General features: G+C 40.1%; 3 protein-coding genes and 1 long non-coding RNA gene across 5 annotated transcripts; 3 read left to right on the top strand and 1 right to left on the bottom strand.

The window, feature by feature from the left end:
- Positions 1-18,527: 18,527 nt before the first annotated feature.
- Positions 18,528-21,539, top strand: hmx3a (H6 family homeobox 3a). The gene is made up of 2 exons (XM_026190793.2): positions 18,528-19,166; positions 19,948-21,539. Exons 1-2 carry the CDS (start codon positions 18,878-18,880, stop codon positions 20,568-20,570), a joined length of 912 nt encoding a protein of 303 aa, XP_026046578.1. The 5' UTR covers positions 18,528-18,877; the 3' UTR covers positions 20,571-21,539.
- Positions 21,540-26,878: 5,339 nt separating this feature from the next.
- On the top strand, positions 26,879-29,046 carry hmx2 (H6 family homeobox 2). Its single transcript, XM_026190795.2, has 2 exons — positions 26,879-27,395; positions 28,009-29,046. Exons 1-2 carry the CDS (start codon positions 27,122-27,124, stop codon positions 28,554-28,556), a joined length of 822 nt encoding a protein of 273 aa, XP_026046580.1. The 5' UTR covers positions 26,879-27,121; the 3' UTR covers positions 28,557-29,046.
- A 41,936-nt stretch (positions 29,047-70,982) lies between these two features.
- On the bottom strand, positions 70,983-122,322 carry LOC145419706 (uncharacterized). 2 transcript variants are annotated; one of them, XR_013901031.1, is made up of 4 exons: positions 120,834-122,322; positions 96,767-96,822; positions 76,170-76,248; positions 70,983-72,707 (listed from the first exon to the last, which is right to left on the bottom strand). It is a non-coding gene; the product is annotated as an uncharacterized LOC145419706 (long non-coding RNA). The 2 variants fall into 2 exon arrangements; XR_013901030.1 differs by lacking the exon at positions 120,834-122,322 and having other exon boundaries at positions 70,985-72,707; positions 96,767-97,445.
- A 2,530-nt stretch (positions 122,323-124,852) lies between these two features.
- Positions 124,853-128,986, top strand: LOC113035306 (G-protein coupled receptor 26-like). Its single transcript, XM_026190792.2, has 3 exons — positions 124,853-126,003; positions 126,538-126,651; positions 127,317-128,986. The coding sequence occupies exons 1-3, from the start codon at positions 125,330-125,332 to the stop codon at positions 127,591-127,593; spliced, it is 1,065 nt and encodes a 354-aa protein (XP_026046577.2). The 5' UTR covers positions 124,853-125,329; the 3' UTR covers positions 127,594-128,986.
- The last annotated feature ends 14,627 nt before the right edge of the window (positions 128,987-143,613 follow it).

The raw sequence follows: 143,613 nt of genomic DNA, 5'->3' as shown, positions 1-143,613 counted from the left end.
TGAACCATGACCACCGGAGCAGCCAATTACATCACCTTCTAACAGCCTGTCCACACTAATGTTATTTTATTGCAATTTAATTATGCTCAGGTTTCCTCTGGGGCCTGATCCTGTTGAATAATTTACACGCAGCCACAATGATTTGTCGCCACCAAAAGACAAAGTGCGCACTTCTCTGTGCTCTCATTTGTTTCAGTAGTTTTGTTTTTAATTCCTGCCATATCAATTAGTGAAGCAATAATCTTGTGTTGTACTTCCTGCTAAACATTTCCTAAAGTTAGAACCAATGAGGCCTTTTACTTTGAAGGTGTAATTTATTAAGTCTAAAAATACTTAAGGTTCAAACTTAATTTTGCATTAATGCAATGCTCAACAGTGAGCAATGTATTATAAGACTGACAGCAGGTGCTACTCTAATAGAGTTTATTTGGACTTACATTTACACATGGTATGTGATTTTATATGACTTTCCTATGTAAAAGGATGTGTTGAAGCTTACTGTCAAACATTGTACAAACAGACACATGGATTCTACATCAAAATTTTGGTCTATTTGAATCACAATCACTCATATACTTAACATTTTCTAAAGGTCTGACTTGAACTCAAAGCCTTTACATGACTAATCTAATTTATATGAGTGAGTTTGAATATACACAGTCTGCCACATGTAAAATTTGCGCCGGGATAACACCTGCCTTTGAGAAGGCTACAGTGTTATCCACTTACTCTGATTCACATTTAAAAGGCCTGAATGAAAAGGTTCCCTTCTCCTCTTAACCGCTTGATTTACAGGCTGTTTGTGGTTTAATGCCACACGGGACAATTAATTTGCTCTTCCTCTCCTGAAAGAAATTGGAATTTAATTTAGAGAAGGCCTTGACCAGTTTTTTAAGACTTGGTGTCATTTGTTGGGCTTGTGTAAGAGCTGCATTAGAGATCACCCTTCTGGAAAAGCTTTTTAATCCTAGACAAGTGCAGCCATAGTAACGGTAGACGGGAGCCTCTTGGAGGGAGAAAGGTGAAGGGGGACTTTGACGAGATTTATTCTTCTTCTACTGAGACTGTTTCTTTCTTGAGGTCTCCCGCTCCACGTGGAGCATTTGAAAAAGAACTAAGAGGTGGGGGATAGGATAAAGGAGGTATATATTAAGCTTTTCTTTCCTCTCACCACTTAATTTCCTTGCAGGCGCGCCTTGCGCTGTTGTAATGAATGTAATTGCCGCCTTTGATGAGAATGCTATTATCTGGATCACACTTTACATGGGCAAACAAGACTGCCTCTCCCTCCACCTCCACCGCCCATTTAACTCAGCAGTGAGACCCCCCAATTATGCAGGGAACAAGTGGCTTTTCATAAAACCAGCGTGTCGCTCTTGATTGGTGAGGCTTGGAGCTAGCTACATGTGGACAAAGGATAGATTAGATTTGATATAGGCACACCAAAAACCCCATTTCCTTGATTAATTTCCTGCATGCCTCACAGAAAGGTCCCACTTTCTCCTCACTGAATTCTATCTCTCCTTTAAAGACAAACTTTCATCTTATGATAGATGTGGCAACTCAATGGACAGACAGACACTTTATTGACCCAAGTTTGACCATAGCTGCCTGGGCTGCAGGAGAGAATATGAACAAAAAGAGAAATGTTTCAGTTCAGTGGGGAGGATGGGCTTATTTTTCTTACAAAACCTCAAAAATCTTTGTGATCCTACAGTATTTTCGCCTTGAGCTGGGATCAACTCACGTTTTGTGCCGATCCTTTTGTGTTTTAATGTCATCACCCACAGCTCGCGGACACAATTGAGGCCGTTCACTCATTCTGGTGTTCTCTCTTTCACACACCCACACACAGGCACACAAAAGCACACTAAACACCCATTTGATAATAGTGGCGAACAGATATGATGGGACTTTATGAGGCGATGCGTGATAAAGCCGCTGCCACCTTAGGAAGTCTAAGCGTGTTCTTCTGACTCCCTTATTACCGTATTAAAGCACCTCTCGACAAATTCACACACATCTTAGCCCAAATCTCACAAACTGGAGTGATTCTGTCCAATATTCCACCGAGCTGAAATATCCAGAACAATCAAATAGACTGTCACAAGTGACAAATTATACTATTACTCCTCAAAGATTGTCATCCTTGAAATGTATTCATAGCCATTTCTTCTTTATCGCTGAGTGATTATTCCTCTAAGCAAGCAATTCCCCCAATGATAAATTGGTAATCAATTCATTTGACTGTTGTGCTCAAAGAAAGGCTGCAAGGGACTGGCAGCATTGGTCAGTCTCATTCACTTGCATATGTATCCAGCACTAACTCATGGTGTTGCTGAGTATGATGGATGCCATCATACCCACCACCTCACTCTTAAAGGTTTATACCATCAGAAACAGGTTGTCATCCGGACCCAGTCACGAACGAGAAAGAATTGGCCAATATTTTTGACTGAAGTGGCATTTTAGCAGTATTTATTTGATGGTCCCACTACCAAAACCGTGGACCACAAATAAAGAAGATGGTATAATAGCTTTTGACTGGCCAGCTAGCTCCCAACTTGAAATGAAGTGTCCAGTTGTGAGTTATCGTGGCCAAACGTCATTTGTACAGCCTGAAAAGTGGGGACATTTTTCTACCTTGTCACTCTCTTGCTATAGCTCATTGTCCTGAATGATGCCTCTGAACGCACAGTTGCCCTAATACGAGCGTTTCACTCTTGCTGCAAGAAGACTGATAATGGATTAGCCTGTCCATAGGAAGATAATATAGTGCATCCACTGGCACATCCTTAAATACCTATGGGGAACACAGAGCGTCAACTCTCAGCATGCGTGATACACTGCTTAAAAAGAGACTTCAGTTAACCAATGTCTTTAGCAATTAGTCTGCTAATTGTTTTCTAAAGTAATTAGGATATGAATTAATTTTGCTGTATTTAAAATTGAACATTAATGTTTCCTATAACTCAAAGTAAAGTTTTCATATTGCTTGTTTGACCTGATTAGTCATCAAAAGCTCAACGACAGTTAGTGAACTAGTCACGCAGCATATCCTGCATGTTCGCTCTAGAAACTACTTAAAAGATTATCTGATATGAAAAAGGAGTTTGATTATTCTTCTTTCAATTGGCAGTTACATGATTTCAGTTTGACTTTTAGTATTTATGTTCACTTTTGTTGGTTTTACCTCTCAAATTACAAATTGATGCTATTTTTTACATTTTCTTTGAAAATACTATATTCATGTCATTTACCCGTTTCATTTATCATGTCTTAATGCTATGAAACAACTTCTTACTAATTTATTATTGTAAGGTAGCACAGAATATGAATAAATCCCCCCTACCATCTCTTTAAGTAGAACACAAAGTCCCAGTGTAATGAAAAATAAGACATAACAAGAAAAATTGTCCTCTTTTTAATTCTGAGTGTATAAACACATAAACCTAGGAGAAATATTTTTTTTCACCCATTTCTGTTGTCCAAAAAACCAAAAACAAACCCAAACCTGAATAATGCTCTGTTATTTATCGATATCAAGTTGTTAACAAAGCAGGTCCCAGTATTCCTGGATCTGAGTGGCTATTGAGTTTGAGTAAAGAGTTGTCTGAATTGGACAGTTGTGCTAATGTGAAGGAAGTTTTAGATTAATGAGGCTTCTGCCCTTTGAGGATATTGATCAAATGCAATCTGGCCAGAAACGATTTCCCATGCTCCCCTGTAATATTAATAATGTATCAACGTCACGAACAAAACTGGCCACAGTATTCCTTCGGGCACCTACAGGATAAAAACCCCAAAGATCCCAGAAAGGTGAGGGACACTTAAAATATCAACTGAGTTTTAATGTTTGTGTGACTGGCTTAGAGCTGCTTCCTTATCTCTGCTGTGTAGAGCTTTGAAATGGACATCTCTAATAGGAGCGGACATCCTAGATTATAAAATCGGCTTCAGCCGTTTGAAGGCAGATCTGTGATATGCTTTTATTTTTTAAATCTCACAAAGATACATAGTTGATACATACTTGAAAATAATTAGTGTACAAAACTTTACTTCTTGAAGTTGTTCATTGGCTTAAAGGCAAAGAAAAAGGACTGAAGGAGTTGCACTCATGTGTGTTATGTAACAACTGACATCCTATACAAAACCGAACAGATTAAACAGACAATATCAAAGTTCAACAGAACACTTTGAAATAAAGGAAATGTTATTTGTTTCAGAAACAAATCCAATTTGAGGGTAATTTTAATATATTTATAATTTAAAACTAGAAAAACAGTAAAGATGTCAAGATAAGAGGAAAGAGGTTCACTTAATTTTAATTTACAGCCACTAGCTTTGACAATATTCATCATTACAAAAAGTGTAACGTAATGAGCAGAGTCAATAGGCTTAAAATTATTGATTAAACCAGTCTGACCAGTTTCCCATGATCCCCTGCTGTTTACTTTGTTCTTTTCTGACATTAGCCAGAGGCTAATGGGCTGATGGGACTGTCTTTTGCCCCACGGCGGTGGTACATATTCAGTGCTTCATGTGTGGTTTTTCAGCAAGATTACACAAAAACCACAAAGATAAATTTGGTAGCACAGTGAAGCATGGAAAAGGAAAAACTCTCAAAATTCTTTAATAGTGGGGAACTCGAACATTCATCTAAAACAAAATAAAATGAAATAAAAAAAAATATTAGTAAACTATTTTCAGAAAGACAAGGATCCCATGATTCAATAGATGGCAAACACTATGGTCTTTTATTTTATTTTATTTTTACCAATATTGTAGTTTTTCTGTGTCAAGCACATAAAAAAAAATCCCTCATATTTTCTCACATAACACATTTAACATAAAGGAAACTGCATTCACTACGCAAACATAATTATTCCTGCTACTTCTTAGTAACATAACATGAAACTTGCCAAACATGGTGAAGTTTTTTTAACAGTGCTAACAAATCTCGTAGGCAGGAAGTTGAAACCAAACCATTCTCAGTTTGATGCTCCAAAAGCTGCTCTCTGCAGTGACTCCATCACTGGACCTCCTCCAGGCATCGTTAGCCAGATGATGATGGGAGCTACCTTGGCCATAATAGGAGGGTTGACTGACCCCTGACCCCGTATCGATCTGCTGGCTGTGTCCAGCTGGGCCTCCCCAAACGCAGTCAGCTGGAGAGGTGTTTAAAATCTAACACCCCAGCTCCTATCCAATCCACTACACCCTCATTAATTACATAATTTACCTGTGACAGTGACAAACCTGCTCAGCCACACCGCAGTTTATTAAGGTCGCTGTATAAAGCCCAGGCCAAGCCCAGATCAAAAGTGTGTGTGTGTGTGCACGCCTGTGCTCAATGGGGAGTGAAAGACCCCATCTCATACAGTATGGGATTATGAGTATAGATGCATGCTCCTAAGGAGAGTGTGACTGCTTTGTCCTGCCCTGTCGAGCTCCTTAGTGGGGAAGTTTATTTTGATTCATTTGATATGTTGAAAAACAAAGATTACCAATTTTCTTGTATAGACAAGAATATGAGTACAGATTACAGAAACACGGGGGAGAAAAACACAAACAAAACGCCCCGGTAAAGTTTATCATTGTAGACCTTGTAAAACACTGTGCTTGGAATGGTATTTGACATGTTTTTGGATGAAGTATAAAAACCCAGAGATTTAAGACCACTTTCTTTTTATGTCTTTTCTGGTTTTACTTTCTTCAGTTTGCTGACTCAGTTCTTGTCCGGTCTTTGTTGTCTTTGCTGCTCCAGAGCAGAGCAGAGCAGCTTGGTGTTTGTGTGGCATTCATTCCTCAGCTTTCACCATTGCATTGCCTCTTATTTCTGCAGGTGTCTCCAATTCTATATCTGCCTAAATCCCCCCCCCCCCCCCCCCCCCGCTCTTACCCCTCTATCGTTTCACCTCCTTCAGTATCCCCCTTCCTTTTCTCTTTGCTATAGCCCCCTACACAATAAAAGACTATTGGTTTCCTCTTGCCATACCTTTCCCACTACACACTGGTATTTCAATCTCGACTCAATCGAGAAGGCTGACCTGCAGACATAAAGAATTGGCTTTAAGGCTTTCAAAATGGAACTAAATCTGCTGCAGGTCACACTGGGGGAAAATAAGCGGCAAATGTAAGTAAGCATGAAATAGTTTTTCATAAATAATCCAAATGACAGCAGGCTTTCTAATGGTGCCAGGGGGCTGTAAAAGAATATGTTGCCAATTTCTCCCCTATTAAAGTGAAATAGAAAGCCAAATACATAACGTGCTGACGGAAAAGTTGCATACTTGGGCCCATTGGATGGGAGATTGAGGACACAGTTGGGTATTAGAGGTGGTTGTAGTTGGAGGTAAGGTGGTGGAGTGATTGCTAGCCTTACAGTCAAGGTTTTTCCACTGTGGGGAAAAAGAATGCCCCTCCTTCACATCAAATCAATTGGTCAATAACTGCCCCCTTTTTCCAGCGTGTGCACAGGTAGGCAGTTCTCCCTATGCACTGTTGATTTGATTTGCACTTATGTTTTTACAAATAATCAATGTTCCATTTTGACTGATACAAGGCGTAATGACTGCATACACTGTCAAAGAGGGAAAAAGGAAAGAAGTAAGAAATATATATTTGTAACTGAAAAAAAGGATCAATGTGGGAGTGCTCAGCCAAGAGCCTGAAATAGCACAGATTCAACAAACAGGTTATGCAATTCCTTCAGGCCAACGAATGTTGACGCAAGCGTTATCTTTTACTTATGTAAATACACAAATACTAAAATAAAAAATACAAAAAGAAAAATTTGCTTTCATTTATGTTATTTATGTGAATTTATACAACAGTTATTAACAAAATCTATTTAAACATCTGAAAAGTTCACATAATTCCCTGTCTTTTAATATTTTATATTTCTGATGCATTCATTGATGACAAAAATGCATGTAATAATACAAATAAAAATAAAACATTTATATGTATAATTGAAGTGTGATTTCTGCCCAAGTATTTAAATAAATTTGTGCAGTTACATGAAAGTAAGCTTTGTATATCAACAGCTTTTTTTCTTGTTGTCGATTTGCTTTTATGCCTCCCAACCAAACAACAGAGTGCACAATTTAGCAATACAGTGCGTATTATAAACATGTCTTGTGTTGTTGTCTGCATAAATGGAGGAAAAAAAATGTGTTACATATGCTCTTCTATCTCAGTCATAAAACATTTGATTGAATTTTTTGGTGTTAAGCAGCTATGTGAGGCTACTCATTGTGTGTATGTGCCTAACAGAGAAAGTGATTTGAAGTCCCCTTGAGTCAGACTCTGTTATTTATTGCTATTAAATGGTTAATTTTCCTGGGTGCCCTGAGGACTTTGGCATGTGTTAAGATGTGAGGAAGATAGAGTTGTCAAGGCTTGGTCTGAATACTTGACATATGAAGAGAACAATTTTGAGAGGCCCATTAACGATTGGTATAGGACAAATGCAAAATTCTATTATCTACATTATATGATGTATCTGTATATGTACTATATATATGTCTTTATTTGTATAGACACTAAAGCCCTTACTTATCAACCTTTTAAATAAAGCAAAAATATTTTATACCCACTTAAAACTCTTCTTATTCTTATTAAATTCTTCCTCAAAATGTATTTTATTTTGAAAATTAGCCCATACAACAACACATGAAAGTAAAACAAACCCTTTGAGACTCGAACTGAGTGCAGAAAACAAAAAAGTGTTATAATGAGTAACTAAGTTAACTTATATGTTATACTTTTTTTCATCTTCAAATGTATTTATTTATGTATTTATGTATTTCTAATGTAAATCCAAACATTAAACGAGGTCCTTTTGTAGCAAAAGACAAGGGTGTCCACATGGTACATAAACTTACTCTGCATATGTTCAAATTCATATATGTGTATGTGCAGGCCTCTCTTGTCTTTGTTGAAATTACCTGTCATTAGGCAGTCCTGAAAGCTGCTGTAAGAGGCAGAGGACACATACTAATCAGTTGACAGCAATAGCACTTGTTACCAAAACATGACAAGAGAAGGAGAAGAGAGAGCAAACAAACACCAATTACTGTCTGTTATGGGGAGGGGGAATTTGTATTTGAGCCCTGTTCGTGATCATATACTCCTTGCTATACTCACAAACCAACCAAGAGGGTCAGCAAAGCTTCGCCCACAGGGAAGATATGAGCATTAGTGTCTAGTAGAAAAACAAGTTTTTTTGTTCTTTGACCTGGAAAAGTGAGATTTTCGTTGAGTTTAATAGTCTTGCTCCTGTTCTGTTTTTGTTATTTCCCCAGTTATCCTCTTCAGTTTTGGAGCATCCATCCCCTTATGTGTCAGAGAGCTGCAGGTTTTCCACTAGAGCTGATGGAAAAGCAGAGACAAAGAGGCAGTTAAACTGCTGTTAGTTTTGATTGGTTAGTAATGGGCTTTTATTCATTACCCAATTTATTGATCCATCAGTAATCAATTTTGGCTCATTCCCAACCCATGAGCTGAATCTCAATCCATTTTCTGAAGTGCCTCCTTAATTCTACGAAGAAGCACTGGTGAGTCTTTAATGCGGCAGTCTCTCTCATTACACTGGAGCGCACACATCAGTTACATGTATTTCTTACGGGCCACTGGCTTCTGTGGCAGTCTGACTGAAGTCGTGGGGAGATAGTCAGCTATGTCTGGCCTGTGAGTGCACTCTGTCTGTGTTTCTGGGCTCACTTGAGGTGGTTCCGCTGCTCTGCTTGTCGAGGTCTAAGGTGACACTTTCTCATCCCTGTCAGGATCACATCCTTGATACCAACAACTCTTCAATTATGCAGTGACACAGAGAAATCAGCTGTCTCTGTGGATGGGGACAAGATAATATGGTGACGCTGACAGTGCATTACACAAGTTCTCTGGGTGTGTAGCCAAGCTCTTTAGAGGACAGTACAGCCAGTTAACCTTATCTGCATATGTCTCTGCTATCTGATGCTCATTGTAGAGGTAGGCTTTTTGAATTAAGCCACTGATTCAGACAGACTTCCAGAAAGCTACTCATTCAGTAAATTACAAGGATAACTCAGTACAATTGGTTCAGTTAAGATTTTGCAGTAAAGGTTTGCTCTAGTATCTGCTGAACTACTCACTTGGTCTACTAATATTACAAAGTTGCTGAACATATAGTCATCAGGCAGACTATGTGTACAAAATGCCCCATAACCTCCCAGTGCCTGTATAAATTGGAAAAGTTTGGCATATCCTGCTCCAAATGTCTTTTTAAAACATTTTTTAGATTACATGTGAAGCTGGAGCAAGAAGCAAATCCTTCTCCTTACATTCAAAGTCTTGAATAATCAGCCCCATCTTATCTTGACGAAAGAATAATACTAGACGATCCCAAAAGGCAGCCCGGTGGTTAGCACTGCCGCCGCACAGCAAGAAGGTCCTGAGTTCAATTCCACCATCAGGCCGGGGTCTTTCTGTGTGGAGTTTGCATGTTCTCCCCGTGTTTGTGTTCCCTCCAGATACTCCGGCTTCCTCCCACCGTCCAAAGACATGCAGTCAAGTTTGTGGGGATTGATTAATCCAAATTGCCCATAGGTGTGAATGTGAGCGCAAATGGTTGTCTGTCTCTGTGTGTTAGCCCTGTGACAGACTAGCGATCTGTCCAGGGTGCATCTCGCCTCTTGCCATATGACAGCTGGGATAGGCTCCAGCACTCCCCGTGACCCTGAAAAAGGATAAGCGAATGGATAGATGATCCCAACAGAGCAGTCCCTGACTACTGGTTTACTTGTGGTTCCAATAGAGTATTTAAAAGTAGAATGGGAAGCAGAGTCTTCCCTCTGCTGTAGAACCAGCTCCCAGTTTGGATTTGGGAGATGGACACCCTCTCTACTTTCAAGATTAGGCTTAAAGCCTTCTTTTCTGATAAAGCTTGTAGTTAGGCCTGGATTAAGTAACAGTGAATCAGTCGTTAGTTAGTGTTTCTTTTCCCCTCACTATGTGTTTACACGTCTGTGCATTTAATGCTTAGTTATTATTCATCTCTGGCTCTCCTCCAAAGTGTGTATCTTGATCTTGACCCGTCTTCATCCCCTCACCCCCAACCGGTCGGCAGATGGCTACCCCTCCCTGAGCCTGGTTCTGTTGAATGTTTCTTCGTGTTAAAAGGGAGTTTTTTCTTCCCACTGTCGCCAAGTGGTTGCTCAAATGAGGTCAGTTTGACTGTTGGAGTTTTCTCTCTATTATAGTATTGCAATATAAAACATGTTGAGGAGCTTGAAATGACTGTTGTTGTGATTCGGTATGTAAATAAAATATAAAATGTAAATAAAAGTGAATTGAACTGAAGCTGCAGCTAATTAGTTTTACTGGAGATCAAACTATGTCTAGTCAGGAAATAGCAAAAATTACTGAAGCCTCATGCAGCAGTTAACAAATAACTTTTACTGAATTACACACACTCTCACAAATTTCCTTTTTCTTTTTAAGTGTTGAGGATTTTCAATGAAATCTGCTCTACGAATTTTGGGGGGGGGGGGGGGGGGGTTAACCTTTGGAGAAAGCCAGCCTAGCTTTTTCTCTGTGTTCTCATACAGACACACAAGTGTTGTATAAATGCTTTTTTAATGAACTCTCAGCAAGAATGTAAAGCAGCAAATTTCACAAAATGTCTAACTAATCTTTTACCATATTTTGCAATCAATCAATTACGTGATTAATAAGATATGAGACAAACAAGTTCCTTTTTTAAAAAACTACATCCTTGGTTGAGTGGGTCGCCCGGGCCACATTTAGATATTGTTAAGTGGCTTTCAATAGCTCCCTTGATTTCACAGTTCCAAATGACCCACGATAATCAGGTCATTAAAATGAGCCCATTCTCCACATCTGACACACTTCCACTCCCGCCTCATCTGAATAACAAATCAGCTCTGCTGTGCTTTCTCAAATAGAAAGGGGGAGAAAAAAGAGGGAAAACTAACTTTGTCTTAAATTCCAGGTTAACCTTATCTCTATACTCAGAAGTAAAGATTGTAAGTAAACTAGAGGGGTAAAAGGTTCTGTCAAAAGTGCCTGTGCCTGTGTGAAAGTACCCGGTTTTCTTAATTCATCCCTTAGGACTGGATAAGTCTATCAATCTGTTAAATTGGAAAGCCATTAGGTGCCCTGGTTTATGTGTTTCAAGCTGTTAACTATAGGCTGATTGATTGTTGTTCCTTTGATGGGATATGCTGATCTAATCTCACTGTGTGCACGTTTGCAATAAATTACACAATTCATTTCCCCCATTTAGGGAGGGGGCGGGTGGGGGGAATCACACCTCCAGGCATGCCTTCTCTCTGCAGGCAAAAGAGCAGGGAACCTATTTTATGGTGCCATTTAGCCGGCAAGCTTTTAGCAATCCCAGCCTTCTTTCTAACCCCCTCTCTCACCCTCTACCCTTCCAAAAAATCGAAGCATAATCAAGGTGTATGTTTAGAAAATTTATTGTTATAATTTTCCCCCATAATCTCTTCCATTCTCCTGCCGCCGCACTGACATAGATCATCATCTAAAAAGAGAAAATGGATAGCAGTTTAAAATTTATCGGTCTTTGATTCTCAATTATACGTGTTTATGACTTCATCTGTCTTCAGTGACTTCAACCTTTTCCATTATGGTGGAATATTATTTGTACGGAATCCATTAAATTCACAAGGCAGGACTCTAATGGTGGGGCTGCAGCGATTTGCAGAGGGAAAAGTTTTGAAAGGTTGGCTTTAGGAAAAGCGTGGCTGTTATGACACAAGAAATTGCTTTATTGATGGTCTGCTCTGTTGCCTGTGCATTTGGCCATTTGTTACCCGGCCCATATCTATATCTCAGGCTGACACTGATGAGAACTTTTTTGCTACCCTCTCCAGATTACCGAGTTGTAATGACACATACAGGCTGCCTAGGTAAAAGCTTACAATCCAGGGCAGAGTTTCTGGAGGTACAGAGGATGGACATTGAGCCTGTGTGCCTGGAGGGCTCAGATGAAGCTGCTCATAATGGAGAAAAAGGACTACATCACTCCTATGACTGTTTCCATCCAAACCTTACAGAGGTCATCATCTCTGCTGAGGAACAATAAAGAAAGGGAAAGGGTGATAAAATGTAGATAAAATGATAGCAGCAAGGATAAAAAGGAGAATATATCTTCTGTGTGCCCACATCTGTTCATAAGGTGCTAAGCAACATGCTTTTTGATTATTTCTAAAAGAGAGTCGACACACATATATCGAATATTATGGCCTCGTGTGACATAAAAACATTTGCCAAAAGAGCTGTCATCTTCATACGTGTTGTGTTCTGTTTACACAAGAAGCAACAAGATTCAACCAAGTGCTGCCTGAATGACATTGAGCTCCTTCAACTAGCTGGTGCAAGGAGCCAAGTAAAAGCTAATCAGGCTGTAATTCAAGATTCGCCTGGCCACTTGCAATCAATACCTGCACAATCCCAATTAAAGCTTGCCGGGTCAGTGGACGGCCACCAATTCCTTTACAAGTTAAATGCAATACTTAAATCTAAGCAATCTCAGTGTGGCCTTCATTGGTTTAATGGCTCGTTCCAAGTGGAGTGGACAGCTAAAAGTGCAAGAAGGACACAGGTTGGACGGGTTTCACTGATCAATGGCGTCGTCTGTGTGGATGCAGTTTGACTCTAAGACCTTGTTGTCCTTCAGGGTTCTGTGTAAAAACTCTGTTTCAGAGTGACGTTTCGTCAGCTGGCATCTGCATTTACCTAAGCAGGTCATTTGCACTGTTGGGCTTCAGTTACAGTCCAAAGTACAGTAAAATACTACTATATTATTTTAATATTAAATAAGGCTGTTATCGTTTTAATTGCACTAAGTCCTTAATGAGTACACAATCTCATAAGCTCAGAACCTGTAGTGGAAAGTAACAAGGCTCCTTTTTGGAGTACTTCTGAGGTACCTGTACATAGAGTCCATGTATAGTTTTCACAGGACTCTGCAGTCCTTAGAAAAACTCTCCATGATTCTTCAGCTTGCAGAACCCCCTTTAGCAACAATAACTTGAATTAAATTGAAATAACTGCTTTCTGTATGACTTTATCAGTCTCTTCCAAAGAAGGGTTGCCAAGGCATACTGACAATTTAAGTTTACTGTCGTGAACTTTAAGATTTAACATGCTGACTGAGGCCTGTAGCTTTTGGATTTCTTGTAATTTCTTTGAGCATTGCATGGTTTGACCTTGGGTGAATTTGCTGAGACAGACTCCTGAGAAGAACGGCAACTGTTTTGAATGTTTTTCCAATTGTTAATACACTTTCCCACTGAAGAATGATGAACTTCACATTGTTTGGAAATACACTGTTAACCCTTCCCAGACTGATGGGCAGCAGTGATTGCTTCTGAACACTCCAGACCAAAACACTGGGTTATTGAGGTGCCCACACTTGCTGATGATCAGTCAATCAAGTGTTTGATTAGCAATACCTGGCTGCTACTTATCCACTTAATTCTTATGAAAGCAGTGTACAATGTTTCACAAGACTGCATAAAAACCTGTTAAGTCTTTCTTTTTTCACATGACTGTAAATGAAATGATTCTAGTCTGTATCTGGGGTGGCTGTAGCTCAGGGTCTAGAGCAGGACAACGACAAACTGGAAGGTTGGTGGCTTAACCCTTGACTGCTCCAGTTTCCAGTTTGCCTGTATCTTGTCCAAAGTATTACTCCAAGATACCAAATCTAAACTAGCTCTTGGATGTGTAACCGGAAGGTTGCCGGTTCGATCCCCAGCTCTGTCTGTCCTGGTTTTTGTGTCCTTGGGCAAGACACTTCACCTACCGCCTACTGGTGTTGGCCAGAGGGGCTGATGACGCGATATGACAGCCTCACTTCTGTCAGTCTGCCCCAGGGCAGCTGTGGCTACAACTGTGGTTTGCCTCCACCAGTGTGTGAATGTGAGAGTGAATAAATAGTGGAATTGTAAAGCGCTTTGAGTGTCTAGAAAAGCGCTATATAAATGCAATCCATTGTTGTTGTTGTTGTTATTATTATCCATCCATTCACTTCCGCTTATCCTTTTCAGGGTCGCGGGGGGCGCTGGAGCCTATCCCAGCTGTCATAGGGCGAAAGGCGGGGTACACCCTGGACAGGTCGCCAGTTTGTCACAGGGCTAACACATAGGGACAGACAACCATTCACACTCACATTCACTCGCACATTCACACCTAGTGGCAATTTGGATTATCCAATTAACCTATCCCCACAAGCTGCATGTCTTTGGACGGTGGGAGGAAGCCGGAGTACCCGGAGAGAACCCACGCAAACACGGGGAGAACATGCAAACTCCACACAGAAAGACCCCGGCCTGATGGTGGAATTGAACTCAGGACCTTTTTGCTGTGCGGCAACAGTGCTAACCACCGTGCCAGCGTGCATTATTATTATTATTATTATTCATCAGAGTATGAATGTTAAAACATATATGCTTGTATGAACGGGTGTAAATGGATAATTGAAGCATGATGTCTAAAGCGTTTCAAGTGCTCAAGTAGAGACGAAAGAAAGAAAGAAACCATCACATTTTAGTTTTACTTTTTTCTACACTGCATTAACAAAGAATTTGGTTTTTAAATATAACCACCTTCAATGCTTTTTCATGCTTTAAGTACATTTTGCGATTATAACATATAATTTTCTATGTTTACTTGTAATGGAGTAATTTTTAGAGTGATAATGGTATTTTTTTTTCAACTTGTATTCCTCTATCTCTCACCACATTAATCTTAAAGCTGTTTAGGCACTAGTTACTTTGAAGATCATGATTTTTACAAAAACAAGTGTACAGTTTAAAATGTAACAATGAAAGATGAAACAACAAAACAGTATAAATGTGCTAAATTAGCTTCACCGTAACAAATGACAATGGTAAAAATACTTGCTAGAAATTGGAACTGACAATAATAATAAAACACAGGAGCATTGTTTTACATTATGATTATACTTTTGATACTTTAGTAAAAGTAGACAAACAGAAAATATACTTAAAGTGGCATTTGCAGTGTCGAGCTATCACTGGTAAGAGGTTGTTTTTATATAGCAGTACTACTATTTTTACTCATTTAAAGGATCTGAAAACTTCCTCCACTGCTGCTCACATCTCCAAAAACCAAACCCACAATTCTACTGTCAAAATCTCGTACCCACCTATTTTTCCCCCATTCTCTTTCTAGTTTTCTTTCTCCGAGCTTTCGCCTTTGCAGCCATGTCTTTTATCACAGTTTTTACCCACAGAAAGGAATTCTCACAAGATATCAAAACAAAAATCTATATTTAATATGGGCGCAATTACAAAGCAAAGTTGGCTGCACAAGGCTGTTGTCACCAGAGCGCGTGTTTTTCATCAAATAGGTCATTAGATGATGATGGATGTAAACCTATAAAGTATCTAAACTGGACCTTTTAACAAACCACGAGCAACACTATCATTTCTCTAATAGAACCTGCTGACCGTGTCATTCCCTCCTGCCATTTGTCATTTTTCCTTGTGAAATAATCAATATCTGGGCGCTTTGAAATAAATAATATAAAAGTCATAGTAACCTACCCGAGGAGCAACAAAAATAGACTTATGGAGCATTCAGAAGGCCTATATGGCTTCTGGGCAATGTCTACTGCATGTTTCTAATCAATGCATAATATGAACTGTACTTTTAAAAAAACAAAAAACAAAAAACAAAAAAACAGACTACGGGATCTGAGTTTGTACAGTTTGTTTTCAATATAAGCATTAATTGCATTCCTTCTTTTTCCCACTTAAGAATGGTTGTGTTTATGGAGTAAATATTACTTGTCAGTCATTTCTGTTGAGTCACATCACAATAAATAGGTACAAGAGTCAGTGTTATGCAGGGGTTAGAATATTAATACAGACTGGTGTTGTGACTCCAGTCTGTATTAATACATACAGAACAGTTTTCAAATTACACAGGTTATCACATAGATGGTTATTAGGGATTAGATGCTTTTAAACCCTCCATTTGCTTGACTGTGCGTGTGAATGAGACTTGTTAGAAAGTGCTTTGTGTGGTCAAATAGAGTAGAAAGGTGCTATATAAAGTACCGGTCCAGTTACAATTTCATAGGTACATTAAAGATGTTGTATCAGTTAAGCAAAACCCTATCTTATACTAAGAGCTGGAAAAGAAGATGACTTGTTTACATTTCTTAACTGTTTGATTTTTTTTCTTAATTCAACACTAAGCTATACGTATGAGAGTAAAGAGACTAGTAGAAAATAGGAGAAAAAAATGTCAGTGAACTTGACATTTACTTAATGAAGAAAATACACCAAAATTTTACCATTTGTACAAAAATGTCTCGTTTTATAAGCTAGCTGTCATATAGTCCACAAATATGTGCGATGAATACTAATTACAGAGCTAAATTTGGCAATTCAATATTTATAGCTACACAAAGTAACCCCTTTGATGTGAACCAATTTAGACTTATTAAAAAGTAGTTCAGGATTTGAGGCCATTGTCATGAAATGCTTTTTAACATTTAACAGTGCTGTATAACACAAATCCTGCAAAAAAAAACCCAAAACAAAACAAAAAAACCAAACAACCTCAGCATCTTAGAGACAAACATAACTGGAACTTACTGATTTCAGTATTATTATTGTAGTAAATTGATTAAAAAAATTTTTAAACTACTATAAGGGCTATATGAAAAAGTTCAAACAGGTGACATTTGAAAGATATATACAATTAGAATGATGGGGTTTTACAGTGGAAGTGTACACAATCTCCATCTCAGCCTTTGGAGTGCACACACATGCAATGCTGCCTATAAGGAAATGCTGTAATGACATCCCTCTTCCAGGATATTTCCACTTGCAGAGCTCACTAAATGAATTACACGTGGTAATTGCACAGACATGCCAGTGCATAGGAACTCTGATGCTGATGTAGAAAATGAACCATAATGCCGACTATAACCTTCATATCCCTCCTTATCTCTGCATATTATAGGGCTAATGAATTTCTTCAGGAAGCAGGTGATGATGATGATGAGGATTGATAGCAAAAATGAGTGTATCAGTCAGGCCACACATGTAATGAAACTGTGTTATAGGGCGAATAATCCATGTTTGTCCTGAATTCAAACGTACTTTTTTAGTCTCTTTGGGAGAATTTTACCATAAATAGTACAGAGCTGCACATAAGCATAACTAAAATCCTCAATGTATACTGCAATATTTGTCTCCCAGTTTCCTTAATACCACATTATGCTAACACTCTTGCCACCTTACTGTGCTTAACTTAAACACACAAATATTTTCCAACATGGCACACACATGCAGTTTCTCCTTTTGGCCCACAGAGGACGCTGTCTCCTCGTTCTTCTTCTTCTACAGCAGCTTCCAACCAATGGACTTTTTTCCCCCCCTTTTTTAAACAACTCAATTAATATCAATGAGTGAATATACATAGCACATTTACAAAGAGTGCAATCTGAGGGATGAATTAACCAAATCGATTAGGGAGGAAAAAATGACCGTGCGACCCGCAGACATTGTGGAAGTGGCCCTCGCTGAAAATCAATGAATTAGAAATATGAATCTAATCGCCCATTGGTGACACGTTGAGCAGCTGCAGCCTGATCTCACGCCTTTTTCATATCGTGTCGCAGAGAGCCAAACAAAAATTGAGGAACTACAAACGTGCGCTATTTAGCAGTTGCAGTGCTGGCATGGAGGCCATAGCACCTTAGTGATAGGCAAATGTCAAGTAAATATGGAAATGTTAAAGATTATACGGGCTGGAGATTTATAAACTGAAAAACGTCGCTGAGGTTTTGCATTATGTTTTGTTTTTATTAAGGTTATTTTACAAGTAGAAGTAGAAGGCCTTATATTATCTTGACCTGATACTCTATCATGACTGGATTTTATTTATTTATTATGCTCGTTTTACACTATTCGCTTCTCATTAACAGCGATTTGTTTAAACGGACTCCAAATAAAAACATCACATTTAGGCCTCACATATTTGACGATAAGTTTGGACGTGCTTTAGCCAGCAGGTCACCCAGTTATTCTTTAGAATAGGCCTCGACTTTTTTTTTGATGATCATTTAAAAAGTCATATGTAAAACGGTGTTTCGTTGGGATATATTACTCAAACAATTTCCAAAAAAATGCGGGACGTGATTTGAGACTGGATTCAGAATAACCTCGCGCAGTAAATCTGGGTCTCGTTGTAATGTCAGCTGTATGATGGGACGCTTGTTCTGACGGTCCAAACCTCCCTTTTTGGCGGTAACAGCCCCGTGTTCATTTGCTGCTAATTGGACTATATGAGACCAATAACAAGCGAGCGCACACAGCCTGCAGCTAGAGAGCACAGAGAGGGGAGGACCCCCCCCCCCCCCTCCCTCGCTCTCTCTCTCTCTCTCTCTAGTCACCGTCTCTCCCTTAATCCCATTTGCCATTGTACATGCCCAATCGCCTATACTTTCCGCATTTAACTTGGATGACATTTTTATTTCATCATTAGCATCAGACACCAGACTGACTGACACGGTGGACCCAGTTTTTGCGTTTTAACGGAAGAGCCCGGGATGAGGCATCTCCATGTTTCTAAGCGCGTGTGCTCTTTTTGCCTCTCGAACAGTTTATTTCATTATTTTCTAGCCTAGACGGACGCGTTTCTTTTTGGTGAGCTTTTCGGCTGTGAAATCAAGTTTCAGAGAATAAAACAGGAACTCCTCGTAGCCAGGATAACGACAGCCTGTAAGTCAACATTGCCTTCCCCCCCTTTAAAAAAAAAAATCCGGCTTCCGTGGTCCCCTCGCGCTCAGACCACAACAACCGCGATGCCAGAGACAACGCAAGAGACGTGCGCTTCGGCCAAGGACTCTCCTTTCTTCATTAAGAACCTGCTGAACTGTGATAACAAACCGTCCAAGCCCAAGCCCGTACTGGCGGCCACCAAGGCAGCTTTAGAGGGAGGATTTTCCCTTTCCCAGGTTGGTGACTTCAACTTTCCACGCTTCGAACTGCCCGCACAGAGATTCAGTCTACCCGCTCACTACTTGGAGCGCACCTCAGCGTGGTGGTACCCTTACACCCTCAACTCAGCCGCCCACCTACACAGAACTGAAGGTAAGCAAACAACTGTTGCGCAATTATCCAACGAATCCACTGTTTTTGTATGAGTTCCTTCTAATGAGTAAGTAGAGTAAAGCAAACTTCTAAATTGAAAGGGGAGATTTGTGCGGTTTCCTGATAGGCATCATGCACACATAGCCTCACACCAGAGTGTATGATTTAACACCTTGTCCTCTGAAGGCCTATTTTGTTATGCCACGACGTGGGATAATAGATCAATAAAGAAACACACATAAAATGAAGTAGACATCATGAAATCATTGGAGGAGGGTGACGATGCGCAGCGTGCTTTTGATTTGTCTATTGGCGCACATCTTACCTCTGAGGCTTGGCTACTGGGAGCCTTTTATCTGCCTTTTTCTGTGATTTATTCACCTGGAATAAAAAAAAATAGACTAATGTGGATGGCATTATGATAGCCTGATACAAAGAAAGCGATATTATTTTACGTTTATTTAGTTATTTAGGCTGTAGGATAGGCTGATAAAAATAATGAATAAAATAGGTGTACATAGTTTATAACTTAGGTCTATTCAAATTACTGTTTAATGGGGTAAAAATGACATTTTCATCATTTTTGAAGATGTTGTGTACAGTTATGTCTACCTCTGAAATGGTTTATGTCATGACGCAACGCATTTTCTTCTGCCACTATTTATTAGCAACCATCTGTTTCCCAAAACCCACTGACTGTCCAATATCAACAGGCTGTAATAAATGCCCGATAGACTCCAATATTTATGACTACGTCTCACTGCATGTATCCCCATTTCAGTCACCGAGAAACCAGGAGCCAGAGACTCCTCTCCAACTTCGGGCACGGACAGAGACTCGCCGGACCTGGCGCTCAAATCCGAGCCAGACACCAAAGATGACGACGAGGACGACGAGCACAACAACAACAAAAGCAGTGACGAGATAATCCTGGAGGAAAGCGACACGGAAGAGGCCAAAAAAGATGAGCTGGAGGAGTGGAAGAAAAGGGACGATGACAAGAAGCCGTGCCGCAAGAAGAAGACGCGCACGGTGTTCTCACGGAGCCAGGTGTTTCAGCTGGAGTCCACCTTCGACATGAAGCGATACCTGAGCAGCTCGGAGCGGGCCAGCCTGGCCGCTTCCCTTCACCTGACGGAGACTCAAGTGAAGATCTGGTTTCAGAACAGGAGGAACAAGTGGAAAAGGCAGCTGGCCGCGGAGCTAGAGGCTGCCAACCTGAGCCACGCTGCGGCGCAGAGGATAGTCCGGGTGCCCATCCTCTACCACGAGAACTCGGCCTCGGAGAGCGGAGGGGCCACTGCCAACGTGCCCGTGAGCCAACCGCTCCTCACTTTCCCGCACCCCGGCGTCTACTACTCCCATCCCATCGTCACATCTGTGCCGCTGCTCAGACCAGTTTGAAAATAGTTGAGTTTTTAGGCACAACTTGGTGTCTGTTTCCTATATCAACTCATTAAAAAAGAAGAAGAAGAAAGAAATCAAAAATAAAAAGGACAAAATATTTTTATACAACCAGTGAATGAAAAAAGAAAAAGAAAAATGAGAGACTGTTACTGTCAGGCTTTCATGGACCTATTTTTGGCAAATAGATTGTTTCATTTTTCATAAAGATGCCGTTTACACGTGATCTGACAATTTGAATCCCATTATTACTATTATTATTATTATTGTTATTATTATTATTATTGTTATTATTATTACCTCAGGAGTCCACTTGCTTACACTGCCTGATGAGTGTCTTTATTATTCGTTTTCCTCCCAGACTGCGTTTGTATCTGGACACGTCAGCTGTGTGACTAAAAAAAAATCACCATGTTTACAAAAAGTGTCGGCCTGAAGTCGACATCTGCTCATCATTTAGCATTTGATTTTATTCACATTTCAAGAATTGATATCACGATGTGCAATACACGGCATGCTGTGAATGAATGAAACAGGAAACATACGTTTTGTCATCTGCTCATGTTAAAATATTGACAAGGATTTGATGTAATTATCATTATTTTTATTATTATTATTAATTATTTTTGCTTTATAAAGCGTTTGTTGGGGGACAATCAAGACACTCTGAGCTGTAAAATACCCATGTAGCTTTATGTTTAGTTTTAGTAATTCTCACTCTAGCCCCCTCTTCATGGACACGTCTTTGAAGCACAAGTGTGAGGTCCAGTGTCTCCTGAGCTTTGTGTTTTTTGAGCAGGAACGGCAAAAATATCGACTACCCTGGTGTACAAAATATGTAAATGTATATATTTAATGAGGCGCGGGGAAAGGCGATTCCTCATACGGCTTTTTCTTTGTACAGTTAAAACATCGTTTTGATATTGTATTGCTGAACCATGTTGTGAAATAAATGGAGAATATTCCGTACATTTTAACACATTTTTTGTCGTCTAAAAAAATAACAGGTTGTTAAATAGAGCTATGTTTAGCTTGTTTTCTATATTTTATGCAGAAAATTGAATTATTATAAAACAAACCCCAACAACTCTATAGTCGTGCACGCGTGCGCATGCCTGAATAAGCTCTCTAAGCTTGAGCAGGTGGGCTTCTGTAATCATCTTAGTGTTATGCACTTTGAAGCGTGATTTTACATAAAAAGTGGCTCGGTCAATTAGATGCGTAATTGCCACCATCTTGTCAAAATTATGGATAATGTATTCAGAAGTGGAAATTACTCCCTGTGCATGAGCTGCTGTCTTTTAACACTTTTCTCTCTCGTGACCGCGTGTTTTTTGTAGCTGTGTGTTGGGTTGTGTTAGCGTGCGTGTAAGGATGTCGGCATCTATGACAAGCATCCCCACCTGATGTTGCTAAACGCCGCGACCTTAACCATTCCTTTATATATATATATATATATATATATATATATATATATATATATATATATATATATATATATATATATATATATATATACGTACACACACACACACACACAATAATAAATAATAAATATTAGGGTGGGAAACTGTGCAAATTACAAAAGGAAGAAGAAAAAACAATATAAACAATATAGAGGGAAATAAAAAGAAAGATCATACGTACAGATGTCTTTTTGTTTTTTACTTCCTCACAGCGTTTTCAGTTGAAGCATATTACTCTGCAATGCTCCACATTGTGGGTGCTTTCTAATGCATACAATCCTACAGGTGTCACTGGACATTGAAAAGCCACGCGTGGTTTCTGTATATACCTACATTTTTCAAGATTACATATATACATATATATATATAAAATAAATGTAGACAGTTCTTCCGGTTTATATAGCAAATAATCAGCCTGTAAGTTTTCTCGGAACAGGAACACAAATTCTGAGCAAAAGTGGAGATATTTAAAGAGCCTTCTAATTTTATTGCGTCATTTCAGAGAATCAGCGGAAATGTGGACACTGCTGGAGCTTTATAAAAGACAAACAGAATCACATTTTTCTATATTAATATTTTTTTGTTTGTTTCATCAGATTACACATTATATCAAGTCTAAATGAACCATGACTGATTTTTGAAAATCTAATTACATATGTTTGTTTTTTAAATGTACATTATTATTATTATTATTATTATTATTATTAAATATGAACGTAACTAAGAATTTATGCGAAAGCAACACCGATCTGGGGGAGGAGGCTATGAAAAGAGGGAGGCAACACTCGTCATCCTCTGTTTAGCTGAACACCAGTCAGGCCGTAAATAGCAACGATAACTGATAATAATTTACTGCAAAAATAAATCCTGGTTTAGACAAGAAATAGGATACAATATTTTATGTCTACGTGATTCTATTCTTTTTCTAATGAATCTGAGCAGAATCGACCTCTAGACTGTGATTAGGGATCAGGTGGATCAGATGCAGGATCCAGAAACGACATACAGAAACTACGGCCTGCTTTTTCACAGTCCATTTAATTAAAACACGATCTCTCAGCAAGGCTTCATTCGCTGTGGAGTATTCCTAGTGTCTGAGGCGCGGGAAGACAAATTGCTTCTAGCCTCACAGTTTGAAGACAGTTTTAGGAGCCTCTGCAGTTTTAGCCTGCAGTAGAGTGGATGGCAAATCTAATAAAAGACTACTCTGTGGTGTATTTGCATTCCCCAAACACTGAAAACATTACCATAAAGAATATTTTTGAAATTCAAAATCCAGCTCAGAGAAGCGTTTTCCTACATCACAACAACCTTTTCATCAAAGGCCATTTTCCGCTTCCATTTGCAGGCTAACACAGTTATTGGAAATGAATCAGTCAGCTCTAAACTCTATATGATGACCTCATCGTGAGACAAAGGGTTCATTCAAATATCGTCAGATCATAGAAGTATTGACGTGCAACTACTATGCACGCGCAACATGGCCCCATTACTGCAAATTAATAGATTGTTATGGGATTATTGTTCTGGCTCATATTGATCCGTAAACGTCTGCAGCATATTGCGTCAAGTAAGAGCAACGTTCACACGCCGCCTGGCTCGGCTTATGACCTTGATTTGCGCGCATAAATTGAAAAAATTACCACTCAATAATTTCCATTTGTGCGACATCTTTATGTAAAGGAGAAAGGGGAGCGAGCGGGGCCAAAATCAGATAAAGTAGCTGCATTTGCAGGAACTGGGACAAATGGACGTGACCGGGGACTGCGCTTAGTGTATTACATTAAAATGGAGCGCTGAATTGGTAATTTTGAGCCCTATCATAGGTTTTAGTGCCAGTTTGGAAACACACAAGTGGCCCGACCACCTTGCATAATGCTAGCCTCTTCTTTGTAGCCACTTGCATCCCCTCAAATGTGTTACATATCATTATAGCTGGACTTAAAGGCTTGATATTAAAGCATTTATTTTGACAGCAATAAGCAATGTTTTATTGTCTTTAAAAAGATATAAATATATATATGTATGTGTGACAAAAAATAAAGATTAAATAAGGTCCCCGAGATCTTTGGGGAATCTGACGTTTTCATACCAAAACAAAAATCACAGGAGTCCCAGTCCGAATCCACGTTTGTCCTCAAACCCTGACCTCTAAAGTTTTCGATATCTTTGAAAAGTCATATCCAACAACAAACATCATCTTTCCTGGCTTCTTCTGGCAAAATGGGCCAAATTGTTGTGATTGTGGGTACAGAAACGTTTAAGCAAACCTCCTTATAAAGGATCTTCGGCTCTTTACTGCAAAAAAAAAAAAAAAACAAAACTGCATACAGTCATATACAAATCGTATACCAGTGAATTCCCTTAATCTGCGTGCAGATAAAAGCGACGTCGACACCTCAAGTTGCCAAAGTCATGCGTTTGAAGAACTCTTTTGACACTTCTCAAAGAGGAAATCTTGTTTTAAACCCATCCCATTTGCTTTCCTGATTGAATGCGAGCATCAGATTTTCATCAAAGTTCTATTAAGTGAAACATAGGTTGCGGGGCACCGTCTGATTGGAACAGTTTAAATTTTAATTGTGTTTTTAATTTGACATATAGTTGCTGTGAAGAATGACACTGAAACGCCGAGGGGCGGTCGATTTTCTTAATTTCTCCCCGAGGAATTGATGAGTCTATCAGGGCAGTAGATTGGAAAGCCATTAAAACTCAATGGTTAGGTTGTTAATTGGAACTTGATGGATAGGAGCCCTTGGATAGGCTGTACTGATCCAATCTTCCTGACTTTGTGTTTTCCAATAAATTACCCAGTTCATTTCCACACTCAGATTACATAAATTGTACACCTCCAGGGCTTGGGTGCTCTGCTTGCGTTTACAACTCTCTCTCTCTCTCTCTCTCTCTCTCTCTCTCTCTCCCCCCCCCTCTCTCTCTCAGGCGCGCACACCCTCATACACACAAAATATGCGCGCACGGAGGCACCCAAACGCCTCCTGAAAAAAGAGCAGGCCCCGCTTTCTTGAATGAAAATCGAAACATAATCAACGTTTATACTTAGAAAATTTATTGATATCATTTTCTCTGGTAATTTCCTTATTCTAGACTTGGACACGCCATATATCATAATACACACGTGTAACGGGTCTTTGTTTAATATTTATCGAAGCTTGATTCCCAGATCAAAGCGCCTCATAACTTCATCTGTCTTTCTCAGACCGTTCTCTCTTGCTAAAGATCTTGTTCTGTTATTGCGGTAGGGCGGCCATACACCACCTATCATTGTGATAGAGCGCGGACTTAGGCCCACTCCTTGCTGTTTGGGCTTCGCCGGGCCTTGAAACGTAAGTAACATAGGTAAGGGATGAACATTTCCATTCCATTAGAAGGACCTATACTGCTCAGCCTGTACTGCTGGTCTATAAACACCACTTTGACATTAAATAAAAAAAAATAAAAAACATGCTTAATTTATTCTCTGCAGCACAATGGCAGTCTGTTATGTCCACTATCTCCGTGATGAACCAATCTCACTTTGCAAAAGTCGTCTGAAAGTGTTGAAGGCGCCTGCGCCGACAAAGGTCTTTGTTTGAAAGGAGCGGCATATAAAATAAACCCATTTAACTGTCATTGCAGATTTCACGCCTTATGTGTAACCACCATAAATTCAGCATCCACCCTGGCTGCCCTCATATATTTGCCCCCCTTCAGTAAAAGCCTCCCCTGCGTAAGCGTTTTAGTAAGATCATTTAGCAGCTGCTGGTCCCACTGCCAGTTGAGGATATTTACGCGTGGATCCGGATGCATCCATCTGACTGCCGTGATGCAGCTGCTGACAGAATCGGCCGTCAGCAGCAGCATCAGGAGCAGCATCACGTCCACAGCCACCGTCTTCTCCCTTTTCCAAGCTGTCTTAACACCGAACGCCGCTTGGGTTGCTACCAGGAAGGGCGCTGACATAATGATTAAAGCTGACCATTTGTAATGTGTCTGGGGCTTCCTCACAAACCAGTAAAAGAGGGATAATGTGCCCGAACCTCGAGCTCAAGCCCCGCAGCTGTCCCGCATCCACACACAACCAGGGAGAGGCACGGAAAGAGCATGGGCGGTGAAGGTGGGAGATGGGCGGTGGTGGGAAGCAAATCCCCTCTTCACACACACGCGCGCGCGCACTCAGCCCCCACCACCTTCAATCAATTAGTCAATCAATTAGCCGGCCTCCACTCCACGCGCGGTCATCACGAGGCAGATTAGCTCAGTAATGATCAAATTAATTCTTAATCGTAGATAATGGACGCGGAATGAGTTTATTATTTTCAGGAAAAATGAGTTACGCCTTTGTCTTAGTTCCAAGACTGTGTGTGCGTTGCCGTCACGCCAGCCAGTTTTATCATAATCGGAAAAAGCCGACACGACAGTTCCTCTTTTCTTGGATGGGTATTATACATTTCCATAACTAATAAACTGAGATATACTGTCTGAAATTATGGAAGGCAACGCAATTTAGACGCACTTACACCAAGCTGTTGTAAGCGTTAAAGCGAAATACTTTAACACACTTGTAAGCAATAAAAATACAGGAAAAGAAGTCAAAGTTTGGTGACTCTTCTGAGTCATACAGACCATAGTCTGCATATTAGGGCGCCTAGTCTGAGTGTTTTAAGTGAATGTAAAAATGAAGGCCAATACTCCTCTTCGGCTTTCTCCTTCTTCTCATCATATCTGAAAAAAAAAAACCCGGAAAAAAACCTAGACAGGAGTTTGAAATTTCCGGGCTCATGCTGGAGGCTGCCATTGGCTCACGAGGAGCTTACCTACATGCAAATGAAGCAACGCAGCCTTGCTGCCTCTGATCCAGAGCGTGAGGAGGAGGACCAGGAATACACTCATGTACCTCGAGCTCTAGAAAAAACACCTCCAACTCCTTCAATGTTGAAACTCCACAATTAAACCGGATTGTGTTGACAAAAGCCGACAAAAGGCGCTTTCGTAATTTTTTTGCGCACCAACCCCGTAGAAAGCAATAACGGAATACAAGGGGACAGACCGATTCAGTCAATACTTCAATACTGTTATGAAGCGAGAATGAGCAGCGCAGAAGACAGCGGGAGCAAGTGCTCGTCGGGCCCGATTTCCAGCTTTACTATCCAGTCTATTTTAGGCACGCCATCCGATGAGCCGCGCTCCGGGACCAAGGAGCTCTCCAAGGGGCCGCCGCCAGCGCCGCGGAGGCGCTCACTGTCGGTGTCGTCCGAGGAGGAGTGCAGTGGCGGGGAGGACTCAGCAGACTGCTTCTGCTCCGACACGGGTCACAGCGAGCCGTGCACCCAGCACCAACCCCATAACTTTTCCTGTTTAGGTAAGGATTATTATTATTATTATTAAAATTACAAACCAAAGAAATATTAAAACAATATTATCACCCACAGATACACTTTCAAACTTATTCAGCTGAGTTTTTTTCCCACAGAAATAACAGGTTTAATGCTTTGTTTGCACTTTCATTCACTTTTCACTAGCTTGTGTTTGAGATTGTTACACTGACACGCAGACCATCCGCTGCCACTTGTACGTTCTGCGCAGACTATCGCATCAGCAGCGGAAGAGTGGAAGGTCTAATAATTAGCCCTCTGTCTTTCCTCTCATTTCAAATTTAATTGAACCTCCTAATTGACGAAACATGTTTCCAAAATGGCTGCACTACACGTCGTCAATTGAGCGTTAAATAGAGCTGGATTTAATTAATAGCTTACTGTACACCGTGCACACTCACGCTGAATTGTTTATTTAAAAAGTCACAGGCTTTCAGCAGTCGATTTAACAAGTCAGAGTTCACACTTGACGAACTCTCAAACTGAGTATGTCTAAAAAATGTAAAACATTTTTTTTTCAGTCGTTTAAAAAGCACGCTTAAATCATAGACCGCTTATGATAGCCTACTCATCACATCTTTCTCCCCTTGCTGCGTTTAGGTCCCGCTAAAGGACTTCTGTCTGGAAATGACGGGCTCGCACGGCGGCCGCACCTGTCACAGCCTCTGCTGCAGGATTATAAGGAGGAGCAGGAGAGACCGTGCCATCAAATGTCACCTCTGTCGGAGGAGAGACAAACAGACGGTGCGGACAAGCAGGGCAGCTCGGCCAAAAAGAAAACGCGCACGGTTTTCTCCCGGAGTCAGGTGTACCAGCTGGAGTCCACCTTCGACATGAAGAGGTACCTGAGCAGCTCGGAGCGGGCCTGCTTAGCCTCCAGCTTACAGCTGACGGAGACTCAAGTCAAGACGTGGTTTCAGAACAGGAGGAACAAATGGAAACGACAGCTCTCTGCTGAACTGGAGGCGGCCAACATGGCCCACGCCTCCGCACAGACACTAGTGGGGATGCCGCTGGTTTTCAGAGATAACTCCTTACTGCGTGTTCCCGTCCCTAGGTCTATCGCGTTTCCGACGCCCCTGTACTACCCGGGAAGCAACCTGCCAGCGTTACCTTTATACAACTTGTATAACAAAATCGAGTACTGATTGACTCTGCTGTATGTTCACTGCAGTCCACGAAAAAAGCATTACAAAACAATACGACATTCTAGGTGTCTCATAAGCCTTGTATATCAATTGTATCACTTTTTTTGTTGAGAAAACTCTTATTATGCAGTTATTGTATGTCTCGAAAGAAAGCAATCAAGCTTCCCTATATGTATAAAATACACCATGTGTATAATTATTATAACGATTTTGTATTTTTATTTTAACTTCCTTCTTCTTTAAGTGATAAAATACTGGATTTAATCCTTCATATCACATTTGAAAAATACGTTAAAAAAGGCCGACTTTTACACTGTTTTTTATTCCGAATTGGTTTGTCAAAGATATTTTAAGTTTCACTCCACCTGACGCAAAACTGACAGGAAACACTCAATTCTTCCATTTAAGGAAAAATATCATTGTTTCTATTGTAATCTAGACCTTCAACAATAACCTTCTCATTCAATAAATTTTCTATTTCAGTGAAAAATTTGGTTTGCTTGGTTTTATTTGTAAACTTTGCCACTGGTACATCCCCCCAGCACACAAGGCTAAGAATTATTGTAAATAAGAAAGAAAGCAAAATTATTTTCAGCTGTTCTGAGATTCCTGAAGACCACAGTAGCACCCATCCTTTTATGTTAATGGGTATTAATTTAATATATTTTTTCTCGTTGTATTCTTGAATTAACTGTTTTATTATATGTAAGATTTAACCACAACTAAAATGTGTGTCAGGGGAAAAAGGGGAAGGCACTGATAGTAAATTCAGAAACACTAGACGATTATTGGCTCTCACATTACACCAAAAAATATTAGTTATTTTATAATACTAAAGGTTGTGGGATTCTTGTGATGTGCATTTTAATCTGACTACATTTTTAAGAAATACAAATGTACTTCGAGGGAATGCGGTGTGAAATATTGATTGCTAAGTACACTAGCCTGGAAATACTCTAAAATACCAAACTCTGTCTAAATCTATTGAGTTCATCAGAGAGATACAGCTAAATCTGATTAGTTTGCCCTTTTTAGTCATATTTTTGTATACGCTAGTGACCAGCGAACTCCTCTGTAAATTAAGAGATTGGTGACCAGGGCACATGGCTTTATAAGAAGTAGATAAAGCACATTTCAGGCTGGAAAAGAGTTGCTTACTATCACTGGCCAATCACGCCTCTGGGCGGGATCTTCTCTCATTTGAAGTCTGCCTTCTGCGGCTCTGAAGCATCAGGACTTGTAAGGGGAAACCTAAGAAGGAGGCGTTTTGTCAAACTTTAAGACTGGCTGTCATTAGACTGTGCTCTTTATCTGTCTGTGTAGTTAATTATTTTATCAGCTCCCTTAAGAATTCTGGACACCACATGTGGTGTGTCTGGTTAACACATGAGCTTGTTTAGGTTTTCAAGAGGCGTGTTGCACTAAATCAGCTCACCCTGTCAGTGTTTACTATCTATTAACAATTCACTACAATAAATAAATGTAAATATTAACCATAAACCTGACCATAATCTCACACACATACACGCACTCACTCAGAAGCACATGCACGTGTCCTGTGGTTGATGGGGAGCGATAAAATTGTGTCATTTGCCAGCTTTTCTTGGGTGTCACATCATGTACAAGCCCCCCCAACACACACACCCAACCAAGCCCTTCTACCCATCCCACCAATCTCTCACTGTGTGCTAATGGCTACATTACCTAGCAGAATCATGACTAGCCAGGCTCTGCTGCCCTGCAGATTATGCCTGACCCAATTTCTGCAACAGCCGCCCTGTGTTTCTGGGAAAATGGATAGCGTTAGACAACAGCAGTGATTTATGGGCAACTCCAGCAGCAGCGAAGAGGTGAGGTGCAGGAGGATGAATTTGTGACAGATAGGAGAGAGAGTGAAAAGAGAGATAGAGAGAGCGATGGGGGACAGTAACACTTATGAAAAGGAGCAATAGCTTTGGTTGAATGAAGCTGTTTATTAGTTTCCAAGTGGTCATTATGTCATCAGGTGTGACGGTAATATGCTGCTCTTTTGGATGAATGTTTGCACCCCACTGACTTCTGGGAAATCTGCATGACCTGTCACCTGAAGTTGTTTGATTTAGAAGACAAGGCGAGAGGGAGAGAGATGTGTGGAGAAAATAAGAGCCAAAGTGAAAGAGAGGAATAGGTGGGGTGGGGGGGATGGGGTTCGATGTAACTATGTATCACTGCAATGGCAGGCGTGAATTACAAATTTTAATAGCAAGGCAATGAAAATGATTTGAAGTGGTTTAAACTGCGAAGAGACAGCGACTGGCATGGTGATGAAGATTTGTTGAGATGATATGTTGTGCCTTAGGATTCATCAAACCTGCCTGGTAAGGTGAAAAGCAAGTGTAATTCACTCTGTGGTATAATTTATGATGGGAGTAATGGAAACTGTGGGCTACACACAGTGTGGAGAGGGAGAAGCAAAGACAGCGTGCACCCGGCAAATTGATTCTCAGGATAGTTTTTATAGCATATTTACAGAATTGTAATGAATTAAAACCCCCAGATATCACCTCTTTTACATCTTGAGATAAAATGAAGATCAAAACTAAATTAATTGAGACCACATTAAATTGATATAGGCTGCAAAAACACTATCTAACACTTTACTTTTTCATTAGTAATGCTCTCTTCTAACATCTGAAGATTTCTTCTTCTTCTTCTTTTTTTTTTTTAAAATATCCCTTCCTTTCATCATTTATTTGGATGAGGGCTTTTCAACTACCTCCCAACATATTTACAGCACCAATTTGATTTAAAGAGGGTATGTGTGGCTTCATATTAGAGTGGAAGGTTATGAAGTATAACACCACGAGCAGATGCAGAGCCCCGGGTCTGCCTCAAGACAAGAGTTTTAAAAGCGATCGCAATGCATTAAGCCAGACAACTCTCAAGACCTGTTTGCTCCCTAAATGAATTTGAGAGGAGCGTAACAAGATTTTTGAGGCAGGCCCTGTCATCCGCTGGCTTTAACCAGCTTCTGTATTTATGGGCTAATGGTTAAAAAGGAGAGCTTGGAGCAGAAGTGATTTTTCATGATTCTGTTTTATATCAACTGGAAATGAAGGAGCTGAAGGGAAATTGTGTTTGTCCCCCCTCCACAGCCTCTACCCGCCTTAACAGGGGAGGAATATGCTACCAGGCAAATGGCCGCAGTAAATGCAACATATGGACTAAGTTTATTAAATGAAATAAGGTAAAGTTACAGCTTTATAAATTACTTTAAACCAAAATTGTAATGAAAACCTGTAATAAGGAGCTATATCTTTTAAATAGATAAATACGCCTTTTAAAAGTTTAAGTCTGTTATTTGATTAAAAATAACAAAAATGGTGTTCAGTCTCAAAATCAGTTTAGTTAAACTTGTGATATTGTGACTGTCTACATTAATATACTGTATATTTTAAGCTGTTTAAAAACTGAAGGCCGAATAGAAAAATCTCTTTTATTTGAACCATAATGAAAACCTTTCCATGCCTAAGTCAAACTACTCAAGAACAATATTTACCCAGTAATGTGGACTAGTGCTTTAATGGCAAAATGCACTGTGCGTAATTGTAAAATTACCGACCATTTCTTGAAACTCTCATTCTGAAGTGCCCTTCTCTGGTCAATATGCATCAAACTATTATAGACTACAGTATGTGCAGAGAATTTGGCTATTACTTTAGAGATAAGTCCATTAGCATTACCTTTGACACAATAATGGATGTGAGATATAATTTTGTGCACTCCATTTTGTATTTGTAAGGATAATAGGGGGATTATCTTGAAGGCCTTATGCTACACGCTCAAGCATGAGACCACAGAGACAGAGAGCTCTGCAACAGTTGTTTTCACATCCTCCCCTCTCTCCCTCGGCCCTCCCCTCTGCTCCAAGACCCTCTCGGAGAGAGGCAGGGAAGATAAAGCATGTCATTATTCTATTAAAGACCTACAATTTTTGTAATGGGACTTGCAGTGGTCGGCAGAAGTGCAGGCAGCTTCTTCAATATCCTGGACATTATTTGCTCGTTTAGTTAAATGATGTTTCTAATTCCCTCATAATTACTTGTAATGAGGCTGTCTCCCTCGTTTTGATGCGGCTTCATCTTAATACAGCATGGCATTCTTTTTTAGGGATAATTACCTCTCATGAGGCTGTGGAGCAAGGCTGGGGTTTGTTGTGCGCTGCACACGTGGCAAATTGGCTTGTTTCCTGCCATCTTGTCTTCCTGCAAATTGGTAAATTAAGTTTCTCGGCTGGAGCATTAGAACTGTTAAGTTTGCTTTCTCGGCTCCTTCAAATGATTGGATTCACTGACAGAGAGATGGCCGCATATTCTCTGTTTTGTCTCATTAACTTTGTACGCTTTACAGAGCTGAATATTGGAGCATTAACAAAACTGTTACAAACACAGTTTTAAAATAATCTGGGCATGTAACCCAGATCACAGGGGAACACAAAGCATGCTAATTCCTTAAGGCTACATTTTACATTCATGGTTTACTATTAAGCCAGTGAGTCTAAACTTTAATCCAGTTTTACTGAGAGACAAATCTCAACACTGTTTTGGGGGAAAAAAAGAAGCTGGAATCCAAATTAGGTCAATTTGTTATAGCACTAAAAGACAACAGTGGTGCCATAAAATGTATCTGCACTGCCACTGTGTCAAAAAAAAAAAAAGGTACTGAACCAGTTCCGTAATTTTCCTCTTGATAACATTATCAGGAGAGCTGCTCATTACCTTATATTGTAGGTAATAAATAACTATGTTATATTCAAGAGTTTAAACATGCTATAGACATGCAGAATTTAAGCTTACGATGGATTTTCCCTTCCTGTTCCCCATCAGTTAGTAGACCTGTCTGTGCTGTCCCTCTGAAATGATCCAGCTGCCGTTCTCCAACCGCAGCCATTGCAGGGTTGGGTGAGGGGTTTTTATTTCTAAGTGCTGATGTGTCGCAGACAGTTTGGCTCTACAAGGGCCTGTTACACGCCGATTAAAGAGAGGGAAGGAGTGCTCCCGCAGGGCGGCCTTGTACATTTACCCTGACCACAAAAAGGTCTAACGTTTACGCCCTGGTGCTGACATGACCTTCAAACAAGGTCCCTCTGCTGCCTGGGTGGATACTGGAACTGTCTGGAGCCTGCAGTGGACCTAACAGACAGACAGGAAGAAATCATATCTTTTATATCAGGAATGCCCTGTCATATCCTGGGAAGTGAGAAGATATGGCTTTTATTGGAAAATACAAGAAAGGATAGTTATTTTTTGCACTTTTATGGCAATATGTGATTGTGATTTTATAAAAGACTTTGTCAGATTCACTGAATGTTGGAACATGATATGACAATATTCTCGCCATTAAAATCCCCTACACTGAACAAACTGACACACATAAAAGACACAAAATAATTCAGATCCAAATCCAGTCCACAGTCATCTATTGGTGGATGATAAACACATCACTGCTTATTGTTTTTATTAGTGAGAGCACAGGCATATTCTCAAGTGATCCCTTTGTCTTTTCTGGGCCAGTGATCCATTTGTTATGAGATATGATATTGAGGTCTTCTTAACACGAGAGTTGCGATCTCTTTGTAAGGACCAAGTGGTCTCTTTCAGCTGCAGGGGTCTCACGTATAGAGAGATGATCTATCACTTCAGTCTGAGACTGACTGGTGATCACATAGCCTGCAGTGCAGCAGCAGGCAGTACAATGAAAGCAGCACACTATCACCTGACAGCTAATTAGGGATCACTCCCCTGGAAGGGAATACATTGTCTTTGAGGGAATGAAGGAAAGAAAGCAAGAGGTCACTGAAATCTGTGTGAAGTGTCAGTCAAAGCCACAAGACACCTGCAATCTCTAAAGGGAATTTATCAAAGAGCGGACTTCCTGATGTCTGGTTATCTTTGTTCTAAACAGTAAATAATATCTAAATTATAGGCCGTTTTAGTTTTTCTGTCCTGTTCCCCACACGCGTGAACTCAAGTAAGAACTTCATACTGTATCTAGACATTCATACAGTCCTTTTTAAATCTGAGAGTTCAGCAACAACAATTCTCCCCAAATTTGTCTGCTAGCATGGCCATATTCATAGCAGTGAGTGTGTGTGCGTCCATATGCACAGCCAGGAGTGTCAGTCTATGGCTTATATGAGAGAGACCTGGGATTTCTTTGAAAACACATTTGTAACCATTAGTTGAGTGTAAGGTTTCATGTGCAGAGTGCATCCTCTGGACTGGTGTCAGAGTTTCTGTGAGGCTCTGTGGCAGCCTCTCTTGGAGGGACTGCACTGAGAGAAGGAGGATGGAGGTGGTGGCTGGGGGGGGGGGGGGGGAGGAGGAGGAGGTGGGGGGGATCACTGGAGCCTACGCGTCCCACCAACAATGCATCACGGCAGGCAGGGTGTAACCCGAGCCCCCCCTCTGGCCCTGGTGTGGCCTGCCACCGTGCACTCCCTCTCGGCCCCTTTTGCACCCCCCAAGATGCTTTTAAAGAGATTTGGCCAGTGAGAGACTGGTTCTTCAAAAGAATCGTCATCACATTAGAAAGGAATTAGCCAGTCCTAAGGCCAAGGATTCCCTGACCTGACTAATTCTGCACCTCTAAGCAATCCGTCTCATGCCTAGGCGGCTGGCGAGGCACGTTCCTGGTGGACAGAGGAGGAGGTGCTTTAGCAGGGGAGATTCCAGTCGTCCTGCAGGTGGGCAAACTTTGCATAGGTGCTCGGGAAAGGTTACTGGATAATCCATCAGAATAACATCTGCAGGTAGAATGTGAAAGTATAGCTATATGTAAAAAGGCATTCTAAGGATTTGCAATGAAACAAAGTCTTATTGCCGATTGAAGCACACAAACAGATTTATTAATTCAATGTATTTATTTAAGAATTTCATTCAAAAAAAATTCTGAATCTGCTTTGAAATTAATGGATAGTACGATCTAATTTATTTGCTAAAATCTTTATGAAATCTTGGATACAGGCCACCATTAACATAATTTCTTCAGTTCAGTCCAGAGAAACCATTTCAGCACTTGGCCACCTGTTCTTCTAAGCCTGAAGGGCTCACTGGCAACAACCTTCCCTCTCACTATTTAGACAAACTAATCTGATTGGGGAAAAGAAGGAGGTGGGGAGGGGCAGAAACTTACAAACCACATGCTGCAGGGTGGGACTCGACACCACCTCTTCTCCAGGGTCTCTGATCGTTAAGGAGCTACCATAGCCATCAGCATGATCAAGCTAACACACAGTAGGAGGAACAGTGAAACAGACAAAAGAGAGAAAACACGCAATACTCCCAGTGGCATACGCAAACTAATTTCAACACATTTTAAAAGCCTGATTGGGTCACAAATGTATAAACTTAATTATTATGTGGTTTCAAAGGCGCAAATGCAAGTGAGCCCTTAAGTTTTTTATTCTTACATCTCTTATAGTACTTCACTATTTGATCCTTTTCCATACATCAAGCGTGTATGATTCTATTATGGTAGCTCAAAAGACACACTTTAAAACCACTGATCTGGAAAGACACTGGAGAGTGTGTGAAGTAAAACATACACTTGTTAAACCAGCATGACCCAAGCAACTTGCCAGTTAGGAAGTGGTCCATCATGTCAAACTCATTTGCAAAGAAAGGGATTAACCCTTAAGGTTCGAAGGTCGAGATCAAAAGGTGTCCCCCTTGGGACCGCACGGAGAGCCTTGGAGAAACGCAGATCCAAGCTTTTGTAAAGGAATCTTCTAATTACAATAAATCTCCACTGCAAGGTAAAGACAGAAGTGCTTGGTACAGTGGCTATATGATATCTCTTTCCCGAGGGCCTGCAGGTAGTCTATAGATGTTTGGATAGAAGACTGATAGGAGAGAATGGTTGCCACCAGGGTAGTGGCCTCTCATTTGCCCAGGTCAGAACCTCAGTGAGTGATCACAGGTTTCACAGCTCAGGCTGACCAGCACCTCTGAACTTTTATAGCCTCTGGTGTGTAACTGGGTCTTTGACCTTGCCCACAGATTAGTATCAGTATCAGTCTTAGTACTGGATTTAACTCATAGTTCTCCTTCTTTTATTGTTTTGTTTTCACATGAAGGCATGTCATGGTTGGGTTCCTTTCCATAAGAACACTCTTGAAGTTGGGACTTTAGGTCTCTATTGTGAGCTCTTGCAATTGGTTTCATGTTGTACTCTGTCTTCGGTCACGCTGTGTGAAATTCCAGTAGACACAATTTTAAAATCGGTGCCTCATGAATACCCCATGTGCATATGTTTAGGCTTAAGAAATGTTTGATTTTTTATATCTAATTATAGCTAAAACAAAACAATATTTTGCACTATATGGCCTAAAAGGCGACCACGCAGCATCCTACCTGGCAAGGTAAAGTTAAAGCTATGTCCTGAAGATTTATATTGATTTTTCTATGAGATGGCTGTGGGGAACTCAGTATGTTCGACTGTTTTCCCCTCTACATATTGAATATCGCTTGCAGAACAACCTTCTTTGTTCCCTCTTCATGTAAAGTTGTCTAACACTCTCTGTGCTTTCCAATGAGCGCTACTGTTGTCCAAATGGGTGGAGAGAGGAAAAGGAGGGGAGAATAGTAGTTTGTTCTTCCTGCAATTAGCATTCACGGTTAGCTAAGCAGAACTAATGCAGCGAATCTTTGAGTCTCACATTACCTGTCCTCCACTGCTGGAGTAACTGCAGGGCAGATTAAACTGTAGCAAGACGACAAACCCCCGTGTATCCATTACAAGTCTTTTATTATTAGCTGTGTTATTGGTAATTCCTTTTGAATTGCCATGACAAAAACTATGCAATGGCTAAGACGGGCTTCAAAAAATAGGATACTGCATGGGTGTGGATAACGTGCTAGTGATACTGTAATTTTGAAAACAAATTGAGAGTAAGAGTTACGCCTGCACTGCTGTGGTATTGTTTGGCAGTGCTGACGGAAGGCGTAACTCCCAGCGGCGCATTTTGATCTGGCCTGTTTTAAGTGATGGGCTTCCCATGACAACAGTTAGCCCTGTCACATGTCAGGACAAGAGGCATCTGCCCTCAAACGTCAACCCTCCTCGACTTTCATTCATATTTTATGGCCCTGTCTTTCTCATCTATTTTTTTAATCTTCAACCCATCAGAGATCAGTTCGGTCAATTACTTTTTACTCATGAAAGGAGCAATTTGCATTTTCTCATGCAACATAAATATAAAAGTTAGTGAATTCAATCAGTTCAGTAAATATTATGTTGCAGAAGAAAATGAGAAATTGAGACAATGGGCTCGTGCACAGTATGTTCTTTAACATCTGGGTCAAAACTGAATCTCATGACTCCCTTTTCATGTGGGGGAGGATCAGGGTATGGGCTCTGCGTGTCAACATTATGGGATATGGATGAAACTGTGGTGATCTCATGAGTCTTCAGTGACAACAAAATACCCACTTACTACACCTTGTCACGCAAGAAAATATCACAATGCAATTTTCAGCTTAAGGATTTGTGTTCTTGTTGGGCATTATAGTTAAAACACCCCTGTCTAATAAAATTAATAATTGTGTGTGTGCGTGTGTGTGAAGCAAAATAGTGAGAAAACCAAAAAGAAGTACTACAGTTTAATTAGAAGAGAATCAATGTTGCTCTTCCATATTTTTCTTCATTTGCTCCTCCTGAGTATCTTGATTTGCTCTGTTTATCCTCAGCTAATCATTATCAGTTGTCTGAAGTGCTGTCTTATCAGTTACAAACAGGTACAAGCAGCACAAGTGCTCCCAATTGATTCACTAAAGGCCCCCAATGTGACGAGGCCACTGTCTAGTCACACGGAGCCCAAGAAGAGACACTGCTCAAAATCAATAATTCTTCTTGTGTCACTGGCTCTGCTAAAGTCCACACTTCTTGTAGCCCAGCATTGATGATATTAACTGCACAAGTTGCTTTATGCAATATGAAACCCAAGTGATGTAAATATAGTTTGAGTGCACTTTGAAAAACTGGTGTTATGCTGGGCTACTGGAATTGATCTGGATATATGTTTGATTTTATTTTCCACTTTTTTTTTTTTTGGTCATGACTTCTTCTACAAATGTCTCCTCTTTGGCTTTACCTGTGCTATACTGCAGTTCTCTCGTCTATTATTGTAAGGGACTAAAATATGCTTTTCAGTTTTAAAAAAAAAAGGAGAAGTAATAGTTGTTGCAACAATCAATGGGCAGTAATTTCTGGAAAAGGTTATGGCACATTCTACCAAATGGTTAGAGGCAGTTTCATTTAATTAATGGTGTAGTCTGTGTTTGACGTACATGGTTTTAGCAGACAATTGATAATGCTGCTGGACAGCCAGGCTCAGAAACCTGATGCTATTTGCAGGGGCATTACAGGAGAATCTTGTTGCAGCATATGGATTTAAAAAATAATAATCACATTTCACTTTGATTGCCTGGTGGACACAGCTTATATTTGACTCGGTGATTTAGTTTTAACCAGAACCCGACCAAATTTGACTAAACACAGAGATCTGATGGGTTTTTCAAAATATTCCGCGAATATGTTTTGAAGATTGAGGTACAACTCCAAGTGCTTCTGTCTCTCACTTACATATTTCTGTTTGTATCACCATGTCTCCTTGTTGAACCACAGCTACTTCCCTCTACTTGATGTGCAATCTAAATAAAAAAGATTGTAATATAATAAAGGACCCATAGTCCCTACTTATACGGTGCTTATTGAGTGGAACATTGAGATTTATATAACTCCTCTCAATGAGAGAGAAAAGGAGAGAAAGAGGGAAAGAGTATTTCTCCATGATTGCGAAGGGGGTTTAAGGTTACCAACTAATTTCCCAGTCGTTACTGCCGACAGTGCCACATCCGGCTTCCTCAGTGTTTTTCAACGGGGAACAGTACAATCTGTTATACTGGAGGGATCATCAGCTCTTCCTCAACCAATGATTACAAGTAATTACCTGTTTTTCGCTCCCTCCATCCATCCCTCCTCCTCTATCTCTCTGTCTCTGTCTCTCTCTCTCTTCTCCTTTCTCCCTTGAGCTATTACCCTAACTGGCTGTTGTGGAGCAAAGAGGAGGTGTGTTGAGAACAAGGCAGGCTTTTATGGACTCCCCACCAGCGCCACTCCACACCGCTCCATTTTGAAATTATCGGGTCCCCTTGCTTTTGAAGTCTCTGTAAGCGCACCCTCCTATTTACGAGATGGCTGTGTACTTAAAGGTCACAGATTGATCAAGAGGTCCTAAAGATGGCCTTTTCACTGAAAGCACTGCAATACTGTGGCTTCCACGGGCCACATCTGTAGGGAAAAAAGGAAAATAAAATGTATCACTCCCCCAAAGTCAGGCATATTCAGACTTTAATGTACAATTCCATTTACCCTGGAAAATGCCACAATTGAGTATGGAATTCACAATGAGCACAGCAATTTATCAGTGCTTTTTTGTCCATTTCTGCTGGCTCGGGCTTAAGAATATTTTACTTACTGATTACCTGCAGGTCATTTTATAAATGTGTCAGACTCTAACTTTGTTTGAACAGGAGACCTTCACTCCATTGTTTTGTCCATTTTAAAAAATGCATTTGACACACTCACAGGAAACAGCAGCATCAATATATTTGACAGTGTCTATGCTAAAAAACAACAACAATGATCCGCCAGCAGTATCCTGAATTTTATAACCCAGTATGATTTTATTGTAAAATCCCCAGTTAGATCATTTTACACCTTCCGGGATATCTATACCTTTTTTTGTCTTCTTCTTATTTTTAAATGAATCAAGAATTATTTCTAATTCCTAAATCAATGACGAGCTTGTTTCAGTTTTCTTAAAGTATTTTATGCAATATGAACATGTTTTAAGTACATTGCATTAACAAAAAGCAGGTGCAACATTTTGTATTCATTTAATATTTTTTTTGTCATTAACCAAAGCATGTTGTAATTTCCACAACATAAATAAATATATGATTTCTAAGAATAATGACAAAGCACCGTATGGAGACTGAAAAAAAACTCCTACAGATTTGTGAATTTGTTCATTTTTTTTATTTTTTTCTAGGCTGTCAGTTTATATTTTTAAACTCAGGTCTGTGTTACAGATACAAAATAATGCTCAGTGCAGAAACGTCACTGACTTTAATTTATGAAGCTTTTTATTTTTCTGGTAAAAGCCCCCAAAAGGTCAAGGTAAGGATTTTTTTTTTGGAAGACTTTTGTGTTACCTGACAAAAATGCTTGCTTTACTGCCTTTTGGATTACCACAGAATACACTTTATGTTCCTTCTGATGCATAAAAAAACATTAATATGTTCATCCAGTCATTGTATCCTGCCAGTTGAGAGACCCCCCTCCTCCCGGAATAAATAGGGTAAAGGAAAGATGATGTGTCACTTTATGTGATGCATTTCGTACTCATTGCTCATTTTAAAAGGCTGAGAACAGCATCCAGCTCTTGGTTTTGATCACACTCTGGCTTTTCTGCCTGCCTGTGACAGGCAATATTAGTTGTGTCTCAATCTATGGTGTTATAATCTGAACCTGCGATAAGGCGCACCAGTTCAAGATCGAGGCAGCATCATATAGTCAGTATAAAACTTATTAAAACAACCCATTAACTTAACTCAGGTTTAACAGAAACTATCAAAGCCACAGGCTGATCCCAGTTGTATTTTTGTTTTATTAATGTAATTAATCTGAATGTTTGTCTGAGACTTACTCGCCCAGAACACCAACATGTCAGCACTAAAAACAAAAAACGAAAAGCTGTTCAAAGGCATGCAAGCTTTGTTCATCATAACAGCCTCAAACTTAACTCACTCTGTTATTATTATTGATAGTCGGTGCCTTCAGCGTGTCTTATTAACCCACTGGGAATGAATGAGAAATAGGCAGGCAGCACCATGCCAATTTAACTCTGTTTTAAAATATGCACGCAGGATGGGTACCTTGGCAGTGGGGCTGACTCTGAAATGTTATTGATCGTATCACTCGTTGATAATATGACGCATGTCGCATTCAACAACGATATAAGAAGAGGGGTCAGAGCTGTAGGACTAATGAAACTGTTTTGCGAGGTGAGAACGGAGAGATGGATGTTGTTTTCTACAACATTAACCTTGCAAATGGCTGCCAGAGAGCAGCTATGTCTCACGCCACACATGCGCGCACACTCACACTGTCAACTCTGGCAACTTCCTGATGGTTGACATTAACACCACGCCAAAAATCTCAAACCATTAAAAACACCTGTACTCATGCAGGGAGCTAAAATGAAGCCATATATTTCCAAATAAATGAAAATCTTATTAGCATCACAACAACGCTCGTGGCAAAATACTGGGTGATTTGAAAAGTGTCTCCTGCTGTCTGCTAGCGGGGATGACAGATGAGGTGAGGACGATGTAAAGGAATTGGTGTGGAGAAGGGTTGGGGTTGGGGTGTTTGGAGTGGCTGCAGAGAAACAGACCCTGAGTTAAACCCCTTCAAAATGAGTAATCTTACATAATAATATCCTCATGTGTCTTGATAAGAGCAAACCCTGAACAAGCCGACAGCATCCATCAGCATATCTATGAAAACCCACTAACAATGTTATGGATCCTGAAGGCAGCTATATCCATGGCAAATATGCTCTGTGAACCTCTGATTTGGAAAGTATATCTTTAACGACACCATTACCAGTGACTATCACGATTACTGCATCCACAGCAACAATCCTCGCAAAATCCATGATGTGAAACCACATTAACGCAGCTCCCATTGGCTCAGGATGTTGCTGTGCTGTTACACAGATGTACAGGCTACAAAGTCAAACAACCAAAGGCATTAAATGGTCTCTACAGACTGCATGGGCTATCCACTATTGTTTTAACAGGGAGGTAATTAACTGACTTTGTCAATAGGTGGGATGGAGAGCCAGTCTGCAAGGTGTTTATAGGTCCCAAGAGTCATTTCTAGGGTGAGGGGGCAAAGCAGAGCTCATCTATCCAAACTCAATGACCTGACAGATCCTCAACTAAAGGCTCACACTCATATCAATTATTGATGAGATAAAAGAGACTTTATTTAGGGACAACCCCCCCCCCAAAAAAACACTGCTGTCACCACTGTGCAATTTGAATGATACAGATTTGTCTGTGTGCTTGACTGACTGTGCCCATGTACGATACATGTTTGTTGGAGGACGTGTTTGAATGTGCACAACTGTGTGGGTGTGTTAATCAGACATACTGAATGTGCACCCTTTTTATTTTCTAACACTCTGTATGGAAAGGTGCTGCGAATCAGTAAATGGCTCCCTTTGCTAATCATCTCTGCTGTAGCAAGGGAAAAAGGGAGAGATAAATGTTTGAGTGGAGAGGTTGAGGGCGTCTCTTTCAGACCTGCCCCTGCTGTCTGTGAATAAAAGCCTGAAAAGGAGCTACGACGACAGGCTAGAAGTGAGTCCAACTGGGCTTTGAAAATGCTGCCTCTTCTCCAGGCCTTGGTGCTAATGCATCTGACTCAAAGGCTGTAAGCCAGCGAGAGAGAGAAAGGCGGGAAGAAAGAAAAAGAGGAAGAAAGGGGTTGAGAGACAGGGAACTGGTGCTACAAAGGACAAAGAACTCCAAGGTGTGCACTCGGTATTCAGTAATTGGTAAAAGAAGCTTCATTTCTTACAGTGATTTCCTGTCTTTTTACCGTCTCTGACAACCGTGATGCTTTTAATAGGGGTATGAGTAGGGGCTATTCTGTGCGTCCACACCCCCCTCCCCTCGAGTCCCCTCGAACACCAACCTGTCTGGCTGCTCGGTGCTCAGCCTGACCACCCCTCCCGTCTCCTTCTCTCCTCACAAAATAGAAAAAGAAAAAAGCATTAACCATATTCTTTCTGTCATTCTCTCTTTTTGAATACCTCAAACCCCTTTAGCTTTAATCATTTCTGGATCAGGCTCAGTCCAAATAAGCCAAGCCATTTTCTGCACTCAATTACTCCCTTAACAGCATCAAAAAGAGAAAGGATTCAGGTATAGTGAGGAGAGAAAGAGGGTGAGAGGGAGAAAATTGTGAAGCATCTTCATCCGCCGAAATGCTTTGAATGCTTCAAAAGGCTTTCTTTTTTAATGAAAAACCAGTAATAAGAGATGGTTCTGACTATAACAAAATGTTTACTGTCTGTTCGCTAGCTGTGAGCTCTTCACTCTCCCCAGATAAATTGTTGAAGAGGGAGAGGGGGAATAAAGGCTTGAAGAAATGGGCCTCCAAATTACTACATTTCCACCGAATCCTACTTTCATTACCAAGGAAAATATATCAGAAGGTACTTCACTCCGAAAGGTATTTTAATAATACATTACTTTTCTCATAACTACTCTTAACCTTTAGATACAATGCATTTTGGATGAATGCATCTGTCACAGCTTGGTGTACAGATAATGAGACATCCAAATCTTATTTACTGTTGTCTGCCTGAGCAAGATATTTCGCACATTGTACCGTGTGGCTGGCCCTTATCCAACCATATATGGCATATATATATATATATATATATATATATATATATATATATATATATATATATATATATATATATAACAACTCAGCCCAAACTATAGGCCTGAATGAACTGAATAAAGGGGCAGTTCCATCCATTGCTTCGGGGTATTTCATGAAATGTATGCAGAAAGTGCATCTAAATAGGTTCCTCTTTTTCATGAAGTAGCACTCAATCTATAAGCATGGGCTCCGGGCTTGAAAATGCTGCCCTGTTTTTCCTCATTGCCCAAATTGCCCACATTGTTCTAAATGCCCGCCAGTAGATACAAATCAAGTATGAAATGTGTGAACACCAACAGAGGTCAATAAAGCATGTCCACAGTAATATAATGTGATTGATTTTTCTCTGAAGCTCTTTCTATACTAGATTCTGCAGTGTGCACATTGCCGATGATAACACAAAAACTGCTGATGGTTAATCATAATGGCTCAGGGTGAGCACTTTACTTTCATACTCCCTCCTTCTCATACCCCGCGCTCATTTCCCCTCTTAGCCAGCTGATGGCCAGTAAGGTCAACATGACATGCATGCATCCCAGAACGCCATCCATACAGGCAAGAGCGGAAGCTGCTGTTTGGGTGCCTCACAAAGAGCCTCTACTGGCACTGGTAGTTTCTCTCTACAGTCTCTCATTATATCAGTAGTGATGCAATGGGGGCTGAGGTCGCACACTGAGCGCAGGGTGGCCGCTTTTCTAGGGTCCTCAACAGAAAAATAATATCTTTGCCTGCCAGAGGAATGCAAACAGTAAACAGAGAAAGTAAACAGGCAGATGTGAACCTCTTGTGCTGCAATCAATACCCCGCTCTGGACCACCAAAGGAACAATTCCATCAAGTGCTCACATGTTCTATTTTAAGTTACTTTTTATGTTTTGTTATTCTTGACAAAATGTTACAGTGTCATCCTGTTTTATGCACTGTTTAATTAAATTGTTATCTTCAATTTGAGTCAGGGAGTTGTGTGTTTGCTGCTAACAAACCTGAGGATTACACATATTCTTCCCCTAATTAAGGCAAATTACAAAAACAGGGACAGGGAATGAGTGCAAGGGTAGTATACTGCGTTGGAGTCTAATAGGTTACTTTGGTATTTTAAGCTGGCAAAGAGAAGTTATGCATTTGGGCTATGAAAAGAAGGCATCTGCAATGTCTCTGCAAAGCACCTTTTAAAAACATACTCAAAATTATAGCTCTCTTCTTTGCTAAGATGATCATTTACAGCACACGAACAAAGCTGCCAGCTATCTAGGGTGTTAATTAAATCTGGATGCCTTTTAATGCATTTAAACACCCACTTTATATTGTCCGCTCTTCATCTGTCCACAACGTATTTTACCATTCCCTTATTATGCTCTTTAAAGAAGAAAATCTGGGCCAAATGAATGTTCACAGAGAAGAACAGAAGCTTTGACTCTTAATGGGCATGTTAGCACGGCAAAGTCGCTAATGGACGATGTTAATTATCACAAGCTTGGAAGGTCTCACAAAGGGAGTGGATCAATATGTGATGCGCTTGTTCTACTCATTCATAGATGTTGGATGATGACATTCGCTCGCACTAGACAAGAGTGCATTGTATGGCTGGGATGATGGCAATGACTGGGAGGGTGAGGACCAAGAGTGTTCTGCTCTTTCATTTCCAACGTGTGTTGGCTAATGCTTACATAAAGGCAGACAACGGGTGGGGGGAAGAGTAATGTGTGCTGGTGGATAAAGGGAAACGAGAGCCTCAGTCTTAATGAATGTGGTTGTAGAAAAGATGTAAACAGGTAGCGCCTAGAGAGAAAAGTGGTGCAGGAACTCTTGAAGATGTGTTAGTCATAATTTTTCACAAGCTACAGCATATGCCTAAATTTTTAAAAAATATATATTGTTCATTGTGATCATTGATTGATCATCATAGAGCTATAATTGTATTAAAGTGATATGCATTTATCTTCTGTCTACATGATAGAGGCAAAATATCAGGATTTCCATGTTGATGCCACAAATCTATCTATTATGAATGTATGCCTGCAAGAATTTGATTGGTTAAGACAGTGCGTTTACCCTATTTTGGCACTTGTTCATGCCATTTTCAAACCTACTAGTTTTCCAGATTTATAGTGCATCTGCAGAATTGCAATCTGCCAAGTGATCATGTCTTAAAGAAAATGTTATCAGGTAGCAATTCCACCACCAAACTTGAACTAAACTGAGTCCAGATAGACCTTTTTTGTTCTTTACATTGTCTTTCTAGACCTCAGCAGAATAAACCTTGTTGAACACTTCTGTTTTATTGTAATCTGTAATACTAGTCTCAAAGCCAGGTAGGTGTGGGGTGGGCATACAGCCAAAACAGACAAGTGAACATTCAAACTGAAACATCTGAACAGGTAACTGGATCCCACACAACTTTGGGGGTAATTTGGACATGGTGTGGCACACTTTCTTGGGGGCAATATCCTGCTCTGGACCCCTCCTCCTTCCTTCTCGGCCCAGAGAGACCCATTGATCCACTGTCTGGTGAGCCCTGTGTCTCCAGTATCAGGATAATTCCAGGTGGGATTGGTTTTCCCTTGTTACCTTGTAGTTGGGAGCCCTATTCCTGCCCCTTCCTAATTCTCTCCGCCTTAACGTCCCAATGGCAGTGGACACGGCTAGCAGACAAGAGTTTCTTTGTCCCTTGTTTGTGGCAGGAAGTAGAAGAAATTGAGTTGGGAATTGAAGAGAAGTAGCTGAAAGGTCTAAAGAGGCAGCTTTTTCTTTATCAACAACATGCAAAAGTACTAAAAAAATTGTGAAGGCATGCCATTGTACTGTATGAAGTACCTGAAAATCCATGTGAAAAGTTCTCTCAGTTATCCAAAGTTATATTGCTGAGACTGATTTTTGTGTGACTGAAGTGCTATGCTTCCTGAGAATTACAGTAGCTAAAAACAGACAAAATTTTTGTTGTTTGCTACAAGATTTTTAAAAATGTAATTTAAAATGTAATTAAAAGAAGACCCAACGTTTCAGTATTTTGTAATACATCTTTGCATTCACAAGTTAGATCGCTATTTTACACAAAAGTAATTTGTTATACTACTTGTTAAATTACTTTTATGTTACCTGAAATGCACTGTCACATTTTCCAATAAACAATATACACCCACAGGCTCACACACTGACACAAATCTCTATCTTAATGAAGACACAGCAGACAAACTTTCTTTTAGTATTTCAGTGCAAAAACAAAGCAAAGTTGAAAAAAAAAAAGAGACTTTCGTGCAATCACCATCGATTCTACTGCAGCTGTGCATGTAGAAATAGAGGCTACAAAGCTATGACCCTAACTGCTCGTCTTAGTTACTGAAGATCAGGATCTGGCTGCTTAGTTTGGTCAGCATATACTCAGGTTTAACATCACACTGGGTTCTTCACAACTTTTGTGTTAGTGTAGTACCTGTGCAGAATGCTGTTTTCTCTGACCTGGATGCAGTTTGCTCTTTTCCATCGCACACTTGTCCTTTCAATCGATTAAAAATAAAAGTTATGTCAATATCTGCATTTCCAAAAAATTCCCTCATCAAAAGGTGAAGACCACACCACCATTTTCCTGGAGAAAAAACTTTTTTTTTTAAATCTTTTTTATCAGTCCATCCTGCAGATGACTGAAAAACCATTGTAAGAAAAATAACAATATACATGTAACTCTAGCATAATTAATGAATTAAGTACAGGATTGTGTTATATTAGTGTGTTACTAAATAAAATGTAATGTGATTGCAGTAGAACAAGTGATAAACAAGTTCACGTTTGGTTAAGACATATCTTTAGGTAGGGTAAGGAAAGGTATCTTTGGATTGCTTGGATTAAGTTGGGTTGAAAACATATTATGACCAAAGTCTTCCTATAAGTCAGTTTCACCCCTTGAATACGTGCTTAGTTTTGAGGCATTATCTAAATTATTTTAATTTCAGTTTTCACAATGACAAAAAAGGGCATGTGTGGAATCACCAAAGACATGTAGAAGCTATACTACCATCATCTTTACTTTCCTCAAATTCTCAAATTACCTGGCATCTGCCAGATAGATAAATAAATAAAATCTAAATAATTTTCAACAGATCCTACAAGTCACAAGTCACATGGAATATTCCTATTCCATGTGACTTGCCATGAGGAAATTTAATAGAAACAAAATCAAAAAGAGCAAGGGTTATATGGCCTAAATATTATTTCATCTTTAGAGGTAGAACGTATAGATGAGTGCTAACAGTACAATGACTCTCTTAAAAATATAGTTATTTTCCAAAATAAGAATTTGGGCTGCCTGTGACACTAGACATCTCTTTTATCCTGCTCTTCTTTCCTCTTGCCCCAAATAATGCCACGAGAGCTTTCTCTACAAAAGTTCCCAGCACACAGGCAATTCTTATTTTCCTTTCATTGTCCCTGCTGGACAACACAAACAAGCAAACAAGCTTGAAAGCGCATCATTTCATTTCCATATAGATGAAATGTGTGCAATGAAATAAGCAAGTGTCCATTTGTACACAAGGCACAATGGTTTTCATCTTGATGCTTCAGTATTGTTCAAAGTGCTCCATGAATTACCTGAACAAAACACTAGATAGGATACTATTCACTGCATTGAAATTCTCAAAGGGTACTAATAGATTTTGCCAGTGTCCGAGCACTTGAGACATGAAAGAGGTTAAAGCAACACTGGAACTGAGATGATAGTACCCCTCTTCATTCATTCCTATTTACACCAGATGTCATTATACTCACTTATCCACACTTGTGAGTGTATCCAGTTCCTTTTGGGTCTTTTACTATTTAGTGTATGTGCAGTCTAGGAAAGATTCTGTATGGATCAAATTGTAAAGCTACGTGAACTCTTTATCCCCACTGGGCAAACAAATATCTTTAAGACTGAAGGTAACCTTCCAACCTAGCAACTAATATTTATCAAGTTTTATCAAAACAGGAAACCTCAAGTTGTTGTGGCAAATGGTCCAAAATAACATCTGCTTATGCGGAACAGTTAAAGCTCTGAAATGATTCCATTGAAGAAGGAAACAGTGCGAATTTGATTATGCTGGCATAGCCAAAACATCCAAGAAATTCCGGTATTTACAATGCAAAGCGAGCGGGCGCATCATGCCACAACACATTTTAGGTAATTTGCACTGAATATTCCCCCTTCGATGCCTTAGTCGACAATATAATTCACTGTTGACTATCTGAACTTGGGCAAATTAACCACTAATAACTTCAAAATAAAAAGCCTGCACACTGGTCATGCTCCTGAGCTAATGCACCTTCTTTGGGCTTGAATACTGTGAGCTCCTACACTGAAAACTGACACTTTTTTCTAGGTTAGAGACGGAGATCCACCTCTCGTCCGTGTAATGGCCCTCAATATAAGAACTGGGTTTAACACAGAAGCTGCTGCTTGCTCTCTGTACGAGGTGTATGGACAAGCAGACAGAAAAAGGATTTCAGGGTAGAATTAGACTGCTTCTGAATCATTTTCTCATGGACTGGCTAAGAGCCTCAAAAACAAAACGTTGCTACATTCAACGGGCGTCTATGCCCGTTGAATGTAGCAAGCACAGTGGAGCAATGGTTAGAACTGCCGCCTCGCTGAACCTTGCATGTGGTCACTGTCCCTGCAGCGATTTGGCTTGAATCACTGAAAAGCACAACTTCTGTTGGAGCTATTTACACTGTGAGTTCCCCTTTTTATATGTATTACTTATACACTGAGGTGTGGACATTTTTGTTCTTTGACTAAAGGTATGATTCTCATTGCAACACGGCATACGGTGTAAAGCCTATAGTGTACATTTTACAGGAAAATATTAAAGTCTTTATTTTATTACAGTTACCTGACAGCTTTGGTGAGTAAATATGTTGCAGTGGAAGAGGCTGAGTAGGTTATACTCTAATCAGAGAGTTGGTGGTTCAATCTCTGGCTCCTCCAGTCTGTATACCAAATATCCTTGGGCAAGATACTAACTTCAAGCTGTCTGATGGAGTCATCAGCGAGCGAATGTTTGACAGAAAGCACTTAAGCATGTTAAAGCGCTTTGAGTGCTGAGGTAGAATGGGAGAGCGCCATATAAAACTAGTCCATTTACCATATTCAAATTTTGACATGTAAAATACACCTGTGACGTGTAAATATAACTGTATACAGGTGAGGTGTTGAGCAGATATGCTGGTAAAGTACACAAAATATTTATGACACCTGCTTTTTACATGTGCCAATTTGTTAGTTTCCCCCTTGATAATTGATAGGTTTAAGGTGCTGGAAGGAAAAGCAAGTGCTGGAAGTTTTTCTTTAAAATTCAAAGGTTTCTGACACTTACTAAGGCTGCAGCAAAGCAGTTTGAAAAACATTAAATAGGCAGCCTTTTCAAATGCAGAGTGTCACTGGGCACCTGACAACTGAACAGAGCATCCCTCTGGTTGAACCACCAACTATCATATGACAGTCTGAACACTGTCACATGGCAAGAAACACAGGTCAAGTTTTTGTTGTTGTTATTATGGTTTTCCTTTATTTTTTTAACCTCTGGGCCTCCTCATCCGTGAGTCCCACAAAAGATATACATCAAAAACGAAAATGTCTGAGAGCTATAGGGTTATTTTGTTTATCTTTAACAAATAGCCTTTGCTCTGCCGTTTGCACATCCTGGGTGTAAGTGAGAGATAAGGAAATCTGGGAAAAAGTAAATAAAAAACAGGTAAGCACTTAACTAAAAGCCCTGTTCTAAATTTTGATGATATTATTCAATCTGAACAAAATGACAGACTGAAATATTGGTGAATTTTTTTTTAAAAAGTTCAGACTTCAGAAACCTACACACAGCTCTGATAGATGAATGATCAAGGTTTATATTCCTTTGATCTGCACAACCCCAGTTCTTTACCAAACCTCTCAAGACCAGTTTCTGGGCTTACACACACCAGTATCTCTCATCTTATGATGAAAAAGCTTGTGCGGTACACACAGCTAAACAATATTTCACTCCCAGGTTCCAGGTCCCATTTGAAGAGATCACATCGGGACATGAAAGCATTCTTTTTTCCTTATATCCAACCCCATTCATGCTTGCCTGAAGCGCCGATCCTCTGATGGTGGTAAATGAGTTAGAGACAATCCAAGTCTTGGGTAAATGGAGTAGTGAGCTGTTAATGCTGCTCGAGTGGTTGTAACAAAGCACTGAAGAGACATAAAATGCAGAAATCGAAAAAAACACCGTACTGTCTTAGACATGTCGAATGATTGGAGATAAGCACAGACAACACATTAGTGAGACACTCAGATCTGAAGAAAGCCAGCATGTGCATTAAACTGGACCCTAAACTTACTACAGTTTTAGTATCCAACTGCTGACAACAGTTGTTAGTCAGTTTTCATGATTATTGTGGCAATGTCTAATTAAGCATCCCGGGATAAATTATGCTAATGTAACCGTTGAATAACTTTTCTCCTCTCATAAGAGGTTAGTTGTTTTTAATCTCGCCCAATTAGCACATTAAACACAAAGCGCTACAGAACCGAGCAGCACTGGAGCAAATGAGCCCACCAATCTAATTGGGAATTAATGAATGCTTTAAAGTGCTAGAAGCCGGTGCAATTGTAATTCAAAACAAGACAAAATTAATCACAATAATTTCTGGGAAAGAAAGTTAGCATTAACATAATTGAAGCAGAGAGGATAAAAAGGCCACGGCAGCGTAGGGGAGTGTGACGAATCAGTAATCCTCTATGGAGGAAATTGTTTGTTATTCCAATTAATTATCCACCGTACTTAATCACCTAAATTGCAACTGAAATCAATTTTTTTTGGCCTTTTTCTCTAGCTTTCATATCACAGAAGATGAACTGTCCAAGAGTGTTTGCTGGTGGGTGGGAGAGAGGTCACTAAATTGGCTGCAATGGGAGCAAAAGAATCTGAGTGTGCTGTGACAAAACACTTCATGTACATGGTTTAATCTAATAACTAGCAAGTTTTAAATATGTATGCATTCCCTTTTCTCATTCTTTTCCCCTTACTTCTAAAGGCATCATTGCCTTTCAGCTTCCTATGGGATAAGATCACACGCAATGCTTATGAATCATCAGCTTGAAAAATTGGAATTCACTGGCAGCGTTACAGCCTTCTGTATATCCTTTGTTTTTTACAGTCCCATTGCAGGTATGATAGTCCTAAACAAGCAGCAACATTTATCCTGGACATGGGCATGATTGTAATGATGTTGTGAGAGAATGTATCTGTTGCTTTCAGAGCATCTGTTGCCAATGCAGGCGCAATGGCATTAGCAGCAAAAAGCCATGGAACATTAACCGCTCCCAACAGAACTTCCAGATGGATTTTGTTCTAATGGCATCATTATACGCTAAATTAAAAGGCGGGTAAATGGAAGTGTAAAAATTTAAATGACTGAGGAAAAAAAAAATCTCTCAAGCTTGAGCTGTCTTTAGTGGAGGCCTCCGACAGAGAGATTGGGAGCTGAGCCATGCAATGAGTGTTAATCATACGCATATATAAAATAGTAATGAAGAAATGAATAGTACAGTAGGGTTGCAGTACACATTACACTCTGTTATGTTTAACGCACCAGCTGAGGCTGAAGCGTTGGCTTTGCAGACGATGCGTAAAGCTTACATTTCACTTGTTAACCTGTTAGAGCTTTATCAAGATAATGTGATGTCTCTATTAAATCTTGAGTTGTATGTTTGTTGTCACCGATTTCCTGTTTGTTTTCTTTATTTGCAAAATCATTTATTATATCTGTGAATATGGTTTTTGGTTGTTTTTACTGTAACAGTGTTCATTAAAAATAATAATAATGAAGAAACCTTACATCCATCTGTGAATTTTCTTCCACGTGTCTGATTGAAGTTGGCGGGGGGTAATGGAGCCTAGGGATGGTCCTGGATGGTCGCAGGGCTAAAAGAGAGAGAATTCAGACAATTCAGACAAATATCAAAATAAAGGATCTGGGCGTAATTTGGAGCTGTAAGAGTTATTGTCACCCTCAATTCTAATATTACTATTATTAAAGTCCACTGTATTACATTATGCTACACGGATACCTGAAACATGCCATCAAAAATCATATTTGCAACCACAAATTGAGTCAAAAACAGAATATTTGAGTTTTAAATGCCTGATTTTCTCCTGGTGCAACAAAGAAGGGAAGCCACAGTGAAAACAGTGCCTAATGCACAGACATGAATGCAACAAGCAACTGTGAGTGCAGACCTGGGGTCATTTGGGGTCTTGACCCTGACTGAGACCTTATGACCTCTGTCTGTGCTCCAGCAGACACTCGTGGCCTTAACCTTTACCCTTTGACAAGCTGTTATGTCCAAAATCATCTACAAGATCCATGTCTAAGGTCTGGTTCCTTCCTGGATCGATCAAGCTCAAGGAAGGGACGTTTCCGAGTAAGGATCAAGGCCTTCTGCATATAGAGGTCATCACACGATACCACAAATCTTATCTCCTGATTAGAAGCTTTCGACCACCCTTTAGAAAATACTCGTTTCTCTAAATTATAAAAAGCAGAGCTATTTGAACCATACAATCATAACTAATAATGCCTGATTTATATACTTTTCATGCAATCGCTGATTTTCTTTGTTCAATCCACTCTCGGGAAAGAGCTCCAACGAAAAGTAATTGAGGCAATGTTTTACACCAGCAGTACAGAGCGTTCTGTATTGCTGTGGGAAGGGTCGGCAGCACTCACTGTTGTGAAGAGGGATGAAAAAGAGGGAGTTTGAGCTGCTACCCTCTGACCTGATAATTAAAAAGGAGAGATTCAACAAAACGCCATTATCAAAACAACTCTCCTAAACCCATTTAACACGACTTACTTCCCGAACACATAACAGCTAATGTAACTGAGCAACCCTCTTGGTAATGATTGTGACTAATGTTCATGTTGTCTACATTTAGCATATTTTTTTAATTGTGTGAATATTTTTTTTACTCACTGCTCTCATGTGGTTATGACTGCTATCATTCACTCTTTATCTCGTCAAATAGTGAAATTTCAGTCATGTTTTCTCTGGACCCTGCATCACAACTATGCTGCCATTAACATTTATGTGAATTTAACTTTCATGTGAAAGATCATTTTTGAATGATTTCGCCCATTTCTACCTCCTGCTCCTCACCCAGTTTTGAGTGTCCCTGCACCATGTTTGTCTGCCTTGACAAAAGCTTCATTAGAGAGCCCCAGCCATCTCAGTAATTGGGCCCATTTATTTCAAAGGTACATTTAATGGTGTCTCTTATTTTTCAGCGGCGTGTTGAGGATTAAAGTACAGTAGATCACAATGCTCTTTTTCTCGTGGTTCTATTTTCTTCATTTTAGAGGTGGTCAATTATTAAATTATTTTCACTTTTTCTTTCATCTCCAACATACAATAAATTGTACGAAGCTCTTTGGTTAATGGCACTGGCAGTGGGTGTCTGTGTGTGTTCACACCTGTGTGCACTGCATGTATGTGAGAATGCATACTGTGTCTGTATTTGTACATGTGCTTTTCTTTCCCCCTTTTGGTTATCTAGTGTATTGTATGTACTATAAATGTGTGTTTTTTCTCTCATGTGAGACTGTATTTTTGTGTGCACCATGCATACTCTGTATCTTCTACATTTACTTGTCTCTGTGTGTGTCAGTGTGTGTGTGTGTGTGTGTGTTTTTAAAGGGCATTTCAATATCTACTCCAAAGGCGAGTCGTGCCAGACACCCCTCAATCCTTTTATTATACACCCCGAAACATCAAAAGCCACGTAAGCAACCAAGGTGGAGAGAAATTACTTTGTGTGTGATTTCTCTGCCTCTGACTCTCCTGTCAGCTCTCCCCTTTATGTCAGTAATTGTGGGTGATTATTTTAACTGTGAAAAGGGTAGCAGGTAATAGAGGCTGATTAAATCCAATGGACAGCAGCCCAGACAACCCTTAAGACACAGCCGTGTAATAATAGTGAGAGCCGGCATCACCTACACAGCCCGTCCACTCACCTTATTTTCAGTGACATGAGGCCACATGCAATTTAATGCATTTATTGTGCTGTTGGTCCATATATTGACAGCTGTAAACAGTTGTGGTTAAACTGAATCTTGCCGTCCTGCCATAGTTCTATGGTAAAGCTTATGATAGTGACACAATGTGCTGGTATATTTCAAAGTGAAAAGAATACACACACACACACACACACACACACACACATAAAGGAGATGATATACTAACATTTGGCAACCACAGACTGACACAACAGGGATTAGTGTCAGTGCCGAGATCTTTCTTTGAAAAAACCTAATATGAAAACTATTATTGCCAAGAAGCTCCTCATTTTTCATTCCCAAACAAGACACCTTGTAATCTCAACTCCACATATCCAGTTAAAAGGCCTGTTGGAACAAGTGGAGTACAGCCATAATAGATAAGCAAATGACTCCTTTATGTAAGGAGATTATGCTATGCCAGTTTATGTATCTTATTCAAGGGTAGCATTTACGTGACTGAAGACACAATGAAAAACGTGTAACTGATCAGAGGCTACATACTTAAAATTACACACATTCAATGTGCAACAGAAGGGCAGAAAACGGTACCTTTACACTGCAGATTACGCCATTTCTTTAGCTACAACACATGCTTCAGAACTGCTGAGAGTTTAAATTTCTTAGACCAAAACAGAGATTTTTTTTTTCAAAAGCATTCTGTATGGAACCGAAAGAGTTAAAAAAAACACTCCACAAAGCTTTGAATTAGTGGCTTTCTAAAGGTGAAACAGGCAGGCAATAGTTTAGCTGAGCGTCAGTATGTGAAAGTCCTCATGAAAATGACCTTTCGTGTTAATGGGCAGTTGAAATGGCTCACTGTATTGTTGGTCACAGGGCTTCAAAACAAATGGAAACTTCCTGTAAAAAATATGCAACATATAAACCTCTATTTTTTCCACGCAGGAATTTCCAAACTCTAAAGCCAAAGAGAGTTGTATGTTTGTGCTAGCATACTGATATCTCAGAGCTCCTTCTTGCATCCTATCTCAAAAAGTTTTACACCAGGAAGAATAAAAAATCAGTCCTATTGCCTCAAGCCACTTCCAAAACGTGGGTGACTATTTATTTAGAAAAACTCTGCAGAAATTAAATCACCATCTACTGAGTTTGGAGTGAATTCTAAATGTGATCTTTATTGATGAACAGAGCTGGTTGAACAGGCCACGAGCACAAAGAAGTCAGTCTGTTGGTGGTGGTTCCAAAGCTGATATAAATCACGTCTCCTCCATGCTATTAACTTTTGGAGCTATAGGGAGGTTAGGAGTGAGGCTGAGACATCCCCTACAGAGACCCTTGGTGGATGGGGGACTTTACACCCAAGTAAACAACTCACCCTGCCCAGAGGGCAGCACCACCAATATCCCATCCATTACAAAGAGTAGAGAAAGAAAAAGGGTGGGAAACAAGGAAGGGAAAGAAACAACAAACATTTATTTACTGTCACTGTCGTCATTTTTGCAGCCATTTTTTTCATGATTTACGACTGACTCAGAGAAAGGCTTGAGGTGAATTGATTGGGTCAGGTGAATTGGTTAAGGTATGGAAGCTGCTCAGAAGTTGCTTTTGGAAATAACTAGAATATAGGAGGGAATAAGAGAGAGAGGGGCAACTTTCATCATAATGACAAAAACGTGAAAACTCACTTTGTCAAAAGCTTGTAGCGCTGAGATACAATAAACAAAAGTAGGAAAAAAATGCATGTTATTATGTCAGGTATTACCTGTAAGTAAGTAAGTAAATACTGCATCACAAAGTTCTAAATGAATATATCTAACCACAACTATATCATTACAGAAATAAACGTCTTGTTGTTCAGAAAACAAAGCCAAAAAGAATCCCTAAATCAAACACAATTCTTCCCATTGATGAATGAGACCCACCTGTCATCTTCACGGCTCTTGCGGGTTATGAATTATGCCTCTTGTCTCCTGTGGTTTGTGCGATAATGACAGTCTGATTATTTTAACTACTGCTGGCCACCAAGCGCCTCAAATGAGGAGGATAAACTCACATTCCAGAAATGTCTTCGGATGTACTATAACTTCTTAGGATAGCTTAGAAACCGCTACGGCGTTACATGACATCCAATCGGCCTGAAATTGTGTTCGCTGAACACACACATACATTCATAATGTGCGTATATTCAAAGGATTTTGATCTCTTGGTCGTATCTTTGCAACATGCACGTGTAAATCAACAGTAACAGATCATGTATAATACAGTATAACCCTGTCCTCTACATATGAAGTTACCTGGATTATGTGACCTGGCATAGAATGTAATGTGTCTGCCATCAAAACACATTTTTGGGACTTGGACTTTAACGGCAGAATAAAATGGTGAAACTCCGATTAGCTTATATATTTTCAGTAAAGTCCCATGCTGGAGTTTTTAAATGAAAGAAAGAATGAAGTAATGTAAATACAGGAGAAAGTTACTTGAATTTTTGTTTTTGAATCTGGGAATCTGAAAAGTTTATATAAATTGTCCCACCTTTTTTCTCTGTATGTGTTTCATTTTCTGATGTCTCTACCTTAAATGTGACACCGTTCACTTCAGACTTGAAGTGCAACAAACTTAGATATAAGACCAGCATGTTTTTGTTTTGTTTTTTACCTTCAGACTAATGCAAATGGTACATACCTCAAAGGAGCTTTTTTTCCCCACGACTGAAAAAATTGGATAAAGGATTGAGATAAATTTTAGGCTTTACTTTTAATTCTTTCTCACTATTTTTGACAGACGGTTGACCTATAAGCCAAAAGTTGCGATGAGAAATAGAAAAACAAAGGTAAAATGGCAGTGTGGAGAAAAGGAATGGAAAGAAGAGGTACCGCGAGTGATTATTGAGAAGACAAAGACCCCGCTGTCCTGGGCCTGACAGCACCCTCTACATCAGGTGCCCCCCATCCCTCCCTCCATCCATCCGCAAGCTCACCATCCAATTCCATCGAGACAAGGGAATTTCCTCCTCCCCACCGCACACCCATCATCCATTTATTCCTCCATTCATCTCTCTGTTCCCCAACAAATGGAAATAATAACACACAACAACACAACAACCAACAGTTCGCTATCCCTCCTTTCTCCAACCTCACATCCAAATCTCAGCTCCTCAGGATGATGGCTCTTTTGATCAGAGCTCTCAGCTCAGTCCCAGTGGGGGAAATGGATACATCTGAATCATGCAAAGAATGTAACTGGCAGGTTTTGGTGTGGTCTAGTCATCCTGTCTACCTGTGAATTCCACACAGTGCAGGCCAACAGTCGAGACGCCTGTGATAAAGCAAGTATTTGGTGTCGCAGACAAAGCTGGTTTTACATTACATTAGATTATTCAGACACTTTGAGACAACCGGCCAACTCACAATAGAATTACAGATGAAGCGCTTGCTTATAGAGGTTTACATTCTTAAGATAAGCAAGGACAAGAGTTGTTGACTGTGTGCCTAAACACTGTCTGGGTTGGTTTCAAGGGACGTGAACTGACTACTCTTACCTGTGGATTTCCCCATGCCTTCAATCACAGCTCAGGCTGCTGTTACTGAATAAGGTGTTTGTGAAGCATGAGCCACCCGAGAGCGATTTTTGACTCACAAACACCAATTGTAGCTTTGTGTGAAAGGTCAAAGAGTGTAAGAAGCTTTGTTGACTAATGGTACAGATGATTATTTAACAAGCAACGCATGCAGAGATATATATGAATATTGTGCAGCAAGTCTTTTCTGTTTTCCCCAAATCAAGACACTTTTTGCTGGCATCGTGAAGGTTTTCAGGCTTTTTGTGTTGTTCATTCTACTTGTGAAAACTTGTCATTGTAATTTTAAAACCACACACATGCACACACCACACATTTCACATGCTAGGTGTGTTTCGGACACATAATGTTTCATTTTGAGCAACAGGCAGAACAAAACTAATATACAGTTTTTGTAATGATGATATTGACCAACTAGTGTATCAGTCAGGTTCTAATGGCTTACAGTAGAGTAAAGATAGGATGGCAACCACCTTGTGACTGGTGGTGGAAGGAGACAAAATTCAACTGTTGACATGGCAAAGGCTGCCTGATGGGAAGCAAACTGTCTCCAAACCATCATAGACCAATTTGGACAGACTGTAATCGCTCTCAGACAGACTGGCAATGGTTTGTAAATAGTCTGTTGTCCAATTAAAGCAGAGAGATTATTAACAGGTTGCAATCAATCGCAGTCTGTGCTGATGAGTGCAACCTATTTGCAACACATTTCTTTGTAATAGGGGACTCGACTTAACCGGTTGACCATAGATTGTATTCTGGTTATGTTTCAAAATTAAAGCTTAAAGTTGCCAACTGCCTATGTTATTTTGCAGTTAAATCATCATCCTGCATCAACTACTTGCCAAGGAATGTCTTAATTTCTTCAAATCAACAAGTTTCTGTCTGGATTCTGAATGTATGCAGTTAATGTGAAATTATGTGTATGCAGACAGCAACAGGTTTATGATTTTCAACCATTCATCACAAGTAATCGCCATATTAACCCAAACAGATTGCATTCACCTGCACGTTGATATCAGACTAAGAGCAGAACAAGACTGCAAGGTCACTGCATGCAATCATGATAACTTTGGCTATGTCACGATCTCCAGCATTAACAAATACCATTAAGAGATATAAATAAGAAGTCCAATTTTTATAGCTTTCTTTTAAAAGCTTGTGTCCATCAAACAAGAATCGAGGTGTTTAGCACAGAAAAATAGTCTTTATTAAATTTTGGCTATACTTTGGTATTATTTGTACATAGAACCAATTCACTGTTAAAAACTTTCAGCGCACTAGTATGCTGCAGCCAGTGCATTTAGAAAAGGGTGCATTCCAATATCTTTCCCAGCTAGGAGATTTAAACCCTAGGGGCGCAGACGTTGGACAAAAGAGTTTTAGCTCACACTTGTGACCCAGTGAGCTATGTGCCCTACAGCGTGAAACACAAAGGGAACAACACAGGTGATTCTACACATGCTCCTGTCCTGCCTTTTCAACACTTGTACTCTGTGTCTCTGTCACCCTGTGCTACTCAGTGACATCAACCTTTGGCACACTGACAGCCTAGTCCAGGTTTCAATTTACAGAGCAACAGTAAGTATACAGATATCCAACGACCTTTTTAAAAGTAATTCTTTCACAAATTTCGATTAATTTATTTACAATTTGTATTAACTCTGTGACGCCCACAAGTATCATAGCGTGTCACTACATAGATGACACACATCGATAAAGTCTTTGATGGAGAAGATGACTTTTCCTCATTTTATTTGGATGATGGTGTCATTTTCTTCTTCTCTAAATTTAGTTTCAATTGTACCAACGGACAATACAGTGGTCTCTGGAGATATGACAATAAGAGGTCGGGACTTGAAACTAAACCCATGTCCATAGTGTTTCAGGCGTGGCCAACGTTTCAAATTATTTTTATCCTCCACACCAAAACAAATACTACGCTGGATTAATGTCTTAAATGCTTCTTAACGTCTCTCTTCCTAATTTGACTATTTATAAAAAGCTAAAGCATCACAAAAAGCCCCTTTCAGTCATGCAGTCATTTCCATCCATCTGACGGAAATGTTGCTACCCAGATTTACATATCGCATCAACAAAGCACAGGACTAAAATTCATGCTGTCAATTTAGTAGACAGGCATTCGGTTTATTGGTAGGCTATATACTTTTAAAACGTATTTTTACATAAAGGGTTTATTCTGATAAAACTGTTGTTCTTATTCCCATCATATTTCTTTATTGACTTATTTATTTCTATTATATTTAGTTTTTTTACTTGCTATATTATCACATTTTTTGTTCAGGTCTTATGCCATGTTTTTATTTTTACAAGCCTTTTTACTTTTAATTGTGAGCTTTTTTTTCTCGTTCTGTATGGCACACTGAAAACTGTTGGAGAAAAGTTTCGTAATTATTATTACTATTATTATTAGAAAGCCTCAGATCAGCTGAAACACTCAGTTTATTTAAATCCAGGTTGAAGACTCACCTGTTCTCAGCTGCATTTGAATAAAGCACCAAATCCACACTTTAAGGGTAAATTTCAAAACTTACATTTAACTACTGATTTTATCTACTGTTCTGATTTTATCTGTTTTGATTTTATATACTGTTGTTTGTTTGTTTGTTAATTAGTTAGTTAGTTTATTTGCTTGTTTTAATCAATTTTAAATCATGCTTTTTATTTGTTCTTGTTTCTAATGCCTCTGTAAAGCACTTTGAATCACCTTGTTGTTGAATTGTGCTATACAAATAAACTTGCCTTGCCTTGCCTTACTGCTACTGCCTAAGATTATCATTGCACGTCTCTCATGGCAGGTACTTGGTTCACTTCAAAACCTCATTGTTTTCCAGGAGGCCCTGCAATAACAAACCCATAACACCTTGTCTAACCATCTCCGTTTCTCATCTACGATGCACTCTCTCTCCAGTCCAGAAAAAAGATCTCACCGTCTGAGTTCGTGTGCAGGCTGGGGGCAGCTATAACTTGCTGCTGCAGCAGAAGCGCACATAAAAACACAAACAGACAGACTGAGTTGCTGTGAAAATTGCACGGCGAATTAAACATTCAAAAATGTGATTGCATTTGAGTCGATGCTCAGTGCTCAGTGCAACAGATATTTTGCATGTACTGCGTGTAACCAGTGGCTTCCTTGGTCACCAGCATAGGTGTGTCTGACTTAAACTCTGAGGAACATTTATGTGAAAGTGACTGAATATTCATGAATGACAAAATGCCACCACTTTAACAGATGAAGAATAAAAGAAAGATAAGCAGACAAAGAGAAACTATAGGATTTTATCATAGACAGTTTGACTATTTAACTGGCATTGAGCAATGACACATACTTTGTGTGCGCCTGGGATGTGTCATCACTGGCATATTTGCCATTAGATCCGCACAGGCTTTTCCTTGTTAATTTACACAATAGCTGAACATGAGCATGCATGGGGCCACAGTTTTACCTGGAGCCAACAGTGTTGAGTTACAAGTGAACCCAACTTAGAAAGGTAAAGCTAAACCTGCAAAGTCTGAGAACTACAGTGTTCAAGGAATGAAATATGTTGTGTCTGCACGAACTGTGCTTCAAACTACCTAAGGTATGTGGTGTGACCCTGAAGAGTGAGTGCAAATTAAGAGAAAAGGAAGACATGTCAGAGAGCAGTGACCAGAAATGTGAATCCTTTATCCATAGTGCCTTATTACTATAATACTATGTCTGATGGGTAACTATATTATTCCCCCTGATATAGACACTGCTTTTTTGCCTTTTGTCAGATTTTGGGAAAGACACTGTCTTAATTTAATCCACGTTTGGGAATTCCCAGAGTATTTATGGCTATCATTACCGTCTGGGCTGCATTGTGTGATGAGCTACCTGATGCAACCAGACAAACAGTATGCCTGCACTGACAGCATTAAGGGAAATGGATGAGGCACACACATGGGTGGGCTTTATGTGCATTCACATACAAGTACGCACACACACAGATTTCCCCATTCTGGCAGGCTATATTGCTCACAGTCCACATTCTACTGGATTGTTTGGTCAAAAGCCATCCACTCCAACCCACACCTGCTCTGCAACACGACTTAGCATGTAGAGCACTGAAAACCCTCTACAAACATCTGTTTTCAGCAAAAGCCCCATTAGATGTCTAACGTGCTGTTTGGTGACATGCACCCTTTGCCTTAATCACCAGATTTGCAAAGTTACGACCTCAATCACCATTTCCAACTTTAAAATAGCTCTGCCTTCAGCCCGACTTGGCTAACAGGAAACCATTAAAGCACCAGCAATTACCATTCCCATCCATCCACACGGTCCCTATTTTATTTTAATCTGTTTAAGTGCATTTTCTACGCAAGGTTAAAATATGAATCCCCGCCGCCCCCTCCTCTCCTCAACGAGGCAGGGTTTTTCTGGCTTACTTGAGAGCACAATTTACGACTGATTTAATTTAGCCTCCGCAAACATTTCTAATGACATTAGGCCCGGTACATATACTGACTGCCTCTCCCTCTTATTCCATTAACTCCTAAATCAGGTTTAAAGACCATACTGATGCTGGATGCTATTATGGGTGATTATCAAAACAACAGACAATGGGGCAAAGTGTTTACTAACTGGTTTAGCCATAATTTTGCGTAACCAGGACAGATGGGAACACTACAAATTACAGATCAATCTTTTTAATAATGAAGGACCTTCCAGTGCGCTCACTCGGTCACGTCTATTGTTCCATGAAGCAACACATCATGTACAGTTTTTAACTAAAACATTTTTAAACTAAAATTGTCCTCATGAATAAAACACATCATAACAACAGATGCCGGTTTGACTTTGTGTGGACAGGAACAAAAATACACTCTCGTATGATCAAGAAAGCAAGCTAAATGCTGGACCTTTCTAAACTGTTATCCATTCATGGCTAAAATTTGAAGTGCTCTCTTAGATCACGCTTATTCAGCTTGTTTGACAAGGACTAATGATGGCCGTCCATCTGCATACATGCTTACAGCTGTCTCCCGTCCTCATCCAGGTAATGATTGTGTTATTAACCCCGAACCCCTTTTCAAATTGTTATTAACTGCTGGGGGAGAGAATGAGACTCAAACTGTCTCCGCTCACCTGTCACCAAAGCACTGCTGAGGATGGTTTGATCCCGACTGGCAATCTGTCATTGTCAGAGATAGACTCAGGAAGAGGGGATAGATAGACAGATAGACTCACATCCTCACTTAGATGAGATTTTGAATAATTTTTTTTTAGTTTTCTGAAATTGTGTTTAAAGTGTCTAAATTAGGGCTGTGCCATATCGCATCATTCGCGATAATAACGAAATTAAATTTTATGTGACATCAGTATAACATCACGGAAGAGCTGGAGCCTATCCCCGCGTCTGAATTGGATAAGCGGAAGAGGATGAATGGATTAAGTATAATATCATAAATTATTAATACCGTGACAACATCTATTTATTTCCTTAGCACATATAACAATAAAACAAACCCAGACATGTCTAACAGCGAGAGCCACGAGGAAGCCACATCAACAACTTCCAACAAAGCACAGTACTTTGCAAAATAAGCAAGAAAACCATTCCTTCGAAAGGTGGGAACAACAAACTTGTTTCACCACTTTAGTACAACCAGGCTATGAAGGCGTGCAAGGAGCAGATAATAGCAGCTGGTGATGTGCGACTTAAAAGTAAACAAATAAACAAGTGACTCAGTGTCTGAACACTTAGTAGTTAAACTCGTTATAACAGGGGGAGAAAAACAGTGGAGGGAAATTACAGATGCGGTAAAGCAGGTCTTTAAGCAGCTGGTTAAAAAGCTCAACCCAAGATGCAATAGCCCAGATAGAAATGTTTTTCAACGTCAATTTTATTTTGTGACAATATTCCTTAGGTTCCTGAAGAACTACAAGGTTAAGTTCCTGTAGTTATTATTAGTGTTAAACTACCCTAAACACACTATAGCACTATAATAATACTGCTACTGGCACCTTCTGGCAATAGATTTACACTTTGAATTAGGTAGTCAGTCAATGACAGTTAGTTCAGTGGACAATGGCATAAAATCAGCACATGTGCAAGCTGCAATCACATTAAAAACATTGTTCAGCACTTCGATTTCACCAGAAATATCATTATTGTATCATTATTTGTGCAAATTTCCTCATGGTATAATTTTGAGGCAATACTGCCTACCCATAGTCTACATATAAGAGGTTGGTTTAGCAGCAAATGATTCACAACTATTAAGTATATTCATATATTTTCTTTTGTATGTACCTGTGAGAGCCAAAAGGCTCACTTCAAATTGTTTGCCACTCCAGTTTAACTGCAAAACAGAAGAAACTCTTTTAAGAGTGAATGCAGAGTACACAGTCAATCCCCTTTGAAAAGTATAAAGTGAATCTAAATTGGAAAGGCGCTGACTTTAAAAAAATGTATTTAACTTATAGAAAAAATAAAAAAAATAAAATATAGTTTGAAGTAGACAAAGAGTTGTAATATTCATATCTATTACCTACTGAATGCCTGAAAACAATCTTTAAAATTATTTTTACATTATTATCACTTTTGCTGGAACAATGTGTTATAAAAGTGTCAAAGCAACTTTCCAGTCCCTCAGCTTGAATATGCAAATAAAATATACATGTTTTTTTTCCTATCAGTGTGGCAGAAATTACTGCATTATGAGGCATGCAGTGAATGTTAAAACAAAAACATAAGGCTATTGCACCCGTATTTGTGAAGTTTACAGAGCATGTAAAATTATTTCCTCACTACTTTATGCAAATGCTCCTCTCCTACTTGGACTTGCTATAAAAATGAAAGTTTACCTCTGCATTTGCTACTCTTCCAAACGCAACCACAACTTGAACGGTGGGTTATATGCTTAGATTTGTGCTTTACATATACATTTGGACTTGTATTGTCAATTCCAGTTTGATATGGGATGAAATTTGAGGACTGAAATTTTTGTCAAACTTGATTTCACTCATTCATTCTCAAATGTTAGGGAACAAAGAAACTACATGACTTTACATCATTATTGAAGTACACTTTTTAAACCCCTACAATCACAAATCACTAAGCTGTATGTGCTGTGGTTGTATCTCAAGTAGATATACAGGAATACAAAAAATCTACACCCATGATATATCTTGTGCTGCTACCATTAAATATCTACTTACTATCCATTTTGTCATTTGTCAAGCTAAATATACCACTGTACAGATCAAGGCTGTATCAGAAAAGCATGATGGTGCTCATTGCCTGTAAATACTTTCAAATTTTTCTGACTCGGTTTCCAGAAATACTACCCGATTCCAATAGGTCTATGTGCCAAAAACCAGTAAAATCAAATACACGTGCACATTTCTGTGTGTTTACTGTAAGTTATCCGAGACACGTGAATAAGCTGGGAAAAATGTGTGGTTCTGTGCGTGTAGATCTGAAGATCTGTGCGTGTAGATCTGAAGAGCAAAAGGTGAGGTTTACAGCCGCAGGTTGGACAGGCCCTTGTGATAGATATGCTAATGTCCTCCATTCACTCTACTTCACTCCTTTTATTTTCCTCAATTAAAGCAAACGTCAGTGAAACTGTAATTAAGCTGTGTCCAGGCAAAAGACTGCCTGCTGCTTTTAATGAAGCCCCATTGATTCTCTCTTTATTTGCTATTGGTCTCCCTATAACATCAACAGGCCTGAAATAAATGGAAGCTAAAAGTGCAGCTCTTTTCGCCCTAGTTGTACATTGTACAGGACTGTTTAATTAAAAAAAACAAAAAAACAGAGACGATTGCTCTAAGCACATACGGGGATAGCACCATGTGTACTAGAGGTTTGTTCCTCTGTGTACGTGCGCATATATTACTGTGTATCTGAGTAGCTGCATTCATGAGCCAGCCGGTCTGTGAGCTAATGAGCAGAACTACGGTTCCTTCTCAATAAGCCTGAAAGGATGAGAGCCTTACAAGTTTCCAAACAAAAGCAAAGCAAACTCTCTTATTTGTGAAACAGAGATGACCTTGTGTAATCAATAGCCTACAATTTAAAAAAATGCTGAAACCAATTAGCCAGATTGAGCTGTTGCTAAAGGCAAAATTGGTCTGATTGGAAGTCCAATGTGAGCACAATTAAAGATAAAAGGTTTGGTCAGGCAGGAGGGCAGAGTCAAACTGTCAATTGACTAGAATCACAGCTGGAGATACACTGCAGTCATTGTACATTAACCATAATATACATTTCAGTTACAGAACTTAAGTCTTAATCAAACTCAGGATATGCAAGCACTGCCAACATATTAAAAAAGTTCAAATAAAAGTGCATGTAGCACAGCATTACAACACAAGCTGAACCCTGTAAGTTATAAATGCTACATCATTTCTGTAATCTGTATATGTGTGTAATCTTTGCATTATTCTAAACAAGGTCACATGATGCATTTTAGCTATACTTTCACAGTATTTAATTTGAATATGCCTGCATTTGGCAGGTGCTGAACCGGTAATATATTTTTACATTACATAACAGGAAGTGTTGAGAAGGTTTTTGCTAGTGTTAAATTTGCATACAGTTAGGGTCACAGCTACCATGTCGACATTTTCATTTTCATGTCTTCGATGTCAAAATGTGCACTTTCTTCACAACATTATGCCTGTATGACAATGGTAGATTTTTTTTTAAGTTCAAACATTTAATATGTTTTCTGATTAAAATGTGAGTTTATGATTTTTTTTTTTTTAACACCTTCTGCTTGCTTTCAGATGACTGCCTTTCAGACAGCAGCAGGTAGGTACTTGTGTCAACTTGACTTGAAGGAACAGTAAGACAGGTGTCACAGTGAACTTTGGGCTAAATTTTATATTTGTCAAATTTAAATAAGATTCTCTTTGTAGTACACCTGAATGTGATGATTGATTTCAGGAACTTGCTAACGCTCAAAGACTTGGAAAACATCCAAAAACGTACAGCTTTTCTTGGAAAAAATTAAATAAGTACATTAAACAAAAGCCAATTTAACAGAAACCACCAAATTCAGATAAAATGAAAGATGGCTCATTTTGTATCACTTTTCAGGAAAGACTAATGTAATCAAAAACGGATACAAGTGAAGACTTGTGAAGCACTCAACCAGTTGTTAAACATCTTTTTACTTGAAGTTGAAAAACATAACTCTAAATATTTTCAAAATCTCTTTAGGAAGTTTGGTCATATGTTCCCTTAGATTCATCCATTCATTTGCTTCATTTTGTCCAATATTAATAATAATAATGGATTGCATTTATATAGCACTTTTCTAGACACTCAAAGCACTGTACAATTCCACTATTCATTCACTCTCACATTCACACACTGGTGGAGGCAAGCTACAGTTGCAGCCACAGCTGCCCTGGGGCAGACTGACAGAAGCGAGGCTGCCGTATCACGCCATCAGCCCTTCTGGCCATCACCAGTAGGCGGTACGTGAAGTGTCTTGCCCAAGGACACAACGACCGAGACTGTCCGAGCCGGGGCTCGAACCAGCAAACTTCCGGTTACAAGACGAACTGCCAACTCTTTGAGCCACGATCGCCCCATAATGGCACTCGAGCCTGTACCAGCTGTCATGGAGCGAGAGGCGGGGTGCACCCTGAACAGGTCACCAGTCTGTGGCAGTGCAAACCCAAGGCTTACATTTAGAATCCCCAATTAACCAAACCTTAATGTTTTTGGACTGTGGGAGGAATCTTGAGTACCCAGAGAGAGCACACAGAAAGTCCCCAGCTGGCCGGTGGATCCAAAACCAGGACGCTTATGCGATGAGGCTCCGGTGTTAACTACCCCACCACCTATTCAATTAGATTTGGGTACATAGAGGTCAAGGTCATCTAAAGCTGGGCATATACTGCGTGATCTTTGGCCCATTTTGAGCCGAGTTTTCAGTCGTGCAACCGTTTTGGGGATCGGCCCGAGTTTCACCTTAATCGTGTGCATCGTGTAGTATACATGGGGCACCGAGAAGCGATTAACACCTCACGACCAGCTCCCAATCAGCAATCATATGGTCGCAAGAAAATCAAACCTGTTTGAAATCCTGTCGCCCCTGGTGAGGGTATCAACGCAGCCTCTCACACTGCGCACGCGCAAACACAGAAATAAAAGTGAAAAAGACAGAGTGCAGCGTGTGATCTGGACACAAGCCATGGATGCCCAACTTGTAGAACTTTGCCAAGCTCATCTGAGCCTTTTCGATGTGGCCTCACAAAATTATCACGACCACAACAACCGTGAAAATAGTTGGATGGACATTGCTGCTCAATTGCAGCTGCCTGGATTTTCATTAGCAATTTAGCAAAGTTGATGGTGGTGGTGTGTGTGTCTGTGTGAGTGAAAGACAGAGAGAGAGAGCGAGAGACAGATTTTGTGCTGTAAGCTTCATGTTATGGACGCACAGTGTGAGCACTCAGCTCGCATCAGAGCATCGGGCCGTATAGTGTAAGACCCAGAATCGTGACCTTCGAACTTCTAACCCCTGAGATTCAATTGTACAGTTTGAGCAGGAGCTGAATAACGCGACTGAAAAAACCCCACAGTGTATGTCCAGCTTTAACGTAACTACGCATGTTTTGAGCCACAACTCAAGATATCATCATATGTTATAAAACATTAGGAGTTATGATATGTAATATCAAAAGGTCAAAAGGCAGCATCACTGAGGCATCGCAACATTCTGGAAAACACTAAATAAACCAAAACATTTTTCAACAGCGTAACTTTATTGCATGAGAAGAGGCCATGCCTATGTTTAAGTCCAAGAGTTCAGTATATATAATTTGAATTTGAACAGGCATTCATGTAAACTGCAAAGCAATCACTCTGAATTTGGGTCATTTAAATCCGCTTATTTCATATTTCACTTCCTACACAACAGATAGTCAGCTGTATTAATACAGGTGCAAATAGTTTTCACTTCATTTAAAGATCCGACATATTTGTTTAATTTGTAAATATGCAAACACAGCAGTTTGGCTGCACGCCTTTCACCACGTGCACATTTCATTTTCATACTGACTGAAATAAAGATGTGTTTACAGCTTCAAAGCAGCAAATTTGTTAAAAAAATACATTTAAAAAATCATATCAGTGTTCTCAGTGTGCACATGTTTTGACTGTATTTATTTATACCTTGCAATACTCTCATTGACATCAAAAATTCTTCCTGCAGCACACATTTGGATATGCAAATCACTCCTGCATTCAGTTTCTGAAAATCAGCACCACTACCAGTCAAATTTTTTGTTTACTGGCAGGTTTCTGTCGCAGCCAGCGTATATGTTTTTGTGTGTACACCTATGCAGACCTTTGCAACATAAGAAGCTCACTTATAGGAAATAAACATAATAGAAAATAATGTCAACAATTTTTGAAGGCAGTTACAATCTATTGTTGAAAAGACCAAAATAAGTGAACATAAAGACTGCTTGAAACTTCCCAAAGTACAGATGCGGAACAACTGCAAGCAAATTGCTTTTTAAGTTAAAAGACCTTTCTCATTTTGTGCTTATTTTTGACGCTTGGACAAAAGTAATGATGTCTGAATGTGAAAGATACTTGCAAAGTGCTTTCACCATTTTTTTCCTTCATTTCTTCCCCCATTCAGTTAACTGGCAGGGATAACAAGGCCAATATTAAAGCACATTTCTCAATACACCGACCTGTGTATTACATTGTAATGGGTATTACATCAGAACTGAAGGTACATTAGTTTAAATGCAGGGTAGAAGCTTCTTGCTCATGCCTCCTATGGTTGAAATGTGCACAGAAGTGACCACAAAACTAATATCACCCTCTAATGGATTAATAGCAATATCTGATTGAAAAAAACCATTATGAAAAGTAAACCAATAACAAAGAAAGATCTGGCTGGTGGAGAAAAAAGCAGATTAGTGTACTAACTTTAATGGTTTTCCACCTGGGGGAAAAAGAGTAATTTACACGCTTATATTGTACTCTTGTTAAGTACATTTTGTCTCACCACAGAAAATGGCTTCTTGTTTTTACCTGGATAAACAAAGGGAATAGAGGCACTCTAATGCACAGCATCATATCTGCCAAGATATCATCCGCAACCTTGAAATAATGCATATCTCCCCAGTCCCCTTTCTCTGAACTAACCACTAAGAAACAACCACAAGTAGTTAATGTAAGAGTCCTCCTGTTCTTTACAGTCTAAAAAGGTTTGGGTAGCAGCCAAATGTCACTAACAAGTAAAATCAACAAGCTTAATCTAAATGCAACCCCTTTAAGACAGATATGAAATGCATTCTTAATAACAAGAGCCTGATGATATCCTTCTGTTTCTCTGGCAACCCTCATCTTCCTCCACTGTTTTCTCCTCCTTTTCCCTTTCCGCCCCCATCGTTCCTAACAGATCTTCCAACAAATTAACTGCTTTTTAGTTTGCAGCTCCGTTCCCCATTAATCCATACGGGGGAAGTGTAGTCAAGTTACACTGGAGAGAAAAGAACTGGTGCATTTTAGCGATGCAATTAGGGCCCATTAGTCTTGGCTTTAATTAGAAGGCTGGAGCGTTGATATTTCAAGTGCTGGTTTGTGCTGGTGTTGTGTTTCCCCGCAGCATCGCTCGTCTCCGTCCTGAATCAGGAGTCTGTCTGGCGCGAGTGACTCTCTGTGTTTTTTTTTACTTTGGTTTCTGCGATGTGCTGTTATGTTCTGATTTCAGCTTAGTTGCATTTTTAAAACAAAGACATAACCTCAAAAAATGGAGGAAACAAGGAAAAACTGAAGGGGAAAAGATATTATAGAAGTGAGGGCATTAGAGGAAATTAGAGGTTAATTTGCCAAAAGGGAAAATAAAAAATTCAGGAGAGAAAAAGCGAGCCAGAGAGATTTTTTTTTAAAAAAAAGAAAAGAAAAATGAGAGAGAGTGGGGAGAGAGAACATGGGTGAGAGATGAGTGAGGAGTTAAAACCTGAAGCCTCAAAGTCAAATTGATCTGCTTGAGGTGCCACATTTAATTGTTAGCCAACAGACAGACATGACATCTTAGCTCTGCCGCTCTCTCCCCAGCCACATTAGCCAACCGCACCGCTTCATGTTCACAGAGTGGAGGCAGACTGTCTGGAGGAGGAGCAACACTCACCATCACTCCATCCTCCTTCCTGACTCATCACTGCTCTTTTGACTCTCAGCCCACAGCAGCAGGGACAACAGGAAAGGTCACAGCAGACCAAAGGCACAGTGTGGAAATCACATCTGTCTTTGTTTAGATTGTCAAATATAAAAATAAAAATATTTACAATATAAATTTAGGCTGAGTAATGCCCAGCTGCCCTTTTACACAAGGAAAGAGCATGCAGTGTTTATATGAAAGCATCAACAGGATTTTTCAACTTGGACTACTCTGTCCTCTACCTCCCACCACTCTACTTGTTCACTTTGCCAGGAATAGCTTATTAAAAACAACTGAGCTCATTACAGCCAATTAAGTCATGATTCATCTGTCTAGATGGCATTAATATGTTAAGCAGACCACAGCATGCACACATGTTAACTGGCACACACACACACACACACTCACTTAAAAAAAAACCAAAAAAAAAACCACACAAATTTATGTAGAAATAGTGTCGCTATGAACAGCATAAGCACTTATCATAATGAACATTTTCAGTAGTCAACAATTATATTTTTGGTCTCTTTGGTCATCATTTAGACTGCTGACACTTTTTGTAATTACCTTGGAGGAGGTTTTGTTTCAAGCGAGTTAGACTGTACTGTACCCTCATACCTCACCAACATACTCCATCACTGCGGTGCTTTGAACAAACTCTGCTCCTCTGATGCTCAGTCAGGGCCAAGCACCAACCCCGGAGCAACAGACTGTTCTCCATGGCTGCTGCTTGATTCTCAAAGTCTCCCCACAAGCACATTGAAGGCTGCACCAACACTAAAAAGAAAAGAAAAAATTATTGGCGCACCTTATTCAAATTAATGTATTGTTTAGTGGAGTTTTATCTTTCATCTTAGGGTGCACTGAAAAGTCTTCACTAACCAAATATAATATTATTATTAATAGCAAAAACAGTTATGTCTTCTATTTGCAACTACTGCAAAATTACTATTCATATATTACAGTACAGTGCTGAACATTACTGATACTAAGTGTAGCTTCTGTGTTTAACAAAAGAGGTATCCTTAAATATAGTTAATTCATTAATTAATATTAATTACATTAATTCATATTAATTAACTGCAGCTAGCCTACTTCTTCATTATTAATTAAGTGCAATATTAATCTCTTTTAAACCCTACTTTACTTTGCTATTTATTATCATTGGGATTACATTACATTAGCGGTAAATAATAAATTTAACATACAATTTATGTAGTAACATAATGGAATATTCAATGCAATGCCAAAATTTAATTGACCTCACTGAAGGATTAAAAAAAAGTGTTATGCATTTCCTTACATTTTTGGAAAAAGGTTAATGCACTATAAAAGCCCCGAGCAGCACTTACAAAGCTGTTTTGTACACGGCATCTCATTCAGATTGAGAAACCTGTTCGTTCATCTCAAGGCACCAACTGTAAAAGTTATGAGATCTTCCTCTCAGACAACAAATCTGTAACCTTTTGAGATTACGGCGCACCACTGACACTGTCACCCCATTTAAGCCCAACTATTTTCCCATAGAGGTTTTATCTTTCCTCTAAATATGTTGTACAATGTAATTAGGCTTCCACTGAAAGCACCAGCAGGCTGTCAGTCGGTTCACGGACCCGCGGCCCTTATGTTGACAGGCCAAGAAGAGGCCCCGGGGTATGACGGAACCCAAACAACAAGAGTGCGTCTGTGTGTGTGAGTGAGAGTGGGAGACAGAAAGAGAGAGAGAGAGAGTGTGTGTGTGTGTGTGTGTGTGTGTGTGTGTGTGTGTGTGTGTGTGTGTGTGTGTGTGTGTGTGTGTGTGTGTGTGTGTGTGTGTGTGTGTGTGTTTCCAAACTGGGAAGTATTTCATAATAAAAAAAGTAAATAGCAATGGGCATGTGAACATTGCTGGTATGTTGTTAATCCTGATCCCAACTGTCGGTTATGAATATACTTTATTTTCCTCCATTACAATGAGTGTGTTAACAAAGTTTCCAATTACATCAACACTGACAAAACCATCATTTCAACAGCTGTCTAACATGGCAGGGTAGTGGAAAAAACGTGTCAGAGTCACGAGGTTGACTGTGTCCATTTTTCAGGCAGTGAATCTTTGGCAGCTCGGAGTGAGGCTGAGACCAGAGCCCCTTCATGTCTCTTTCTGTTTACAGGGCAGGCAAATCAAAGATGCGTCTCATTTCAGAGGCTGTAAAAGTGCGCCTAGGGATGGATCAGATGTCTCTGATACACCCAATCCTCCCTGAGCAGCTTCTACTTACAGGCTACCAATCCATGTATCCTCCAAATGAACACTGCAAACAAGCTGTGTAATTAATTGTTCTCAAAAATAAACTGTTATCTTTTCAAGTAACCTTAAAAATGGCTTCCCAGTCACGCCTGCTAAAGAGCTTTCAAGTACTTGTTGAAATTAAAATCAACTTTGTCTTGATATCAATTTATATTTGGCAAGTGGAAAATGTGAATATTGCAAAATAATATTCAAATCAACCTGGAAAATTTCTGGCTTGACCGACTATGACATTTTAAACTTTCCACTGTTGCAGTAACACAAACAGGGCATTTCAGTTTATCACATACAGCTCTGTTAGTGCTTTTAGAGCATCAAAGCTATGGACTTTTTCCTCTTTCTATGAAAAAGAAAATCAATGGAGGTTTTTTGTCGAATTTTCCCTGGCAATATTTTGTTTCTTGTGGTGTATTTGTTTCCTGAGTGGTTACAAATAAAGCCTATCTAATCGAAACATCAATTCATTATCTGAAAGTGCTTGTTATAAAGGGAGGGGGGGGACGTAACAAGCGTAGCTTTTTACTGGAAATTTCACAGTCTCCCTTCCGCTACAGGGTGGCTCCAGCTATGTGAAATGAAATACGACTTAATGTTTTTGATGCACTTTCAGTCATCAAGGTTTGTTTCGATGGCGGTAAGAGAAGGAGCCGTTGGCTTCTGTTTGGGCGAGTGGCTTAAACTCACAGAGTGCACACATTGGCTGCCTGAATGAGACAGAAGCAGTCCCAGCCAAGCGCCTGGATCATACATCTCCTGACATTTATCCCTCCTCCCAAAGAGGGCCAGCTGGGAAATAGCAGCACGGACAGGCCCCCCATTACAGACAAGCTAACGGCTTCCATTTACAAATATTTTTTTGTAAATACTATATCATGTTCTTAACACAGCAGGTCCCCTGGGCTGTGCAAAGAGCCCTGTGAGAGTATGGGTGGATGTCAGTCTTGGGGCTTGTATCGAACTGCAAGCATCTGGAGGCTGGAAGTCTATGTCCCACATTCACGTGGGGAGTGAGGGTCTGTAGAGAACATCCTGGGGGATCTTGCCTTCTGCTGCTTTGAGAGATTAAGATGCTCATCATCTCCCTTGCTAACACATGGACACATGCACACACACGCACACACAGTGCCCACAACATGTGGCGGCCCTCTACCTCTCTTCATCCTATCCAGCCCCATTTTCAATACACACACACACACACACACACACAAACATACACACAGCTGAACACTCCCCCCTCTGATTAGCTCATAATGGACGACTGATGTCCCCGAGACCCTCCGGACCTCCCCAGGGAGCCCTCCAACTCTGACCCCTATCTCCACCCTGCACTCCAGCTTCTTAAAACACACTAAATAATCCTTCATTTGACAGGAGCTTGAATGAAATTCAGCTTAGAGTCGCACCATTTACCCTGGACAATAGAATATTGATAAACGAGCCACTTTAATGCCATCTTTTTTTTCTTCTTTTTGCACATGTAGAAGAAAGGATAGGCAGCCTGTTCTTAGCACATCATCTTGTTAACAATTATTGCACCTTGGTCCATGATTATGTTGTTGCTGCATCATGTCTACTAAGTGACTTTTCTCATTATTCTTAGTTGTGCTGTGTCACGCACATCAGTGAACAGTGCCTAAGTCCATACAGTCAGTGTTTTAACATGTAATTCCATGTTATAGAAATCAGATCATGAAAGTAAACATGTTTTCATAAACCTTGTTGTGGCTGGGCCTGTGCCACTATGGAAACAATATCCAGCAGATTCATCAGAGCAAGCAATTAATCACCTCGTTCTAAAATAAACAAAACAGGGATCCTAAACATGTGCCTATTAAATCAGCAAGCAGGGTTGGATGGCTGCTTTTAGATGCAACATTTACATGTAATTATCTTCTTATATAATTAAGTGCATTCAGTTAACAAGCATCTTGCTAACGGGCCACATTGCTTACCCAAATGAGCGGCGGGCAGCCCAGAACGCTGAGTGAGTGAGTAATTAGAGCTCAGCATGCCAGTGTTAATGGAAGTGATCTAAAAAAAAAAAAAAAAAAAAACATCACTAGAGAGATGTGGGGGTAGATGAGGCGAAGGAGAGAGGGAAGGAAAGAAGGAAAAGATCAGAGTGGGTGATACAGAAAGGAAGCTTTGGAATTAATGTAAAAGGGCATCGTGAAAGCTGAGTGGGTGTAGTCATTGAATTTTTGGGTTGATGACCCCAAATTTCAAACCAGAGAAATTAATATCACTCAACATGAAGCTACATTTTTGCAATTAAGTTGCAATACGCTTCAGGAAATACTCAAAAATGAGCAAATATACTGAACCTTAACACTTAATCTCTAATTGCAATACAAACAAATGCCTGAGTACTTCAAAGTATAAGTACAAATTGCTAAAATTAAAAAAAATAAAATATTGACCAAGATGAGGAAGTAATTTAGCCATTCACTTTATTAGTCTGCTCTTTGAAGGAAAGTTTGACATTTAGGAGAACACCTTTACCTACTTACCTGTTAATTATCAAGCCTTAGAAATGCTGACATTTTCATCTTTGGAAAGTGCCACGCACATCATCTCCTCTGATTTCACTGTTTATCCAAAGCTACGCTAACCATTTCATCACTTAACCTTGAGATATGAATGTGGTATTGATATTCTTATCTATATATCTCTAAGAATATGAATACACCAATTTCCACAAATGTTACACCGTAAAATGTTAAGTGACGCATATTTATAGTAAGAAAACAACACCCGTACCTTGTTACTACAAGGTCTTGTTTGCAGAAAGGCATATTATACGTGCCCTGTGACACTGATAGAGTCATTCAATAAACAATAGTGAATGACTGCTGTGTGTGCTGCACTGATGTTAGCTCTGACACGGCAACACTAAGGCCCACCCTCGGTTCAACACCTTTCTTTGATTCTGTACTGCACAGCCATGAGCTCATCCTGCCTCGGGTGACACAGGGACAACGGCATGAACTTTGTCACACTCTTCTCTGCACTATCGCTTACTTATCTGTCTGGGTGTGTAATGCATGAAGTACATGATTCCAGGTTATTGCTAAAAGAAATCCTCACAACTTGTAATAGAATATTTGGAGTGAATTCTGATCTTTATTTTATTGAGCTGGTGGAGTTTCTTTATAATTGGAGTGCTTTAATTGCATTACATTTCGCCAACTGAAGAAAAAAAAGCATGAATTCCCCCAAAGTTCCATACCAATCTAGTGGAGATAATTTTGTCTTGTATTTGAGAAATATGAGCACTTTCTTTTTCTGCGTGGCCTGCAGCTCTACACCACAACAACAGGCAGCCTTTACATGTCATGTCAAACCACAACCCTTTCAAAGCTCACCCCACTCTGTCAACCCTGTCACAACCACAGCAGATAACCCACTAATGCTACACATAAAAATCCCAAATACCCTCAAAGTCAGCACCATTGTTTGGTTATTATTGGTGTTCAAGAGTGCCCAGGTGAAACCCACAATACAACTGGGCCAGCTCGGGTTCAAAGAGCCACACTGAATGGCTGCCAAAATTCCTCACAATGCGCTGATCGCAACAACTTATAGTGAAATTATGATACAAACTATGCAGCAAGTGAGTAAGGAATATCAGGTCCCTTTGTCCCGACGCTTTCTATTGAGTTCAATAAACACTTATGCTCTCTAAAGGACTGAAGCTCAAGAAGGGACAATGGCTCCCTTCAGAACTCGACACCAGACCTTTAACCATACAAAATACTCTATCCTCCAAAGACTAATTGATGTTATTTGGCTTTTGATAAGTCAGATGTAGGCAGACGAAATAGTAAAGCATATACACGGTGCTTTTGATGGCACGTAACACGAGTAACTGAAATACAAAGAGTGGGGGAAAAAAAACAAGAAAAATGCAAAGTTTTTGGTTGCTTATTACCAAAGCCGTGATCATTTGTTTTCAGGGCAACAAGAGTGTAATTTGAATAGGGACAGACTTTAAAAGGGGGATCGCCACTGTGTGCTTAGAGAACTTGGAACCATCGGCCAGCAGCCTGTGAGCATATTGGTTATTGATATTCTCTCCCTGTGTCACACACACTGCATCTGGCCCTGAACACAACAGCAGAAAAAGCCCTCAGAGCTAGGGTGAAACAAATACATTTGCACTTTTTTCTTTGGCAGCCAGAGCTGGCAGGTGAAATTGCTGGCCGTGTAGCCTGAAACTTGGCTACAGTGCCATCTACTGGTGACAAATGCCAGGACTGAAACACTTGGGGAAGCAGGAGCTGGTTGGAAAGTGCAGAAGAAGCAGTAAAAGGATTCATATTAAGCCGAACAGGTTTCAGATATCACTGTTTCATTTTCACCTGCCTTTTTCATTATGCATGCTTTTTCATTAAAGGTCTCACTCAAGAAGCCTGCATGTTCCAGAGCAAAGGCAATTTTAGAGTTGTGGGGGCAAGATCATATCTTACCCAGACAACTACAGTTCATATGTTGAATGCTGCATCTGCTATCAGGGACCATAAAGAGGAGGAGAAAGGAAGATGTGACCCTTTGACTAAACGGCTAGGTAGCTCTCCAGCTTATCAAACCATAAATACACGGAACATCATCACAAAATCAACTTTTATTGCGGGTGACAAGTCTAATTGAGGCTTTAGCAGTAAAATGTGTTTCCTCACTCAATCGCCACAGACATTTGCGATTCGTGCATAAAAAGATGCAACGTAATACCATAAATCAGCTAAATAAAACAAACACATAACAATGCACAAACATACGACAGCAATCAAATTCAGATCTGCACAAAAAGGTTCCTTGCATCTACGTTTTACCCAATTTTTTTCTTACGCTTATTTCAGTGTCTTTATCACCAGTTAGTCAAAAAAGAAATATATATATATATATATATATATATATATATATATATATATATTAGGGGTGCAACGATATTCGTATCGATATTGAACCGTTCGATACAGTGCTTTCGGTTTGGTACGCATATGTATCGAACAATACAACATTTGTAATTTATTTTATCAATTTTCCTTCTGACGATGCTGTCTGTGTGGAGCGCTCAGTGAATCTGTGTTCGACTACTCCGCCTAGGCTGCACTGTCGAGCGCAGATCCACTGAGCGCTCCACACAGACAGCATAGTCAGAAGGAAGAGCACAGGGCAAGCTAGCGAGACAGAAGTTAAGCTCTCCTTGCAACAGGCAAATTGACCCTCATTCAGATCTGGCGTTTGGAATTATTTTGGTTTTCATGTGACGTATGACCCTGAAGGTAAGCGAGTCATGGACTAAAGTAAAACAGTATGTTGGATGTGCCATGCAATGCTCAATTACATTGGTGTGAACTAGTGTGTTAGCGCAGTTAGCTCGTTAACTGTTGGCCGTCTAGCCCCATGCACAGAGCGATCGGCGGTAGCTCGTTAACGGAGATTTGCCGTGTTGTGGCGTTAAGGTCATTTCAACGAGATCAACCTGAAAGCACTAGTGGGAACACAACGAATATGACTGCACATTTACGCCGACATCATCCTAGTGCAAAGACAAAAACAACAAGCATGCTACTAACTTTAGCCGAGTCATTTAGACAGCTGTTAGCACATGATTCTCCTTATGCTGCTGAGAATATAGCCCAGAAGAAGCGGATAGTATAGCTTTTATTTTGGAAAGAGCCATTTCTCTGTAATAAACTCTCTTTTCCAAAGATGAGTGATTCCTCAATCAGATACAGGGCTTGCAATATCGCTAGCCCGACGTCCCGGAGCTAGCGATTTTTTCAGTCGGGCTACCAAAATCTATCTCTTCCCTGCCCGTCGGGCTATTGTAGGAAAAATATATGTCAATGCTTTTGCATTCTTTCAGAAATGTAGCTGGGTAATTATGTCATTGGCATCGGTGAGCCACTGTCAATATGTGACATATTGAAGTCGCGTTTGAATTTGCGCTTGTTTTTTTGCTTTCACTTTGCAATCGTGCGAACTGTGTATAGAGAGCGACAGCACTGATCTGTGAGTGATGATAATTTGTGCACCAATTCCTCTGACATCGTCTTATTAATCGTTAGCTTACTATGCAAACATGACAAGTGAAATCTCCCGCAGCAAGCTTAAACATGTGAGAGGTTGATCGCGCAGAGAATCGCTGAGCTTATGTGAGTGAGCGTGTAAAAGCATTTCAGTTCTGCTGAGCCAAATAAGACAGGTCAGGGTGAAGAAGTGACAGCCAAATAAAAGCTTACCACAAAACGGAGAAGTTATGACAAATCAGACTATAAGGCAAAAAGAAAGTGCAGCTTTATGGTTTCATGGACAAAATAATTTCTGTGGCTGCAATATGACGAGCTATATAACCAGGGCTGCACATAAGTGGTCCGCAGGTGCGCATTCGCTGTCAAAATAAAAAACGCGCACAAGGGTTAGGGTTAAATTTAAAAACTGTACTTTTGAGTTAAAATATATATTTATAATTTTAATAAATGACAAATTAAAAATGCATGAACATTTTTTTTGTATCGAAAAAATATCGAACCGTGACACCAAAGTATCGAACCGAACCGAATCGTGAATTTTGTGTATCACTGCACCCCTAATATATATATATATATATATATATATATATATATATATATATATATATATATATTAGTTTTCTACACAGCATGCAAAGATCTGTAATACATCACCAAGCACCACAATGAAATGGGACATTAAGGCAGAGATGACATCATGCAGCATGCCTCCAGGACAAATATAGATCATGTTTATCTTTAACAGATGATTCATTTGGGACATGGTAAAGAGATCTGAACTGACTGCTAAGGAAACGTCTGCACATTTAACAGGTAATGATGGTGAAGACCACTGCTGCTACAGCGAGCTGAAAAAGAACAAAATTCAGCTTTAAGTGCAACGTACTTTTTTCTAAAGACGGAGTATTTTAAATAGATGTTTGTGCATGTTCTGTCCTGGGCTGTTGGCGAGGCAAAATTGCATATTGATTTACAATTAGATAACCAGGCTGAGAAAAGATTATTATGAAACTTAAACTACAAAAATAGACTAGGGACAAAAACAAAAGGTATAATACACTTTTTCTTACACTTCAGTTTTTTTTTTTACATTTTGCCTCCCTCCTCATCCCCCGAAACCCTTGGGAAGCAGCACTCCGAGGTCTTTCATTTGAGCTTGCATTATGCCCCTGTATCTCTGCTCATTTTTCATCCGCATTGCATTAAGTATTGATATTGATTTCTTGTAAATGGTGGTGAAATGGATGGCTCGCACTTTTTTGTGTTATTGTTCTGCAGCACTTGTAGGTAATTTATTACGGCTGAGGGTCCGGTGAGGCCTCCCAGTTCTGTGTCCCTCCTCCTGATGGAGCGTGCCAACCTGACTAACAAAACACGCCATGAACTGAAAGGCCACTCATGAGAAGAATGAAGCATGAAGAAAGTGTGCATGCACACCAGCACCAGCGCACACATGCATGCACATTGTATCCCTCTCCCTCTCACTCTCAACATCGCTCACATTCATGGTCCACCATAAACCGGCACACATAAGAGGGTCCCTTGGAAAACACACAGCAATAAACTGAAAAACGCTAACTTTACAGGCATTTCTCAGTCTTAACATGAGAGTTGTGTAGTGGGCAACTATTTTATTTCTCCTTTCCTCCTATTTTTGAATATTATTCTTTTTAGTGCTGTAGCAGCACTTGTACTGAAATCCATTCCCAGTTTTGTGACAAAGCGTGGCCTTCTTGACAAACTGGAGTGGTTTACTTGCATTGTCATCCTGGCCAATTTCTTTTCCCTGCTGCCACGGCCCCAGCAGTCTATTTGCATTTCAATAGCCTCTCTGTCTGCCTCTATATTGCCTGATATTATGTCTGCCTTGTATGAATTCGAATTCAATGTCTGCATCTGCTGTTCCACTCCCAAGCAGTCCTCGTAAAAGGTGAGCCATATGAAATAAGGCTTGCAAGCAAAAGGCATGGATGGCGTGTGGTGATGTAAACCAAGAGAGACGCATTATGCAGGCTTGTGTATGGATTTCTTTAATAAAAAATCTGTTTACATGTATGTTCTGCTTTTACATAAAACTGCAACAGAACAACATTAGTGAAGGTATTTGGAATCTCCATGATTTTAACAGCGCTATTATTATTTGTGGGCCTGACTGCAAGTTTTTGCTTTATCATCCCCCGTCTTAGCTATAGTTGCAGAGTTATGTGCTAAGAGATCTCTTCTGAGGTAAAGAAAAGCGCTGCGGTAAAACTGATACGCCCTGTTTACGGTCTGTGTCACCACAACACCAGGACCAGCCACAAACCATGGTTGGTGCCATGGTGTCAGACACCATGGGTCAACATGACAGAGTCCCACAGAGGTCCCTCAGGTCTCCCAGAATGCCATCCTTTTTAGCTGACTTTCTGTATCTTATGGGGTGGGATGCCAGAGGGGCACAGGCAGTTACTATTAAAGTTGAAAGGATTTACTGGAATTTCTATTTTAAAAGATATAAAGGCCACTGGCTGATTAATCTCCGTTCATGGGGTATTGGAGAGAAGATGTAAAGATGAATATCAGCTGAGTGGCACATCTTGAGCTCCTGAGCTCCAGCAAGCTGAGCTGTGATTACTGGGACCACAGTGGTGTCAACAAGGCTTTTACCAAAACCACAAGACTGAGAGTAGATTTGTTCAATTTAGATAATATTCTTACTTGCACAAAAAAAAATCTAAATGGTAAAAATGCACATATGCTGTTTCTTTATATCGAGGCATAATGGCATGTTTCTACCCCTCTTCTTAATATTAACCTCTGCCAAATGTAGCTTCTGTTCAGAAACAATTAATGCCAACCAGTGTTCGGGTGCACAGGCAGGCTAACAGCTGTGTTTGGGCCACTTGTTGTGCCTCCAGCACAGATAATTACAGCAATCGAAAAGCAGAGCAGCCGCTCGGGGAGTTTAATAATGTACAAGTAGTCGCTATCTCTTTATAGATCATGTTACTGCAGCACTCACTGACGTGTAATTTAGATCAATCAAAAAATATGGCAGGGCTATGAAACCAGTGCCTTTGATAATAGTTGGCAGGTAGTAGTCACCCCCTGTTGTCGAAGCATCTGATATAAAAGGCTTCATTCCACCCTCCATCAAGGGGCCTGGTGTGCTAGGATGTGTAACCCAGGCAACAGATACATAAAGCATTATGGGACTTGATTTAATTTGTCTAAATGGGAGCTGGAGTATCTTGGTTCTCAGTTCGAATGTCCCTGTTAACCACCACTACAATGTAATGGGCTCCTCAACTTGGAGCTGCTGATTGAGTCCTGCTGGTATAGGAGGTTTTCCACTATATGATGTTTTCTGTTCGAGTGTGTGTGTCCAAGTATGCTCCATGCTTGTGTCTGTTCATAGGTGTGTACATGTAGTGAGTTTTGGTTATAAAAAAAAAAAAATTAGACTTCAGCAACTTATTCAACTTAAATCTCGGCCAGGTTTTTCACACTAGCATAACAATAGAGTGGTATTGTGAATATGCCTCAAATGATCATGGCAGGATTTTGTTCCTTGATGCAGTCACCATCTGCCTTTAAAATATTCTGGGGTCAAAAACCTAGTAATCTAGCTCATGCTTTACTCAACACTATGTAGCTTTCAATGTACACAAACGCCATGAAAGACAGCGTGGGTCAAGCTTTGTTCTCAGCTATTAAGTCCTTTGCTCAAGTTGGTCCATTGTGTATTTTCATATACGAGCTCACCGTTTTGGCCCATTTTAGGACCTATTTGAACCGAGACAACTTATCCGATAATACCTGGGTATCCTTTTCTGCTTTGCCTGCTACTCTCCCTGCCTCTGCCTTGTTTTAAACCATCTGAACCATTCAAGTGGCTTCCTCTCCTTGTCCTACTCCTAACTTTCCCTCTCCTCCTCGCTGCCTTGCTTTCAACCCATGGGTCTTTGTTTTAAATGGCAATTCATCCCGTTCGTCCGCTCAGCCACGTTAAACATCAATTTCCTCACCGAGCACACATTACGACCCAATAGAAGAAATAAAATCTCAGCCATTTATTGTGCACCCCCCACCCCCACCCGCCTTTTCTGGCACTGCTATCCACCACTGGAACTCTCATCAAAGCAGCCCACATCCAACAACAAGGGAGCAGCTACACAACAATGCTGATGCCATTCGACTTCCTCTTAAGTCGTTTTATACTTACTGCAAAACAGTAACGATTTCAAGGGCCTTTGAATTCCTCCAAGAGGCACCAGCTTTATAAAACATGCATGAGGTGCTCAGTAAACAATGCCCAATGGTCTTATTCCTTTTAAATAAAACTATTTCCATGAGATGTAAGAGAGACTTTAATATTGCCTTAAATATTAAAAGAGAGAACTGAGCCTCATCAATTTTTCATTTATTGGGCCTGCGTGTAAGGAGTCATCAATCTCAAAAGAAATTACTGACATTTTCATTTCAAATAAAAAAGGGTACACTTTATCCAGCGGTAATAGGGATTGCCACTCTAACACAGGGAGCATTAAATGGCTTCTGGAGTGCTGAAAATGAGAAAATTTTCTTTTTTTGGTCTCAGAACAGATTGTGGTTTTTAACCTTGTGAGGCAAACATGCATGGAATTGCTAAATAAAATGCAACATATTACCTTGCTAACACTTTAGCCTTTAAGGGGAATCAGGCTCATTACAAATCAATAATAGTCTACCAAAACAAGTGCATATTCCCTTCTTCAACAAGCCCCAACTCACTGAAGTCATAGGCACCTGGTTGTTTTGCTGTTCGTTGATATTGATATCCTGTGACTTAAATACATTCTTTGATTCTACCGCTGTTGTGATATATTGTTATAAATGTCTCCATCATTACAGTGCCTCTCCGCCTGTTTGCCTTTAGGCTTGAAGGTTTGTAATTACTGCACAATAAACAAATGGTTTGGGTAATGGGGGGGAAAAGGTCTGGAGCCTACAGGCACTTGGAGAGGATTACAGCGAAAGGAGTCCACTTTTCACCCCCCAAAACCCCTCAACCATCACCACAAGACCTGTCCCATGTCTCACCACAACTCCCCCTGTGGAATCACCCTCGCTGAATTATAAATCTCTGAGCTGTGTTGATATATCATCAACTGAGCACATACATCGTAGAGGGGGGAAATAAGGGTTACAGTAGGCTTGGATTTATAACAAAAGCTTGACATATGCTGCTAATTCACCTTGACAACACTGTCACTTCCTGCACGGTGAGTAATTGCTCAACAGAAGAAGAGTTTGTATGCACCTTCACTGCCAGGCACTTCCTGAATCATGTGACTCCTCCCATAATGGATGAATATTTGTTTATAATTTCTATACACAAGTCTGGTTGTCAGTCCCCCGCTCACCACCGCGCGCTGCTGTCTCATTTGCATAGGTAGATTGAGACGCCGCGAGCGTAACGAGGTCGGCCAGCGTGTTGGTGATGGAGGACGCTGATGAATAGCGCTCTCTCTATATCATGGCACCTTTGTAAATGTTTGATTAGTTTTGAATGGATTACTGTTAGATTATCGGGTTTGGGGCCCAAACCTAGACACGGCTCTGCGGCTTGGAGACAGTCCCTTACGGGTGTCCTGTGACAAAACGGGGGCCGCGACTTGACAAAGAGTGAGAAGGGTGGAGGGCGGAGGCCATGCTTGTTTATGCAGAGTTGTCAAAATGTTTGATAACACTGTTGTTCCCCCTTATTCAAGCTTAAATATTGGGGTTTAAAAGCAGTGAGGAACCTCAAGGTTAGAGGCATCATCTAGTGAAAGTTGAGTGGACACAGCGCAGAAGGACAGAAATAGAAAACAAAAGAAGCTTTCACACCAATAATCTTTATATAGAATAAGACTCAATAAAGGTTTGCAGATTTCTAGTTATCCCATTGCCTTTAATATCAGCTCAGCATTCCAGCAATATTTAACGGGTTGGTGGGAATCTCATAGTCAGACAGCTATAAATTTCCCGGGGCTGCTGTGAGATGCTCTTATATTGCTTGTGTGGCAATCAGACTGGTGATTATATGGGTAATGAAACATGTGCCTCCTCCTGTCTGCCCCTTCCATTGCTTGTCCCCCTCCATCTCTTCCCCTAACTTTTCTCTCTCTTTCTGGTTAAAGCTGGTGATGGATGGGGCGTAACTATTAGAGGGAGCAGTAACCCATCAGTTCTGAGGCCTATTACGCACAGCTGGACGCTGAGTAAAAGGAGTACAAGGCGTGGAACAGCGACACCACAGCCGGCTGCCTCACAGGTTAGCGCTAACCCTGCTGCCCACCCCTAACGCCCCCAACTCCAATCAGTTTTCTCGAAAAGCTGTCTTGCCTCTTGACAGCGCCTCCGCCATTGTGCTCCCTCTCTTTCAATCTGTTTAGCTTCCTGTTGTGACCTTTCATACAGTCAAATATATTAGCGAGTGGTGCACTCTCATTAAAACAGTGCATTAACCAAAAGACTCTTTGGAGTCTAAATGACAGCCGAAGGAACTGAAAGCTAATAGCCGTGGGCAGTTGGGGAAACTTAACTCATGAATCAGTGCGCTAATGCCGGAGCAGCGAGCCTGGAGCGCTGCAAGCGTGCAGCACAGTCTCCAGCAGCCCTCCCCCCCATCCACTCTCTCTCCCTCTTGCTTCTTTGATCTCCATTTTCCTCAGCAACTCCCCTTTTCTCTCTCCTTTTCCCACTCCAACTGCTACTTATCTCTCATATTCACCATCACTGCTATGTTCACATTCCACTTCTCTCTGGCGCGTTTATTCTTTTCTCTCAGTCTTTAACTTGATCATCCCTCCCCTGTCCTGCTATCTTATTTGTTCATTTCATTCTCTGCTCATGTCATTTTTTGTTCCCTTATTGTATTGCACTTGTTGGTGCCATCATTTCTACTTTCCGCCTCCCCCGCTCTTACAGTTCTTTCCCTGTTCTCTCCCAAACTCTTTATCCACTCTTGTTTTGAAAAAGGGTGAAAGGAAGAAAAAAAAAAGCCGGAGCCACAGAGAGATGAAGACAGAGAAAAGAAAAAAGTACGAGGAAAGGGGGACGAGTAAAAGAGGAGAGACTAAAAGCTCATTACTTTCTCTCTGATGGGAGAAAATGAGTGAGGGGGCAATAATAAAGCTTGAATTTTTCAATACTGTTAAAAATGGGGCTCTGACAGCTCACCGCCAGTGCAAGGGACAGGCGCCGACAACGCATGGTGAGCCACCGAATTAGCAATACCATATATCATAAAATCTAATTAAATCAAGGAGCAGAATCAAATTAGTTTTCTGTGACTAAAACCGCCCGCCAAAAGGGCTCTATTAAATGAACTGGAGAGAGGGAATTAAATAATTCACAGTGAGGGATTTTGCATTTATACAAAAATTGTGCACTTAATTGTCCGTGCTATATTACAGATTTGGCCTTATGTTAACAATGAGCCTAAAGCACACTTACTCGTGTGCACTGGGCACACATTAGGGCCTACATGGTCGACAAGGCTTCAAACTAAGGGGATATTAGAGTAACCACTGGCTCGATGGCACTAGTATAGTAGGAGCATGGCAATCTAGAGCAGGTAAAGAGTATACTGATTATACTCCACCCCGCTACAGTATGCTGAATGAAAGGCAGCAGCGCTGAAAATAGAGGGATTTAGATGTGAATATTAGGTAAGATATTACATTTGATGCTTCCAAAGTTATGTTTCGACATGCGGTATAATGCAGGCTTTGGACTTATTGAGAAACCTAGAGGCAGACCATCAAACTAAACATGTCAGATGAAGTTCTGTCATGAAAATGGAGCACTTTTGTTACAGTGCCATGTGAGCATTCAACCATCTCAGCTATTCTCTTCGTCTCTCACCCCCATACACCCTTTCCTTCAATCTCTCCATCTCACGCGCTTCCCTCCCTGGCATCAAAACAGCACAACTTTATTATAGTCGCTGTCAATACCGTAATAATAAAAGAACGCAGAGGGGAGAGACTACCATATTACACTTTTAACGAGAATATAGCAGATGCACATTGAGTGAACATTGAGTTTTAAAACTTGTCGGCGAGTGATTTGTGGCCTTGTCAGTACAAATATTTTTCAATGTCATGGCAGCAAGCCGGGGCTGTCACTTCGGCGGTCAGCTGGGATGGGGGGGAGGCAAAACACAATGATCTGGCCCTTAATGGAGAACCGCTGGGACTGGCATGGAGGTGATGAAGCACTGTTTAGTTTGCGACGGCCATATTTCTGCTTGGGGACACTATTATAAAACATAGTGTTATTTTGTCAGATTTCAATCATGAGCCAGGTTATTTGTCACCAACTGTCACATTGTTAGGGCAAGTCAGGCTGACGGTGAAAAATGTCCTGTCCCAGTCCAACCCCCCGCTCCGGAGAAGACCAGAGTTTTCTTTAGTCTAGAGGTGAAACTAAAAGCAGCTGCTTGCATGTGTTGTTCTTTTCAGTCGTCTGATTAGAGAGTAGAGATCCAAAAGGAAAAAAGAAAAAATCTGCAGAACATGAATTATTTATCTTGGTTTTCTAGTTATTTGTCAAACAACCCTTTTATTCCTTTTCTTTAGTTATTTTCATTTCTGTCATACTGTGTAATCACAGGTCTCAGTGAGTCCGTGTTTAGCACCAAAGACAGAATCAAGTTTAGTCATAGTGGAAGCCCCAGGGAGTCATGGTTTAATTTAATCCAATAAAAAATGCACTTAGGTGGGCTGTACACATATATGACCTTCTTTTACTTTCTTTTAGGCAAGGTATAAGATAATAAAAGTGCCCATTCTTTCTTAACATGTCATATTGCTAACAGGAAGTCATAAATGGACCACGTGGAGTCAAATCCAAAGGTCCTTCTGTTCTTGAAACTTTACTGCAATTCTTCAGTGCTTAAACCTTCTTGCAACATTGTCTCATTTAACAATATCCCACTCAATATTTCCGGAACTGACTTCATTTTTTGTTTGATTACAGATTAGAGGCTGATTCAATAAGGTTCAAGGAAGCAAGCACTTCTGTGACATACAGTATGATGAACATTACATGCCCGTGCACACTTATTCTTGAGATACCACGTAGAAGGCTTTGTAATTTGCTATTTAATTTTCCCTCTCAGCGGTTACATCTCCTACTGAAATGCAGAGGAAAACAAGAACCTGGCTCGTCATTTGCTTACTGACATTGAAATCTGCTTTTCAGATCACCGTTCATGTCAGTGACTCAGACACCCCTCAGTAACTTCATTTTCAAACCATGTGAGTTTTATTTCCTTGTTGCCCTTGTGTTTCAACAGCATGGCCTCCAGTATAGAAAAGGTATAATCCCAACTCTTTAAAATCAGATATTTCCTGCAATTTATGCCAAATGAACTATGTATATGCACCATTACTTCAGACTGTTTGTAGATGCTGTTGATACCAAACTATCAACCAATATAAAAGTATGCAAATAGAATTGGATTACTTACAGTGCCTTCTGTTAGAAGAGAGACAGGGACGACTTTGTCAAGTTCATGAATAAAAGCTGTGTTTTTGCGTCCGAAGGCGGGTCAGCTCTCTGCGCACGTCTCGTCCTTTACCAAACTGCCTTTGTGAATTAACCGAAATATGTAAAGCGAGACAAACTTTTTCCTTGTTGACTGTTTTTTGTTGCGTCTCTTTGCACTTTAATGTTTCCCTCCTTTCATTCACGGTTAAAGGGGATGTGAACATACTTTCACATGCACAGACATGCACGAAACACATGCAATGCAGCGCACATATGTGCAAACACACACAACAACCATTAGCTTTGGCTGACACGGTAGCCATTAGCACACCGTTTCTAGTTGTGCGTGCTCTATTCCAAAAGAAGAATCATTTACATAATGTGTGTTTTCCCCAAACGGTGCGAACAACCGGCACTCTGTGTAGGTTTCCTGCTGGCAAATGTTTCAAACTGACCTCGGGAAACGGTCCATCCACAAACGCTGTGCTGTTACATCCATAATGGGCCTTTTACTTGGTTTTTTTTTGTATATGTGTGTATCTGCAAGCAGGCAGATGTGTTTCTGAGAGACTGTGTGCCTTTGCATATGCACATTTATGCATTCCTGTGTGTGTACGCTTATCTACAGCTGATGACTCTGTGCCAGTTGGACAGCTTTTATATGTATTAATATTAATATGTGCTGTAGATGAGCTGTAGCCCATCACATACCTGCCCTGTGGTGCAGAATGTCCAAGGGTGGCCATTATCGTCCTGCTCTGACTGTCAGTGAACCTGTAGGAAAGTAAGACAGGCGTGTTGACTACCGTGCTGGGGTCAAACAGTCAGGCTAATACAGCTCAAACCATCACCAGCATATACTATATTTGCACTGCAATTTCATATGAACGCATTCCTTTATGGATGCGCGCTTAAGACCTACACAATGCCTTACACACGCACACTTTGCTTCACCAATATGCACCCTTTCCTCGTCATAAATTAATGGGAAAAAAAAGGTATATTATAAAGAATTTCCTTTATACTGATGTTTATCTTGCATGTACAGCATGTGACAAGCAGTATTCCTTCAAGACTAACTTGGTGCCTTGGTCCTCAGGGCGGTATTGATGATAATGTTAACCATATCTCATAAAATCAATCAATCAATGGCATATTAAATGTGTACGTCTCGGAGGTTGTCAGTGGAGCGCTCAGGGGTGAATCTCCAATAGTGTGCCCCAGCTTTATTGCCTTTTATGGGGGATGCACCAACGCACTGTTTCCAAGAAAATACACCTGTACAGTATATCAAAGAAAGTGACAGAAAGGGAGGACAACTAAACACTCCCCATCTCTTTCCCTCTTTCCCCTCTTCCTTTTATGCACGCAGGCATAAAAACACCCCACTACTGCACCGCAAAATAGATGAATTTTGCTTCAACAAAGGGAGTATGGTAATTAAATGTAAGATAAGGCTATTCAGAATGCCCAAGACTGTGCCAAGCAAATATCCTGATCAGCTTAAAATCAACCAAGTGGGACAAAATAACAAAAATCCAAATTGGTTGGTCTAGATCAGCTTGATAGGGCTTTCAATATAATACACAACAATGGTCAAAATGAATAGGAATCAAATTACAAGAGCTGTGATATGGCATGAAACTGCATGGGGGAATTCAAGCACAATCGCTTTTCAATGTGGCTTCCAATATTGCAGCCAATCCTCGCACGATTCATATCCGATCACAAATAATGTTTATCACCCTCATATCTCTCTCCCTAATGGAAAAGGCCTAGTGTTGGGGTTTAAGGAGTGCATTTATTTTTAATGAGGTCTGGGCATTGGCCAGAATGAAATGAACAGAGAGTTTTGGGACACAGACTAGAAAAGGCTGGCTCTAAAAGGTCGATCCATCCTTTTTAATTTGAACAGGTTATGTTCAATTCTAAGTCGCTAAGCTGTTTATTACAGCTGAGCAGCAATTTCACTGAAATGTTGCAGAATTGTTTTGAAAAGGGACAAAGCACGCATGCTATTGCAGAAGATTTTTTTCCCCCATGGTAGATGCTTTCAAAGGCTTGGGTCGCACTAAAAACGCATACTGCAGCAAAAGTACAGGGGTGTTTTTTGAGTGGTTTCAAATCCATAACGTTACAGCTGACACCTTTGGATAACTTTCGTTGTGGGTATACGTTTTCCATTTATAAAACTCTCCAAGTGCCATGTGAATTACTGTTGTAAGACTCTGATATTCTGGATGTTCAACTTGTCATCAACTGCCAAAATTATGCTTCAAGAGGGCTAAAAAAGGAAAGCAATATCGCTCGAACCAAGTAATACTTTGACGTGTTTGCGAGTCCAAAACGACCATCAAATTTCATGTAAAATAAGCTCCCGCACAGGAGAAGACACCCATATTTTATGTCTAACTCTGGAGCAGAAGATGTATTTCCTGCTTCCCTAGGAAGCATGATTGGTGTGTGACTCTGTATTATGATGAGATCACTTGGTGGGGCTGAGGATAAAATGTCGCTTAGGATAATGTGATTGCCCTTAAGGTACAAGGAGGTGAATTATATTCCCTGATTTATAATCTGAAAATTAAAGACTCACTCATTTTCTAATTTAATTCCACCTTCAATGGAACAATGTTCACTCTGAGCCAAATTGGCGAATAATGTTACTAATTCAGATGCAGATGTAATTTCTATTCGGGGGGCTGCGGCGTGTGGTGATGAACGAGTCCCGGATGGATCGTTGCCACTCCTATCTCCCCGTCTCGACAATTCCCCAGCAGTTGTGATAATAACCTGAGCAATAAAGGAAGGATAGGCAGTGCTACCCTGTTCCACTCCTCATACCCCAAGTCATCTGATACTTCATCTAATAGTATTTCTGTCCTTTCTTGTGTCACTCTGTCTTAAGGCAGCTGACACCGTGCTCTTCCATACAGGAAAACAGAGCACACCGAATATTACATGGGTAAAACTGCATTAACACGAAGACTCTTAATAACCTGCATAATTACTGCTGCCTTCTGCAATACAAAAAAGTCATTGCAATAAATCTGCTGTTAAAAACTTGATTGAATGCAGGGTAAATGTCAAGGTAATTATGAGGCAGTGAGGGTTAAAAGCAACGTTAAATCCTCCTGCAGTGTGGTGACATTCAAGCAAAGGAGGAAGAGATACTAGCGGAGGAAGGATGAGAACGACAGAGCTGAGTTTGTAAATGTAGCCCATACGAATCTAACAGCGCCTCAGTTGTTGCTGCCCTTTTATTTATGAACGTGAACCATTTGAGATATGACCTCTCTTTGACTGGTTTCTTCCTGCATGCTACTGGGTCCATTAGGGAAAGAATTCATCATGTAAAATATCCTAATGACACAAACACAATCACTACTTGCAATTGGAAGATAACATGAAAAGTCTTGATTTTGCCATTTCTGTGTTAGTCCTCTCGACCAAGCTGGGAAACCTTCATCTGTGTTTCCAACCACACACTGTGGAAGGTTGCAGAGTGGAGATGAAGGGGACAAAAGGCACCCACTTCTGAACCCATTTTGCACTTTAAGCCACCCAGAGGATTAGAAAGGAAGTGTGAAACATCCCTCTATTCATTTCAAAATCAGTCAGTCTTATAGATGCTGCAGTACGTTTAGCTGAGGCTGCCAGAGGTCGGTTCATTTAAGCGATGTTTAGCCCTGATGAGGAGCAGAGGGGTCAGGTGGGGGAGTTGTGGCACATCTGAGAGGTTGTGGGCACCTTGTCTTGTGCCTCCTCTTCAAAGCCTAATGATCTGCTGAGCATAATGACCCCAAGATGACAAGGCCCATAAAAGCCTCGACTAGGCCTCCTCTAGCCATTGCTCACACTCACTTCACTTCAAAAATAATGTTAAAGAAAAGACTTTTTCTGGTCGTTTTGTTCTCCCTGATCTCTCTCCCCCCAACTCCCAGCCACTGTACAAGCCAAGGCTCCATGACAAAAAGCCAATAGAGTTAGCTGCCAAGGCTTGGAGCTCTGAGAGGGATAACTGGCGCAGAAGGTTAAAGCAACAATGTGCTCAGCCCCATTGAGCTGCTCCTTCTGTGCTGATGGTGAATGTGTATGCGAGTGTGTCGGTGTGTGCGCGCATCTCAAACTAAGTGTGTATGTAAGGTGTCAAGGGTTGTTAAAATGTATATGCTTTGATATATCTAAAAGAACACCTGTTCACTTGTCTACTCTACAGCTCCCCATATAAAGAAGACCTATTTGATTTCAATTAAACCTTAGTTATGAGTTTAAGAGTTTAGGAGAGACTGAGTGTATGTTTTGTTAGACGAAAAGAATATGAAGAATATGAGTAAAGCAGACAGTGAACTGCCTCAGTAAAAATGCAAATTATTGGCTTCTTTTATTTTGAAATGCCCACTGAAACGCAGTAATTTGACAGACTCTGAAGTGAAAAGTAAATGTCTGGATTTCGAGATTACAAATGGCTTTCTCTCACAGAAATTCACTATTTCATGGCTACAGCTTTTCCACAGAAGGGACGCAGCTACAATGAAAGGTGTGATATCACCTCTCTGCAAGCCATAATGGTGCCTTGTTTGAAAATGACAGGTGTACGAATGAGGCCCTCTCTTTTCCTAAGTACGGCAAACCGTGGTCATTCACTCTGCTTTGTTTTTAGCGTAATAGCCCCATTTACAAAATGTCGGTGAAATTAATGTGGGACAAATGCAGCGGTAACCGAGCCAACTAATTTTTGCTCATTCGACTTGAATTATTAATAGGTGAGAAATATACCATATGCCTTCAGAAGAACGGCATACATTCATTTTATACAGAATTGCTGCTGTTTTGTGAAAAGTGTAAGTAGCTTAACTGCTCTTTTCAAAACGGGTGACTTATATGGAGGCCTTAATGATGTATAAATTAGCCTATGTAATTATGCTTCCAGCTGCTGCCTTGGGCCAGGCTGAAACTATAGGCCCTGAGCACTGAGACTCAAGCCTTCATCACCTGAATCCCTTTTAATCAAACAGCACTAGTTTTCTCTCCTCAGATCACATTAGAGGGAGACGGAGAGAAAGAGGAATGCATTGTGTGCCAATATACATGTTTGAAAGAGTGCACTCTTCACACATGTGCTCAAGCATTATTTTTTTTCTTCACGCTTTAAAGCAACCCCCTGTGCATTTTTAATTTTGAACTTTAAACAGACACACAGACAGCATCTTTGACAGTAACTTAAAAGATTTTGTCACGCATGACTCAAACTTTATCACTCTACTCGGATGTACGGCCCCGTCACTACAGCTTTAGTGTGGAGTTTGGCCGAAAAGTAACACAATGTGTTTTTTGTCTTGGTAAAGAGACGGGGCACCACCTAGTGCACAGTCAATGCTACAGCTTTAAGCCGTCCTTCTGAAATCTTTGTTGGTGATTACATTGTTTTCCAATCTATACCTTCAGCATCCAGTGAATTGCAAACTAGTTTAGTTGTCACTCTTTACAAGTTGGCTAAAATTTATTTTTTTTGTAACGGCTTTCATTTTAAAGATTGTGTTTGTCCATCTGTTGATGAAAGTTATTCCTGTCTAGGGTTACTGAAACATGCTTCAGATGATGAAGTGGGTGTTACATACACGAATTACACAAAAAATCTCAAACTGAGATCCCCTCACATCTTCTCCTCTTGCTTTCGAGTTGCAAAAATGCATTAATAAGCATCCTCCTCTTGGCATATATGTGCAATGGATTTCATTTGTCTCTGAAACTGTTCAAGAATTACATTGTAAAACACTGTAGGAGTAGTGGTGGTGTTGAGGAACACCTCTGGTGTCTTTGTTTAATAAGTTCTATCTTTAAAAACCCATATTCTTTGCATATACAAACCCCATTTGTTTGGCAGAGCTAAGAAAGATGCAAAGCACTGTGGTCATGTTTTCCACTGACCTTATTCTGGGACAACAACAAAGAGGAAAACAACTGATGACTCACTGTAAATGTACAACAATGTGTTTGGAATAATTCCCTTCCAGAGAAAAGCTGTGGTTAAGTAAATAGTATTGAAATTTAAATGTGGATATCTATCAGTATCCCTTTGTTGTAACACGCAATGCATCAGTTATCATTTACATGTGTGCTTCATTCTGAGTACACAAATATCTTTTTCATGCAAATGAGCTTCTGTATAACCCTGACACCTACGGCACCGACAGTCATTGTTTGAGTAATTGAAAGCAATGTTTACGAGTCTGAGTAAATATCAAGAACTTATAGCCACCTTCATCGAGTTTGAATCATCATTTGTGAGTGACAAGTGTCCATCAGTCAAAGCTAACAGATGTTTTTACATACCTACTTAGAGTCGGTGTTTATTAAAATGACTTATTTGCTCAATTTGAAACAGCAGACAATTCAATATTAATAATCATTTAGGGAAAGATGCCACAATGCAAACAAACTCGCAACTGTCTTTCCATTTGTTTGGTTTTTTTCTTTCCCCCCTTACACTCCAAAGATGTTTACAGCAAACTCTGTGACTGCATGAATGTTTGTGACAAAGATGTGCGTCTTAATCGTGAGTGAAACCATATTGGGATTAATGACCAACCGCCTCCTTGTTAATTGTCGCATCAAACAGACAGGTCTTAATTGACAAAGGTTCTAGCTTGGTGCTAAGTGGACACAGAGTGGGCGCTGCCTCTAGATTGGTCTCTTTGTCTCCTTTCATTAGTGGGTCAAGCCCTTACATTAAGAAGCCCACAGTGGAGTCGTGTTTTCTTTCGTGGGTAATGAAACACACACCTGCTACTCTCGGGCAGTGAATAGAAACTTGAATCTAATATCACCATCATGTGGTTCCTATTAGGATACACAATGCCTGTGTTTTGTGTTTGTGTTGCAGGTTGCATGCTTGTGCCTCTCTTTGTGCTGTAGTTTTAAGACAAAGAAGACAGAGGAGGCAAAGATTAGTATAAGATATCAATCCAGAAGGGAATTAGGGAGCGGGGTGAAGGAAGCAAACTCACATGTGTTTAGCTTCTCTTTAGTCGACGTTGCATCCTCTCTGTCCTCCAATGGCTACCTGAGAGAGGATAAAAAGTTCCATGAGACATAAAACAAACCAAGAGACATTTTGAATTTTACAACTGAAAGGCTCGTAAATAACTTTTCTCAACAAAATATGTGGACAGTATATAAAATTGGTGGATGGGCCCAAACAGAAACAAAAAAAAAAAAAAAAAAAGTTGTGTGTTACTGAAATGGCCAAATTTATATATAAACACACGTGCACAAAATACACACACTCAAACACACAAACATGCTGCTCCATCTTGAAATGCTAATTTATGATTAGCATCATTATGCAGTAGTGTAATTTCACAAAAGCCTTCCCACAGTGGTGCACAAAAGGCTCATTCACCACCAGAGCTGCTCTGTGTGGGGAAGAATTATGGCACGCAGATGAATTCATTCATGTGGGAAAGGATTTATTCGATAATTATAGACCTTCACAGTTTTAATGCCACTTAATGAGGAGCTTGCATAGTGTGATTCCTACTTGGGCTGATGAATGGATGTTGGTTTTTTATTCTGGTGTTTTTTGTTTTTCTCCATACAACATCTGTTAGCCTTTCTATGCTGCAAACTAGTTGAGGCGCCGCTTGTGGGTCCTGATTTTTCTCTCTGTGTACAATAAGTAGGCAGTTAATTAATAGGCTGGTGGTCAGGCATGAATTAATATTATAATAACAGTGCTGATACAAATAGAAAATACCAATGGTACATTTTACTTTTAACAGCAGTATGACTGATGTAAATGAAATTATGATAATTACTGAAATATTTATTTTTTAACTAATAAAAATGATACAAAATATAACTTTACAGTGTTAGTTTGCACCTGACAGTAAATGTCTTGCATACCTGTTCTAGCAGCTGCAAATAAATATCACGCAGGTCAAGGCCGTTGATCTCTGACAACATGTTTACCATAATGTAAGTCCTAATGCCTCATAGCCATGTTTCTGTGGAGAGGTAATTAAGTTGCCAAAGTTTAATTGCTCAATCATCAGCAGTTAACAAAAAGGCATCACTACCCCCCTTATACCTTCAACGCACTATATTTATAATGGCTAACAATTACAGCAAGGGCCCTTTAGCTGGGATAGCACTAGTAAAAGCTGCCGGCACTAATGAAAAGCTATAATCACTCTGCCCACAGCAGTTATTAGTAGGGAATTATGGGTCAGTTGAAGGTCTAGTAGTTATATGCATTAAGATAAATAATGCTGCAGTTGGTGACAAGTACAGAAATAAATGCATGGCGTATAAAGCTCGACTCTTACCCATGCGCATAACTCTTTTATCCAGTATATCTTTTCAGTGATACACCGGCAGTCATTCACTGCAGCTCCGGCTGATCAGAACAGAAAAAAATATATTACAATATATAAATACACATAAATGAAAAGTGATTAACACCTATCCTGTTAAGCCAACGTAAATGATTTAACAGGATCCCAATCCCACAACAACCATCTTCAGAGTGTCATTGGCCAGACTTCTAGATCAATCCCATTTCTTTAGCCAGCAGAAGTATGCTTTGCAAACTCTCTAATTACAGCATTACTATGCAGAGTATAAGCCTTTTCTTCCCACCATCCCCTCTCTCTTTTTTTCTTTCTTCTCATCTTTCTTTCAGTCAGTCTCTCTGCTCTGCTCCGTCATCCCATCCCGTTGCTCAGCCAGGCTCAGTGGAATGTCTCTTTGATCAAGTCTTCATTGTCGGTGACTCTGATGCTTGGCTGTCTGACGCTAAGGGGACTAGCTAAGAGAGAAGCGTGGCCTCCATGAGGAAGAGGCCTCTCCACACAAGACTGAACAATCACCAAGCATCCTGCCTCCGTTAATGAGAAGCATCTCCATCCGCTTCAATCCCCGGGCAGCATCAGGCAGGTGGAATGTTTGGGCCCTGTCACTCATAGCATTGCTGAGGACTATTAGCAATTCATTAAGTAACTGACTGACCGCCTAGCTGTATCAATTAGGGGATAGTTGATATGTCTGTTATTGTCATACTCTGAGATTGCTCGGCTTTTCATTCAGTGTCTGCTTTCGGTTTTGTACTCAGGCAGAGCTGTTACATTTGTAGTTTGTATGTGTGGTCATGGCAATGTTGGGCAATAACTCAGAGAAGCTAAAAAATCAACCAGTAAAAGGATAAGTAAGGTCAGAATAAATTAAAGATGTCGCCATATTACACGTAAAATAAAGTATTGTTAGAGTCTCTAACAGTGTGTGGTAGCATGGAAAACTGTGGGCCTCCGTTTAAACTCAAACTGCCTTTGTCTTAAAGCACAACCCTCTTCCTGTAAGAGACCATTTCAACAGTTACTGGAGGTAAACAGGTAATTTGGGCTTTCCATTGTATCAACTGACACCCATGTTTGTAAATCAGTTATTGCATGTATTCATGAGTTAACAGGAACAAGAAATAAACAGTGTGCATGCCAAAATTTAAAGCGATTACTGTTAAAATTCTGGCCAGATGTAAGACAGTGTATAAAATTTGCTTAACAGCCAAAACTCTTGTGGCCATACCTGGGTAATATATAAAATATCCCCGAATAGTTGACCGTTGTTTAGAGCCAGCTAGGCAAATCTCAGGCAAATTCCCCTTGTTGTCCACAAACACGATTCCTCATTTCACTCTATGCATTTTGATAAGAGCGTACTTCTTTGCATGCATATCTGATCATTCCATATGTAGATTCAGGTACAGTGACAGTCGATGAAAAACTAATATAAAAGTGTTGTGTAAAAGTTGCCCTGCACATGTCTATTGACTCACCTAGGCCTTATTTGCATCGAAAAACTGCAGAGGCAGTCTCCTTTAGGCTTGGTGGCCTCTTTCACTCTCCTAACTGTCACTGTCAGTTCTGACTGCTGCTTTCAGAGTTACACCCTGCCTGCAGGTGACTTTGCATGTTTTAACTTAGGTGAGATCTAGTGTGACATTTTCTGAATAACTAGAACTGATGTGGAAGAACAAAAAATAATAATTTTAAACTTGGAAAAAGGAAATTATACATTTTTTGTGTATATTATAAATCAAATGCTTTTTAGGGATTATAATTCATTTAAAAGCCATTACTCATGTTGTGGTTATAATGCTACTCTATATAAATAAGTAGCTTAGATTGCACAAGCGCAATATATGCCTGTAACTCCAAATTAACGTTTTCCACTTTACTTTAAATTTGCCATGTGGCTACTCAAGTGAGAAGTCAAGTCCCATCATGTGTAGGTTTTTATTGCATGCTAGGCTGTCACAGTATATCTTCTTCTGCAAGATAATGCATACGTTGGAAGAACTGGAATAAACCAGAATGTTTAAGGCTTGCAGGCATGCAGTCCTTGCACACGTGTTACTGCAAGCATATAGGCAAAAAGCTTATCACAATTCTTGCAGTTCAGCCATAAAAATCTTGATCAAAAGCAGCCAGATGTTGGCTACATTCCGATCACAACGATTCATGAAAAAGCAACAAAAGACACGCAGATAATGATAACTCCAATTATCACATTTTGCTCAGGGGTCAGCAGCAACAGCATTAAACAAAGTCACCATTACCTGATAAATGGCTGAACAAAACTCTTTTCTCTCCTGTGAAATTGTTTGGCAGCCATTAGCAATGCAGTGTAATGCCAATGATTGACGTTGCTGTCTACTTAGCAGTGACAAGGGATATGTGTGTATGAGGAGGGGTCAGCAGGCTGGATAGGGGGGCAGAGCAGGGGATTGATCGGGGTCTGCATTGTTGCCAAACGGGGGGCGAGGGTGTATTGGCGCGTAGACAATGAGCCCCGGCCAGCGCTGAAAGGCCCATTCTGCGGATCCCTGTTAGCTGTCTATTATCCTTGGTCTCCAGGGGGCTGCTAAATAGAGGGCATGTGTTAGGCAGACATTTATCATGTAATTACAGCACTAGGATCCGTTTCTGATGGTGTGTGATGATTACTAATAATTACTGTGCATTTCACGCCTCCAAAGGGCCCAGATGGGGTCCCAGGGCGTCAATACAAAGGAAGGGAGGGAGGCAGGACAAAAAACAGAGGGGTGAGGGAATAAAATGTGAAGAAATGAAAAGACAAATGAAGAGAGGAGGGATGGAGTCTCGCCTTAACCATTTAGAGATGCTCATTAGCTAAATGAATTGATCCATATGTGTCTAATTCCTAATTAACTGAAGAAAAGGAACACTTCATTTACACAGGAATCTCAATATGACAAATTTTCATCCCAACATTTTTTTGCAATTTTAATCTCTTTTAGAACATTATTTGTATTTATTTTAGATAAACATTCAATAAATTCAAACAAACACTCATCTTTATTATGATGAGTGTTTGTTTGAATTTATTGAATGGAACCAATAAACCTAAAACCATGGCGCCTCGTTTCATAAGCAGTATATACATTTACGCTGTGCAGAAATAATAGGAAGGTTTCTTGCAGCTTGATTTGTGGTATTGTGACTGATATACAATTGTACTCAAAAGGTTTCATATCTGTAACAAGGACAAAATGAATGGGTTAAGACTAGGGTTTAAATAAAAAAGAGAAACATCCTCTTACGAAAGCAGCCATCTTGGCTTTGTCAAAGTCAGGGAATGGGTCTGTGTGTTTCTGGAACCAATGTGGGTGAAATACAGTGGCTCGCTGTTGTATTTCTGCCCTCTACTGGAATCCTGATAAATCAAGAAGGTCAAGCTGCCACTGATATGATGTAGTAAGAAGGCATAGAGATGGGTTATGCTGTTAGAGTGCATGTGTGTGTGTGTTAACAAGTGTTGAATTGCTGTGTGTCACAGAGACCCACAGTCATTAGCTGGAAAGGAATGATCAACAGCAGGTGTAGCAGGACAACTTTTGCCTGAGTGCTGCAGTCAATTTCTGGTTCTCCTCATCCTTTTTGCCCCCCACAAATTCTCGCATTAAGCCAAACCACAAAAATCCCCCGAGAGTCCTTTATGCTCTTTTTAAGGCCACCAGCTATTCAAGTCTACAAGGTCTCCACCTGGTCAAGGCGAGCTCTCACATGAAACATACTGACTGGCAGAGTTTTACCTGCAGCACAAAAGCCATCTAAATCAGTATGGGAGGGGAGCAAAAGGGGTTGCGGTTGGGGAAGATGAGGACCGTCCTGTTTAATAGAAACAAATTGCTCTCCACTTCCCAGTGACACAGATAGCAGACCATTTGTGCTTGCTGGCCTTTGTTGGGAACAACAGAAAGGAAATGTACTCATCCTGGCCAAGGATAAAGTTCGGGGCTTTTTGTTACACGCCAGTTACCTTAGCCTCTGTGCCCACCCCCTTGAACAAGCACAGCGGTTAAGTAGTTCAGGTGCCTGCTACATTCTGTTAGATTAAAGGTCCCTGCTTTTGGCCTGAGTTGAATTGCCTCAGCTGGCGTTGAAGGGAGTGGAGGGGGCGGGAGGTGGGGTGGGGGGTGGGGGGGTGCAGCAAAGTCGTAGGGCCATGGGGCATGAATGGACATCTTGTGCGTATTCACAGAGGCGAAACGCTTTGGGACAGCGGGACAGCCTTTTTCTACACGAAGAACCTGAAAGAAAGTCTGTAGGGTTGGTTGATGTGTAGAGGAGGGGTAGGTGGGGGTGACGGTGGGGGTCCCAACTCCTCACCCTCCATGTGCTGCTCACATTATATCTTAACCCACATTTTTTCCCCAGATTGGTGGAAATCTTTACATTTGTGTCTAACTTGGATGAGCGCAAGGTGGGTGTGTGGTTGGATCTCAAACTCGGTTTTTGGAAAGTGGAAGCACATTTTCTGGATAAAGAAAATGGACACAATGAACCCAGGGCATGTGGGGCGGGGTGGGGGGATGGAGTGTCAGTGTAACTGTGCGCCAATGCACACCTGTGCTACCCACTCACTTATATAGAGTGGCAGTAAATTCAGGCAACCCCCAAGGACATGGAACAAAAGGTGATTGAGATATGACACATAGTTCAACTTACAGGCAACTTATTTATTGGTAGCTGCAGATCTGACTGCAAAATCCTTCTCTATGTGGTCAGAGACGAATGGAGATTACAGCTTCCCTTTCAAGAGCAAAACAGCGTCTAACTTTCAGGACCGGGTGCTTAATATTGTGTACTATAAAGCTGTGCCATCAGTCAAAGACTCTGCACACCTACTTTCTCTCTCCTACATCAGCCTGAAAGTGGTCAAGCGATGATGCATACAAAGCCTGAGCATGTCTGACTTCCACAAACTCATTCCCAAGGTATGGGGTCAAGTACAAGAGTCAAAGGTGAAGTCTGTCCACAGGATTAGATTCCAGTGTGGGGGGGAAATACTTTAAAAAAATTGGAGTGACCGTGCATGAGCAGCAGATGAGTATTTCTGCCCTCCCCAAGCTGTTTTTTAGTGGACTGCTACAAACACTCTCTGAAGTAAAACTGCATTAGTATATCTCTTTGGATAATTATATCTTGTGACAGGATTGCAATAAGGTCAGGGTGCCGTATCACTCTATAGAACAAACCACATGGCTCAGTCTGTGTGACATGAAGTAAATGTTCAGTAATCCACATCTTAATCTTGTGCAGCGCTCAGTGCAGCTTAAAGAAACTGATACTCCTGTGACTACTTTAGCGGCTGATTGTGTTACCTTTACAATTCGGCTTTCCCTCCTTCCTGTTTTGTACCCTTGGAATGCCCGATAAAAGTATCCCCACTGTGGCTTTCCACCTGCACAGGAGAGGACATGGCAGTGGTCTAGGGTCGGAATTAAAATTCAGTCCCTTGGGGGAATCAACATGGGGTTCTCTAACCTAGGTTAAGGGGTTGAGGAACTTAATGAAATAAAAATAATTTTTATAAGTGCTAATATCACTTACATGCATTATGAGACATACAGTATTATAAGATAAATGGACAAACATTTAATGTTAACAACTGATCATGTGAATAGTTACATTTTTTTTTATAGATGTAAGCAGTCGCTTGCAAAGAAACACAATTTTTTTTGCTGCTCTGTAACTCTAGCTCATTGTTTGGTTAACTTGTGTTTTCTGATTGCTCTTTGCAAGCTTTGCAGCTTTGTTTTGATCTAGGGCTGGCAACTAACTGGGGAATGTGGAGCATGTAGCAGTGAACCACAGAGCATATTCGGTGGATATGTAAAAAGGCAACTGTACTATAAAATGTCTGCCATCAAAAGTGGCTTTATATCACTGATGTGTTAGCAGTTGGTTTATACTCCCACTTACAGGCAAAAAAGTCAGTTACCGCAGATTTAAGAAGGGTCTGTCCATTACTGTGGTGTTGTTTAGCAATGCAAATACCAATGCAAATTACTGCATCTGTCCACATTTTGAGAAACTCCAGTGCTAGATTATTAGAATGTTTGAAGTACAGAGAGAAAGCATTAGTTGGTGCAGTACAGTCAAACAATGCAAGTTAAAATCCATTCAGAAGTCAAGGAAAATCTGACCAATACTCCAGGAGTAATAGGGATACTTGCAAAAATGTGCTGGAAAACAAGAAATGTGACCTTGACCTTGAGAATGATTTGGCTAAACCATTAAGTGATCCTTGTGTGCCAGTTCACCAAAATCTGACCAATTCTCTAGGATTGATTCTTGAAAAAATGAAAAATGACCATATAAGTATAAAACCATCATTCTTTCCAAAAACAGTTTTTATTACTTCAGGCAATTCAGAGAATCTAATCTAATACCAGCAACTTGGATATCTAATGAAAACAATGACTGGTTTGCCAAAGGAAAGTATGTATCAAAGTATGTTTTATTTAGATCAGCGGTAAAGAGAACATCAAGTTTCACCATAATAGGTTTGCAAAAATCACTTTTACAAAAAAAAAAAAAAAATCTCTTATTTTATTTTGCAGCAACTAAACTCATTTTAAGCTTACTGTGATGTATTTGAAAGGCTGATGATCAACTTTCTATGAATAAGCCACTTGACTTTTCACCAGCATTCAATTAGCTGTGATGCATCATATACTAAATCTGCTGCCGACAGTGAAAAGAGTACTAAGAAAAATATAAATGAAGTTGCAACAGTCTCTGCTAGACAAATTAAGACTGGCACCCATTTGGATACATAATATATCCCAATATGTGTTAACTAGAGCCCAACCAATGCATTTACCTGCAGGATCATAATATGCTAACAATAACTTCTTATGTCAGCTTGACATATTTTAACAGTTTCTCATACTAATGTTAGACACATCACAAAAAAAGAAAATCAAACAATTTTGTGTTGTGATGTCTGGCACAGTTTTTTATACAACTTTCTCCACAATAACAAGTATTCATATGCAAAGCCTGTGGTTATAGTTGTCAGCAGACAGTAACATATTTCTTTTCTTTCTCTAAATTCTGTTTCATTCTATGCATGGGGAGGCAATTTATCTGTCAAGGCTTCCAAGAGAGGTAGGTCACTTTGCCCCCCTCTGCTCCATTATACTGACAGCAGCCTTATTAGCCACAAGGGAAACCAGCCGCCACATGAATTTGGCCACTGTTCACCTATGGGGCCAGGGCAAGCTTCTGTTACAATAGCGCCAATGATGCTAAGATTTTCTTTTCAGTTATTATTTTATAAATATATTAATTATGACCTGGAGATGACAGTCCAATCAGATTGTCAGGCACCAAGTCGTGGGCCCCCACCTCCACTTTGGTGATAAGTTCTCTCAGGTTTCTAGAGCTGTCATCCAGAAGCCCTGGACTTCTTATCAGCACTGGGCCTATTCTAGGGATAATTTCCTGTGTGTTGTAATTAAATGGTGGCTCTTTGATGGTGTGTGCCTCCATTTTTAATGTAGGAACCACTTGATGTTTGTTTCAGTGGGGATGCGTTAGGGTGACACAGACCCTTGATCAGGGGCAAGGATAAAGAATATGGTCTTTTTCAAACCAACACATACAGGAAGCAGAACATCAAAGGTGGCTCCATTTGAGCAAGCACACTTCTTTAAGCATTTATTTACAGAATACAAAAAAGAGTTTTTGATCTGGTAGATCATTCCTGCTAACTAACTAAAAAAAGTGTCTGTGTTACTGAAGGGCAGAAACGTGCTGACATTCCAGATAAACCTAGAAATCCAGTTTCCACTGAGTTAGAAGTATTTTGACAAATACTGCCAGAACAGGCTGGAGCTCCAGCAACACTTGAATTATACAGAAAACTTTAGCATTTATTTTTGGCTTGTGGACTTCTTCAGGGTCATCATCGATCACAGTTACACAGCAATGAGCTCTAAAGCTGCTCCAATTGTCCTCCGTTGCATCTGAAACATTGGCTACCATAGCAGTGTAGTATTGCAACATGGCATTTGGGTCTTCTAATAGGAAAATAGGAACATAAATAGTGCCATCATTGCCAAGACCTGGCCCACATCTGGTTGACATACACTCTGCCATGACACCAGTCAGTCAGAAGTGCCTGCTTGATGCCGGATCTAGGGAAGACCTGTTTTCTATGAGCCTGGGCCACATAAACCAAACCATAATCGGGCGAGGTTATATAAACAGTGCCATCTACGCCAGGCCTGGCCCATATCCGGAGGACATACCACTTACCATGCCAGAAGTCAGCCAGCAGTGCCGGCTTGACACCGGATCCGGGCCAGACCCGTCTGCTATGTGTGTATATAGCACAAAGCAGGAAATAAACAGCTTCAGACATTTTATAACACATAAAAATAGTCACATTTACATTTGCATGTTTTAGGCAAAGAAGCCAGGTGGATACTGGATGCACACAGATTGTCAAAAGAGCAGCGAATGCACCAGAATATTACCTTTTTATTCAAAAGAACAAAAGACTTTATACTTGGGAGCTGTCAGGTTAAAGACTAAAATTCAACAGCTTTGGATGTATGTATATTCAGAAACAGCTCAAGAATTGTTCAATGTTCAAGAGCTCCACAAACAGATCTCAACAGAACTGTGCGCCCGGTCAGAAAAAGTTCATTAACATGTGCCAAACTGAATCACCATTTTTTTTTTTAACTAACTCACCTGTCAGTTAGTCTAATCTTCCCGCCTGCAGTCTGAGAAGGATAAAGACTGTTGTGACATGCTTAGCTAAATAGTAGTGGTTTGAGGGTTGAGGTCAGGCATGAGGTCAAACGCTGCATAGAGGACCAGGAAGTGAAACAAAACAACAAAAAACAGGCTGCTCCACTGTGATATGTGAAATATCTGCTGCACACAATATGATTGAAATGTAAATACAATACACAAAAGCACAGTATGACCACATATGCAGTATTAGCAACTGATAAACCATCTAAAAATGGAAATGCATGCCCCAAGCAGGAAGTACATTCAAATCCTTCCTGAGACACGTGTGGTATGCTCTGTGCAGTATTCTTGGAAATGGATATGTGACACAGAGCTCTCCCTGTAAAGTAGCCATGCTGCTGGAACCATCGAATCAACCACCGTGCCATTGGGTCTTGTCTGACAGCCGTCTGGACTTTAAAAAAGGGTGATAACTTAATTTCTACTCATGTCAACACTACTGCGGGGGCCAAGAGGAAACTGTGGGCCTTTTGTGTGTCTGTCATATCATCCTACATTTTGTGGCCCCAAGAATGAAAAATATTTAAGTGACTTTGATGTCCCGGATCTTGTTGAACTACTCCGATGGCCTGAAAGCATTTGTGGTCTGCTTTCTTTGATGCTCATCTCACTTATGTCTTTATCCTTAGCATGTAAATTAGAAAATGTGTTTGTTTCCATCCGCTCAGGGTTAGCTGTGAGACAGAGCCAGCAACAGTAAAAGGTACCCTTGCTGAAGCAGACACAAGTGCAGGTTTAGTGCTGGAACAACCCTGAGTTAAGGGCGTTGACAGCAGCTTCTATCTGCCAATCTCCCTGTGGATATTGTTGCAGTACTGGCAGACAGACAGCCAGGGCTTGTGGGCTGACAGATGCCCTCTGTCATCAGGTTATCATTTCCAATTAAACCCTTTCATCTAAACGTACAGTCAACTCCTTGGCAAGCCAAAAAATGACCTGTATAAGACGTTATTAGTCCATTTCAACAGGTCCCCATTTTTCCCCCCCAACCTCACCACTGTATCTGGGGGGGTTGGGTCAATCTTTTAAAGCATTACGGTTCTAGATTCTTCAGCTATCTTGATCCAAATAGTTCAGAACTTCAGCCGTCTACGGTGGTCACGTTCTGTTTAGAGATAAACTTTCATAATTGCTTTGGATTGACACACCGGCATGCCCTCTCTAACATGTGTACTAGCACAAGGGCCTTTTTGTCTTGCCTTGTTCTGTCAGGACCCACTATGGACAGCGTTGTTCCTGTCCAGTATGCAGAAGACATGAAGGAATGCACGCAGAGCTCAGTAACTGTCTGCTGAAAAAAAAAAAAAACTCACAACGTCTCATTTCCTTTAATAAGACGGCCTCTAAGGCATCCGGATGGCCCGACTAAATGCAGATTAACCCCTCAGAATCATCAGCAACCACTCAATCAACGTGACTAACTCAGTCATGGGTGTGTGCAAGCATACCGAAAACCATAACGCACACTTCAAAAGTCTTTATAGTTATCAGCAGTAATAAATAAGGATCATTTAAGGATTAGACTGGGCTAAGACAAAGAAAACACATGCCTTTGTTCATTCCAAAGCAACAACGAACTCCAGCTGGAAGCTGAAACAAACTTTATGCAAAAAATAATTTAAAAGGAACATAATTCTTTCATTTTAAATTTAAATTTCATATTTCACACTAACGTAAAATAAATCCAAACTGCATTTACTCAGTTTGTTTTTTTCTTACATCCAGAACAATAAAATTGCATCTTTATACAATCCCCACACATACAAAAAAATGAATATTACGGTTAATAAAATCATCAATGTCTGTCCAGATCTCCCACACAAACGCCAGACACATTGCATACTCATCCAGTCCACATGATTACCTTTTGCCTATAAAGAAAACACAACTTCATCTTGCTCTAAACATAATATTGCCAAATACAGATAAAATTGAGGATATTATTTAGCTGCAATAAAACTTAGAATTGTCAGCACCTTGATATCTGGATAAATACTACTGTGAAAAACTCTTGACCCAACTTTATTTATTTTTCTAGGAAAATGTTAAATGGATGCAGTGATTCATTGAAACATGTGCAAGCATAAATAGAAAAGCAAAAACAAAATTTGTAAGATTCAAACAAGTTTTAAATTCAACATTAGTCTTCATCATCACCTGATCTCTCTTAAGTAGGTCCTCTTGTAATTTCTTTAAGTCGTCTTCAGAAACAGCTGAAGGTCATTCCAAAGCTGTTCTATGATTACTATTTAATCAATATGGTCAGGTGCAAGGATTGGACTGAAAAGGAATGAAAAGCAGCCAATGTCAAAAGGAAAACCTTAAAATCCTGGAAAACTATTGCTCAAGAAAAAAATGACAAGAAAATTCCTCTCAAAATATAAAGAAATGAGGGGTAGCTCGAGACTTTTGCACATTAATGTTTCAAATTTCAGATTTCTCTAAGTCAAGTTTCTTGTTTTTGACCTTATTAGAAGATATCTGAGTTGTACATTGAGTGAGAAAAGTAACTGCATGCTCCCACAGCTTTGGGCTATAATAAGCTTCAATGCAGCTTGGCTACAACCTTTAAACCAATCTGTAGTTCCTGGCCAACTGTTCTGGCATGTGAGTTTGCTGTGTGCTTCGTCTAGTTTTACAAAGAGGGTTTTAAGTGCAATTCAATTCACAATTTCCTCTCTAACATAAGATATACTCTCCGAAATGTAGCCCCTCTAACCAACACCAACTTCCTGCTCAAAGACACAAGTGTACACTAAGGAAGCAGTCAAGAATACAGTTAAGTGCAGCATTAAACCCAATTTCAGATTGACTCCCTTTCCATTTGCTTAATCTGCTTTAATTGGTGAAAGGATATTCAGAGAAAGGATAGACATGTCCATCGGCAGGTTGGAGAAGGTACACAGAGCAGTAAGTAAACTTGGGAGAGAAAGGAAAGCTGTAAGATCAAAATAAAGTAAAAATATGACAGGAATCAAAAGGAAAGTAAAGAAAAAAAATGGGAACAGGCAGTGAGAGAGACAGGAAACGAGAGCTTTATCAAAGCGCTGAGGAAAAGATACACTGTCAGAAATACTAGGATAATCCTCTTGGTTTAATGGTTTTGAAATGCTATGAAAGATTAGGTAAACAGTCCATTTAATTAACGGGGAAAGAAGTCAATTGGGCATGGAGCGTGAAGCAGCTCACAATGCTTCTTTCATATCCTGGTGCTACTGAGAGCAGAGATGGTCACAGGGATGTGTTGGCACAGAATATATTTTGCGCATACCTCCCCTGGAGAGGGTGCAATCTCACACTTTCTGAAGATTTGGAAACTTGAGTTGACATGACAAAGTACTCTGTGACACCATGTACAAGGAAGATAAATTAAGTAATACTGTAAGTAAAGTAAATCAGAAACTGGATGGAGAGTTTTGATGACAGGATTTCATGCCAAGCTAAATACTTCACTTACTCATCCCTGTAATTTTGAAATGCACGATCTGACAAACCAGATCTCTGCAGGCTCTGCCTTCTGATCCCTCTCCATATCCTCTCTCCCAGATAAAGGTCAGCTAGCCCAGGTGCTTGCCCTCCACTTGACTCCTTTCCAACGGACTTTGACTAAAGCAGATTCTGCAGTGACCCAATTTAACTCATCTATGCATGATCAAATACCCCAAATACAGCTTAGCTGGGCCAAGTCAAGGTGAGTAGACTTGCTCATTTAGCAATCGCCCAGCCCCACCCACATCCCACATGTAAGGTCCTAAGGAGCAACTTGAAATGGTTTCTTGAAAATTGGTGTACTTTTACATAATATTCTCGATATACAGCCATAGAGCACCTTAACAGATACACCTGTGCAGTTCAATACAACAACACTTTATAAAGGATTCTTTTACCAAACCTCTACATTCTCAAAAATTGTTGGTAAAAGAGTTAGAAAACTCTCCAGCTTAAGTTTGTTTTGTTTTTTTGTTTTTAAATCAGGTCATATTGCATATAATATAATCCAGAACATTACATTTTACTCCCTCATTTATGTCAGTGTGGCAAAAAAGACGACAAACACTGTCATTTCACTGTCATTTCTCCTCAATCTTCCTTTAAATAAGAAAAGAAAAATGCCAGGATAAGGTTAGCAACAGTTTCAACCACTTGATGCATAAAAACCTTGAAGTGTGAAAGAACAGAAAACTTGTCTTCCATACGAAAATCAGACACACACACACACACACACACACACAAACACATCTATGACTCCCATCTATCCTTGTTATACACGAAGGACACTGAAATTGAACATTGACGTGTAACAAGCTGCAAAATGGCCAGATATCGTCATTATTCTGAAAATATCACCAGCCACACAGAAATAGAAATAGAATAAAGGATATGCATCAAGGAGCACTACCATTTTAGAATCAGTGTCTCCTTTCAAGCCCAGTCGCATAAACAAATATGTTCTGCTACATTCGATGGACAGTATGAATACTTTTAATTGCTCCCTCACTCGCACATTTGTCAACTTCATAATTCACCTCCTTAACGTCGCCATTAAACGTCGCTCTGCCTGTTTAAGAATGCATTTAAGTAGAAATGAGGTTGAACACAGTAAATGGGTGATTTGTTTGGTTTACTGGGACTCTTGACCTTTGATCTAGGGCACATTCTTTACTGACTCCACTGGATTGGAAAGAACAGATAACCACAAATGCAGAATTAACCACTTACTGACCATGGCGACTAATACCTTGCATTTCCCCAAAGTGCTATACAATGAGGTTTAACAAGATGATAAAAAAAACATATTCTTCAATGCATATGTGGAAAAGGAAGATTTATTTTCCAACAGATACTCTTTGTATGCAAAGAAATAAAAAATTAAGCAGGTCTGATTTAACATGCTTAAAGATACCAGAGAATCCAGAATGGCAGCTAATCCCCCCATCTATAGCCAGAGGCTGCACAAGGCAGCATAAGCTCTCCTGTCCTCCCTGCTATCACCTGCCTATTTACTGCCATGCCATCCCTACGGCACTTTCAGCCACTCTCCCTCCCTTTCTCTTTTCCTCTCTCTCCATCCGCTAATCCTCTTTAAGGACATTACCTGCTAATATATCCAGTCAGAAGGTATAAAAGCCCAGCTATCTCTTTACTGCCATAGGCAGTACGCTAAATAGGCCATTAATGGAGGAAGGCAAATGGGGGAAATCGTGGTTTTGACCCCAAATACCATTCAGATCTTGGTCTATCCGAGTGGCTGTTTGAGGTGTAGCATGTGTTGGGTAACAAGGAGCCAATGGAGAGGAAGGGGATTGTGTTAAAAGAGCTAAAGTGTGGCTGGCCTTTATTAAGGCATTTCAAAAGATCAAATGTCTTTGCTGTAATTTGCTAGCAGATCGTTAAAAGCACACACATTGCCAAGTTTCAAAGTCGGGAAATTAGGATCAGATGAACATTTTTAAGTTATTTTACATCATATTTTAAAAATATGTGTAATATATATATATATATATATATATATATATATATATATATATATATATATATATATATATACACACACACACTTTTCAAATATGATGTAAAATAACTTAAAAATGTTCATCTGATCCTGGTTTTTTATTTATTTATATATATATATATATATATATATATATATATATATATATATATATATATATATATAAACATATATATATATATATATATATATATAAACAACACCCAGCACGCCCCTGCGGGCGGTTTATCCTTCAAGCTCGGGTCCTCTACCAGAGGCCTGGGAGCTTGAGGGTCCTGCGCAGTATCTTAGCTGTTCCCAGGACTGCGCTCTTCTGGACAGAGATCTCCGATGTTGTTCCCGGGATCTGCTGGAGCCACTCGCCTAGCTTGGGAGTCACCGCACCTAGTGCTCCGATTACCACGGGGACCACCGTTACCTTCACCCTCCACATCCTCTCGAGCTCTTCTCTGAGCCCTTGGTATTTCTCCAGCTTCTCGTGTTCCTTCTTCCTGATATTGCTGTCATTCGGAACCGCTACATTGATCACTACGGCCGTCTTCTTCTGTTTGTCTACCACCACTATGTCCGGTTGGTTAGCCACCACCATTTTGTCCGTCTGTATCTGGAAGTCCCACAGGATCTTAGCTCGGTCATTCTCCACCACCCTTGGGGGCATCTCCCATTTTGACCTCGGGACTTCCAGGCACAGATGTTCCTGTACACTATGCCGGCCACTTGGTTATGGCATTCCATGTATGCCTTGCCTGCTAGCATCTTGCACCCTGCTGTTATGTGCTGGATTGTCTCTGGGGCATCTTTACACAGCCTGCACCTGGGGTCTTGCCTGGTGTGATAGACCCCAGCCTCTATGGATCTTGTGCTCAGAGCTTGTTCTTGTGCTGCCATGATTAGTGCCTCTGTGCTGTCTTTCAGTCCAGCTTTGTCCAGCCACTGGTAGGATTTCTGGATATCAGCCACCTCCTCTATCTGCCGGTGGTACATACCGTGCAGGGGCCTGTCCTTCCATGATGGTTCCTCGTCTCCCTCCTCTTTCTTGGGTTTCTGCTGCCTGAGGTATTCACTGAGCACTCGGTCAGTTGGGGCCATCTTCCCAATGTATTCTTGGATGTTCGTTGTCTCATCCTGGACTGTGGTGCTTACACTCACCAGTCCCCGGCCCCCTTCCTTCCGCTTAGCGTACAGCCTCAGGGTGCTGGGTTTGGGGTGAAACCCTCCATGCATGGTAAGGAGCTTTCTTGTCTTTATGTCAGTGGCTTCTATCTCCTCCTTTGGCCAGCCTATTACCCCAGCAGGGTACCTGATCACGGGCAGGGCGTACGTGTTGATGGCCCGGATCTTGTTCTTACCATTCAGCTGACTCCTCAGGACTTGCCTGACCCTCTGCAGGTACTTGGTGGTTGCAGCTTTTCTAGCGGCCTCTTCATGGTTCCCATTCGCCTGTGGGATCCCCAAGTACTTGTAACTGTCCTCTATGTCTGCAATGTTGCCTTCTGGTAGTTCAATCCCCTCAGTTCTGACTACCTTCCCTCTCTTTGATACCATCCGACTACACTTCTCCAGTCCGAACGACATTCCAATGTCATTGCTGTATAGCCTGGTAGTGTGGATCAGTGAATCGATGTCTCGTTCACTCTTGGCATACAGCTTGATGTCATCCATGTACAGGAGGTGGCTGACAACTGCTCCGTTCTGTAGTCGGTATCCGTAGCCAGTCTTGTTAATGATCTCACTGAGGGGGTTCAGGCCTATGCAGAACAGCAGTGGGGACAGAGCATCTCCTTGGTAGATCCCGCACTTGATGGTGACTTGTGCTATGGGCTTGGAGTTGGCTTCTAGTGTTGTACGCCACATCCCCATTGAGTTCCTGATGAAGGCTCTTAGGGTCCCATTGATCTTGTACAATTCTAGGCATTCCAGTATCCAGCTGTGGGGCATTGAGTCATAGGCCTTCTTGTAATCAATCCAGGCAGTGCACAGGTTGGTCAGTCTGGTCTTGCAGTCTCGGCTGATTGTTCTGTCTACCAGTAGCTGGTGTTTTGCGCCTCTGGTATTCTTGCCAATTCCTTTCTGTGTCCCGCTCATGTATTGATCCATGTGCCTGTTCATCTTAGCCGATATGATGCCTGACAGGAGCTTCCATGTAGTACTGAGGCAGGTTATTGGTCGGTAGTTGGAGGGGACCGGTCCCTTCTTGGGGTCCTTGGGGATCAGGACCGTCCGGCCTTCAGTTAGCCAAGCCGGGTGTCTCTCGTTAACTAGCAGCTGGTTCATTTGTGCTGCCAGACGCTCGTGGAGTGCAGTCAGCTTCTTCAGCCAGTAGGCGTGAACCATGTCGGGCCCTGGTGCTGTCCAACTCTTCATACTGGAGACCCTTTCTTGGATATCTGCCACTGTGATGGTTACTGGACCCTGTTCAGGGAGGTCGCTGTGGTCTGCCCTCAGATCCACTAGCCACTGAGCATTGCCGTTATGGGTTGCATCCTTCTCCCATATGCTCTTCCAGTATTGCTCCGTCTCCAGCCTTGGTGGTGCTGTTCTCTTATTGTTCCCTTGCCACTGAGAGTACACCTTTGCTGGTTCTGTGGAGAACAGCTGGTTTATTCTCCTGCCTTCTACCTCTCTGGTGTACCTCCTCAAGCGGCTGGCCAAGGCTGTGAGTCTTTGCTTGGCAGTTTCCAAGGCCTCAGGTATGGACAGCTTGCTGTATTTCTTAGGCACCTTATTTGTCGCACCTTTCTGCAACTCCGTTAGTTGGCTAACCTCCCTCCGTGCTACTTTGATCTTGCCCTCTAGCCTCCTCCATGGAGGGTACTGCCCCTTGTCGCTGTATATATATATATATATATATATATATATATATATATATATACTGAAAGGCTGCAGGGGCCTGGCTTTAACTACCGTGGGTCATACCCCCCTCACTCTCTCCCTTTCTGTTTATGCTCTACTCTCCTATCAATTAGAAAGGGTAAAAATGCACCCACCCCCAAAAAATGCTCTCCACTGTTCTCTGTTTCACTATTATGGATATAGTCTCCACTGTGGTAGAGGACATTAAACATTAAATGTGTAAAAATGTGTTTAAAAAAAAAATGTGGGCTAAGTAAAACGAAGAACATTGAAACTTGAATTACAAACCTACTGTCATTACTAGGAAGACATAAAAACATGGCAAAATCTCTGAGCTGCTGCAACTCCATGAATGGGCTACAACAGTAATGAGACAAGTATCATCATTTTAATAAACATTTTTAACTGACAACTGACAGAAAACAAATCACACATATATTGATGTCTCATGAATAAATAGTATATTAATGCCCCAAAATCTAATGTTTACACAGTCATTACATCAAAGTGAAGGGGTAACTTCACCCTCTGGTGTCACAACATGAAATTTTTAAACACATTGATGTATAAAAAGTTCTGAGTCAGTTGCCTGTGGTCTTCTATGATCGACACAATTATTAAATCATAAAATTAACAAAATACTCAAGAGATAATTAATCTCTGGACCCCATTTCCCCATTCAATTGTTTATTTTATCAATTCAAAATGATGAAGACGGTGTGTTCAAAACCAAACAAGGCTGTACAAAGCAGAAAAACAGAGTATTAAAAACACCAATTTAAAAAAAAGGATATTAAGCGACGAGAGCAATACGAATTAAACAGCAACAAAAACAAAAGCTATATTCACACAGTGTTAAAACTGTATAAATAAAGATGTATCTTAAAAGTGGAATACCTTTTTTTAAAAAGGGCAGTGGAGACGTGAGTCTAATATGCAGAGGAAAGCTTACTGGAGAGCTTTTAGGGCCACAACAGCAAAGGTACAATTTCCCGTGTCTCTCAGTCTTGATCCTATGGCCAGATTCCCCATGTCTTACTGAGATCTCTAAATTTTATATCATCATGTTTTGTTATTGACCTGTCTGCAGAAAAACAGACACCTACAATGTTTCTGTGTTAAACAAGCCATGACTGCAAATGCATCTCCAAAATCTGCATACATCCTGCAAAATTTCAAATATCAGTGACTACCTAAATTTTGAGCTATCCCTGATCCTATTCTGAAACCATATTCTACAATTTGACCTAAAAACAGCTTTGCAGACTCATTTAAAAACCAAAACAAATAACAGTTTGTTCTCTCCTCCTACTTAAAAGGAGGTTGACCTGCAGGCTGCACGGACTCACAAAGTTCACTTGTTGACTTGGCCTCAAGGCAGGGCAGCTGTTCATTTTACTGCTAATGGAGTGCCACTGACATTACTTTAATGAGACAGCACTAATGAGTGTTGACAGCTCAGACAGCACCCACTGCATTAGCTCACCTCCACCAGGTTCAGCCTTTAGAGCGTCAACAGAGCCGAGAGCGCCCTCCTCTGGACAAAAAAGGACATCACCAGAAGACTCAAAGGTGCTCCAGGGAAACGATTCCCCCTCTCCCTTCCTGTATCTGCCCCCATTAATATAAAAAGGTAAAACTGAGTAATCTTCTCATAATTGTATGCAATGTAATTTAATAACTAAAACTATTAAGAAAATGTACCAATAGTCACATTAATATAATTTTAAAAAAGTTTTAATGAATTATTCAGAATTGACAATGTAAATTTTATTTGTAGCAAGAATATTGTCACACGGTTACTCTTGTATTTGAATAACAGTCATTCCCTTCTTACCATTTCTTAATCAGTAGAGGGAAGCACTGCACCAGAAAGCAGATTAACAGAATCTCTACCATGCTTTAGGTGAAAAGATGTCCAGTGTTAATGTTACAATGAATTCCTAGCAAATATTCCAGCAACATAAGCTTGAGCCTGTGCAAGTGTTGCTTTTGTAACTACAGCAATCTTAACTGTCAGGGAGGAGCAGGTGACTGACAGATCAGCACATCCATCCACCCACATCAGGTTGGGCGTGATGCTACTGCTGTATGACAACAGTAGCTTTTTATCACATGGAGGAGATGGCAACAATCCTACTTTCCTCTTTTACCACAAGGGGACGCATCCTCCACATACAATGCTGTAGGTTTAAACAAAGGTGAAGTACAGCCTCTGACAAAACAAATATGAAATCAACACACCTGGAGGACGTTCATTCAGCTGATATGACACAAATGTATTTTTGTTTATTTTGGTTGAAAATTCAGATTTATGTCATTAATGCTACATTTTTTCCAGATCAAGTAGAGGATGAAATTATGAAATCATTTGATGTTGATGAAAAACAACACTAAAAAGCCTGCATTTCTAAGACAAATACCTGCACAAATCTAAATATCCAAACAGTCTGCAGCTAAAAACAGAGCAGTTTGCAGTCCTTATTAAACAGGACCTGGCTGATTGAAGGGAACTGTGGTCTCAACAAGAGATATACGAGTTGACACAATGGAAAGGATTTTACATCTTGTTTAAAAGTGAAATCCATCATAGGTGGGACAAAAGATATTGATTAGTTAAACAGGAAATACAAAAAAAGAAAGGTTATAAAAGGAAAATGTATGGAAAGAAAGCAAAGCATAAGGACAGAAAAAATTAAACATGATTCCCTGAAAATAGGAAATGAGCAAAAAAGGAAAACAAAAGAGAAGAAACAGAGACAGCACTCAATTTCTGTCAAAGCATTGTCGGAAATCTTGTAGAGCTAAAGAGAAGCAATTGTGTACTGTGGATGATCTGGAATGGGCGCAGAGATGACAATGGAACAAATCCAACACTTTTGTCTGATGCCGTCCCAATGAAACAAAGATGAGCATCTAATGAAAGCAAACAAATGTATCCACAGTCATTTATCATACTGTGGTGCTTACGATATGAAAGGACCAGTAGAGCAGCCTTAATGGTAAATGAAAAGGTGTGCACTCCTATCATGGACACTTCTCTCGCTCTACCCATAGAAGTAGATATAGTGACATCGCAATGACAAACAATCAATCCAAATGAAAATTTAGGTTGAAAACTGAAAAATGTTTTCCTCCGACATATTGCGGTGGAAGAAGTTTTTGCTGAACATGCTCCTGTTGTTGTTCAGCACAAAATGGAGAGGATGTGAAGGATTGTCCAATTCTGACCATAACTTCGACACCATCCTCTTTTCTGAAACCTCTGTCAGAAAGCCAGGCTCCACACCCACAGCATTACTGACCTTGTGAATCCGTTTATTGAGTCTGTTGTAATCCGCTGCGCTCAGTCTGCTGCCGTAGCACATCACTACATAGAGGATGGCGCTGGCAACCACAACCTCATAAAACATCCCGAGCAAACAGATGTTAAAGCACCTCAGTCGTCTCAGAAAACAGAGGTGGCTTTTGTTTTAAACAAACCCCACTTTACTGTTAATGTGAACGCCGACATTTCCAATCCTCCACATCATTATTTAAAATAATTGAGTTTAATATGTTTCAGGAACCACATTGTTCAGCTATTAAACAAAAATAGCTTTTATGGTCAGAGAGGCAAACAAAGAAAATGAGTTTACATTAACTGTCTGAGCATCCTGAACTGAAACATTCTCAAGGTTATATTCATTTTTATATGTTTTCTGTTGCAGCTTTCTGCAGCTAAAAAAAGAGAAAAACATATCCCCACTTTAACACTTTACTTCTATTGCTATGTGAATTATCAAGTCAGAATATTGAACTTATAGTATTGAACTTAAGACATCACCTATAGATATTAAAATGCAGAAATGTAATTGTGCACTTCTCTGTCAAAAGGATGAACCATGACATTGTCTAGCAGTTTGGCAATTTATGTGGAAATGAAACTGTGCTTAAAAAATGTGATATGGCTCCAAACAGAGAAGAAGAACAAAAGACAGCCTGAAAATACAAAAGAGCCAGTTCGGGCTGCAGTCAGGCATTTTTTTCTGGCAATTTTTAATTGCCATAAGAACTGAAGGTTAGGTTAGGAGCAAACACACACACACACACACACACACACACACACACACACACACACACACACACACAGTTGTAGGTGCTAGGAGAGACCAGAAGGATAAAGCAAAGCCTCATATGTCCAGATTATGAAGGTCCTGACATGTACCATCGTGACATCTCATTAAAACTTACCCAGCACTCCATTTAAAAAGGCTAGTGGAAGCTGCTTACTGTCGCGGCTGTGTACAGCGATGTTACACTCATTACCAGAGAAAGGACATCAAAGCAGATGGGCGATGGGTATGATTAACGGAGCCTGGAATGGCTGCAACAATTTCTGTACAGCCAAGAAACAACCAGCCATTTGAGGTTTAGCCAATATTAAAACCAGAGCTTTGCATGAAGTGTAAATTCAACATGAAAGCAATCCAACATCTGAAGAAGGCAGCACACTGAGAGGGAGCACAGGTGTACTGAGTAACTGACCTAAAAATATACAGAGATGGGAAATGTTATGATTCTCCTTTAAAGGTCATCAAGTTTTTTTTTCCTTTAGCCAGTAGCATGTTCGGTGTGACGAAGCAGTAACTGTGCAGATGGACACAGGAGATGTCCAGCTAAGCAGACAAACCAATGGCACAGTCAGTTTTAATTAGTCGATTCATATAACTACACGAAAACAAACAAGGCCGCCTGCAGAGAACGTAAATTGATGAGAACAGGCTTAAATCACGGTGTCCCATGTGGCATTAAGCTTGCTGTCGCTGGATACTGACCTTATTCAAATTCAAAATTAATATTCTACACTGTGATGCATCCAACCTATGTGGATGAACTCCAGACTGTGATTTGAATGCCAGCAAGCCCCTCTCATCCGAGATGGAACTCAATAATACTGGGTGAGAAGGCATACATGTCCAAAATACTAATGTAAGTTCATGAGAGCGACACATTCAGAACCAAACACGGTATTTGCAACCAGGCCTCATCCTTATATTAATCTCTAAAAACAGTAATATTATATAAATCTAGCGATCAAGCAGGATGCAAAAGCCAATATTTAAAAGAAGATAACAATTGAGAATTGACCACTGTGGATAGCAACAATCACACAGTTTGAATGCGCACACAACAACTGAACAGGCACCACATCGCCTGAAAACATAGCAAAGCCATTAACCAATCACAAACTGCATCTAAACAGCAACAGACACTTAAACGACTCATTTGAAAAGACCTTAGAGACAGATATCGGCAGCAAACACGAGAAAACTTCTGGTGTGCGTTAGCATATTACTCAATGATTAACCAAGCCTTCCGAAACCAGGGGCATTATTATTATCAGGTCAAATGCGACCTTAGCATGAATGAAGACACCTGCATTAATGCGGCTGAACACGCCAGCAAGGAAGAGCCAAACATTGTGAAGCACTTTGTCAACACAAGAGCGACTTTTGTTTCAGTTGTGCTGCTTTAATGTTTGTTTGTGTATTACAGCAGATTTAAAATGATTTAACACACACAGCCATCTACCTGTTGCTTGAAGCACGCTCATCTTGTGTTCACGCTGTCTGGTCGTGGTGTCTTTTTCTATTCCTACCATTGGATGGCGCCAGAGAAAGGTATTTTCAAACAGAAACAAAATGAAAGCATGGATTTAATCCTTTGTGTTTTTTTGGTCAGTCTGAACACAAATGAAGAAAATTGAACTAAATCAAAGGTTTTAGAAATTACTTCTGACTTCTAGTGTCTGCAGAGACCATTGGGTGATTCTTTGTGTGGCCATTTGGAGCTGTAACCTCTCACCTCATTAACTCAGTCTGTGTAAGAAAATGAAGTTGGACTTTATCTTGGCTTTGGGAGCACCAGGGAGAATTGATGTTCTTTGTGGACTTACCATCTGCTCCTGTATGAAAAAGTTAAAAATTTCTCTCTCTGTGGTATTAATTAAAAAATCAGTGCCCTGCTAGATATTTGTCATTACCTTTAATTTATAAGATGGCTAGACAGCTGCACATGTGACCACTGTTCTAGCAAATAGACTGGCTTCTCACCTTGTAGCTGGACAGTGGGGAAATCTTTTTCAATTAAACACCATACATCAAATCCAAGCTTTTAATTTTGGCCCTGAAGCTAATCTGAGTTAAATGATTTTTGTGGAAATTAGTAATTTTAATTTGCACCTTTACTGTGCCGGTCTCACTGAACAGGTTAATTGAAATGTTCAAAGAGCTCACATGTGTGGTGGATGGCGACAGTGGTTAATGACTCTATACTGTGTATTTAAAGGATATGTGAAAATAGAAACTGCTATATGACTAATATTGATGCGATGGTCACAAATTACATTTGTCACATGAACAGTCTACAGGTTTGTAGTGTGAGATTGGGTTTGTTTTTTTTCAGATTGTAACAGCAATTTAATACAACACAGTAACTGCAGCATGACAAAGATGTTAATGTTCTCGTTGTCTGACCTCCCTGATTCACCCTTGACATAAGATTTAGCATGTATCAAAACACATACAACATATAATCACTGCAACTCATTATTCACCACTTTCATTAGTCTGATCTAGTTACACTTAGTGATTTGTAAAGAATACACCATATTTTCCCTTTCAGTGCTCTGCACAGTTGTCAGCCTTGTACCATATTATTCAGTGTGAACATTTTCACATAATAGGGTAAATCTGTAGAGCCATTAACTTTGTGCTTCACTGCAAAGACTGCTGTAGCCTAAACATGTCATTATCTTTTCTCTTTTTTTCATTTGGCTGTTAACTGAAATGAAAAGAGGACACTGCATGAATATTTAATTCTTTGTTGTATGTCTGAAGCTGAACTTTCTGCATTCAAAAGTAGGCATCATGTTGCATTTGAACTACTTTGGATAGATAGAAAAGAACTATCACACATATATTAGTGATAGTGAGGGACAGCGATAAAGTAAAATAATATTTCAAATGTATGGGTAGTGAAGGATATCTGTACAGACCTATAGTGCACTGTTATCAGCATAATACAGTGGGGCAAAAAAGTATTTAGTCAGCCACCGATTGTGCAAGTTCCCCCACTTAAAATGATGACAGAGGTCAGTAATTTGCACCAGAGGTACACTTCAACTGTGAGAGACAGAATGTGAAAAAAAAATCCATGAATTCACATGGTAGGATTTGTAAAGAATTTATTCGTAAATTAGGGTGGAAAATAAGTATTTGGTCACCTCAAACAAGGAAAATCTCTGGCTCTCACAGACCTGTAACGTCTTCTGTAAGAAGCTTTTCTGTCCCCCACTCGTTACCTGTATGAATGGCACCTGTTTGAACTCATCATCTGTATAAAAGACACCTGTCCACAGCCTCAAACAGTCAGACTCCAAACTCCGCCATGGCCAAGACCAAAGAGCTTTCGAAGGACACCAGGAAAAGTATTGTAGACCTGCACCAGACTGGGAAGAGTGAATCTACAATAGGCAAGCAGCTTGGTGTGAAAAAATCAACTGTGGAAGCAATCATCAGAAAATGGAAGACATACAAGACCACTGATAATCTCCCTCGATCTGGGGCTCCACGCAAGATCTCATCCCGTGGGGTCAAAATGATCATGAGAACGGTGAGCAAAGATCCCAGAACCACACGGGGGGACCTGGTGAATGACCTGCAGAGAGCCGGGACCAAAGTAACAAAGGTCACCATCAGTAACACACTACAACGGCAGGGAATCAAATCCCGCAGTGCCAGACGTGTTCCGCTGCTGAAGCCAGTGCATGTCCAGGCCCGTCTGAAGTTTGCCAGAGAGCACATGGATGATACAGCAGAGGATTGGGAGAATGTCATGTGGTCAGATGAAACCAAAGTAGAACTTTTTGGTATAAACTCAACTCGTCGTGTTTGGAGGGAGAAGAATACTGAGTTGCATCCCAAGAACACCATACCTACTGTGAAGCATGGGGGTGGAAACATCATGCTATGGGGCTGTTTTTCTGCCAAGGGGACAGGACGACTGATCCGTGTTAAGGACAGAATGAATGGGGCCATGTATCGTGAGATTTTGAGCCAAAACCTCCTTCCATCAGTGAGAACTTTGAAGATGAAACGAGGCTGGGTCTTCCAACATGACAATGATCCAAAACACACCGCCCGGGCAACAAAGGAGTGGCTCCGTAAGAAGCATTTGAAAGTCCTGGAGTGGCCTAGCCAGTCTCCAGACCTCAACCCCATACAAAATCTGTGGCGGGAGTTGAAAGTCCGTGTTGCTCGGCGACAGCCCCAAAACATCACTGCTCTCGAGAAGATCTGCATGGAGGAATGGGCCAAAATACCAGCTACTGTGTGTGCAAACCTGGTAAAGACCTATAGTAAACGTTTGACCTCTGTTATTGCCAACAAAGGTTATGTTACAAAGTATTGAGTTGTATTTTTGTTATTGACCAAATACTTATTTTCCACCCTGATTTACGAATAAATTCTTTACAAATCCTACCATGTGGATTCATGGATTTTTTTTCCACATTCTGTCTCTCACAGTTGAAGTGTACCTCTGGTGCAAATTACTGACCTCTGTCATCATTTTAGGTGGGGGAACTTGCACAATCGGTGGCTGACTAAATACTTTTTTGCCCCACTGTATAGGTACTAAGCGGAACTCTACTGTGCACTTTTTCACATTTCCTTTGTATTTTTTTGAAACCTCTAAATCTTCACTGAAATCAATTTGATCTACCTTTATGTAAAAATGTTGCCATTATTTACAACCATTGATAAACAAGAAAGCATTTATGTGGGTCATCTTTTCTATATTTTAATACCTATGTGCTTTTCTGAACTCAAACAAGACTATTTTTTAATTCACAAAGATGGCAAATGATGTATACAGTACATCATAAATTCACTATTCCCTTACTTCCAAATCACCATTTTAAATGCTGAACTTCAGATATAATCTAAACGCATTTCTAATTGTAAAGCTTAAATATACCTTGAACAATCTTGTAAAGAAGACAGGAAGGAACCGAAATGTCTTCTAATTCAAGATCTTTAACCACACACTACACACACACACACACACACACTGCTGATCTATTGAAAACACAGTATCTCTAACAGTGTGCCTTCCTTTGCAGGGCTGGGGGATGCACGCGGTTCTGTTTTGTGCCAGAGGCGGTGGTACTGCTGCACTATGGACTAATACCCTGGATGTAATCCAGCTGCACTGCGTCCAATTAAAGCACCACGTAAAGCTTTGAACACTGGGCTGTTACTGCTCCGGTAACTCAGTTCTCGCAACGATTTCTGAGCTCTGGGCAAAAGTGTATCTGCTGTGAAATGTTAATAAAGTGATGATAGTGTTGCCATTTAATCTCGTCACACTGACTTGCAAAACATTCAATTAGCTATTTAAATATTTTAAAGCTTCTATTTTTTCCCCAAACCCCACAAAAACATTTCATTACCAAACTCCAGATTTCAACGTGACGCTTATGACATCAGCATTACCACCAGCCACGTAATCGTGCGTCGCACTTCTATTTTTACACTAAAAAGCTATTTTTGAACGAGTGCACCAGCGTGCTTCAGACGCTGGCAGTAAAAGACAATAGACTGTAAGTGCTCAAACACAGCGACTGCTTTAAGCACTTTTTGTCCTTAAAAAAAGCCGTCCATCATGTCAGTGCGCAATTGCGCAGCAGGAACCCCCGATGTGTGAGACCAGTGACATGACCACTGAAAAAACTACCGCAGCGCCGCAAGAGAACCAGCCTCCTACTGTGACCCCATTCCAGTAAAGAAGACTTCTAAATTCCCCCACAGTAACAAGGTGAGCGGTCTCTGTGCGAATTTCCCACAACCCCATCTTCGACGCTGCTGGAAGAGTAGCTTCGTGTAATGAAGACGTTCGTATACCGGTGAGGGTAAGCAGCATGTTCATCTGTTGGACTCATATACGTTGTGTCCACAACTCACGATGACAGCTCGCATCAGGACTATGGATGCACTTTTCAAAAGTCTGGGTTTCTGAGAGGAAGCATGATGGACGCAGCGGACATAGTTGCCTCTGTGCTGGTTTTGGGGATTATTGTCGTGTCGCTGCTGTCCAACGTTGTGGTGCTGATCTGCTTTATGTACAATCCGGAGATCCGCAAACAGGTACCCGGCCTTTTTATTCTCAATTTGACGTTTTGCAACCTGTTGCTGAGCGTGTCCAACATGCCACTAACTCTGATCGGGCTCATCACCACGGGCCACCCCGGGGGCAGCGGTTTCTGTCAAATTGTGGGTTTCCTCGACACTTTTCTCACCACAAACTCCATGTTGACCATGGCAGCTCTTAGCATCGATAGATGGGTGGCGGTGGTTTTCCCGCTGAGCTACCACTCAAGAATACGGCACCGGGATGCAGTGATAGCTCTAGGATACACGTGGATACATTCACTTTGCTTCTCCACGGTGGCTACCTGCCGTTCCTGGGTCGGCTACAACCACCTTTACGCATCGTGCACGCTGTGCAGTGTGAGAGCGAAGGGAGCCGGGACGCAGTTCATCATTTTCACCGTGGTTTTGCACTCTCTCACTTTCCTTCTCACGCTGATCGTGCTGTGTGTAACGTATCTCAAAGTTCTCAAAGTTGCGAGGTTTCACTGTAAACGCATCGACGTCATCACTATGCAGACACTGGTGCTGCTTGTGGATATCCACCCCAGGTAAACAAGCATTAGAGATGCATTCGCTCTAATCCACCTGTCCTTTTAATACATGTGTCTTTTAATAAAACATTTCCACCCATTGTTATTTATGTTATCCAGTGTGTCAAACAATCATTTGGATACTTTGGAGGTTAAATCATTCTGTCAGCAAATTGTGATTATATAAGAAAACCTTTATTTAGTGCATTTATTTAAATCAAACAGAATCTTTACAGATTCACTAGCTGTTATAAAGCTGTCCATCATATTGATAATGTCTATCAAAATTTGTAATCAAATGTTGGACATTTGATTGAATAAAATAACCACATTTGATTCCTAGTAACAGAATTGAAATGCTCTCTCTTTGTATATTTTCTTTTTATCTCTGTAGTGTGAGAATCTCTGATGTAATTGTCTTAGATAACAGTGCACAGTGTACTGTTCTCTTCAAGTCTGCCTCATATGTCTTCTCTTTTGACTGCTTAATTATGTTTGCATGTCTCTGGTAATGCATACAAGGGAGATAATCTTACCTGTGTGCTTTGACAGTGTACGCCAGAAATGCTTGGATGAACAGAAGCGGAGGAGGCAGAGGGCCACCAAAAAAATCAGTACATTCATCGGCACATTTATGGTGTGCTTCACGCCTTATGTCATTACAAGGTGACGAGCGATGTATAATGCTGCATGGTTTGTGGATGTGTATGTGTGTGTGGGTGGGTGGGAGCAGAATCCATGTTTGTGAGAGATATTTACCACCATACTGTCACCAGAAGATGTGAAGGTTTCGTACATTTTTCTTCATTTTGAATCAAAAGATTAAAAATACATTTTTAACAACTGGCATCAAGGAGATATTGGACTACAGCTAATGATCAAAAGCTTATCAAGTACAGCAATACAGATGGTGGTAACTACTGTATGTGTACGATAATATTTTAAATATTTAAGCTACTACATCTTTACTTAATTCTTTACAGTATAACGTGCACTCACTGTTTGCACTTGCTGTTAATAACAAGTGCAAAAAAAAATGCTCTTGCTGGTTTGTCCAGCCTTTATTTTGATGTAATAGGAATTTAAAAAGAAATCATCATTTGCAAGAACTTGAGAATCCACAAAAGCCACAGCCATCTGTTCAGATTCCCGAACATAGTGATGACATTTCAGTGAAGTGAAATGAAGTGATGACATTTTCACAGTACTGAGGCACTGGTGGAGATTCATTAAGTGTTGTAGATTTCTTCCATTTCACTCATGTAAGAAGCTGCACTTTGTCCATCAATTGTATGTGACTTTTCTTCCCATGTTTTCTCTGTTTGAGGTAGAATTGTAGAGCTTTTCATCCCAGGACCCATAAACTCTCACTGGGGTGTGCTGTCCAAATGCTTGGCCTACACCAAGGCAGCAAGCGACCCATTTGTCTACTCACTGTTGCGTCACCAGTACAGGAAGACCTGCAGCCTTCTGGCAAACAAAGTCCTCAAGAGGAGCACGTTCAACTCCTCCTCACTCAGGATAGAGAACAATGCAAGGAGAAGTGACAACTCCTCCAATGCAACCAACAATGTCCAACCACCGACCGAAAAACCCCTCGGCCAGTGAACGTCAACACAGTGACAGGTGAAGTGTTGATCTTGGATGCTGACATTTTCTTCTGAGTTTGAGATAACATAAAAAGTGATATTATAATATCAAACGTTTCTCATGTAATTACTTGTTAAGGGACAAGATATTTTGTACTTTTTATTGTGAACAAATTCAATGAAAAGACCAAAACCAGCAATGTGTTACTCCGCATCTCCATACTTTATTAATTTGCCACCGTTTCTGACTTAGATAGCTAAATGCTCAGATTGTGCTGCTTTTTTCGCATCTGTATTCCTGAATGCAAAAATGCATTGACCGTTATTGACAGTGACATCTCTTTATTTACAGCAGATACCCATGTTCGTGATTACAAGAAGCATGTCACACAGTGCTACTTACTGTAGATGTGTTTTTCAATTATTATTTGTTAACTCTCAATAGAGTAGGTTTATTGTGGGGAGGGGGGGGGGATGTAGGCCAGCTACGTTTGTAGACTTTAATGGCATTGAGGATTTAATACAAGTGTACATCTTTTTCTGCAAAGGTCTTGGACCTGTTTTTCGTGATATAGCTTTGTAGCATTCTGGTAAATTTGTGTGAAATACCTAGACTGCTGTGGCATGGTAATCTAGTGACTGTTTCAAAGGCACAAACTGCAGCGCACGTGAACAGCGCCCCATCTCCAAAATGCAGAACGAAGGAACAGAAGTATCTGATTACCTCAAATCGATGTATTTATAAGTTATATTGTTTGGAAAAAGATGCTCAAAGTGTTGTGTTCCACCTAAAGCGAATGGCTGCATGTCTTGACTGAAATTCAAGCATAACCTCTGACCTCACTCATGATGAAGAAAGCTGGATTAAATACTTCATGTGTTCATGGAATCATTTAAAGCAGATGATATTTTAAAGTTGTGTTGCACCACACTGATAGTTTTATTGAAAATACTGTACAGTATAACTGTGAGGCCTGACTTCTAAAGTGCCTATGAAGTCTCTGATTGAATCACAACTCAACAGAGGGAACACTTTTCTCAATGGTTGTGTTATGGTAAAGTGTGTGATTTTAATCCTGTTAAGTAGTCCGTTTTGTAAGTAACGTTTATTTTGTAATACAACCTCGTTATTTGGTTGCGTAAGGCAGCACAAGGTGAAATGTTATTGAATGTGGTAGCAGCTATTCAGTAATGTGTAATTAACATTTGAGCTCATGTCATATGAGTGGCGATATCTGTGTTGTAAGACAACACTGACTAATCAGGATGTTGTGTTTTTACTTTACTGTGACAATATGAAGCCTTTAAAAGGCAAAAAAAAATCTATTTATTTTTGTCAAAACTGTGTCTGAATTTTGCTAATACGTTTGTGATGATATTACAATAAATGCTGTGCATTTTGACATTTGAAACTGTGCCAAGCTGTCTTCTTAAACATTTATCATCTGTATTTTTATTGAGATGATGCATAGAGAATTCAGCAAATCTGATCTTGAACAATGCTTTACTATAGCACCAATCTTCCAACACCTTTATTCTCCCACGATGATTAAGTCATGGAGAAATAATAATTAACCCGAAAAATCATTTAAGGGTCCCTCCCACTACTGCTGCTGTTGATGTGGCAGCAGAACAAAGACTTTATACAAAAGCATCAGGATTGAAAGTTAAAGGCTTTCTTAATTGCAGAGCTTCTAGAAGGAGTGGGAAAAGAATAAAAGAAGCCACGAAAAAGGATGGAGGTAGGCATTATCTCGCCAAATGCTGTGGCAGTTTTCAAAGGTCCCTTCCATCTGTGTCATCTATCCTACTTAAATCCAATGCAAAACAAATTGAATCAAAAAATTTGAAACAATCATGTCTTGTCATAAGACAAAACTGCCCCCAGTAAATTGAATTATTCACCAAAAGGGCAAAAGATGAGCTGACCATATCACTGTGAAGCACACCAAGCGAGGGCAATTAGCTGAAAGTATTCAGTGAGTTTGGAAGGAGCCCCAGTCTGGAGGTGTGTGCATACCACATCTCCCTGGGAGATTTAGTGAGTGGGTAGTGTAGTGGCAGACACAAACCTGCCATACACGAAATGCTGTGTACAGACCTAGCGATTAAGTCACTGTGCGTGGGAAGGACAAGAAAGCAGAGGAGGAAGAAGAAGAACATGAGTTTGCTGGATGACTTCATGCGACCCGAGTGTCAGGGCACGACGAAGGAGTGGCGCTCGCTACAGTTCTCCCACTCCGACAAAGTAAAAGTTGTTTGTGTAAAAAAAAACATTTACGACCATGTGAGGTAAAAATTCAGTTCAGTATCAAAGGATTTATGGTTTTATGTGAGCTTTAAACGCTGTACAAATTTGACTTCCTGATCAGATTATGTCAGGTCTCTTAAACTGATCAAGCTCAATTTAAAATGTCAGTGCAGTCACCGTCTTTACAGTGTTGTCTGAGTTTATTGAACAAGCTATAACAGGTCATCATACCACAATAGTAAAGTAGAAGTAGATTGCAGGAGATTACACAGAATACAGTATGTGTGTGCAAATTTATCATAAAGGACAAAGCTCATAAACAAAATATTAATAACTCATAAAAGCATGCAAACATGCCAGACCTCTAAATTCCTGAAAATATGCAGTGATGAAGTTTTAGAGCTAAAGAGCCACTACAATCTAAATGTGGCATTTCACACGGGTGTTTTAAAAGACTGTAGCAAAATAAATTGGCTGTCAAATTTGTGCAAGACTGCCACAGTAGCTGGAGTCACCCGTGTGCTGCAACCTCTTTTAATCAGCAGCAGCTACAGCGAGCTGAATAAGAAAAGAATCACCGTGCACACACTGAGAAAATGTAACTGACTCATTTTTTTAATTTCTGTTAGACAATCTTTCACCGTGAGCTCCCTCTGATCTGCTCATTAATTGCAGAAGCACATAGAAGGGTTTACATACAGTATCCGTAGATGTTTAAACATGACATATCCGAGGAAAACAGCAGATAATGATGATAATGAAGGCATGACTTTCTATTATGTCCCCTTGTCTCACTAGGCCTCTATTCTCTAGTTTTCTTTGTCTTTAATCTCCAAGTATTCCTTATATAGCAGTTTATCCTAATCTCTTCCAGTAAATCTACCAGACAAACCACATAATGTGAATCATGGGAATGTTGGTCTTAAATGTCAAAGTTTTCCCCATGCCCTTAAGCAAACAGCCTGCCCTGCTCATAGATGTAATAAAAAGACCATCTATTTTTGTCCAGGAATGCCGCATTTGTTTTGTTTTTTTCCCCTGGGTTTTTTTATTTATTTATTTATTTATATTTTTTGTCCCCCAAACCACTACAGAAACGTTTAAAGAGTATCACTGCCTTCAAGCGAAAACCTCATGCTACTGTTTTCAGTATCTTCAAGGACTTCATGGTTAATTTTAACATTCCACAAATTTATAAAGGCAATAATTCAAAATTTAAAAATAAAAAAAAAATCTGATTTGAAAGCTTTTCACATGATAAAATTAATGAGCAGCAAGAGTTATTTGTTTTGATACCATGGATAACTCACCATAAGGACAAAGTCCACACTGCGTGTTCACGTCTGCAGCAAAAATGTCAAGCAAATATTAAATTAATAGCATTACAAGTCTGTTATGCTCCAGCCATCTGTTCAGCATGTAAACATTGATTCTACTGCTTATGGACATGCCAATATCTGTTTATGTATCTGCATATTTTGAGCATTAACTGAATACTGATGCCCACTTGCTTTTCCAAAGTGAGACAAATTTAAACTATAAAAAAATGATTTAAGATGAGTGATCAAGGAGCTCACTTTCACAAACTGGCTCAAGCTGCAATCATGTGAAAAAGAAAGTTTTATTCGTAGTCCCATGAAAAATAAAGAGCATCATTACTGAGCAGTAACTGAGGGTCAGTAGCAGCTAGGTCCTGCTAATTAAATGCACTTAATTAACTGATTATCAGTAAGTGTGACCACTAGTTTTGGCATTTTGTTAGTGTGGAGCATCTTGGTGTGTGTTAACACAGTACTACAATTTTCCCAGGAGTGGACATCCCAGCAGACTAGCCCAAAGGTCAGACAATACTCAGAGAAACTACAAAAAACCCACGTCTACATTTGGGTCAGATCTTAGTTTGCAGGTTAAATTTAATGACAGTATAACAGAAAAAGGCTGAACTAGCAAGGCTTGTTTGGAAGGGCTGGAGAAAATCTCATCTCTCCTAAAAGAACATGCCAGCGTTGCTTAGCTTTTCAAAGTTGCATCTGAACAAAAGACATAATTTCTGGGACAATGTTGCTTAATGCACAGCACTGTGTCAGCAAATCAGCACAAACACTTCCTACCAACTGTCAGGCAGTGGTGGAGGGGTGATGTTTGGGGTATGACCTGACAACCCAGTATCACAGCAAAACGTGTTATAGACATGCCCGTTCCTCGTGTCTATTTCACACTTTGCCTCTCCAAAACATGAAATGGAGACGCATCTAGAAGAGACCAGCAGACAGAGGTAATATATTTAAAGCCAAGACGTCGGTAGTGAGCAAAAAACATAAAAAGTGCATCCCAGAGTCCTTAAAAAGCAGAAACGATTAAGCTAGTAAAGGGTGAATTGAATGAGGTGGACCAGCGTGTCTATGACATGTTTTGCCATGAGTAGCAAAATATGCTGGAGTCAAATGTGAGGCCATCTGTCCAACACCTAAAGCTTAGCTGAAACTGTGTCATGCAATGGGACAATGATCCCAAACACACAGAATAGCTGAAGGAGAAAAGACTCAATGTGCTGCAGTGGCACAATCAAAGTGAAGACTTCAGCTGATTGAAATGCCAGGACTTTCAGAAAGCTGTTCATAAACAAATGCCTGCAAACCTCCATGAACTGAAGTAATGTTGTAAAGAAAAAACTCCTCTACGACAATACGACAGACTGATAAAGTAACGCAGTGGCTTCAAGTTATTGCTACAAGTGGTTCTACATGTTATTGTATTATGTGGAGTACTTAGTTTTTCACAGGATTCCAAAGTCCTGTGAACTCTTGTGTGAAAAGAAACAAATCCACACAAGATGTTATTTTTCATTAAAAGATAATTTATCAAACATAAACCACCACAAACACCAAAAAGGTTGAGTGAACTAGACAGACAGCAATTCATCTAGGCCAGCTTTTACAACCTGGAAGCCCCAGGATAACTGCAGTGGCTTATAACCCTCCCTTGTCAACCAGTCATCATCAAGAGTAGGCCAGGACCACCTCGGAGACAGTGGGAGGGGTGACATAGTCACCAAATCCAACAGAGACCATATCTGTCCACCTTAAATTGAATTGTAATCCATCCAATAGAGACCAAAATAGACATTTCATTCTGAAGCACAAATGTCAACTCAGACTAGTGATTGTGCTGTATAACCACAGAAGTCAGTGGCATTCATCCTCTCGAGACCAGTCACCCTGTGTAATACATTGGCAAGCCATCAAATAGTTCAATTTTCAATGATCATAAACACAAAAGGATCAAGTTTTATTTATTTATTTGTTTAAATAAAAGTCATCATGATGATATCGGAAAATTGGTCAATTAATTTTACTGGAAAAACACATTAATTTAGGGTAATTTTATTCACTCAGATTTCCCGTTGTTCTGGAATGGTTCTACATCACTAAATCATATCACTCCATCTATCCATCCATCCATCTCCTCTCTTAGTCACTTATCCAGTTTTAGGCTTATGGTCTCCTGAGAAACAGTGTTCATAAAAACATGCAATATTTTAAATGTTTTTGTTTAGAAAAAAGTTTAAATAAAAAAGTTTTTTGTTTGTTTTGTTGCGTTTGTTGAAAAGAATGATATCAAAAAACAAATTTTCCATGACTTCAGACAAAAACATCTGCTAATGCAATCCCCACAAAAGTGTTATTGTAGCTATAAGATATTGTTATTAAGACTTCTTTCAAAGGGCATTTGTGGTATGATTTTCATGTGCTACACACAAGCTCTAATTAAGAAGTACAGACATTATCTTGCTAGCACATGGTACAACGTGAGAACCACATTGTTCCAGAGTCAAAGCAATAAAAGCACTAATGAACCTACTGTAACCCCATTTGGTCTTTATGCAAACCTTGACTGTTGTCCAGCTTTGAGAAGTACACTACCGGCACCGTCCTCAGAATAATCAAAGAGTTTCACGGTGCATTCACTGTGCAATCAATTAAACATGCATGTTTTGAAGAGATATATGCTTCTTTCAGATCTGTGCATTTCTAAATTTTGACAGGAAAAGACAGGAGGGAACAAAAGACTCATGCACATGTATGATAAAGGAAACATGAGACCTCACTTCAAGTACTTCCTCTTTCTCCTGCAGCTTCTTCTTGTCTGAGTCACACACACAGCTGAGTAATGTTGCCCTGAATCAAACAGAAAGCTCCAGAGGTGGGAATTCTTCTACACTTCTTAAAAATAGATCAGAGGGTAAAAGATGCTCCACATTTTTTATTCCTCATCAAAATTCAAGACAAGGCAGCAGAAAGGTTAAGGTGTAACCACAAAGCTTTTATTTGCAAGTGAATAATAAAGCTAATCTATTTAAATACAAATGCTTGCTCCAGGTGTTTATCACTGCTTCTTAAAGAGTACTCCACAGTACTCTGTGATTTCCTGCTTGGCCACTTTTAAGGCATCATGTGGATATGGTAATGTTTTGGTGACTTTAACTAGAACAGAGGGTTTCCACTTTACAGCAGGCTGCCATACTGGCAGATGAGTTTACCCTAACTCATAAGACAGATGCTGTGGAGTGTGACATCCCTTCTCACTACAATACATCTTGGAGAGCTAGGAGGGAGCCAGCTAACGAGGCTGAAAAAGTGGTGGTTTCAAGTTCCAAAGCAAAACTGTGTTTCTTCTGCCACAAGCCTGGCCATGTGGTTGCTGATTGTGTGAAACTGGCACTTAAGCGGAAAGCGTATCGAAAGGGAAGAAGGCCTGATTTGAAAACAGTCACTCATGGTTCTCAAACTAACAAGGTTGTCAGGCCCAGCAAAGGACCACACTTGGGGCATAGTTGTTTAAGGGGCTCCTGTGGTCAGTGTAAGGGATCAATTAACTCTGAGCGGCCGCTGGTTGACAATTTCCTAGGTCCCCAAAATGACCTGCAGGGGGACAGGCTGTGTATAAAACCACCAGTAAGACCCGCAACCCTGGCTAACAAACATGCCTGTACCGGTGACTTGAGGAATCGTCTGCAAAGTGTTGCAGAAAGGTCTTCTGACTGCCTGTGTTCTCCACATGTGATGGCTCAAAAAAGCCCTAGCCATCACATGAGACATTGTTTTGAGGGTCTGGGGCCACCTTCAGTAAGTATTTTGAACCCATTGAGATGGGGTTGGCAGCTTCCGCTGACAATGCCTAACCGTTGCTATGGGGTTTGGTAGGTGGAAAGCCTGCGATTTGTTGATGCGATGGTTACGGACTTGATTAGTTGTTTTGGTTATCATAATCATTTGACAAACCACGGGTTTGTATTTATGGGAGGGGGTGTTACGGCCCTAGCAGGGCCTCCTCCTGAAGGTGCCTGTGTGGGCGTGTCCCACCACTTCTTCTGCCTGAGGTGCCACCTTTCCCTGTTACACAGCTGACTCACATCAGTAATTAAAAGTATTTAAGCCCAGGGAAAGGTGAGCTCTGGGCCAGAGTGCCATTTTTTGTGGTGTTTGCAGCTAGTGAGCTGTGTGTGTTTTGTGGTGTTTGCAGCTAGTGAGCTGTCTGTGTTTTGTGGTGATTGCAGCTAGTGAGCTGTGTTTGTGGTTTCCAGCTAGTGAGCTGCGCTTTCCTTTTGACTTTGCTTTATTGACCAACGCCTGAGTTTTGTTTGTTTTTCTTAAATGGTGATAGCGGCTTGTCCGTCTCTCTTAGTTGAGCTACTTTAATAAAACTCTTTAATTTAACCCTTTTGCCTCCTTGACTCCTTTTTCTGACCTGGACACCTTTTGTTACTTCCCCCTCACCGCCTAGACCCCTCAGGGGAACGTAACACAGCTGCTCTGAGAGCATCAATGCTGACAGTTAATGAGAGGATGATGTATGTGGCTTCAGTGTTCAGACTGAGTCATTTCTAACCATCTGCTTCATGATCACGAGATACAATAACGGGAGAAAGTTGGGGTGAATTTGCGATTTTTGTGCATAACAGCTTTTTGTCAAATGATTGATTTCATTTTGATTTATTAGGATATTTTACATTAACAACAAAATATAACTCAGTATGAAATAATAGATTTCGTTATGAGGTGTAGCTTTGAAGCTCCGTGTTTGCGAGTCGGCTTTTGAAGGTATGAGTTGATAGCTGAAAGGTAAATACTGTAGCTTGCAGCATACAGATGGATGAATACATGAAATATAGACTGCCATTCGATGAGGAGGGTTATATCAGATGGTACTCTGCAGTAAAACAAATTCAGGTTGTCCTATTAACAATGTGTGCATGTAATATAAATTGATCGAGGTGTTACCTCAGCTATAACCCAACTGCACCTGCATCTGGAAACTTTGTGTCAGACAAGTTAAGTCTGGTTTTAACAAACTGCCGACAAGCTTACAGCAACAAATGCTGTCTGTGCTCCCCGAGTCTTTTTCTGACCTTCATGTTTCGAGTTAGCATGCAGCCCATGTTTACCCATCCTGCCAAGTATAAAAGGCACATATTCAGACAGCTGCCTCCTACTTCACTGATAGAACACTGCATCCAGACTCCCATCTTACTCAAATCCATTAATTTCACTCAATAGTGTCTCAATTTTAATTAAATCCATTTTTTTAATTTGTCACACGCTGTTATCAAGCTACAGTGGCACTCTACTGATGTAATTATGCAAGAAAAACTGTTGTTTTCAGTCACATACCCATTCAAAGCAGCGTACTTCTATAATATCTAATAAGCACACCAGTGCATCACTAGCTTCTGTCATTTTGATATAAATCCTTCAGATAAACTTTAGGCTATGAGCCAATGCCGTGAAATGCGCCTGACAGGTATTTCCACCTTTTTCATTACCTTGCTGTCAGCTGCAGTGAGGGTTGTGTGTGATAAAAATGTGCCAAAGACCCAGTGTGACATGTGGTACCATTAAAAATCCCATCAGACAATAATTGAGACCAAAGAGGGGCACATCTAAACTGACACAGGGAGGACGTTTATCCTTTATGAGGTGAGTGAAAGCTCGCAGAAGGTTAAAGCAAAAGCAGAAGTGAAGAAAACAACAATGGTTATATTATAACATACTGCATTGATAGATTCATGGTCCGAGAGGGAAAAATATGTCCACTAATGCTGAGTGGAGCAATATGAAGAATAGAAATAGAAGGGCATTTAAACGTAACAGGATGTGACTGTCGCTCACTGACCATATATGTCTTTTTCCAGCCTTGTTCCAGTCAGTCAATACCCTCAAATGCTGAGGAAATTTCCGGCAGAAATGTAAGGAGGCTGCCATTATAAGAGGCAGAAAAAACCCAAAGAGAGGGATTGTGAATCTATCAGTAGAACTGCGAACAAAAGTGATCCATGTAATTATTCTTTCAGACACCTAAGAGCCCACGGCTTAGGGAAAATCCATCAAGTCATTTCATTATCGGAGAGACGTCAGCATTGAAAAGAACTGGAGACAATGGAGCCACTTTCTGGAGAACTGTGGTTACACATGAATAAGCCTCTCTCACAGAGGTCAAATGAACATACAAGCTGCGAAAAGGAGAATCACTATCGAGTGAAAATACTTGAGAACAATGGTTGAGAGGCACCTACAATTGCTGATGACCTTCTTGTATATTTCCCATTGTGAAAACATAAGTGCATCCAGGAACAAAAATGTAGTGATCTGAGAAGAATTTGAAAAGCATTCCAGTTCCGTGCTCAGTACTTAACCACATCTTGAAAGGACACTCCTTTAGATCCTTTTCATTGCACGGTGTTATCAGTAAAGGACACAAAGCAGTTATGTCTATTTACATCAGCTTGAGTACAAGTGCAAAGAACAAGTTCAAAGCTTTGTTGAACCAAGTGAAACTATGCTCACAGCACAGTTAAAAAAATTTTTAAAAACTCCTGGTTTCTTCCACTGGACAGCGTCTGCATGGGTTTTGTCTCAATAATCAATTTTCCTCAAATTTTGAACACTACACTCATCAAATGAAGTGGAAAACTATAGGTGTGAATTTGTGAAAACCTTTTGAAGGACTCTAAACGTGCCAGCACGTGGAGTATATGCAGTGTATGTTAAATTTCCTTGCAAACACAGAACGTGCAACATGTTCCACAGCAGAAGCACCATCAACACCATCCGCCATCCATTAGCTGATATGTGTGATTGTATGAGCGAGTTTGGATGCACATGTAAAGAGAGGGATCTAAAAGGGAAAGCAAATAAAAGCTGGCATGACATTAACCTGAGAGAGAAAGGGAATCATCATGCAATCATCGCCTGCTGTGAACTATGAAAGCTTCTTATACATTTACCCTGGTCCAGTGGTCACACTTCTCACTAAAAGGCAAAAGAAAAATTTCCAGGCTGCTGATAGATTACCGGCAAGAAATGCTACCATAACGTGTGTTATGGTAGTATTGCAGGGGCCTTGCACTGAGTGCCGCCAGAAAAGCTTTAAATCTGCATATATTTGGCAATCTACTGAAAGGCTATAATATCTTTCTGTGAAAGGATTTTCTTTAATTTGGTACTTTGATGATGATGGTAAAAATCATTTCCACATGATTAAGGAACATGATAAAGAGATATTCATATTCCTCCTTTATTATCTAATAACTCACTTTTAATAACTGTGTTTATTAATAGCACCAACAACAAAGATTCTTGTTTCTCACAAATCTGAATCATCATTCAGCACATCATCACATTACAAAAGCAATTATCAATGCATTTTAAGTTTGGCATACTGTAATTATTTGTGACGAATGAGGAGGATGAGTCAGAGATAAAGCAGTGCAGCAGCACAGATGATAGTTGCACATTGACCTTGCTTGACTGAACAAAGAGTCTTGGTCGATGACTTTATAAATAGACATGTTCACTTTATGTGATTCAGAACGATATTTTTTGCATTCCCGTCACGTTTCCTGTCACACATGATACATCCAAATTAATTGAATCTTCTTTAATCACTCACACTTCTGTGTACTTGTCAACATCATAATATCACTTTGTATCAGTAGAGTAACATGTGTATTTCTTGCCTTACCAGGAAAGAATAGTAGTTTCACAACAGGAGACAGAAGTTCTGTAGTGGATCTTTGCGGGTTAAAATCCAGAGCAATTTCTAAGCCTCGATCAGTGTTGTGAGAGCCGATGTAGCCATTTATGTTTCACACATGAAAAACTGGGCTAAAGTACTGAAGACTGCGATTTGTGTCCTGTTTTAATCCAAAAGTCAACGATGTTTTGTATTTAAGCATGACTACAATTATCTTATAAATATAATAGAGTAATGTGCAAAAAACTAAGTCACCTTTAATTCTTCAATATGTTTTGTTAGGAAAATGAGAAATTGGTGAAGAGATTTATGGAAATATCTGCAAACATACATATTTAGGGAAAAATAGGGTTTATGCACTTTCGTTCCATTCCTTATGTAGCCTTCAGGAAAACTTCTCCAGGTTTCTGGAAGGACATTCAAAGCTTTCCTTTGCCTTTTGTTCTCATTCTCTATCAAGATGAGCCCGCACCACTTTAATAATGTTGAGGTCTGTGCTCTGTGGAGGCCAATCCATGACTGATAGTGTTTCACTGTATGCTTTTCTATACAGGTATGCTTTTACTGTACTAGCAGTGTGTGGAAGATCATTGTCATGAAGTCATTGTCCATCAGACTGTTTTCAGGTATTACATTATTTATCAAAGATGTACTTTTCTGCTTTAATATTCCATCAGTTTTGATAAGATCCCCACTGGCTGAAATCCAGCCCTGAGTCATGAAAGAGCCTCCACCATGTTTACCAGATGGCTGTAGACACTCACTGTTATACCTCTCATTTGACCTCCTCCATATATATTGATGATAATGAGTATATATGATGATGTGAAGCAAAAGTTTGGATTCATCAAGTTTTGGATTCATCACTCCATAACCTACATACAACCTGTTGTTGTTGTAGTTTTTTGACAGGCTAGAAATAAAATGCCTAAAGATAAGTTGTCACTTATGTGAAGACACAACAGCGGTTCATCCAATGAGTGAAAAAGCAGCCAATATTCAAAAAACATTTGAAAGACCTGTAGGAAGAAAACCAAAATTCCTCCCTAACTATAGATAAATACCCAGATAATGCTGTTTTTTTTTTAGCATTCTGATAATTAAAAAAGAAAAAGAAAAAAAAACAGCTTTGGCAAAGTATTGATTTATTGGGGGGGGGGGGGGGGGGGGCATTATAGACTGTCAAGTACACAATTCTGCAAATGCTAAATGTTAGATGAAGATGAGGCTTTATAAATATTTGTTACTAACACACTAGCTTTGAAAATCTACGCACTAACTACAAACTCTATGCCAAATGAGCCAAAAATAAAAACACCTTTTCAAAGGCAAACAATCCTTAAAAAACTCAATCATTAAATGAAAAAAGATCATCTGATTAGCATGCAAAGCACCAGATCTATTGCAAATATACCACACTATCTAGACAAATAACAGGGAAAAAGTACTTATTTTTCTTTCATTTTTTAACCCCTTTATCAAACAACAAGAACACGCAAGAAAAACAATGCAATAGAGAACACAACACTAATTAAGCTGCATGTGAAGGAGTAGGTTTTGCTTACTGGAGGACCCAAATATTAACACAAAGGAGGTAGAAGGAGCAAAATCCAAATCCTCACAAAGGTCAGACACAGGCGAACAAGTCCAGTAAGGGGCAGATAAAAGACCAGCTCAAAAAAATCAGACAAAAGGTCACATGTGGGATAAAAACCGCAAACATAGTGGAACACAAAAATATATGAGAACCACGGGAAATGCTTGTCAGCTCGAGTCTGACAAGTGAGAGGTAAACAACTAGAAGTTTAATTATGGAAGAGGGTGATAAGCTTATTGGAAACTGGTGTGACTTATACAACACAGGTGAAACTACAGGGCAGGCCAGATGATTACAAAGGCAGCATTACAACCCGACTCAAAAGCCTCAACATAACCATAGAGACTGACACCAGATGTTTTTTTAAAGAATAGTTTTTATTTTAAATTACATAATAAGTTAGCTAAAACAAACCAGCATAAAGACAAAGATTGGTGTGCCTCGATAAAACTTGCCTCAGGCATGCGTTTATCCACACTTCACCAGGTGTGGTCAATTCAGCCCAGGCAACACCCAAAGACTCTTGCACTGCCACTGCAAAAAGAATAGGGGTTGCAACCATGGAAAGAAGACTGCAAATTACTTAACAGCAAGTAAACATCATACCACAAAGAATATGAATTCACTTTGAAGCAGTTACCGAATGCACAGGTTATAGCTTCTATTAATGGTTATGGAGGTAGTGACAGTATTTGAGTTCCAGAGTATAAAGAACAGAAATGTTTCTTAATAAAACGTATGTGCCCCTTTTTTGTATTTATTTGAGTGTTTTATCTCTCTATTTTTATTGTTATATTTGTATTTTTTGTAATATTGAACATAAGCAGACTTGTATGAGTATGTGTCCCTGTGCACATTGTCATTCAACATGAGTGTGTGTCTTTCAAACACTGAAAAGGAAAAAAAAATCATTGACAAAAATGTTGCATTTCTCTATTTCAACAGAATGACAAAAACAGAGTCCCAGCTGAGGGCAACTCTATTGTGCAATCAAATGAGATAGCAGGATGAGTTTCCTCACACCGAAATTGAAGTCATAGAACAGTTCAACCATGACTGATTGCCTCTGCTCAGGACTCATAGTACACAGAGATTTATCTCTATCATTCTTTTACCCCTAGTCCCTGCAAAGAAGAAAATGAGAAACTGTTGTTTAGAGACCAATATACACACCATGAGGACTCCTCAACACATGGATGGTCCAATAGCACCATTTTTGTTCTGTTCAGTGTAAATAAAAGATGAAAATAACACAGCAATACACAGGTTTGCTGCTGTGGTGTTTAAACAATGCTGTATACTAAGTATACTAAGAATCCCTTAGTATTACTTAGACCCAAAGTGAGCCAAAAATACCTCACACAGCACTACACCACCACCACTAGCCTGAACCGGTAATACAAGACAGCATGGATCCATGCCTTCATGTTGTTTATGCCAAATTTTGACCCCAGGCAACATTTTTCTAGTTTTCTATTGTCCAATTTGATGACTGCTTTCAAATTGTAGCCTCAGTTTCAAGTTTTTAAGTGACAGGAGTCCCACCTGCTGTGGTCTTCAGCTGCATTAGCGCATCTGCTTCAGAATTTATCTCTAAACATGTTTTGTGTTTAGAGATGCTTTTTACATTTAAGTTTATCTTGCTTTCCTATCAGCTTTAAGTAGTCTCATCATCCTCTTAAGACCTCTGGCATTAACAAGGCATTTTTTTGTCCAGAGAACTGCAGCTTCCTGGATATTTTCTCTTTTCCTGACCATTCACTTCTTGAGACGCGTCAGTGGGAAAATCCCAGTAGATAAGAGATTTCTGAAGTACTCAGACCAGCCCACGTAACCATAACATTCACAGCCACTTAAAATCGCATTTCTGCCCCATTCTGATGCTTCATTTAAACTTTAACATCACATACTGACCATGTCTATTTACTTAAATGTATTCAGTTACTGCCATGTGAGTAGCTAATTTGATATTTGTGTTAACAGGCACACGAGTAGCAGTTTAAACTTATGAAGTGCCTCACGGAATGTTCATTAACTTTTTCTACAAGCTGAATTTTACGTTAAATATACATCGTTCTCCATGGACAGTTAAGAGAGAGACAAGTTTTGCACTGACAAAACATGATTTCACTTTGTTTGACTGTCTGAAATGGTTTGATCCAGTTTCAGTTGAACTCATGTTTACACTGATTTTTCCAAATTAATACTCCATATTTTACTCAAAGTGAAATTGTTTTGTATTTTGTGCAAAAAATATAAATCAATCTCACAAATCGAAGCCAATATTCAATTTTTATTTTAAAACTTCTTATATTAAGTAATTAATTAGATTAATTCTGACACTTATGTTGTTCGACTACACACCGTTATCGGCATCATTCATTTGCAATGCATGGCAGGTGGTTGCTTACCGAGTACCTTTATAAACCGCTTGAGTCAGTCATAAAGATGCAGGCTCAGCAGGGGTTAAAGTGGGCCAACCCAGAATGTTGATCCGACACCTCCTCTTAATGAGTAATTAAATCTGATTGGCAGTAAAATATTGTCAAATGTTTTCAGTTTTCTATGCAGTCTGGCATCATTTTAGGTGATGCGACAGACATAGTTAAGTTGCCACATGATCCAGGGTGCACAAATGCTTTTGTCGTCTCATCCCTGTGATGCGTTCAGGGGTAAGATAAAAAAAGTTATGTTCATGTACGGAAAGCCATTAGTACCAAATCATGCCACTTTTACAACTGGTCTTTCCGTATTCAGCAACTAGCTAGCTCTACAGACATTTAATGGGCATCATCGGGGTAAGTTTTAGAAATTCTTTTTCCAAAATGCGCTTAAACTGACGCATAAACTGAGAGAGAGTGACATGCCACCTTTGAAATGAAAGGTAAGTTAGATATTGAGTCAAAATAATTGTAAATACAAGTGCACAGATGCTTTACAATATTGTTGCTGAGTAACAGGACTTGCTTCTAGTAGATGTCATCAGTTTCAGTTTGACATTATGCTGTTGCCAAATTCCAGCTTTATACTGGCTATGGATTACAGATGCTTTTTACATTTAAAGCAGCCATAATGGCAAGTGTAACATGACCATACGCTGCTCCACTACACCTGAACTTTTGGTTCACCCACCTGCCAAATTCCACTTTAACCCCGAG

This window comes from Astatotilapia calliptera, chromosome 13 (genome assembly GCF_964374335.1).
Source record: "Astatotilapia calliptera chromosome 13, fAstCal68.1, whole genome shotgun sequence".
NCBI lineage: Eukaryota > Metazoa > Chordata > Actinopteri > Cichliformes > Cichlidae > Astatotilapia > Astatotilapia calliptera.
The sequence above is the reverse complement of the archived record's forward strand: the minus strand, read 5'-3'. Positions and strand labels throughout refer to the sequence as shown.

What these genes read in the sequence shown, in the direction of transcription:
- hmx3a (XM_026190793.2), top strand. Translation starts at nt 18,878, where the DNA reads ATGCCAGAGACAACGCAAGAGACGTGCGCTTCGGCCAAGGACTCTCCT. An exon ending in CCACCTACACAGAACTGAAG is followed by an intron (nt 19,167 to 19,947) that starts GTAAGCAAACAA and finishes TCCCCATTTCAG; the next exon opens with TCACCGAGAAACCAGGAGCC.
- hmx2 (XM_026190795.2), top strand. Translation starts at nt 27,122, where the DNA reads ATGAGCAGCGCAGAAGACAGCGGGAGCAAGTGCTCGTCGGGCCCGATT. An exon ending in CCATAACTTTTCCTGTTTAG is followed by an intron (nt 27,396 to 28,008) that starts GTAAGGATTATT and finishes TGCTGCGTTTAG; the next exon opens with GTCCCGCTAAAGGACTTCTG.
- LOC113035306 (XM_026190792.2), top strand. Translation starts at nt 125,330, where the DNA reads ATGATGGACGCAGCGGACATAGTTGCCTCTGTGCTGGTTTTGGGGATT. An exon ending in CTTGTGGATATCCACCCCAG is followed by an intron (nt 126,004 to 126,537) that starts GTAAACAAGCAT and finishes GTGCTTTGACAG; the next exon opens with TGTACGCCAGAAATGCTTGG. An exon ending in ACGCCTTATGTCATTACAAG is followed by an intron (nt 126,652 to 127,316) that starts GTGACGAGCGAT and finishes TGTTTGAGGTAG; the next exon opens with AATTGTAGAGCTTTTCATCC.